The sequence below is a fragment of the Girardinichthys multiradiatus genome, chromosome 4 (assembly GCF_021462225.1).
Source record: "Girardinichthys multiradiatus isolate DD_20200921_A chromosome 4, DD_fGirMul_XY1, whole genome shotgun sequence".
Lineage (NCBI taxonomy): Eukaryota > Metazoa > Chordata > Actinopteri > Cyprinodontiformes > Goodeidae > Girardinichthys > Girardinichthys multiradiatus.
The window spans coordinates 44,683,458-44,827,636 of NC_061797.1; the positions used below are offsets into that span (position 1 = coordinate 44,683,458).

The following is a 144,179-nucleotide window of genomic DNA, read 5'->3' on the forward strand; positions in this document are numbered from 1 at the left end:
TTATTATGAAACCCCTGAAAGGACAGTACCACTATTTTATTGATATTTTTCAGGTTAATTCATTCATACAGAGATTTAATTTATTTTGGGGATGAAGAGGAGAGGGTACTGTTTTAAAGTTAAACGACATGAGACTGATGAATTAAGACATCTACAGTCACACACAAAAAAGGCTAAACCTGACTCCCCCTTACTCCATCCAACAGGGAGGGAGGAAGGTAGAGGTAAAAATAATTGGCAAGTGTTGTTTCCTGTTGCATTGTGTGGGTAACTATAAAATGGGCTAGGTCAATTGAATCAAATTATACAGATTGGATAAAAAGCTTTTCTACCTAAGGAAACCCAGCAGATTGCATCCAGTCAGTGACTTGTAGCAGTCACTCCTTCTGGATGAGCATGTAGAGACAGTGGGCAGTCACTGGCGTTGACTTTGCAGCAATCCCTCATAGTGAGCATGCATGTAGAGACAGTGGAGAGGAAAAACTCCCTTTTAACAGGAAGAAACCTCCAGCAGAACCAGGCTCAGTGTGAGCAGCCATCTGCCAGGACCGACTGGGGGTTTGAGAGAACAGAGCAGAGACAGAAAAAGAACACAGAAGCACTGATCCAGGAGTCCTTTCTATGGGAAGGAAAAGTAAATGTTAATGGATGTAGCTCTTTTAGTGGTTTCATCGAGGAAGAAAAAACAGACATTTTGAGCCAGTTTTCAAGTTTAGAGTATGAGAGAGAGCACATACAGTTAGTCACAGTAAATGCTCACTCAGTAGCCATGTCTAGGAGAAAAATAGGGTTAAACACTGAAAGACAGGGCCAAGTGTATCATCGTAGAAGGTGAGAATTACGTTGTTGGCAGCAGAAACTTGGACAATACCCCCCTCCAGGAAGGTGTCACAGGTAGATACAGAGTCAGGCTAGGTGTAGCTTCTAGGAAGAGAAAAGAGAGAGAACATAAAAGCTGAAATAACACTAAATTGTGCAAAATTGGAGAGTAGATGAGAATGTAGCAGAGAGAGTGAAAGTGGTCATCATGTCCTCCAGCACCCTAAGCCTATAGCAGCATAACTACAGAGATACAGGGGTTGGACAATGAAACTGAAACACCTGGTTTTAGACCACAATAATTTATTAGTATGGTGTAGGGCCTCCTTTTGCGGCCAATACAGCGTCAATTCGTCTTGGGAATGACATATACAAGTCCTGCACAGTGGTCAGAGGGATTTTAAGCCATTCTTCTTGCAGGATAGTGGCCAGGTCACTACGTGATACTGGTGGAGGAAAACGTTTCCTGACTCACTCCTCCAAAACACCCCAAAGTGGCTCAATAATATTTAGATCTGGTGACTGTGCAGGCCATGGGAGATGTTCAACTTCACTTTCATGTTCATCAAACCAATCTTTCACCAGTCTTGCTGTGTGTATTGGTGCATTGTCATCCTGATACATGGCACCGCCTTCAGGATACAATGTTTGAACCATTGGATGCACATGGTCCTCAAGAATGGTCCGGTAGTCCTTGGCAGTGACGCGCCCATCTAGCACAAGTATTGGGCCAAGGGAATGCCATGATATGGCAGCCCAAACCATCACTGATCCACCCCCATGCTTCACTCTGGGCATGCAACAGTCTGGGTGGTGCGCTTCTTTGGGGCTTCTCCACGCCGTAACTCTCCCAGATGTGGGAAAAACAGTAAAGGTGGACTCATCAGAGAACAATACATGTTTCACATTGTCCACAGCCCAAGATTTGCGCTCCTTGCACCATTGAAACCGACATTTGGCATTGGCATGAGTGACCAAAGGTTTGGCTATAGCAGCCCGGCCGTGTATATTGACCCTGTGGAGTTCCCGACGGACAGTTCTGGTGGAAACAGGAGAGTTGAGGTGCACATTTAATTCTGCCGTGATTTGGGCAGCCGTGGTTTTATGTTTTTTGGATACAATCCGGGTTGCACCCGGACATCCCTTTCAGACAGCTTCCTCTTGCGTCCACAGTTAATTCTGTTGGATGTGGTTCGACCTTCTTGGTGGTTTGCTGACATTACCCTGGATACCGTGGATCTTGCTGTCTTGGTCACAGATGCGCCAGCAAGACGTGCACCAACAATTTGTCCTCTTTTGAACTCTGGTATGTCACCCATAATTCTGTGTGCATTTCAATATTTTGAGCAAAACTGTGCTCTTACCCTGTTAATTGAACCTTCACACTCTGCTCTTACTGTTGCAATGAGCAATCTGGTTCCACAGGAGAGGAGCCTGATAACTAAAAGATCTGCCTCCCATTCTACTTCTAGAGACTCTAGGAACCACCAGTAAACCTGCAGTCTGAGAACAAAGTGCCCTGTTAGGAACGTATGGAACCATCAGATCTCTGATGTATGATGGAGCTAGATCATTAAGGGCTTTAAATGTGAGGAGGAGAAATTTTAATTCTATTCTGAATTTAACAGGGAGCCAATGAAGGGAAGCTAAAATATGAGAAATATGATCTCTCTTTTTAATTTTCATCAGAACTCTTGCTGCAGCATTTTGAATCAGCTGAAGGCTTTTAACTGCATTTTGTGGACATCCTGATAGTAAAAATTACAATAGTCCAGCCTTGAAGTAACAAATGCGTGGACTAGTTTTTCGGCGTCTCTCCTGGATAGGATATTTCTAATTTTGGCAATGTTCCGGAGATGAAAGAAGGAAATCCTAGAAACCTGTTTAATATGGGATTTAAATGACATGTCCTGGTCAAAAATAACACCAAGGTTTTTTACTTTATTACCGGAGGTCAATTTATGAGTGGTGTTGGTAATAAATACTTATTGATTAGGACTGATTAGGTAATTGTTAGTTTTTCATAGCTTTGTTATGTTTTTGCTCAAAAGTCATTATTTAAAGGCCAGAGTGAAAAATGAAAAATTTAAATTGAATTTTCTCTGTAAATATTTAAAAACCATCAGGAACCCTGACAACAATGAGCAAATAAATACATCCCCCCCAAGATTTGCTCGCCTGACTGCTATATTTTTGAGTTACATCTAAAAATAACCTGTGATTTGGTCAGTAATTGCAAATTAACAGCTCCAACTATTTATGATTGACAGCTTTGATTACCTCTTAAGCTCAAAGGGGTTTTGTGAATTTTAAGCTCAAAATAACATTCGCAAATCTGACTGAATTTTTCTGAGAATTGAGATACTCTGTCAAAACAATGTTTATGTTAATCATTTTCTTTTTCAAATGGGAGTGATAATTCTGGCTTTCCTTTGCTGCTGGTTGAGTAAAACCTGGATGGATTGCAACAAAATATATTTTTTGGAATCCATGACCTCTCTGCTTACAGCAGACATGCTGGTTGTGTGTGTAGAAGCTATGTAGTCAACAGCTGAGACCGAGTTTTTCGGTTACGTCATTTTGTAGAGTGTGCTTATTTTCTGATTCAACTGCCCTTAGTTTCAACTGGTTTTGGTGTTTGTAGAAACGGTTTATATCAGCTTTTAGCTAAGATGCCAATATTTCTGTGGATACCACATATGTTAATGTTTACCTAATGGAACTTACAGTAAAGAAAGTAGAAGAAAACATAAGTCAAATACTGCCCCCATTACTGGGAGTTGAGCTTAAATGGAGAATTCTGATATTTGTGTTCAATGGAAAATATCAGCAAGACACCAAATCCGGTACTCCAGGGACACAAAAAGCACAAGAAAATCGGGATATATCAACCCAACAACACCTGTGTAGGTCATGCTAATTTTTCTCTTTCCATGTCTTGAATACATAAGAAAACAAAGAGTCAGCGTAAACAATATGGAAGTGCAGCAAGTACAAGCTCCAGACAGCTATTGTAGTGATTTATTGGATCTTGGATTTTTTTTAATCATTTATTACTGCATGTAGGTGCATTTAGAGGATTCTGAAGTATATTGCAAAATAAAATAAAGAAATCCTTCTTCACCTATATTCGCTTTCATCAGATATCTTAACCCTAAAAATAGGGAGGAAAGATTTAATTATTGAGACTGTTTTACTCATACAGTTTCTGCCCTAAACTGATTCCAAACGGCAAATCTGGTTATTACAAAATACTAGAGAATTTAAGCCAAGGACTTTCATCTTTGTTTGGAGCATATATTATCAACAACATAACCTGCGAATAATTTACCTGCACTAAACCAATGACAAACGATCCTTCTGATAACTTCCATGTGCTAAAGAAAAACACTATTTGGTTATAGCTGTAACGTAGGGCCTATGTTCTATATTAGAAACAATCAAAATAAAAGAAATAAATATTATTTAGCATAATATTTTAGCATACCAAAACATTTAAACAACACCATGTTTAAGCAGCATATCTAACCTAACTAGAGTGACAAGATGTCCTGATTTGTGTGGGACTGTGCCGCATTTTTCACTCCTGTCCCGATGTCCCTCAAACAGAAACAATGTCCCACATTGGACTGGGTGAAATTCTGATAAGTCAAAAAACTATTCGACTAGGGCTTTTCTGAAATGTAAAGAAAGCAAAGCTGCAGTCACCATCAGAGAGCTGCCAGTCAAAATACGCAGTAGCATCCCACGTCATGATCAAGCTTGCGCCAAGATGCTGGTAAAATGAAACAGAACAACAAAATAATTTTCTTGAATAGCTGACATCAGTAGACTATACAGAATATAACAGAAAGTATGTCACGGAAAAGAAAATGCAGCTAAAACAAAGACTGGGAAACAGTTTATAACTGGGTGAGGCCAGTGAAAGGTGATCTCCGTGGGATTTTTGTGAAGTCTCCAAAGATATTTTTCCAATTTCAAACAAAGGGAAGCACAATGTGAAGCAACAGCGTAGAAGTGGGTTGCACAAGAAATGCACAGCTGACAAAGCCACCTGCTGATCTATGGACTCATTTTTACTCAAACCCGTAGATGACTGCCAGACAGACAATGTAACAGCAGCTGAGATTACCAGTGTTAAACTTTAAAAGCTTGTAAAGGTTTTTATAAACTTGTGCTAATTCATTGTTGTGCACTAACAGGCAAAGCAGAGATTGATGAATGTAATGTGAAATCTTTGTTAAATTAAAATTTATGAGATCATCCCACAATGTCCCTCATAAGCTTCCTTGTTGTCCCGCATTAATTTTTTTAAATATATAAACCCAACATATTCATATGTAATAACCAGGTGCTTGCCGCTGGTCGGGGACCTCCTGCCGGGTGAGTTTGTCCCGTTTGGAGCAGGGCTGTGTGTGGAGCTTGCGCTGTGTGGGTGTTGCTTCGTCGGCTTTTCGGGGATGATTTTCTGTGGGAGTGTGCCCATGTGCTGTGGGGGGGGGGGGGGGGCATTGGTGTTCGATATCTGTGTCCTGGTTTGGGGTGGCCCAGTGGGGATATCCATGTCGGGGTTCATTGGGGGTGGGGGGCTCATGGGGTTGGGATTGGATTTCATTGGGGGTCGGGATTAATTCTGTGGAGGCTCTGGTTGGCGGACTTGTTTGGACCACGTAGACTCCTCTTTTGTACATGGCGCTCTCTCTGGATGAAGATGGGGGTTATTGGGGATTGGGGTCAGGGTCTGGGCCGGGGTCGACCGGAATACGCCCTATCAAATATGGGGCCTATTCCTTCCCCACCACACTACCTGCCGGTGGTTGGTGTCTCTGCCCGTCGGTGTACTTGTGGTTCTCGGTATCCGGGGCTGGTTGCTTTTGTGTGTGCTGGCTCACTCACGGTGTCTGCTTGCCGGGGCCTGGGCCCCTGGGCTCTGTCGGGCCTCTGCTTGGGGAGTGATAAGTCCCGGGGTCTCAGGTCTCTTGGTCCATGGCTGGATCTGCTTGGCTGCCGGTGGGGCCTGTGGGCTCGTCGCTGCAGCTCCCTGGGGCTTCTGCACTGTGGCTGCTGGGTGGTTCCCCTGAGACTCTCCCCTGCTCTTCTCTGGGGGGGTGGGGTTGCGGTAGTCCTGGTGGTGGTTCTCCTGGGGTTCCTGTGCTCTGGGGGGGGGGCCTTTGGATGTCTTGGCTCAAGTCTCCTCCGTATCTGTCCCAGGTCCAGGGTGGCGGGTCTGTGGGTCCTCACACTCACTATTGCATATTTTTTATGGAGAAACCTTGTATGCACAAGCACGCTCACACTCAGACCCACAAGTGTTTAGATTCAGGTGTTAACAGATACACAAATCTATATACATTTACCACTAAATACATCTTGCAATGATAAGTACCGTGTACTTTTCAGTAAAAAAGCTGGTAATATGAACGTTTCTACTGGTGTAGAAGCAAGCAGAGTGTTATCTTGTATTCTCTTCATCCTTCTTTCTTTCCTCCATTCTATTCTCCATCTCTCCCCTTTTCCTTTTTTCCCCCTTTCTCTCTTTCATGCTTCTATTTTTTCCTTTTCCCATCTGTCTCTGTGTCCGTAACAACTAAAATAGTCCCATAGCAGTTTCTAATAAATGATTATCAAGCAGAGCTTTAAAGCATTAGCTGTAATGCTCCACTTGTGAAAGTAAAACTGTTGGGCTTTTTCTTGGCACAAGAATTCTGAGTGCTACTCTGTCGGACAGGACACAGTTAAAAAAAGTAAAAAGAAAGTTTCAGATTACAGTCTACACCATACGTCCATTTCTTACCAACACATTCCAGAAGTCCCGAAGAATTTGGTTGATTATTTTTAACCTTAACAATTACTGTAATGCAAATCCTGAATTTCTCCAGTGCATTCAACACAATTCAACCTGGTTTGCTTTGTCAGAATCTCAAGAAAACTCAGGTGGAGGTCTCAACAATCACCTGGATCAAAGACTTCCTGACAAACATACCATAGTTTGTGAGATTGAAGAGTTCTGCGTCTTACCAAGTGGTCAGCAGCAAAGGAGCACCACAAGGGACTGTATTTTCAAAATTGTTCTTAACTCTTTACACCTCAAACTTCCAGTACAAGACATATTCTTGCAATCTACAGACATTCTCAGTTGACTCTGCAGGGTGTTTTAAAGATGGACAAGAAGCTGAGTACAGGGAGCTGGTGGACCACTTTGTGGCATGTAGTAGAAACAATCATCTAATCTTGAATGTGAATACAGCAAAGGAGATTAATGTAAATTTTAAGAAAAACAAGAATAGGTCAGACACAATTTCCATCATTGGAGAAGAAATGGAGGTGTTGGAGGAATATAAATACCTTGGTGTTCTCCCGCATAGCAGACTGGACTGGAGATGCAACTGTGAAGCCGTCTACAAGAAGGGCCAGAGCAGACTGTACTTATTAAAGAAGCTTAGGTCCTTTGGTGTTTACAGCTAGATGATGCATATCTTCTATAAGACTATTGTGGAGATTGTGATCTCTTGTGCCCTCAGAGCCAAATAGGTAGCTGAAGAGTAAGATTCACAATGCGCTGCTGTCTCTGCCTCAAACATAGTAGTGAACAATTAAAAATCCAATGTTGTAGCCAACTGAAAAAGAGGGTGCCATTGTTGGCATTAATTAGGAATACCAATCTGACACTAAAAATGTTAAACTAAAAATAAGTGAAGACCTCTATAAAATTTCATTATTGATGACAGAAAAGAAGGAACTGTCACGGTTGTGGGTTTGGTGGCAGGATCAAAATGCAGATCATGGCATGGAGGCCACCTGGTGATTAGAAAACGTTTTAATTTTTAAAGCAACGACTTACAGGCAAGTAGTCCAGGCGTAGAGTCAGGAGACAAACAAACCATAAGGAGGAACTCGGGAATACAGCAAGGGTTGATAACGTAAGGAACCAGCGGGGAACAATGAAAACTAGAGAGCTTATAAACTGAGGGAAGTGGAGTATGGACCAATGAGACAGGGAGGCAGGTAATCAGAGGAAACATGAAACAGGTGTGGACCAGGCTGCAGGGAGCTGTGGGAATATGTTACTACGGAAACGGGAGCTAGAGAACGCAGAGACCGGAGGGGAAACTAACACTAAACTAAACTGGGAGGAACACGAAAAGAAACCTAAACATAAGCTGATGTAAAAAGTAACTCTAGGAAGAGCTGAATCTAATGATGTGGAACGGACTACATAAATAAACAGAATTACTGAATAACAGAATATAACTGACTGACAAGAACTAAAATATGAGGGATAAACAAAGAGAACCATTACTATAAAAACTAACCGTGAGGGTACTATACAGTAAAGCAAGGCTGGGGAAAGAACAAATAATATTAAGGGGAACAAGCAACTGGGTAAATAATAACACAAAAGACTCTAAGCCCAGGAGGAAGAACTAACAAAACTAAGCAAAACGCAGGAGTAAATAAACCTAAATAGACTGCTAAGTCAAAACAAACACAAAACCAAAACAAAGTTCAAAATGGCAGATCCTGACAGGAACTATGTTTTTTTTTGTACATGTGAACTTTTTAAAGCTATTGAGATAGTTTGCCAACCATAATTTCACAGTGTTTTTTTGAGTCTTTTATCACTCTAAATGCATTTACACTACACTATAATTAGGTTAATTTTGAGTGAGAAAACTGTAATCAACACTTCTATTGTACTGTGTCATTGCATATTTTTCAGTTTAGCTATGATGGAGGGAGACATGTTCAGTACTGTTCAACGTTTTAACAGCTTGGGGAGAAAAATCTATGTTTTAATACTCCTAAATTCATGAACTATTTGTTGACTGTTTGTTGACATAACAATGTTCAACAATTTAATAAGGAAAATGCCTATACTATCTCATAATATTTTATACAAACATTCTTACTAGTGACATGTTAAATAAAATCAGTAAACCGAAGACACATTATTCTACAAATCATGTAAACATTAAACAGATTAGATTTAGTTAGATGTTATGCCATATTTGGAAAACAGTAGACTGATGTCCGTGTTTTATTTTACGAAATAAATTGGATGTATTTTTACTGCTGTTGTACAATGTGATGGCCAAAGCAGAATTCATTATGAATTTCTTGGAATGCACTACTTATCTTCCTCTGTCCTAGAGTAAATCATTTTATGTACATGACCATAATTAGGTTCAATAATCAAGCACTAAAAAGCAGAACATGATTACAGCTCCTATTCACGTATTCACGCCCTCCCACACATCCATATTCATTTTGCCTCCCTCCCTTTTTTCCAATTTAATTTTTTATCTCTGTTTCTAATCTGCTACCCAGTCATGTCTCTTTGCTTGCACTCTCCTTCCCTACTGTCAGTGTGCGACAGATCGATGCTGTATCCTTTCATTCTTCCCCTTGCAACTGTATTCTCCTGGTAATTGAGCTCAGCTGGTCTCCCAGGGGGCTTCTGATTTTTCAGTCTGGGAGCTCCCTCCTCCTCTGTCATCTACATCATCACTTGCTCTCTCCATCCAGCGTCTTTACTTTTTTTTTGTTTTGCAGTCTTTTTCGCACTTGCTGCTGCCACCTGTAAAAGCCATAAAACCAATACTCCAAAGCTGTAATTGGTTTAGATTTTCACCTGCAATGTCATCTCTGTTACCTTGTGTCTGTATGGCCATGCCTCACCTGTAAAGCACATTGAGCTTTAGAAATCCAAACTTTAGGATGTCAAAAAATTAACATAGTTGTAAAACTGTCAGCATATGATTGCCAATGTTTGGTTGTAGCTCTAATGGGCACACCATCTGTGAAAGTCTTTTGCTGATGTGCTTTACAAAGAACCTAAAAACAATTTAAAAGAAACCAATTTCAAACAAACATAAAAATGAGCTGCATTAGAGTGTCTCCAACCTTACACGACTGTTAAAAGAATTAATACAAAGTCTCTATGGTTGATCGAAGATGTGATAAATAATCAGAATGATAAAGCATTGAAAGTGAATTAATAGTTTGTTAAAGGCATGGGACAGCGGTACCATGGTATACCTACGTTTTTAAAACTTACGACTTTAGAACTGCAAACGTTTTCCACCATATCACTCCCACAGATTAAACTTCTTTCAATGAGATGTTGGAGATAGTGTTAGCTTGCCTGGAGTTTTTTTTGGCTCTATATTGCCTAGATTAATATGATGTGCCCCTTCCCCTGCTGCTGCAAATCCCTGGTCAACTGGCTTGATGAAGACTACTACACTTTTCCCTCTGTTACAAGACAGAGACAATCAGTTGTTTGAAAATATGGTGGTCATGTAAAACATGGACAGTAAAATGTGGAAGCTACAGAAGCACCACCCGAACAGATAGCCTGACTAATTTCAGCTTCTTATTTGTGTGATTATATAAAGAGCAAAGTGGCAAAAATGTATAATATTCTGTGAAACAAGCCCTACAAATCTCTACTCAGTGTAGTACTTGTTTTATCTATTCATCAAAAATTAAAATAACAAGAAATGAATGTTATAAATATTACTGGAATAATGAATATGTTATAATATGTAAGCAGCATAGGTTCTATTATTCAAGCAGCATAATTGCTTGTTTTTCTATTAAAACCTAAGATCAGGTATATTTTTGTTTTGTTTTGTTGTGTAAAAACCATGAATCGTATTTTATTAAAGGTTATCAGACCATGAGAATCTCATACTGACCAAGCTTACAAACTCACAAAAATTGCAGCATTTAACTCAATTTCATAAATAACTCCAATGATACTTTTTAAAACTTGATATAAGTTTTTTCCCGGTAGGTCAGAACAGGGCTTTGTTTAATGATTGATACAAAAATGTAATTGTTTGAAATGTGGCTTCAGAAATTTAACAAATATTTGAGAACACATTTTAGCAAAAATGGGAAATTCTGAACAGCTGTGCTCAATATTGGGATTTTATTTGCCTATCCACTAGTCTCAGCTGACAAAAAACTTTTGAACTGGTTTGAGGCTAGAGTCCACAATTTTTAATAACAGACACATTTTAAAACAGGATGTGTGCTAATACTGATGCATGCTAGCAGCAAATACAGCCAACTGATCACAGTGAAATACTTCTGTGCATCCAGTGTCAGAAGCAATGTATCTACCATGTTTATTATACTTCATTTAGCACATATATATATATAATAGCAAAATTAATAATAACAATTAATACTAAGAACATAGGGCTGCACAGTGGTGCAGTTGTTAAGACTTTTGCTTTGCAATAAAAAGTTACTTGGTTAGATTAGAGTCTTTCTGCATAGAGTTTGCCAACAGATGAATGTATGGATTATGTCACAAAAACAAACTGTCAACAATGATATAAGATATTCAGAAGAAAAGATCCAACTTAATACGAGAAAGACATTATGTTGCATCCCTTAAAGGTATCTAATTAAAAGCATATAGGATGTGAGCAAAGGCTGAACTTCAAGCTGACATTTATGAAAGCACAGTAAAAGCTTCTCTGAAAGGATTGTTAATGTGCTTCAGTTATTTTTCTCTGAGGTCCTATTGATTTGGTGAGCCAATTTAACATGGCTCTTTGTGTCTATGTTTATTTTATTTAGCAGATGACATAGTCTAATAAAAGCAAAATAGTATTATTATTTTTATATAGGTAGTTGATTGGTTGGGCCAACACTGTAACACTATTTTTTGATTTTTCTGAAAAACTCAGACAAGCATGCAAATAGCATCTATGGTAGAAACAAATTTTCCAACCTTTCGATACAGTTAATTAAACAGCTGTCTGAACATGCATCATGAATTTATGTGATGATGCAAAAGATTTGGTGAACATTTGCAGATGTAGTGGTTGCAGTTGTTTGAGCAGTGGAGTTTACTTTTGCAAGAAAGTGCAGGTCAGTTTTTCTAAGAACAATGAGAAAATGTGTTGCTCAGAGCTGGCAGTAAAAATTACACTTGCTGAGGTTCACACAAAACAAAAACATACATAAACATGTTATCCAGATAGGTTTTATTTGGGTCTGGTGAAGCTTAATACTGGACAAACATAAGCACCCTTCCACACATTTTTTAGCTTTCTTTGTTTTTGCTCCTGTGACTCCAAAAATGAAAAACATTAGAAAGAGCATGTCCTGCTGCACTGTACTCGTAATCCCTGTCAGATGTGCTCAGCTTTTCATTTCAGGCTGCACAACTTGTTCTCTTGACCAGGCCAAATCAACCAATCAGCAGGCAGGTGAAGTGACCTCCTTTGCCCCAGTTGAGGCACCTTCATGATGGCAGGCACTAAAAGAGTAATTGAATGTCACAACAGCTGACAGCCTCGTGTGACGAGTTGGAAAAGCACCTGCTGGTGAGACATTTCTTCAAATGAAGACAGAAAGAAGCACAGAGAGTGTTCAAAAAGAATCACACAATCCTTGTTAGATGGCATTGTAATGTGATAGGTCCATACCCAATTTCATGGTTTTGTGACAATCTTCATTTTGGACTGATGGAAAACCAAACTCACCAATTCATAATAAATCAAAAATGCTGTTTGAATTATATCAGCATTAGTTAAGAAAGGCTGTACGTTTCATCATGAATGCAAAAAAGGTAATCTTTAAACCATCAAAAAGTCAAACTAATCAACATAAGTGGATTACCTTATTTAAAGGGGGATAAAGAATTAATGAGAAAAGGACTGATGCAAATGGGGGCAGATAAAGATCTTCATGCAAAATTACTTATTTTCTTCAATGAGATTTGATGAAGTGTGTTAAAAAAAGACGTCTTACTCAAATTTTAATATAATCAGCAAAGCAAGCACTACATAATTAATTCAAACTCCTTCAGTCTAGCTTCAGCTATTTAAATTGTAATCTTTTTTTATCTTTGGGCTTTGTAGTTATTATTGATATTATCCTTCTTAACCCCTACAAACAATCAATAGCGGACAACATAGGATATTGCAGAATAACCATAGGCTCCCTCTACCTGGTTTGACATGTTTTCACTTTCTCTATGGTGTGTTGCAGCCTTTCTCTGTCAACACTCCAGTGGACCTAAATAAACAAGCATGGGAAGGTTCTGGAAAGCAGGAATTGCAGCCAATAAAAAAAAGTTGTGTGCTGCTGGTTCGGTGCTGTCTTTCAGTCAAAGGCCATTCCAGTACAATCAATGGCTGTTAGCCTGCACAGGACATGAACACCAGTGTTAACGGAGAGCCTGGAAAGATATTACAACATTCTTTCATCTTCACCCAGGGATGTGCAATAAATGGCTTGCCAATCCAAAGGACCAAACATTCAATAGGACACATAAAAATCCTCATTGATGAATAATGAAACAGTACCGCAATAACATGCACACAAACTAGTTAATAGTCAAAGTATGCGCAGCAATTAGGTAGTTTAAAGTAGAGAACTCAAGGCGATGTAATGGGAGAACCACATAAGCCAGTAGTGTCTTTTAGCATTTTAAAGTTATATATGATGATTTCTGCTACCTGTATGACCCCCTTCTCTTTTCCAATGGTTATAATCAGTCTGACAGAGAGAGGTATCCCAATCCTTGTGGTTTTTAGTATAACAATGACCATCAGTGGGACCCTTTGTGGGGTGCCTTGTGACGAAGTTGTAAATAAGCGCCGTTTAACTAAACATCTGAACTGAAACTATCTGTGTAGTTATGCTGCTATAGGCTTAGGCTGCTGGAGGACATAATGACCACTTTCACCCTCTTCGCTACATTCTCACACTACTCTCTAATGTTGCATTATTTGCTGTTATTTCAGCTTTTAACTTTGTTTTCTCTTTTCTCTTCCTAGAAGCTACACCTGGCCTGGCTCTGTGTCTACCTGTGACACCTTTCTGGAGAGGGGCATCTTCCGAGCTTCTGCTGGCAACAACTTAATGCTCACCCTCTACCGATGATCCACTTGGCCCTGTCTTTTAGTGTTTATCCCTCTCTCTCTCCTAGACATGGCGATTGACTGAGCTTTACTGTAACTAATTATATGTGCTCTTTTTCAGACTCTAACCTTGAAAACTGGCTCAGAGTTTATCTGTTCTTTCTTTCTAGGTGAAACGACTAAAGGAGCTACATCCATTAACATTTACTTTTCCTTCCCATAGAAAGGACTCCTGGATCAGTGCTTCTTTGTTCTCTTTGTGTCTCTGCTCTGTTCTCTCTAACCCCCAGTCGGTCTTGGCAGATGGCCACTCACACTGAGCCTGGTTCTGCTGGAGGTTTCTTCCTGTTAAAAGGGAGTTTTTCCTGTCCGCTGTCGCTACATGCATGCTCAGTATGAGGGATTGCTGCAAAGTCAACGCCAGTGACTGTCCACACATAATACTGCATTCTTGATACTCTGGCGGGATCCTTTGAAGGGCTTGGGGTTTATTCAACTTGTTTCCCAACGATCTCACATTGCCTGTCTCTACATGCTCATCCAGGAGGAGTGAATGCTGCAAGTCACTGACTGGATGCAATCTGCTAGGTTTCCTTAGTCAGAAAAACTTTTTATCCAATCTGAATAAATAACTAACTCTGACTGCAGTGTTCAATGGTTAGGACTAATTGGAATGTATGTACCTGACTGTTGTGAAGTGCCTTGAGACAACATGTGTTGTTAATTGGCGCTATATAAATAAAACGGAATTGAATTGAAGTTTTTCCTGTTCCAAAAATGAGAAACGGCAGATTGTCTTGAAGATGCTGACATATGGAGCAGCATGGTTTAGAAAAACATGAAGGAATTCATCTGATGAAACATACAGGAAATAGCAAAGGGCAATAACTTAACCTTTTTAAATTTTTTAGATGATCAAACACCTTTATTGCTAAATAATACAAAAAGGCCAAGCTACTTCTTGCAAATTAGTCGTTCAAAAATGCCCTTTCACTAATAGTGATGAATATTGTCCAAGGCATTCTTGGCCTCTTGATTTTTGATGCAGTGTTGACTTACAAACAACTTCCTTTCTGTAAATTAGTTTGTGTTGAACCATTTTCTTCCTTTCAATTTGGGCCTTCATTTACATTTAATTGCATGCAGCAAGCCATTTGCTATATGACTTTAAATCTGAGGGGGTGGATTCAGACCCTTCATTCTGCCTTGTCAAGCTGCGTGGGCAGCAAATGGTCTCAATTATGGACACATTCACATACCGATGGCATTCAGAGTCAACAAAGTCAAGATATGTTTGGAAGAGGTGTTCCTTCAAATCACTGTACATACATAAGAGTACTGTGTGGTATAAAGAAGCCTGTTGAGTATGAGTACGAGGCCAACAGGTCATTTATAACACTTAAACTAAGTTAGCTAAACAGTTTTAAGGCCAAATACACATTTAGATTAGCAAAACACTGCACACAGATGGAATAAATTCACACAATTTATTAAAATAATTTATTAACAAACATAATTTACCTCAAAGTTAAACATATTTTCATTAGCAAACTCTTTACTATCCTAAAACAATTCAACCAAAACTACCAAGCAAAATGAAGGAATAAAAAAATGAATGAACTATATACAAATTACAAGGGAATCCATAAAAATGGTTAAGAATCATGACCAATAAAATGATGCAAAATTACCAATAAATATCATCTGTGTTTGCCAACCAAGGATTATCTTGAGGAACCTGTAAATGAGGTTAGATTAGTCTTAGAACTAACTAAGAACAATAATTGGTATACCTTCAAACAACCGATCACAATGCAAGATCAGAAGAGCAGAGAAAACAATATTTAAAAACAATTATATTTTAAAGAATGATTTGCTAAATAAAAACAACCTTCTGGGTAATTCATTTTCAATGTTGTTAAACTAGCTGTCCTTATTTAATAAAATAATCTTTAGGAAAGTATTGTCTTGAATGGCAATCAACAACATTTCTGGATAAATTATTCTTAATGGTGTTAACTAGCTATCACCTAGAGTAACGGACTACTAAAATGGGGACGAGTCATATGTAAACATTTGTCCTGCCTTTGTTAGCCATTAGCAGTTTAAGCTAACAAAGGGACGCCTATAGCCATTTCAGCACTTCTTTAAAGTCAAACATGTATCTTTAACCACCATTAATATACACCTTAATGTGCGCATGAATGCTGGTGGCATGTTACAGCTGATCTGAGTTTAAAACCACCCTTTAAATAAAGTTTGTCTTTAAAGTCAACACAAATAACTGGCCTCCAGCTGAGGTCTGCTCATATTAGCTTGACAGACAGCCTGCAAGCACTCCGATAGCTTACTTTCTCGTTATAAAACGTTATGAAATAAAAAGTATTTAGAATATTTCATCCTAAAATTTTTTTTTTCTGCCCAAACACCACCTCTTACATTAACAGTTCTGAAGCAAAGGGTCCAGGGCCGCTTCTCATGCTTAACTTTGTGCACTCGATTTGCCAGTATTCCACTGTCAGTTCGTAATCCCTATGGATCTATGTTTGAAGAGTTCTGCCCTCTCGCCTGCAAGGAGACATTCACGCGTGGTGCCTCTTCTCTCCAACCTTGGTTGAGAGTCGCATCTTTTGAGCTAAAATCAAGAATCTTTACTGTCCTTATGGACCCATAATTAATTTTTCTGTTGAGACGCTTGGTTCAGAATACACATATGAGATAAGAGATAAAAAACAAACAAATATAAATTGTAAGACATGTCAGGAGAAAAATTTAGGTGGGTTAGTGTTTCTTTAAAGGTGCAGAGAGGTTTGTACCGTGTTCCATCCATGTTGTTATACATGGCTGGGGTCCCAGTCATATAATCATCAGCAAAAAAATAAAACAAACTGAAATTCATAGAAGTTGCTACATTGTGAGTACATTCTTTTAATTATAGTTCTGTGATTTTCATATGTCTTTTTAATAAAAAAAATAATTTAAAAGGTTAAATCAATCAGTCCAAAAATGTTAATATGGACATTGAAAGAGCAGCTGTTTAGGTTTACTTTTTCCCCATTAATCAAATGGAACTGTCACATATGGAAAATATGCACTGCCTGGGCTGTCAACATGATTATCCAAAGGTCAGTCCTTCACAGTCAGTAGTAGAGAGAGTCTAATGACAGGCGATTTGACCATTTTACCAAAAACCATGGAAACTGGCAGATTACTATACTATAAATGGAAATATAAAAATGTGTGGGCTCTATTGTACAAATACATTGGAAATCCTTTGAGTTGAAAAAAAGAGGGTGCTATGTATGTGTGTGTGGGTGTGTTTGTGTTTTATTTGATGGTGGAGAAAGGTGTGTTAAAGATATATATACGGCCTGATCTTCAAAGATTCCAAATAGTGGGTGCTAATTTGCAGACTGCCCTATTTAAATGAGGAAATGTGCCACTGGCTGGAACAAGAGGAAAAGCAAACAGATCCTCTGCATCATTATAGTTGATCCAGATGCTGATTTATTTCCAGTTACAGTTAACCTGTTGTGCTACTCACAGCAGGTTTGTCATCTGCCCTGACGAGATTATTTCTCTTATCTTGCTTGATGTAACCCGCAATAAATTGGCCAATCAATATTGACAATATAACAAATATGTCTGTTAATAAATTTATCTCCCTTGATCTTTTAATTCTTTTCGGAGACTCACCGGATTCTGTTGTTTTTTAAGAGTATATGTTTGAAGAGTTCGGAGTTTTTCATAAACAGAATATATAAGCCTGAATGTAATTTTAGCAACATAAAAATTGATTGTTGTAGGAGTTGGCAATCTGTATGTCACAGCTTTGCTAATTTTAAAACATAGTGTTACCGGCACCAGATCTAGGGGAACCTGGGCCAGCAGCAAGCGCCACACAAGCTGAAGAGCACTGTTTTTTGTTAAAATAACAAAATTGACAAAAGCATTGCATCTAATCACAATTTGTGATTATGAATATTATGGCAGTTATGAACGTTATGGAGCTTGCCACACACACAAAAAACATACACTTATGAGAAATCCTCACACAAAAAATTACTGACAGATTAAAATTTTAACAATGTTTAAATCCAGACACAACAGCAGTGACTGATTATGTCAATTAGATACATCCAAAAATCAGTTTGGGCTCTAACAGAAAACATGCCATCTTCCGAACACTGGCTAAAGCTAACTATAAAACTGTTGAAATTACATGTATCATCAGTCACTTAAAATACTGCAGTAATAATCTCAACATATTTTTGTTACATTGAAATAAATTTTTGGGCCCATCAAAGTTGCCTTTTATCGTACCTGTGAATCAGAGAGGAGACAGTGATTAGCGTGTTGTCCAGACCAGAGCTCTTTTATTCTGAGCTGCGCATGCCCAGAACTGGAAACTTTATCCTCCCTGGCAGATCGACAGTGGCACGAGAGTGCCCTCTACTGGACACAAATTTGCATGTACACAATATAACCATTGGTTATATTCCCCGTGCATGCGTGGGTTCTCACCGGGTACTCCGGCTTCCTCCCACAGTCCAAAGACATGCCTGTTAGGTTAATTGGTCACTCTAAAATGCCCTTAGGTGGATGAATGAGTGTGTGCATGGTTGTTTGTGTGTTGCCCTGCGATGGACTGGCGACCTATCCAGGGTGTACCCTGCCTCTCGCCCATAGACTGCGGGAGATAGGCACCAGCTCCCCGCTACCCACTATGGAATAAGCGGTAGAAAATGACTGACTGACTGACTGACAATATAACCAAAAATAGGGGGCTATTATTTCAATAAAGTTTTTTTTTTTTTTTCATTTAGCCATTTTTTTTTCAACTCTCTACACTCCCCCGTTCTAAGAGATGTCTCCAGACATCTGGAACTGAAGGAACAAATGTAACCATGAAAAGTCAGGTTTGTCACCTCGTGTCCCAAAATGTACATTATTTGTCCAGTGTCACTGTACTAACATGTCCATATTGGCATAGGATAACAGCAGTCTAATGTAGCTGGGTAAGAGAACATGGGAAAAGGAAGACATGCAATTATCAGATTTACTCCAGGTTGGTATGGGTGATAGGATGGTTGACCCAAGCGGTCATATTCACATATGACCGCGAGGTTTTACCTCTCTGGCTGACCTCCTTACTGGTGCCACTTCTCCTGGTGTGTGCATGTCAGGTTCGGTGTTATCCCCTAGCTCCTCCAATCCTCCTTTTTTCCACGTCATTTTCCACTGATGGGTCTCCATACAGTTATTCAATTAGGAGCGCCACTGGAGTTACAAGTTCTGGGACAACCACTGTCTGATTTGAACTTTGCTGTTCCATTTCAACATTCTGTGTTAAATGTCTCGCAGGCTGAAACTCTGAAGCTGTCACTCTGAGGTCACTGTGGACATTTGGCTGAGGGACATGGTGTCTTACTTTCCTCCTTTCATAAACAGGGATAGTTCTGAGGACATAGCAGTACTCATCTTCCTCATCCGAGTTGTCAGAGTTCCATTCAACGGAGTTCCATTCAACGGAGTGTCATGATCCTGACATTCGCTTTGTTTTTTAGTTTGTTTTGATGGTTTAATCTGTTCATCTTGTTCCAAGGGCAAACAGTAAATTCCGATGTAAAACATGAATGACTTTGTTTCCTTTTTTTTTTTTTTTACAGTGTACTGTCCGGCAGAGTAGCGCTCAGAATTGTTGTCTGAGTGCCAACAAATTGCTCAACAGATTTGCTTGTGAAAGTAAATCTGAATACAAGATTACATCCTGCTTGCTTATACACCTGCAGCTGTTTTTTTTTTTTATAAAATAGTACACAGTAATTATGAATGTAAAATGTACTTAGTGAGAGGTGTAGCCCAATATAGAACATCTGTGTATCTCAACACCTGAAGCTTCACACCTGTGAGTATGAGAGTGGATCCGCTTTTGTATACAAGGTTTCTCCACAAAAATATGCAATAGCAAGTGTGAGGACCCACAGACCTGCCCCATGGTCCCTGGACAGATACTGAGGAGATCCGAGCCATAGACATCCAAAGGCCCCCCAAAGCACAGGAACCCCAGCAGAACCACCGCCGGGACTACTGCAACCCCCCCAGAGAAGAGCAGTGGAGAGTCCCAGGGGAACCACCCAGCGGTGACAGTGCAGAAGCCCCAGGGAGCCGCAGCGACGAGCCCACAGGCCCCGCCGGCAGCCGTCCACGCCCAAGCAGATCCAGCCATGGACCCAGAGGCCCAAGACCCCGGGACACACCACCCCCCAGGCAGAGGCCCGAGAGAGCCCATGGGGCCAGGCCCCGGCAGGCAGCCACCAGGAGTGAGCCAGCACACACCAAAGCACCTGGCCCCGGACACCAAGAACCACAAGTACACAAGCGGGCAGAAACTCCAACCACCGGCAGGTAGTGTGGCGGGGAGGAAGTAGGCCCCCCATAATACGAGGGGGTTAAAGTGATTGAGGAGGGGGAGCAGTCCAAGACCCAAAATGTCACAAAAAAAACAAAAAAACAGGCACACATAGTCACAATCACCCACTCCCACCCTCATGCATACACATAAAATCACTCGCCCCCAACGTAAAGACAAACAACAATGGACGTCATACACTCACTCACACTCCCCATGCATACTCTATACTCCCAGGTCCAGGCACCGGTACCCCCTAGGGGCAACTAGCCCCTGGACCCAGGAGGTGGTCCCCTTCCCTCCTGGGGCAGAGACAGGCAGACAGCACCGGCACCGCCCAAACCCCGGCCCGGCTCCCGCCCCGAACCCAGTCCCCAACAACCCCCGTCCACCTCCGGAGAGGGGGCTATGTACAAAAGAGAGGTCCACATGGCTCAAACCAGCCCGCCAACCGGAGCCGCCCCATGACGGAGCAGTCCTGACCACCCAATGAGCTCCGATCCCAACCCCATGAGTGTCCCACCCCCAGTGAACCCCAACAAGAACCTCCCCACAGGGCCACCCCCAACCAGAATGAGTTTGCTTCCAGTTTCTGGTTGCATACGGTAGATAGGCCCATCACCAATCCTCTCAACAACTCAATGAATCTGTTTCTCCCAATAAGCATGGAGATTGCCTGGACCACCTCTCTCTGACAAATTTCTTACAAGAACCCGATCTCCTGGTTGTAGTGCAAGGACTTTAATATGTCGATCATAATATTGTTTCCCATTTGCAGAAGATTTTGCATTATTCTCTGAGGCGATTTTATATGCTTCCTGCATCTGCGAAGCCCATTTTTGTGCATACTCAGATCTGGAGTGTTGCTTCTCTTCAGATTTTAAATCAAGCAACGGGGATCTCGGCCATACAGAAGAAAGAAAGGGGAGTAACCTGTAGCCTCATATTTGGTACAATTGTATGCATGAACTATGTGTGGTAGATAGTCTTTCCACTCAGATTTATTTTTCTCATGCAGGGTGCAGAGCATCTGAAGAAGAGTTCGGTTTAGGCGCTCAACTGGGTTCCCCTGAGGATGATACGGGGTAGTTCGAGAATGGGCTATTCCAGCCAGCTGCTGCAGTCTTTGAAAGAGATGGTTCTCAAACTCTTTTCCCTGGTCATGATGTAATTTTTCAGGGTAGCCAAAGCGTGGAATAAAATCATAGAAAATCTTCTCAGCTGCAGTTTTACCTGATTTGTTCTTAGTTGCGTAGGCTTGTGCAAAGCAAATAAAATGATCGACCAGGACCAGAATGTACTCATAACCACCTTTGTTTGGTTCAAGGTGCAGATAATCCAAAGAAAGGAGTTCAAAAGGGGCACTAGTTATTATTGATCCCATTGGTGCTTTCTGATGTTTGTTTGGTTGTTTCTGCTTGACACAAGTGCACTGGCGAATAACATAATTTTCAATGTCATCTTGCATAAAGGGCCAATAAAACCTCTCTCTGGCAAGGTGGATGACTTTGTCAGGTCCAACATGCCCCATATCATCGTGCAGCGTTTTTAATGCAGTTTGCTTCAGTTTACTGGGTAAAACTAGCTGCTTTCTGTGTCCTGTCTGTCTGTACAATACTCCACTGTCCAATGTCAGTCTTTTCCATTCATTTATGAGCCTGCGTGTCTCTCGATCCATCTGACTCTTATCTTTACTGTTAGGCTTCCATCCCTTCATTTTGAGATGTATTCAAATTCAAAGATACTTTATTGATACCCAAGGGGAAATTATCATGACACAGATGACAGCATCATCCCTCTGCGCCGCACTCATGTTTTCTGGGGTAATAACTGGGGTGCCTTTAATGTTACTGTCGTCATCGCTCTGGTGTAAATTTAATGCAGCCACCCATGGTACATCGCCATCTCTCATAGCTTTGTCTCCCTGCCAGATTGCAGAGACCACCTCTGGGGGCATGACTTCCGTCTATTCGCTCAAATGATCTTTGAGAGGAACTGGGTAATGTGAGAGGGTGTCAGCATCAGCATTAGTTTTTCCAGGTCTATACTTTATGGTGAAATGAAAGTCAACTAACTCCCCCACCCAGCGATGTCCGGTGGCATTTAACTTTGCCGTGCTCAGAATATAGGTTTGGGGGGTTATTATCAGTGTACACAGTAAAGGTGGTTGCATAGTAGAGATAATCCCTAAATTTATCACAGATAGCCCACTTCAAAGCAAGAAATTCCAGCTTGCCAGAATGAAGATGATAATTCTTCTCAGCACGGGTGAGTGTCCTGGAGCCATATGCAATAACACAGAGTTTGTTTTCCTGTTGTTGATACAGTACTGCTCCCAGACCTTCATTTGATGCATCAGTGTGGAGAACAAAGGGCAGATTAAAATCTGGGTAGGCCAATATGGGTGGACTTGTTAGCACATCAACAAGATGGGACACTACATTGCTGTGTGTTGCTGTCCACTTGACTAGGGGTTTGGATGGTAACTGGCCACTGTTGTTTGTACTTAGTTTTGGATTTAGCTGAGTCAGGTTTCTGATTACACTCTCTGGAACTTTCTATGAGTTTGAACAATGGTCTAGCAATCCTGGAAAAGTCCTGAATTAATAGCAGTAATAGCCTAGGAATCCTAGCAGGGCCCTGACTTCTCCCACATTTTTTGGTTCTCTGTCTTTAAGCTGCTTCACTGCTTCAAGATCTTGAGGGTCGATCTGAACACCTTCACCCATCACTAAACAGCCAACATATCTGACCTGACCTTTAAAAAACTCACATTTATTTGGCCGCAGCTTGACACCATGCTCTCGCAGGCGGCAAAGCACAAACCTCAAGTCATCAACGTAATCCTGGAAAGTTCTGGAAAAACAAAGAATGTCATCCAAGTATGGAGAGCAGCACTCATCCCTCAGACCATCAAGGACCCCTTCCATGCACCTTTGAAATGCAGCTGGAACTTTAGTAAGGCCAAATGGAAGGCGGACCCACTCATACAAGCCCAAGGGTGTACTGAATGCAGTCATGTGTGTTGAACTCTCCTCAACAAAACCTTGATGGTATGCACTGCCTTGGTCAAGTAGTGAAAACCTGAGTAGCCCCCCAGGTTATCCAACAAATCTTGGAGATGTGGAAGAGGGTGGTGGTCAGCAATAGTTTAGCGCTTCAGTCCTCACAGTCATAAATTCTGATCTTTCTTTCTGACACAGATGACAGGGGATAAATATGGTGAAGTGGATTTCCTAATCCAATCATGGTCAAGGAGATTTTGTACATATTGTTTCACCTCCTTATACAGGAGCTTTGGAATTGCATTGTAGAACATCTGGACAGGTGTCTCATCTTTAAGATTAATTTTCAATTGCAAATTTTGGATGCAGCCAATGTCAGGGTCATGCTTAGCATAGACTTCAGACTCTTCATACAACATATCCCTGACTAATTTTGGTTCAATCTCCTCCAAATGAGACAAATCAACAGGAGGATGCCATCTGAGACATGTATCATCTTGCGTCTTACTGCTGTCTGATATTAACTGTACTGTGCATGAGGTTACAGGAGAACGAGGGGTTGGCTGTGAATTATTCTGGTCATACTGAATTGGAGTCACCTCTGTGACCTTCTCCAAAGTTCCTAGAACAGTTCTTCTGCCAAGGTAAATGGCGTGTTTAGTGGGGTTCTGAATTGGGATTTTAATGGCAGCTATTAACCCACTGGGGACCTCAACTAAAGCTGGGAAAAACTCTAGACCTTCAGGGAAATTATTATCAACGCTGGGCTGGAATAACACTGAACCACCTCTCGGCCATTCCCTAACTCTGCACTCTACTTCACAAATCTGTCCTGCTGAGATGATCACACCTTTGTTGCCAGTCATCATACTGTAATGGGCAGCCGAAAGGTTGAAATCTGGTGGGCAGAAACCAAAGCCTCTACTGCACTGCTTCTAACACTTAAAGTCTCTTTAAGTAATGCAGTGATATCAGCTCCATTTCTTTCTTCTGTGTTGGTTTTAATAATCTCTGCGATTACATTACAGCCTAAAAGAGGACTATTAAGGCAGTTCTGGCTAATTAATACTGGTACCTGTATGGTAACATGGCTATGGTTCACACTACGGATCAGTAGTAGAACATTGGTGCTATTTGCTGCTGCAATTTCTAAGTGCTGGTTAGAAATGAGGGACTCGAGAGGTTGAATTTGAACACCAGGCAGGGCCCTCTCTATCCATTCCTTCCCTATCATAGTCACTTGGGCCCCTGAGTCGAGCAGCATTTCAACGGGAACCCCATTGATGGCACACGACACCATAGATCTTTTACCAATGAGCTGTACAAGATGCTTTCTTTGTTGGGGCTGACTGGTTTCATGAGATAGCGTCACATAACTGTCGTGCAAAGAAGTTAAATCGAACATTTATGTACGTAAAAATTAACTATTTTCCAATGATTTTACTACATTTTTTTGTCTGTTTTGCCAATATTTTAACAATATAGGTGTTTGATTGTTTAAATTGTTTTTGGTGACACAAAATCATTTTTTACTGCATAAACAAAACCCTCCCCTGCCATATGTTCACATTTAAACACTTAGTCATTTTCTATACCGCTGCTTCCATAGTGGATCACAGGGAAGCTGGTGCCTATCTCCAGCAGTCTATGGGCGGGAGGCAATTTACACCCAGGACACATCGCCAATCCATCGCAAGGCAACGCACAAACAACCAAGTACACACTCATTCACACGCCTAAGGGCAATTTAGAAAGACCAATTAACACAACAGGCAGTAAAATCAGCATCAGTTTGGCCTCAGTGCATTTAAGACTAGCAGATCTACAATTCACAAAGGAGATAAAAAAATTACTGGAATAAATAGTCTTAATTTGTTACAATATCTGCTTGTACTTCTTATAAAGGCAGAATCAGTACAACAAAGAACAGAGCAGATCTTTTTGTTATGTAGCTCTGAGAAACAGCCAAGCACTCCCCTCCCTCCTCCCTCTCTCTTCATGGCCCTGTTATTTTTGCAGGTGCATCTGCAGTGATGTATTTTCTCTTCATATCTTTTAATGATTCATGCTTTGGGGTTTCTTGCCCCCTTATGCTAAAAGCACAACACACAGAGCAGGAGCAAATGAGAGAAAGTGAGAGACATAGACAACGTGGGGAAGACTGATCAGAGGAATAAGTGAGTGATGAAATTAGCAAAGGGTAGGATTAGAAACAATTGATAAAAGGAAAAAAATATTGCTTAAAATAAGAAATAAAGGTTTTTGCAATGTAATGATATCAGAATCAGAAAAGCTTTATTGCCAAGTATGTTATTGGACATACAAGGAATTTGTTTTGGCGTAGTCGGTGCAATACAATACAAATTAGACAGTATAAACATATCTACAATATAATATAAATATATGTGCACAGTTTTAAGTGAGTGAGAGTAAATATAGCGCAGTATAATGATGTTTTTGACATTAAGGTATTTGCTAGAGATGGATTTTCGGCATTGAGCTGGTTGATGTTAGATATTGTCTAAGGCTGACAGTTAGACAATAATTTTTTCGTGTCTGCATTTTGGCAAGTCAGTAACTGAAACAAATTGACTTTTTGAATCTCTTCATGCTTTTAGACTTTAAAGCTTGCAAATTTGCATAAAATATAAAAAAAACTCCCATACTATTTCAGTTACATGTGCACTATTAACTCATTTTATTCAAATATAATTTTGACTGATTGCTAAGGCTTTCCAAAATGGCAGTCTGTCCCAGAACACACTGAAGGACCACCCAATGACAAGACAGACTCCGCACAGTAGTGTTACCTGTACATGTAGGCAGTAGTGTTAAAATCATCACTGCTGTCAGGTAATCTAAAACAACCCAATTTTTTCTGTTATCTAGTTTATCCTTATTGTTTCTGGAGTTGATTGAACCCGTTGTGGTCACTGACTGATAAAACAACTCATGAAAAGTCCACAAATCCATATTTTTAGAATGTCCAGTCACTTTCACACAACCAAACGTTCATACACTAAGAAAGGTATGTATTATGCAGTTGTTGGGTGTTTTAATGCTGTGCTGTTTATGGGTTGAAATCGTCTGAGCTTTGCAAAATTTCATGATATTTATTCTCTGTTTTCTCTCTAATATAACTTCTATTCAGCTACATGATAAACTGAAGCAGTTTGTTGCAGAAATATCTGAGAACAAATGACTCTGTGGCATCTGTGGCTCAGAGCGGCAACTGGGTAAGTGTGAAGAGCAGTTGCTGCAAAATCACAAAGTTGATTTCCCTCTTCTCTCCTGTTACCTACCAATCTGTAAATTGATGTATGATTTTCTGATTGAGGCTTTGTGTATGAGGCTCTAGTGTGTAAAAGCACTTTGAGTGGTCAATATTCAATTCAATTCAATTCAAAAATACTTTATTAATCCCAAAGGGAAATTAAATATTGTTGTAGCTCATTATGAAGGTTTCTTCAAAGAGCCGTTGTTGATGCTGATGGCTGTGGGCAGGAATGATCTCCTGTAGCGCTCTGTCTTACAGAAGGTCTGAAGAAGCCTCTGACTGAAGAGTTGTTGTAGGACAGTCTCATGAAGAGGATGCTCAGGGTTCTCCATAATGTTCTTCATTTTTATGAAGAATCCGTCTTTCCACAATGATCTCCAGAGGTTCCAGAGGAGTCCCTAGAACAGAGCCAGCCTTTTTTATCAGCTTGCTGAGCTTTTTTAAGTCCCTGGCTCTGATGCTGCTTCCCCAGCAGATGATGGCAGAAGAGATCAAACTCTCCACAACAGACTTATAGAAGATAGGCAGCATCTTGCTGCAAACACCAAAGGACCTAAGCTTCCTCAAGAAGTACAGTCTGCTCTGTCCCTTCTTGTAGATGGCTTCACAGTTGCATCTCCACTCTAGTCTGTTGTCCAGGTGAACAACGAGGTATTTATACTCCTCCACCACCTCCACCTCTTCTCCAAAGATGGAATAGTTTTTGACTTATTCCTGTTTCTCTTAAAATCTACAATCATCTCCTTTGTTTTAGTCACGTTCAAGATGAGATGATTGTTTCCATACCATACCACAAAGCGGTCCACCACCTTCCTGTACTCATCTTCTTGTCCATCTGACATTTCTGACAAAGCAAATCAGGTTGGATTGTGTTAAATGCACTGGAGAAATCAAAGAACATTATCCTCACAGTGCTGGTGGCTTTGTCCAGATGACAGTGGGTTTGTTGAAGCAGGTATATGATGGCATCTTCAACTCCAACTCCACAGCGATAAGCAAACTGAAGGGGGTCCTGATAGTTTATTATTTGCTTACTCGGGTAGGCCAACAAGAGTCTCTCTAGGACCTTCATGATGTGGGATGTCAGGGCAACAGGTCTATAGTCATCGAGGACTGATAGGTGAGTTTTCTTTGGTACCAGAACAAGACAGGAGGTCTTCCACAACACTGGAACCTTCTTCTAGGCCAGGCTAAGATTGAAGATGTGCTGCAGAATCCCACAGACTTGCTCTGCACAGCCCTTCAGGACTCTAAAGCTGACACCATCTGGACCTGCAGTGTTATTACAATTCAGTCTCTCCAGTTGCCTCTTCACCTGACTTCTTGAGACACACAGGTGGAAGGGGGAGGCAAAGGGAGCATCAGCATCTTCTGATATGGTTGAAGGTAAACATGTAGAAGCAGAAGGGTCTATGGCTGAGGTAGAAGATAAAACATTTGAGGTGTTACTGGACGGCTGTGGGTCCTGTGGGTCAAAGGAGGGTGGAATGTCTGTTTGGCTGTGAGCTGGAGAGGAGGATGCTGAGCTCGTTTCTGAATTGAACCTATTGATGAATGTGTTCAGTTCATTGGCTCTATCCAGACCTCCATCGGTCTGATCATCCTTCTGCTTGAAACCTGTGATCTTCTTCATCCCTGTCCACACATCTCTGATATTGTTTTGCTGGAGCTTGCTCTCCAACTTCTTCTTGTACACCTCCTTGCTGTCTCTTATCTTGACTTTAAGTTGCTTCTGTATACTCACTAATTCTCTGTCTCCCTCTCTGAAGGCTCTTTTTTTCTTGTTAATCAGGTCCTTCAGGTCACCGGTGATCCAGGGTTTGTTATTGGAGAAGCATCTCATGGTTCTGGTGGAGATTATGTTATCCACACATAAGTTTATAAAGTCGGTTACACACTCAGTCATGGCACTGATGTCCACTCCTAGTGGCCGGGAAAGTGCGTCCCAGTCTGTAGCCTCAAAGCAACCTCGCAGGGCTTCTTCAGCTTCCTGTGGCTATTTTCTCACAGTCCTCTTTATTACAGGTTGTCTCTGAACAAGGGGCTTATATTTTGAGGAGAGAAAAACCATATTGTGATCTGATTTGCCTAGAGGAGGTCTTGATGTAGAGATGTATGAGTCCTTGACATTTGCATAAAACAAATCCAACGTTTTGTTTTCTCTGGTAGAGCAGATGACAAACTGTTGAAACGTTGGAAGTGTAGCAGAGTGTGAAGCATGGTTAAAATCACCAGAAATTGCCACAAACGCATTGGGGTTTTGTGTCTGTAGCTTAGCAACACCTGAGCTGATGGGATCACATGCAGTGTCAGCAACAGCGGAAGGTGGAACGTAAACTGTTGCCAAAATAACACTGGTGAACTCTCTCGGTAAATAATATGGACGAAAACTTACTGCCAACAGTTCAATATCTGGACTACAGAGACGACACTTCACAGTAACATGTCCTGGAAAACAACATCTGTTGTTCAAAAGTACTGCCAGTCCACTTCCTTTACATTTGCAGCTCCTCTTTAAATCCCTGTCTGCTCGTATGGTTAAAAAGCCCAGCAGAGAGACACTGGAGTCGGGTTTATGATCCTGCAGCCATGTCTCAATAAGACACATAATACTGCATTCCCGGTACTCTGGCTGGGTCCTTTGTAGGGCTTGGAGTTCATCCAACTTGTTTCCCAAAGATCTCACATTGCCCATCATAATTGACGGAAGAGATGATTTTAACTTCCTCCTTCTCTCTCTTCTCTTAGCTCCTGCTCTGCATCCACGGCATCTCCTTTTCAACTTATTAGGGATTTGGGGTTGTAGTTTAAGTATTATTTGAGTTTTTGAGATATTAATCAGCTGCTCCCGGTTGAATGAAACAACCCAGTTACCATGGCAATGCATCATAACAAATGTCGAAAAGTAGAAAAGTATTAGGAAAAATCCTCCAAGCTGCACAGCATCTGACACCGGAGAAGACAGTCGTCCAAAAAAAAATCAACTGTGTCCACAACAAGATGAAGAGTCCCCAAAAAATAATCAATCAGAATCAAAAGTAACAGAGCTACTCCAACCTGCTGCCACCTTGAGCAGTGCAATTCTAGAATTTGATTGGTTGGAGATACAACGACTCGCTTTACTGCGTTCTGTTTGTGCTACAACTCAAGAAACCCAAACTAGGCTTGGGTTCTGGTTTTGGAGAGCTGCTATCTATTTTTTATTTGCTTTCTGTCTTGACTGGGATACTAGAGTCCTTGTGATCAGAGTTATTGCAGACTGGACCACCATGTGGAGGTTTATTGTATTCCTTCTGATGAACTTTAGAGGAACCTGATTATAGTTGCAATATATATCAACTATATATTGATCCTCTTCTTATATTCTTTTATACGCTCTAAAGCCACAGTTGGCAAACAGACAGCCAAGTTAGATGTTGGTGTGGAGGCTACACGTGTCATGGAGTGACATTTTGGATTTTGTGGGTTCTTGTGAAGGTTTATTTTGTAATTTAGATTCTCCTTATGGCTCTTTGTTTATTTCTTAGGTTATTGTTTCTATGTTCCCCTCTAGTTTCTCTGTTTACTTTAGTTCATAGTTATTCTAGTTCTTTATTTCCTCCTCTGATTTATTATCTTGCTTAGTTTGTGTTTTCTGTCCTTTCACTCTTCCTCAGCCTTTGTATTTGTTTCACCTGTTCCTGCTCCTTCCCTGCCCCCTTGTCGCACCTGTTTCCTGTTCCGTTGATTATCTGCTTTTGTTATTTCCCCAGTATATTAGTTGGTTTGGTGTCTCTGTTCTGGGCTGGTTCCTTCTGTTACTACCCCTTTCCCTACCACGTCTATGCTTTGTTTATGCTTCGTTTTGATCATATGCTACGTTTTGTCTATGCTATGCCTTGCCATGAGTACCTGCAGGTTTGCGCAAGTTTTTGATCTTGTCTTTGTTTCATCCCTGCAGTGTTTTTGTTACGTTTTTGGACTTAGTGAATAAACAAGGAAGTAAACTATGATGCGGCTACCGAGCTCTTGTCTGCACTTTGGTCCTACTCAAAATCCTCCCCCGACAACACGTGGAGACTGGATGACAGGACAAGATACAGGAGCAACTGTTGGAGCTGAGGACATGATTATATATATATATATATACATATATAATTTTTTTCTTAATTTAATTGACTTAGCGTTGCTCTTTAAATGAAAACTGATGTTTGACCAAGTTACCCAAAATCAGCCTATGATTTGACTTTACGGAATAGAGTAGACCATATTTTCAAAAAAACCACAACAAAAAACTTAGACTGTTGTCTGATAATGCAGATCCAGAACATTTGAAATCTTCAGACTAATCTGTATAAATTTTTTGCATGGATACACACAATAATGGACCAACTCTAAATAGCTAATGAACTACATTTATGCAGTGCTTTTCTTGTCCCACTGACCGCTGGATGCCCTTTTGTCACATTCACACCCCAATTGTTTAGATCAGTGTTAGTAAGCCTTTTTATTGTTAAATATTTTTTTTATGTATGTATTTGTTTGTTTTTACAAAATAATGCCTTAACTTCAGTATGTGAGGAGAATAAAAAATTGCTTATAATATGTAGACAGTCTTAAAATTCCTTGATTATGAGATTATGACAGCTGTTGCAGTCACATGTCAATACAAAACTAATTTGTTATTTTTAATTCCACAGCAGTAATACTGATCTGTTGATGATGGGGTGATAGCTATTGTTTTTTCTTATCAAATTGGATTGAGTATATAATCTGGTGTTTTGAATTTAAAAGCCTCTGAGTGCAACAGGAAGATGGCTAAATTGGACAGCTGGATTTATTTATAAAGTGCTCATTCTAACAATTCATTTTATTTTGCCTTGGGCTTGTTGATTATACTTGCTAAGTAAAGTCTAAAAATTCCAAATAATTGATACTGTTCCCTACTAAAAACATGCCCACGAGATATTTGTTCATGAAAAAACATAATCCTCTTCCGTTGTAGTAATTTTGACTTCTTGGACTTACTGCAAATGCAAGAATGAGTCATAAAAATGGCATCCATTAATTTAGCAATGGCATCACATTCTAGACAAATAAGTTCCTAGCCTCTTGTCAATTTGGAGGCGACCAAAATGTTTTTGGTCTTGATAATATTTAATAGAGGGAACAAAATTGTGCTCTGTGATAGTGATATTTTATTTATAGAAATAAAGGCATCACAAGAGTTTGATTTATTTATGTTTTAATTAGAATGCAGCTGAGACACTGTAGACATGTGTGCAGACTAGAGCTTTACTCGAAATGTCTTTTTGGCATTACAAATACAGGTTCAAGAACCATAAGCATGATTGCTCAATTAATGAGCATGCATGTTCCTCTCTCATCTTGTTGGCTGTCACAGTTCCCCACTACATTTGTCCTTCAACATTGTTCTGTCTATCACAACACACATTAATGTAACAACTGCATTCTTTTTTGTAGATGCTTGCTTATATTAAGAAAGAAAGGAAAACCAAAGGGCAAATCATTCACAATGTTCTAAATATGGTATTTATGAAAAAGTTGACAGTCTTAATTTTCTTTTGCAATTCTAGTTGTGAACAAAACCATCATTTTTATGCCAGGAGTCAGTTGGGTTCTTATGAAATGAATTAGATCGAGAATTTCCAAACAAATGATTTTAGAAAAATTTTATAACTGAGAGAAAAAGAAGAGAAAGAGAAAGAAGCTTCCCATTGCCAACAATGTGTTGATATTTTCCCAATTGGCTTCAACATTACTTTACAGCTGCCAGTCACTGATTAGACTGATTCACAATTCCCCAAAATAAACACCAATTGTCATGTTGATAAACCTGAAGTTTTTCTTCAAAAGCAGTCTGTAAAATAAATTGAAACTCGCATAAGCAATATGCTATGCAGAATAATTCTCATGTTATTGAGCTTAATTTTCTATGTACTTGTCATAATCCGCCTATGTCAGGTTTTTAGTTTGAGTTCTGTTTACCTTCTTTGCCCGTCCACGTTCTTTAGTTTTTGTTACTTCCCTGGTTAGATGTGTAAGTTTATATTTCCCTTCTGTATCTGGCTCCCCCTTGTCAATGTTTTTTAGTTAATGTAATTGTTTACTTGTTTCAGTTCATTTAGATGTTTTTCTGTTGCCTCCCTTGACTCCCTGCTCATTTGTGTTAATTAGTCACTCTCCCTCAGTATTATTTAGGCTCCCTTTCACCAGTTGGTCCTGATCGTTTCCCTAATTAGCCTCCTCAGGTCATTGGTCCATTCTCCACTTCCCTCTGTATTTATCCTATCTGGTTTTCATTGTTTACCACTGGTTCCTCCCGTATACTACCTTGTTTTCTATGTGGCTCCATGTCAGTTTCCCCATCTGGCTTATCCATGTAAGTTGTTCCTGTCTCTTATTATTATTATTAAAAGAAACCATCTTCAACTCATCATGCTGCTCCCGAGCGTTTATCTGCACGTTGGTCCAACAAATATTCAGCATAATATGACGGTACTAACTTCCAGGCTACAACATGCAATAATATTTTAAAAGCTGAAAAAAGAATGAGCTTCATTAAAGGGTCTGGTTTGGGCTGAGCCTATTATCGTCCAATTAGGTCACATTAAAATCAAGTCAAACATACAACATAAAATGTAAGATATATTTCTAATTTTACAGAAATTGCCAAAACAGGCAAAAAGCTGAGGATATGAGCTTCCAGCCATTACTTCTTTCTCTTTCTTTTATTTACATCATATTAGTAAACTAATAAATTGCAATAGATTGACAGTGTGCCAACAGTGGCAGTTTTGGATTTGGGCTAACTTCATCGAGGGTGTCCTGTCAGAGGTTGGAAGGAAAAAAAACTGTGAAAATTTGATTGTATGTTTGAATGATTAGTCAATGGGGAGTGAGCACTCCTTGGATGTAAACATTGCTATTGGCCATTGCAGTGCCCCATGACTGGAAGAATTCATCTGATTCACATGTTCTACGCAGCCCTAAAGTTTTACTGTTTTAAAGGAATCTATACTGGTCTATTTTAAAATGCAGGCATGCCATTCAATGATCTCTACTCCCAAATTGAGCAGGTAGTCTCTGATAAAACCTTCTGTATGAGCAAAGCATTGACATCTTGGAAGACAGAGTTTGATCCAAAAGAGTGGATATATGGGATTGTCACTGGTTGCAGAATTCCATCTTGATATCTTTCCATATCACTTGAGATGTCCTCAAGTGATAACAGCCTTGTTTTCCTAATCAGGGAAATGCTTCCCTTCATCATTATACTGCCTCCCCTGAAAGCTGTTTGGCAATGGCAGAGAGAATTTGACAAGTTTTTTAATGGCCGCTATGGCAATATTTAATACATTTAGCCAGACATTAACTCACTCAGATATTCACAGGTTTGGAGCGAGATGGGGTTTAAATTTTTGCCCAAAGGCACTTTGAAATTGGTTGGGGTAACTGGACATAAACTAACACCTTCCAAAATGACAGGTTAAAACTCTTCCTCCCTGGACCACAGCCGCCACCAAACTCTGTGTGTAAAACCGAGGGAAAATCTTTCTGTATCAAGTGTAATCTTTGTCAGGCTTGGACATTCCCATGTCTGAGCTGTCAAATCCTTCAACCTGTCAAGTCATTCAACCATTGTGACCTGGACAAATAGAAGCTGCCAGTGCTGCTGTCAACAGACTCACCTGTTGTTGCCAGTTGCTGCAGGCAAGCTTTGGGCATTAAGGGGCACATCAAAATGTTTTGACAACACTGACAATTTTGTAGCCTCAACATAAATGTCATCTTTTAGGGGGAGAGAAACAAGCAACTGAAATCTGAGAATGTGCTAGTTGTACCCCTTTCATTTTTTCCAAAAGTGTACACTAATGTACCGCTCATATAGGTTATGTAAAAGAACTATTTAAACACATATTGCAATTTTAAATTTATTATAGAAACCATTGAGAGCTGTAAAGGGGATGGGATTTCTTGAATTCCAGAGAAGCGGTTGCAAAATATAAAGGACTTGCTAGTTTAACCTTGCCCAAACTGCAATATATTTTTTTTGCATTTTGTTTACCTCCTAAATGCTTTCATGTTAACTAGCTTTGCACTTCACTCATCTGCCTTCCTTGCTTTTGGAAACTGAGAACATACTACTTGTTGCATTTTTTAGGTAAAACATTGATTACTGATAGATAATGCACAAAACCGTATTTCCAGTATGCACTTTCATAGCACAATGGGAATGAGTGCATGGACTTATTTCTTAAATACCAGAAGTGGGACTAAGGGCTTATGTATTTTGTTCAATAAAGATTTGCAGGACACATTGAAGCCATAACATTTTTAAACATATGTGAGCATTGCCAACAAAGGCAGTGAATTGCAATGGACTAGGAGGATACAATTTTGGGAAAAAGAAAGCAGGAATAATTAGCTTTTCCTGTTGCCCCTTTTGAAGATGGCTATTTTGACACTTTTGAGATGAAATAAAAGTTGCCAGTGACTTATAGCAAACCAAAGAAGGTAATAGAACCCAGTTCATAAATGTCAGTCAGTCAATTTCTACCGCTTTTTCCATAGTGGGTTGCAGGGGAGCTGGTGCCTATCTTCAGAAGTATATGGGTGGGAGGCGGGGTACACCCAGTCCATCGCAGGACAACACACAAACAACCATGCACATACTCATTCACACACTTAAGGGCAATTTAGAGAGACCAATTAACCTAACAGGCATGTCCTTGGACTGTGGAAGGAAGCCGGAGTACCCGGGGAGAACCCACGCATGCACGGGGAGAACATGCAAATTCCATGCAGAAAGACACCCAGCTGGGAGTTGAACACAGGACCTTCTTGTTGCAAGGCAAAAGCGCTACCAACTGTGCCACCGTGCAGCCCAGCTCATAAATGTCTGATATAAAACAAATTCGTGTTGACATTTACTATAAAAACTAAATTTTGTTCCTTGTTTTTCATATAAATAATTGAAATGTGTCTAGTTTTGAGACGTCACCTCTCTGGTGGGGAAGGAGCCTGAGTTGGGGTGTGAGGTAGAGAGGTTCCAGCTAGATATAGTCGGTCTCACCTCGACACATAGCTCTGGCTCTGGTACCAGTCTCCTTGAGAGGGGTTGGACACTCTTCCACTCTGGAGTTGCCCCTGGTGAGATGCGTCAAGCTGGGGTGGGCATACTTGTTGCCCCCCATCTCTGCGCCTCTATGTTGGGGTTCACCCTGGTGAACGGGAGGATAGCCTCCCTCCGCCTATGGGTAGGGGGATGGGTTTTGACTGTTACTTGTGCTTATGCACCAAATGTCAGATCAGACTACGCACCCTTTTTGGAGTCCTTGGAGGAGGTGTTGTACAGTTCCCCTTCAGGGGACTCCCTTGTCCTGCTGGGAGACTTCAACGCTCACGTTGCGATGACAGTGAGACATAGAGGGGTGTGGTTGGGAGGAATGGCCCTCCTGTTCCGAACTCGAATGTTGTTTTGTTATTAGACTACTGTGCTCATCATGGATTGTCCATAACTAACACCATGTTCAAGCTCTTGGCACCAGGACAACCTAGGCCGCAGTTCGATGATCGACTTTGTTGTCATTAAATCTGATCTGCGGCTGCAGCTGCATTGGCCCACAGTTCTTTAAGGCTCTGGATGTTGTAGAGTTGTGTTGGTTAACGTGACTCTGCAGCAGACATCTGGGGCAGTTCCACTGGGTTGGGAGACTGGATTGGTGGTCCCCCTATTTAAAAAAGGAGTAGAGAGTGTCCCAACTATAGGGGAGTCACACTCTTAAGCCTCCCTGGTAAGGTCTGTTCGGGGGTTCAGGAGGGTCTGTCAGATAGTTGAACCTCTGATTCAGGAAGAGTAGTGAGGTTTTCGTCCTGGCCGTGGAACACTTGGCCAGCTCTATACCTTCAGCAGGTTCCTGGAGGGTGCATGGGAGTCTGCCTAACCAGTCTACGTGTGCTTTGTGGACTTGGAGAAGGCGTTCGACCGTGTTCCTTGGGGATCCTGTGGGGGTTACTCCAGGAGTATGGGGTACCAGGCCCTTTGATACATGCTGTTAGGTCCCTGTATGACCGGTGTCAGAGCTTGCTCTTCAAACTATAAAATAAATGTGATTAATTTGTAAGTGCAACAATGCTTCAATCTTTCTGACTGCTCTGCTTATTTATAGATAAAACTAGTTTAACCTCTACATAATGAACCTTGAAATAAATTGATCTTCCAAGTGTAATCAATGCACTCGACTTCCTGAATGGAAATAACTGTCCTGGAAATGTACTGCTTCTGGGGTAGTTTTTTCAGCTATGCAGATGAACAACTATGCTTTGACCTGTTAAGCCCGAGCATTCTGGGGCTGGTAAACTAAAGCCCTGCCCACTTTTCTCCGACCGTAAAAGTGGTTAAAACTCGGTTAAGTTTTTATTTTTCTAAATATCTCGGAAGAAAAGGCTTTAATGTTGATACAAGTCGTCAAATTTGTTTTTCACAAATTCTTTTGGTTTTTACAGCACTTCAAAAACACAGGAAGTTGCTTTAAGATCCTACCGGAAGTGGTGTTTCTTTCGGGAAAATGCTTCCGTACACATATATAATATTGTCCGCCCCGGAAACTAGAGACCCTCACCTTTCGAACGAGGTATGTTATGTGTTTGCCCAAGGATTTCCTGTTGTGTAATTTCTGTGCGCAACGGAGGTTATAAAATTGGCAGTCTCAGCTGCTTTGCGCACAGGCGTCATTACGCACAGCTGTAGACAAAGTCAGTTTGTTGTTTTGCTTTGGCAATGTTTTTTGTGTTGGATTTGTTTTACAATAATGGCGCAGATGACTGCTCTGGAAGCGTTGGAGGAAATTACCAGGTTGAGTAATATTGACATAGAGGATTCTTCAGACACAACCGTGGATTTTGATGAGGAAGAAGATGAGCAACTTCCTCTCATTGACCCGATTCATGAGTAAGTAATACCGTTAGTTTTTATTTCAAGCGTCTTTATATTAAATGGCTGTTATTTCAAAAAGTGATGATATGGCATATTTATTTTAGTTTTGTAACCAGAAAACTTAGCGATGACCCTGCCTTCCTTCCCCCACTCCAGCACAACAAAGAAATACATACCTGTCCTGTAAGGCTGGTTGAAAGCTTGTTATGAATCTGTTTTATTATTTACACTTTACCAATTACACTACTGTTTTATAACATTGCTGTTTTGTGTTATTTGGCTATTTTTGGAGTACAGTAGCAAATAATTTATCATCTTGTAAACAGAAAACTTAGCTATGAACTAATCAATTTCTATATTTAGAAAAACGACAAAGACTCCAGTCTACTGCTGCAAGTGTATTGTTGCCATTTGTTTCACTAGAACCAGAAATTGCTTCAGGGACTACCACTTCAGGTAGTGGGATGTGTTTTTTTTTTTTGACTGCTTGTACAGAATTTTCTTTTGTATTTTCTGACTTGCGCATTTGTGTACAAAGTTATTTTTTGATAACTTTTTTCAACATTTCTTTGCACTGTTTTTTATAGATAATTCTTTTTTGTTTACATTTGTTTAGGTTGTTTTCTATTGAAAATTATTGTTTTCAATAAAACCTCTCTGTTTGGAGATAATTCAATATAATTCAGCTTGTATTCTATTCATTATGTTGATATTATGGTCTGCACAATGGTACATTTTGATGATACACAGGGTAAATGTCATGACCAAAGGTTATGTCACATACAGAAAGAGTCCTACAATGGAAATCAGCACTTTTATTTGACCAGATTCCCTTTTATGAAGTGAAAAAAACATTTGGCACAGTTTTTCCACATTTGGCTAAATTGTGTCGAAATCCCATGTCCATCTGGCACATTTCCCAATAAAACCTTTATAGAAAATAAATGCTTCAACTGATTCAGTCCAAATTTGCTGCAGTTATAGCCAGGACGTTAATGAAAATAACCTGTGGGTTCTCCTAGAATTTCCAAAGGATTTTCATTGTGTTTTACAATATTTATTTAGAAGAAAATGTAGGCGAGGGCCAAAGAATAGAACATTTTCTGTGTTTAATCATGAATAAATCAGACATAGTACCAGTTGCAACAGTGGTTCCACTGGAAATATATTAATTGATGTCTTACCTTTACATAGGTACCAAAACTTTGCATGTAGACCTTGTAGTTGTGGAGCTATACTTGATTTATTTAAGGTATGTAATTTCAGGCGGAAATTGGTCTAAAACCCCTTAGGGCTTAACAGGTTAAAACAAGAGCTTTATAGGGCAATATATTTCTGAAACTATTGTACATGGAGGATACAAGCTTGATCAAGCTAATATCCTCCATTGCTATACACTGCCCTGGCGATATATATTTAGCAACATTACAGCTTTATTGTGGCCTGCGAATCTTAATAGTCTTTATCAACAAAGCACATAAGCCCCTAATGATCATAAATACATAATTTATATTAGCGCCATATACTCAACAGCCAGAATATAACCTATTTTTAGTAAAATATAATACATTGGAAGCCATAAGATTTAGTGGTGTTTTTTTTTAAAGTTTAAAAAAAAAATAAGAGTCGAGTCTGATATTGTTTATATCATTAGTATAAGGCAATGATTTCCTTTTTACCTCTTAAATAAAAACAAGCCATTTCTATAAATGTAGAATGGTTACATATCTTTGAATTGATTTCATTGATATTTTTGAACAAAAGGCCAATGTAAGAATTGCTTTTGTATAGTAGGGGACCCATCTCAGGGCCCTTGTAATTCAAACGTTACTACACAATATCAGTTGACTGCATTTGTGTATCTGAAGAACCAGTTTATAACTTCAAAACAGTTGCATCAACATTACGAATTTCCACATTTCCTTACCTTTTAAAGTTAAAAGGGTTGTAGTCTACACAAAAAGTAATAATATTAGAGGACTTACTGTGACAGACCAAATGCACAACAAGACAGATTTATGGCACATTTGCCGTGAATCCGTGAAGTGAAGTGGAAGTTAGTAAAAATGAGACGAAAGGCGAGTGTGGACTCTCAGAGGTTTATTCTCTCTAACTTCCAAACAAGGAACTGGACTCGTAGCCCAAAACATATATACAGAAAACTTTCTCGCTACGTAACCATGCGATAAAAAACCTCATAACCGCTTAGGAGGTCTGATCACCTGGCCACAGCGACTCTGTTTTAACAGCAGTGGGCAAAGGTAGAGAGCGGTTGAAGAGCGGCCACGTCGACTAACCTGCTGGAAGGGTATTGGGGGCACCACAGAGGAATAAATTTGGCCTTAAACTGGGTCTGCCACTGTGGAAGATATGTTGATCACATTGGGATCACCAATGTGGAAGTTAGTAAAAATGAGACAAAAGTCGAGAGTGGAGTCTCAGAGCTTTAATCTCTTGAACTTTCAAACAAGGAACCGGACTTGTAACCGAAAACACATACACGGAAACCTTCTTGCTATGTAACTCCTTACACTTAACCAGCCTATTCTAGTGAGAGATACTCTTTTGTGGTGCCATCGCATGCACATGTATATATCCAACTTCTGTGTGGATAACACTGTGTGGATAACACCATCCCCAACAGAACAGTGATATGCTTCCCCAATAACAAACCCTGGATCACCAGTGACCTGAAGGACCTGCTTAACAAGAAAAAAGAGCCTTCAGAGAGGGAGACAGGGAGTTATAGATGAGTATACAGAAGCAACTTAAAGTCAAGATAAGAGACAGCAAGGAGGTGTACAAAAAGAAGCTGGAGAGCAAGCTCCAGCAAAACAATATCAGAGATGTGTGGTCAGGGATGAAGAAGATCACAGCCTTCAAGCAGAAGAACGATTGAACTGATGAATGTATGGACACAGCCAATGAACTAAACACATTCTTCAACATGATCAGTTCAGAAAGCGTTTCTGCCTCACATGTTTTATCTTCCACCTCAGCCATGGACCTTTCTGTTCCTACATGTTTGCCTTAACCAAATCAGAAGATGCAGATGCTCCCTTTGCCATCCCCCCTTCCACCTGCGTGTCTCAAGAAGGTGAAGAGACAACTGAATCGTAATAACACTGCAATCGTAATAACACTGCAGGTCCAGATGGTGTCAGCCCTAGAGTCCTGAAGGGCTGTGCAGAGCAGGTCTGTGGGATTCTGCAGCACATCTTCAATCTTAGCCTGGCCCAGAAGAAGGTTTGAGTGTTGTGGAAGACCTCCTGTCTTGTTGCAGTACCAAAGAAAACTCACCCATTAGTCCTCGATGACTATAGACCTGTTGCCCTGACATCCCACATCATGAAGGACCTAGAGAGACTCCTGTTGGCCCACCTGAGTAAACAAACAATAAACTATCAGGACACCCTTCAGTTTGCTTATCGCTGTGGAGTTGCAGTTGAAGATGCCATCATACACCTGCTTTAACAAACCCACTGTCATCTGGACAAAGCCAGTAGCACTGCGAGGATCATGTTCTTTGATTTCTCCAGTGCATTTAACACAATTAAACCTAATGTGCTTTGTTAGAAACTCCAGAAGACTCAGGTGGAGGTCTCAACAGTCTCATGGATCAAAGACTACCTGACAATCAGAGCACAATTTGTGAGACTAATGGGCTGTGCGTTTAACCAGGTAGTTAGCAGTACAGGAGCACCACAGGGGACTGTACTGTCACCATTCATTTTCACTCTGTACACCTCAGACTTTCAGCACAAGACAGGCTCTTTGAAGAAACCTGCATAACGTGAGCTACAACAATGTTTAACTTCCCTTTGGGATTATTAAAGGATTTTTGAATTGAAATAATCCTCTTTGAAAATTGAAATTGGAAACAATGATTTCTATGTTTTTAACCTAAACAATGTTTTTTCCTCAGTGTAAACTGTGTCCAAAGCAAAATGACCCTTTTATAAGCAAACACTTGTTAGGATATTCTGGCATAGAATTTGTTGGTTAAAAGTAGGTAGTGAATTAATGGACACCAGGGTCCTCTAAAAGGATAATGCAAATTAAATTGCCTTATACCAGCTTACCTTGGTCTACAATTCAGCTATTTCAAATCCATTTTACAGTATTAAATGCAAGGGATAATATAAAACAAATATAATCTGTTGTTCTAGAAAAGAAAATCCCTGCTGAGGAATGCTTTTAAGAATATGCCTTTTTTCTGATACAAACAAACAAATAGACTGGAACACACAATACTATAAAGCAATTTATAGTCATCAAGTACATCACCACCTGGCCAAAAGACAGCTGTAAATTACAGGCATTGAAATTATGTAGTCGATTATTCTCATAATGTTTCTCTTTTCTGCCCAAAGTTGCTGCTTTGCATCGTTTTGTTTACATTCTGTCACCTGCCAGTCACAGCAAGCATGTGAAGAGAGGAATGATTGCCTTTTAAAATTCTGACCTTTTAAAATCAGAATAGCTTGTATGAGAACACACACACACAAATACACAAATAGTAAAAGGAAAGGACAACCCTCAAAGGCCAGTTAGTAAAATTCTGTGTAAATGTCACACACCATCTTGCATTATTGTGTATGTGAGGTAGTGATAGGGACTGTTAATATATACAAAATTTATAGGATTTAAAGCTCCATGTGTTTCTTCCAGTAAGAAAGATGCATATTGTCATATTTGATATTAAAGTTCAATATTACAAAAAAGAAAAACCAAAGAAAAAATGCCTCACATGACAGAGTGTTGGTTTATTTGTTTATTTATTGATTTATTTATTCATATTTAAATTTTGTCAAACATTATGGAGAATTTAGCTTTTGGCGGGATCCTATGCAGAAATATGTCAAATATGAAAATATGTATGATGAGGTAGCCTGTTTGTTATAAGCTCATTTTGCAACATCTCAAAGAAATATCATAAAACAGACTGCAGCTAAAACAGGGAGAAATTAGCACTTAAGCTCACCAAAAATAGATAAAAGTTGGTCAAAGAGTAATTAAACAAATTGTTAAGCATTTATGTAGGAGACACTCTCCGTTAAACTAAAAGGACAGATTAATTTAGTTTTTTTCTTAAAAATTCTTTAGTTCCGTTTTTAAAAATTAAAAAACTATAAACATTTTTAAAGTTTTTGTCGTGTCTTTTCTCCAACGCACTTGATTCAAATGATTAAATTAATCTTGAAAGATTAAGGTGTCTAAAATGCTTGTTAAGGACCAATCTTTTTTAATCAGCTGTATTGATGCAAGAGATATCTAAAACATGAAGGGAAGTGATTAAGGATACCAGAAGTGGAAAGCACTGATTTTGATAATGAAGTACTTACAGAGGTTTGTATGTAGAGCCTTTCAAAAATGACTCTCTAAAATCTAACCTTGTGTCTGGTTTTCTCTTTCCTTCAGCCTCTCACTGGTAATTTATTCCCTGTTTCAAAACAGTGAAAAAAGTTGTTGGCTCCATTTCTTTTCCCTTTTGCTGACTTTACCCACCCAAGTCTTTCTTCTTCTGTTCTTCCCTTCATTTGGAGGTTGTTTAGCACTTGCCCTGCTTTGTGTTTTTGGACTGAGGCAATCAGGCAATAGGGTGGCACCACTGGTGAATCCCTTAATGCTTCATCCACGAGGGCAAACCAAGACCAAGCTGTAAGCTTCCCACCCTCTGTGGCCTACCCTGGGGCTTGAGACTTGCATAAAATAAAGATAAAACCGGAGTTATTTTGCTGGCACAATACAGCAGTTTTATTCCTTTTTAATACACTCCCTATAATTCCAAACACAGTTGTAGCTACATTAATTATAAGAATACATTTTACATGTAAACACGGCATGTTTGATCCAGAAGGGAGATATGCAATTATTAACATAAACAACAAACAACTGGTGTATTGCTAATGTATATGGTACAAATGCTGATGACTCCAACTTTTCTTACAGTCTCTTTTCTGCCATTTCAACACAGCCACATAGCACTTGTGGTGGGAGATTTCAACCCCACTCTGAGCACAAAGTTAGACAAGCTCAGCAGATCATCTCCACTTTGTAACTTGCAGTTACTTAATACACTAAAGCAGCATATGAATGATTTTAGTTTGTGTGATGCTTGATGTTCATGTCACCCATCAGATAAGCAGTTTACCTTTTTCACCAGTCCATCACCTTTATTTCTATATAGACTTCTTTATAATCAGGAACTCTGCTATGAAGAAGGTATGTGAGGCACGAATTCATCCTATTTCCTTTGTTAAATGAAATAACAAAAGTCATTTTAAAACATAAAAGCATGCTAGAGACAAAAAAAAACAATTCCAAATACAACGATTGCAGTTGGAAGAACTCTGATCATAGTAATAAATCTAGCAAACTTCTTGCAAATCAATTGAAATAGAATAAAGGAAAGGTAGCAATTTCAACAATAAATGTCAGTAATGGTATAGAAACTAATTACCCTAAATATATTCATGCAATTTTTAGAAATGTTTACAAAAATCTATACTCAGATAATATTGTTTGGGATAATATTGATCCTCGCAATTTTGACATAGATGAATTTATAAATTAACTGTGGGCTGCACAGTGGCGCAGTTGGTAGCACTCGAACTAGGCAAGAGTTCGAATCCTGGCCGAGGGTCTTTCTGCATAGAGTTTACATGTTCTCGCCGTGCATCCGTAGGTTTTCTCCGGGTACCCCGGCTTCCTCCCACAGTCCAAAAACATGACTGTTAGTTTAATTGGTCTTGCTAAATTGCCCTTAGGTGTAAATCAGTGTGTTCATGGTTGTTTGTCCTGTGTGTGTCTGTGTTGCCCTGTGATGGACTGGTGATCTTTTCAGGGTGTACCCCACCTGCCACACATAGACTGCTGGAGGTAGGCACCAGCTTTCCCACGACCCACTATGGAAGAAGTGGTAAAAAATGACTGACTGAATTTATAAATTAAATTTGTCTTCCTAAATTAAATGAGCTACAGAAAAAGGTTCTGGAGTTACATTTAGCAGCAAGTGAACTCCATGAGGGAGTTAAAAGTTGCCTAATGGCAACGCTCAAGGGCCAGATTGTTTCCCTGCAGAATTTTACAAAGAGTTCTGGCCAATGCCAACTGGGAAAGTAAGAAACCCAATGCAAATGGGTTTCTTACTTCTAAACTGATGACTATCTACATGCTCTCCTGTACTGTCTGCTTATCTATGGCTTTTTGCTAAAAGTATGTGAAGACCTTTCAACATGCTTAGAGTACACAGTCCCAGTCTGCCCCTCACTTTGTCTTTTTAGTGACATCACAAAAGGGGATTTGGAAACGAATAGAGGCCACACTCTTCTTGCTGTTCTAAGAATTGTAAAAAAATTATACTTCAGAACTAAAAGAATAAACTCTACGATTTATTTAATATGTGATGGCACCTGGGTAGTGCTGTCCCTTGGCAGACTGGGCATTTGGATTCTGCACTAGGTTGGAGATCGGTCTTGCATGGAGGTGTTTATGGTATGGGGTGGGGTGCTGTGGCCGCCCTGCTCAGGTGGGGTTCAGACGTGGATCGCAGCGCCCTCTTGTCAGGCCATATGCTGCTCCTGGCTGCTGTGGGCGAGTTTGCTGCTGGGTTCCCGATGGCTTGGGGACGGCAATGGCTACCTGTGGGGTTGACCCCACCGCATCCCTGGCCTGGTGGATGGGCCAGAGGCCATGGTGGCTGGGGGTGTGGGGGCATGAGTGAGGCAGAAAGGAGTGCGGTTGGAAGGGTATTAAAGGGATTTGGGTTTTGCCTGGGTGGATAGTTGGGCTTTGGAGGCTGGGTGCACCTGTCTGGGCCTGCATGGTGCCTGCTGTCATGGCTGCCAGTGGTGGGCTTGCTTTGCATGGTTGGCCTGGGTTCTCCCAGACTGCTCTCACCTGAGGGGAATGCTGCTCTGTGGGGCCTCCCTTCTGGTGTCTTTGGGGATCTCTGGGGGTTCCTTGGCTCAGTTGGTGCTATATTGGTGTGAGACAAAAGGGGGCTATTTGAGAAACTCACTCCCAGGGGGATTGTGCTGGCTTCATTGGTTTCATCCTCTCTTTCCTAACCTATGCAGCACCACACATCAGTAGGGTCTTGGTGTGTGGGACAATGGACCTTGCATTCTCTCCCACCCCACCCACAAAACACTTTAGACATACACATCTGCATTCACTGAAACATTTCACATTACCACGGACAAATATGCAAACAACATAGGGGAAGGCTGGGCTCACCTCACGGGGGACGGCTACACCCCTTGGTATGGTGTTGTTTGTGTGGGTGCTCCCACAATACCATATGAATCCCAAAGTGCTGGTTTGGTGGCCGGGATCTTTTCTGATTTGTCCTAGTATCATTTCTCAGATAGAAAAACTTATGATATACACAGAAAGGCCCATTTGTATGTAGAGATTGGTTGGTTGCTAAATGTTGCTGTTGTTATTGTACTTTTATCACTGAACCTGTAGAAAGCTTGTTGTGAGCTGTCTAGCCAGTACTCATAAGTGGGAGCATTTTTGAATAAGATGTCTTCATCCCAGCCCCCTGGCAAGGAACAAAGACCTTGTTGGATTTACTCAGTAAGTATGTTACACGTTCCAGACTATAATAGTAATAATAAAAAAAAGATTTTACTCTTGCAACTTGACATGCAATTAACATGAATCTGATTGGAGGGTGAAAATGATCTACTGTGTAATTTCACTGGTTACACATATAAAAATGAAATTCCAAAGAATATTAAATTGTGAAATTACTTTAAGCTGTAACAGCTTACAGCTTCCATATTATGGCTACCTAATAGCCATTAAAAAGCCATTTATGTTGATACTTAATCATTTTAATTTGATATCTTTTTACCAACCAAATGATAATGCAAACAATAGTGAAAACTTTGATTTCTAAGGGGCTAATGAAAGCTACACTTAACCTTATTGTAATCAAAATATCTGGAATATGTTTTCTAAAGCTATCATGTATAAGCTTAACAATTACTGCTACAATAAGAGTACTGAGAACACATAGAATTATACTTGAAAATATACAGAGTAAAGTATGTCAAAGAATCATTGACACTGGAACAATCCTTTGGTAAAACTTGATTTTATAGCATTCAAGAAAGGTAACTGCTAAGGATCCTATTTTGGATTTTGTGTCTTATCTGTTATGGGAAGAAACTAAACAATCAGTGATGTTTTTACTTATAAAAAAACACATTAGAAACAGAAACACGTTAACAGTTTTGTACCCTAATTAAATATATTTTGAAATAAAATAAAGTTTCCATCTAACTACCTTTCCATTATTGGGTTTTTTGGTATCTGTGTAAAATGTGTTCAAAGAAGGATGTTGGAACATTCTCAGGCTTTTAATGCAGGACATCAAAATAAATGTCAGATTTTAGATGTGAATTCCTTGGACCATGCACTGTTGGGCAGAAAACCCCATTTTGCTCCCACACTGAACAATCATAAAGGAAAAGAGCATCCACTTTAAAGATGCAGAGAGACCAATTTCTCCACTGAAAGTAGCTTCAATAAACTAGACTGCATTGCGGCTTCTGCAAGGCACCTTTTACTACAGGTGTACCTGAATTCACTCTGACAGATTTTTATGTCTATCTATCTCCTATAGCACATTTAACCACACAGTGATAAAACATGGATAGTTCTCTGGTAAAGCTGAGTTGGCACATTCCAAACACTGTGTTTTAGAATGATATACTTACCAACCTTTGTCTGCTGGGATAACAAAAAAAGCTCTAACCCTGTAAATTATCTAATGTAAGGGAACAATCTATTTTCACACACATGAGGGCATAAACAACAAGGGGTGATTGTTTAGAAAAGCTTACTTTCCTGTGCTTCACTTAGCAAGAGGTCTTTACATGAGCCTGAGTTCTCCTGTTCCACTGATAACACCTTGTGTTGCACCTCTGGACACTAAGTGGGCTACTTCAAACCAACTAATCTCTGTGCCATAACAAGAGTCCCTGCTACTCCAGGCATTAATAACAGCGATAGGAGCAGAGAGCAACGGATGTATCCAAAATTTAAACAGAAGTAGTGAGGGCAGTAAGCCAGAGAACTACTGGTGGCTTGGTGCCATTTGTCCTAACAAGAAAAAGGCTCATATCCAACAACAGCATGTGTTCATACTTACGTAGGTGTGGCAGGTAAAGATTTAACCAGATTATGAGATCAGGTGAATTACAAGTTAGAAGTAATGGTTCAGAAACAGATGATTTATAGTTGTTTGATGCTGTAAAGCAAACGATCTGTCTGTGTCTTTGTTAGCACTACAGGGTCCTTATTCAATTCAACCTCACCTCCTGATCAGCTGGGACAAGCTCTAGCATGTTGGTTTACCGTGCTGTGAAAAAGTATTTCCTCCCTTTCAAATTTCATTTTTTGCTATTTTTTGTTTCACTTAAATGTCACAGATCATATTAAAACTGTTTTCAATGGTGGTCCCTTTATTAAAAAGAAAGAAAATATATCCAAAGCAATCTGATCCTATGTGAAAAAGTATTCACCTAAAAACCAGTTGTGCCATTAAGCATTATCTATGATTTACAATGATTTTTTTAGAGCTCTGTGGAAGACTTTGGGCCCATTCTTCCCTGCACAGGTTTATGGTAGAGATCAGCATCCGTGACTTCATCTCCTATGCCAAGTTGCCCATGAAGATATTTTTTGGTAAATGTGAGACAACTTCTGTGTTTTTTGGTCAGCAGTGGTTCTAGGCTTGGAACTCTCCTGTTGATGCCGTCTTTGCCAACCCTCTTTCTTATTGTTCAATCATGAACTCTGACCTTAACCAAAGAGGTAAAGCTTGCAGTACGGATGTTGGTTCAGGATATTTTGTAAACTCCTGGATAAGTAGTCAATGCACTCTTGGAGTAATTCTGGAATGCTCATATAAAAGTTCATCACTTTTCGTTGTTTTCTTCTGTTGTGCATATGACATTCATTTTCACTAACTGGAGTCAATTCATTTATTCTCATCAGTTTGAATTTCTTTAGATCATTGTATGATATGTTGCTTTTTGAGCTGTTTTAGTCCACTTCATGTGGTCAGACAGGTTGTATTTAAGCAATTTCATGAGTCTGTAAATGTGACTGGATATGGCTAGTGAAACTAAACTCACATTTCCAAAGAAAGCTGCTGTTAATCACACCTAATTCATGATTTTACGAAAGGGACGATTAATCCTTCAAATATGACTTGACTGGTTTGGATAGCTTTTTTCTGCTTCATAAGTAAATCCATCCATCCATCCATCCATCCATCCATCCATCCATCCATCGTCTTCCGCTTATCTGGGATCGGGTCACGAGGGAGGGCAGCAGCCTAAGCAGAGAGACCCAGAGTTACCTCTCCCCAGCCACTTGGGCCAGCTGGTATGGGGTAATCACAAGGCCTTCCCAGGCCAGCTGAGAAACATAGTCATTCCATCATGTCCTGGGTCTTCCTCTGGGCCTCCTCCCAGTGGGACGTGCCCGGAACACCTCACCAGGGAGACGTCCAGGAGGAATCCTAACCAGATGCCTGAGCCACCTTAACTGGCTCCTCTCGACGTGGAGAAGCAGTGGCTCTACTCTGAGTCCCTCCTGGATGACCGAGCTTCTCACCCCATCTCTAAGGGAGAGCCCGGACACCCTGGAGAGGAAACTCATTTCTGCCACTTGTATCTGTGATCTCGGTCTTTCGGTCATGACCCAAAGCTCATGACCACAGATGAGGGTAGGAACATAAATCGACCAGTAAATCAAGAGCTTCGCTTTTTGACACAGCTCTCTCTTCACCACGACAGACCGGTACAGCGCCCGGATCACTCCTGACGAAGAATCAATCCGTCTATTGATCTCCCGCTCCATTTTTCCCTCGTGAACAACACCCCAAGATACTTTAACTCCTCCACTTGAGGCAGGACCTCCCCCCCGACCTGGAGAAGGCACTCTACCCTTTTCCAGCTCAAGACCATGGCCTTGGACTTGGAGGCACTGATTTTCATCCCGGCCGCTTCATTTTCGGCTGCAAACTGCTCCAGTGAGAGCTGTAGATCACGAGCTGATGGAGCCAATAGGACCCCATCATCCGCAAAAAGCAGAGACGCAATAATACGCCACCAAAATGGATCCCCTCAACACCTTGGCTGTGCCTAGAAATTCTGTCCACAAAAGCTATGAACAGAATCTTTGACAAAGGGCAACCGTGGCGGAGTCCATCAATCACAGGAAACAAGTCCGACTTACTGCCGGCAATGCAGACCTAGGTCTGATACCAGTCATACAGGGACCTAACAACCCATATCAAAGGCCCTGGTACTCCATACTCCTGGAGTACCCCCCACAGGATTCCGAGAGGGACACGATGGAACGCCTTCTCCAAGTCCTCAAAGCACATGTAGACTGGTTGGGTGAACTCCCATGCACTCTCCCGGACCCTGCCAAGGTTGTAGAGCAGTAACAGTGTTCCACGGCCAGGATGAAACCCCCCCCCCCGAGACGCCGGATAGTGGACCAGAAGCTCTCCAAGAGGTGGGAGTTCAGGCACTCCCAGCAGACCTTCAAGATTTGTTTGGGTCTGCCAGGTCTGACCAGCATCCTCCCACACCATCAGAGCCAGCTCACCACCAGGTAGTGGTCAGTAGTGAAAAGCTCCGCTCCCCTCGTCACCCGAGTGTCCAAGATATGCGGCCGCAGATAAAATGACATGACAACAAAGTCGATCATCGAACTGTGGCCTAGGGTGTCCGGGTGCCAAGATCACATATCGACAACCTTATGCTTGAACATGGTGTTAGTTATGGACAATCCATGACGAGCACAGAAGTCCAATAACAAAACACCATTTGGGTTCAGAACAGGAGTGCCATTCCTCCCAACCACACCCCTCCAGGTCTCACTGTCATTGCCAACATGAGTGTTAAAGTCCCCCAGCAGAACAAGGGAGAACAAGGGAGAGAGAGGGGCACTCTCCAACACCCCCTCCAATGACTCCAAAAAGGCTGAGTAGTCTGAACTGCTGCTTTGTGCATGAGCACAAAATAACAGCCAGAACCCGTCCCCCCACCCATAGGTGGAGGGAGGCTACCCTCTTGTTCACCCCAGTAGCCCAAGATGGGGAGCAACAAGTATTCCCACCCCAGCTCGGTGCCTCTCACCAGGAGCAACTCCAGAGTGGAAGTGTGTCCAACGCCTCTCAAGGAGACTGGTTCCAGACCCAAAGCCGTGCGCCGAGGGAAGCCCAATCATTTGTAGCTGGAACCTCTCTAACTCACACACCAACTCAGGCTCCTTCCCCACCACAGAGGTGGCATTCCACATCCCTAGAGCCAGCTTCTGCAGCCAAGGATCAGACCGCCAAGGTTGGCTGCCACTCATAGCACATTGCACTCGACCCCTTTGGCCCCTTCCACGGGTGGTGAGCCCATCGGAAGGGGGACTCACGTTTCCTCTTTGGGCTGTGCCCGGCCAGGCTCCATGGGTAAAAGCCCGGCCACCAGGCGCTCGCCAGCATGCCCCACCTCCAGGCCTGGCTCCAGAGTGGGGCCCCGGTGACCCACATCCAGGCGAGGCAACACTGTGTCCATTTTTGGCAATCATCATAAGGGGTCTGTGGGCTGCGCTTTGTCTGATCCCTCACCTAGAACCTGTTTGCCTTGGGCGACCCTACCAGGGGCATAAAGCCCCTAACAACATAGCTCCTAGGATCACTGGAACACTGAAACCCCTCCACCACGTTAAGGTGGCAGCCCAGGGTAAGTAAAATCAGAATTTCAAAACTGCCTTTTGTATTAACTTGGGTTATCACTGTATGATGTCTAAATCAGTTTTCAAGTGTGACACAAAAGCAAAAACCGATAAAACATGTAAGGGGGCAAATACTTTATCACAACAATGTTGGCCTGAAGTGTGAATGTTAATCTTTCTCTCAATGTTGCCAATTGGACAGCTTGTTGAATTTTTCACAGTGGATCCTATTTCTCAGCCTACACCACCTCTTACTAATCTCCTTGACCTATAAGAGAATAAGGCTGGATAACTCTGACGTATGTAACTTAAATAGATTTTCTTCAGAAGTAGTAGATACTAGGGTCAAGTACAACCAGTGATGCTATTAGTTAAATATCAAGTGTTTCTTCACATCTCTTTTTTGGTGTGATGGAGCTTTGATGGTGATCTCATCAAACATTTCTAATGACCTTGAAATTGTTCTTATCTTAACAAGATCTCTCAATCATCAAAGTCAGAATTAACTTTATTTGCAAAGCTTGTACACACAAAAAATAAATTTGACTTCGGTTCCACTTGCGCTCAATGAGGACATTTTCTTTTAGAAATATAAAAGGGGAATAAAAATATTTTTGTATAGATTGTTTTTACATAAAAGAAAGACATAGCTGATTTTTTCAAATATGCATGGTTTTGATCTGGGCGCTCTGACTGTTAAGTGTTAATCAGAAAGACAGCCTGGGGAAAAACACAGTCTCTGTGACAGCTGATTTTGCAAATAGAGCTCTGTAGCCTCAACCAGGTAAAATGAGAAATGTTAGCTGCCCTTTCCTGCCCTTAGACCCCTCAAGTCCTGGATGGAGGGAAGGTCAGCCCCGATGATCCTCTCTCTAGAGCTAATTGTTCATTGTTTGGACCTGTCCTGTTTTGTGGATGAACCAAACCACACAGTGATGGACGATGACAGGACAGATCATGAAAATAAGATCATCCTCTTCTAGATCTATGATGCAGATCATTTTTACCGTTCACACACAAAAACATGAAATGTGGCTGTAAGAAATATGACTGATATGTGACTGCTGCTAATTAAGTGAAGACTCAACAATGTGCACCCTGCTACAGCCCAGGGATATTTAAACAATGAGTAACTCAGCCATCTGGTTTCTTGCTAAATCTTTCTTTCTTGCCTTTTCTCAAACAGACACACACACACAGACACACAACCTTTTTTTCAAGACCACTGCTCCTTGGGGAGCATGTGCAATGCAGTGATCCAACACTAATTCAACTGCCTCTACTCAGTATAATCCAATCTGCTCTACAGGGGAAACGGAAGATGGGGCAAACAGCAAATAAGTCCCAATAACAAATAAACAGCTTCACTGCTTGTTTGGTTGTGGTATCTTATACCAAGAAGAGGATATTTCATTGACCAGACGGATCTGTGCAGTCTTATATCTTCACACAAATAATTCAACCAGTCAGTGTCAAATTATTATCACATCTACTTATATAAAACTAAAACAAAATAAATTATTAGAATAGCTCCTCCAGGGTGCACCCCTCCAGAGATATTAGAGCATAATCATTTTAAAATTCAGGCTGTTCAACTTCCACCAGAGGAGCATGAATATTTCACCCTCTGCAAATGGGGGCTCAGCACTATATTCCATGATGGCAGTGATCATGACATGGTAATTAGTGAGATGTTATGTGATGATGATGGTTATCATTTTGCCCTCATCAAACGCTGTCAATCACAACTCATGTGGAGTTAATAAAAATGATAAAGAAAAAAAAAAAACATAGGGGGTGCTTTTAATAACAAGTCTTAATTACTTTTAAAAAATATGCAACATCTAGTGGTTTTGAAAAGAACTGCATGTGGAATGGCATTCATTGAAATTATAGTCTCCTACCTTCCTAAACTTATCCTGGTTAGTTGCAAAAGCAATTCAGGTCTGTTTCCACTATATATAAAGTATGTGTGGAGCTTGTGCATTGCTGGAGTTGTCCACTGTTTCTGACCTTTCAATTTTGTAAGAACCCAGGACACAGTGGTGGCAAGCTATGGTGGTGGCCATTACACCTGCTTTAACAGAATGTCTGCTTTTGTTTGACAAAGTCATCGGTGTGAAGAATTTTATCCAGGTCAGGCCATCCTGGTTTCAGATTGTCCTGCAGACTGGGCAAGGTTGTCCTGAGTTTCTGGCACATTAACAGTTCCGCTGGACTGGCTCCCGTAGAAGAGTTGGGTGTGGCTCTGTGAGTCCTTATAGCGAGAAGGGGGTCGTCCTGGCGTAGGATGCTCTTTGCAACCTGGACGGCTCTTTCCGCATGACCATTGCTTTGGGGAAAATGGGGACTTGAAATAACATAAAAGTCATGGTGCTTACTAAATTCCCACCTTTCCGCAGAGGCCAATTCAATTCAGTTTTATTTATATAGTGCCAATTCACAACACATGTTGTCTCAAGGCACTTCACAAAAAGTCAGGTACATACATTCCAATTAATCCTAATCATTGAACAGTGCAGTCAGAGTTAGTTATTTATTCAAATTGGATAAAAAGTTTTTCTGTCTAAGGAAACCCAGCAGATTGCATCCAGTCAGTGACTTGCAGTATTCCCTCCTCCTGGATGAGCATGTAGAGAGAGTGGACAGTCACTGGTGTTGACTTTGCAGCAATCCCTCATACTGAGCATGCATGTAGCGACAGTGGAGAGGAAAAACTCCCTTTTAACAGGAAGAAACCTTCAGTAGAATCAGGCTCAGTGTGAGCGGCCATCTGCAATAACCGGCTGGGGGTTTGAGAGAAAGAACAGAGCAGAGACACAAAGAGAACAAAGAAGCACTGATCCAGGAGTCCTTTCTATGGGAAGGAAAAGTAAATGTTAATGGATGTAGCTCCTTTAGTGGTTTCACCTAGAAAGAAAGAACAGATAAACTCTGAGCCAGTTTTCAAGGTTAGAGTCTGAGAAAGAGTACATATAATTAGTTACAGTAAAGCTCAGTCAATCGCCATGTCTAGGACAGAGAAAGGGTTAAACACTAAAAGACAGGGCCATGTGGATCATCGGTAGAGGGTGAGCATTAAGTTGTTGCCAACAGAAGCTCGGACGATGCCCCTCTCCAGAAAGGTGCCACAGGTAGACACAGAGCCGGGCCAGGTGTAGCTTCTGGAAGAGAATAGAAAGAACAAGGTTAAAAGCGAAATAACAGCAAATAATGCAAAATTGGAGAGTAGTGTGAGAATGTAGCGAAGAGGGTGAAAGTGGTCATTATGTCCTCCAGCAGCCTAAGTCTATAGCAGCATAACTACACAGATAGTTTCAGTTCAGATGTTTAGTTAAACAGCGCTTATTTACAACAATGTCGTCACAAGGAACCCCACAAAGGGTCTCACTGATGGTCATTGTTATACTAAAAACCACAACGATTGGGATACCTCTCTCTGTCAGACTGATTATAACCATTGGAAAAGAGAGGGGGTCATACAGGTAGCAGAAATGGAGGATGTGTTTGCACCTCAACCATAACTGAGCCGGTTTAGGCTAAACCTGACTCCTCTTTACTCCATCCAACAGTGAGGGAGGAAGGGTCCCTCTCTGATAAACTAAGCCACTCTAACTATAAGCTTTATCAAAAAGGAAAGTTTTAAGCCTAGCCTTAAAAGTAGACAGTTTGTCTGCCTCACGGACTAAAACTGGGAGCTGGTTCCACAGGAGAGGAGCCTGATAACTAAAAGATCTGCCTCCCATTCTACTTCTAGAGATTCTAGGAACCACCAGTAAACCTGCATTCTGAGAACAAAGTGCCCTGTTAGGAACATATGGAACAATCAGATCTCTGATGTATGATGGAGCTAGATCATTAAGGGCTTTATATTTGAGGAGGAGAATTTCAAATTCTATTCTGGATTTAACAGTGAGCCGATGAAGGGAAGCTAACATTGGAGAAATATGATCTCTCTTTTTAATTTTCATCAGAACTCTTGCTGCAGCATTTTGAATCAGCTGAAAGCTTTTAACTGATAGTAAATAATTACAATAGTCCAGCGTTGAAGTGACAAATGCATGGACTAGTTTTTCAGTGTCACTCCTGGATAAGATATTTCTAATTTTGGCAATGTGATGAAAGAAGGAAATCCTAGAAACCTGTTTAATATGGGATTTAAATGACATGTCCTGGTCAAAAGTAACACCAAGGTTTTTTTACTTTATTATCGGAGGTCAATTTAATGCCATCCAGGTTAAGTGATTGACAAAGCAGTTTCTTTTTTAAAGATTCCGGTCCAATGACGACAATTTCTGTCTTGTCTGAAATTAGAAGCAAACCATTTAAAGTCATCCAAGTTTTTATATCTTCAAGACATGCTTGTAGTCTATATAACTGGTTGGGTTCATCAGGATTTATGGATAAGTAAAGCTGAGTATCATCAGTGAAAATGTATCCTATGCTGCCTGATAATTTGACCTATTGGAAGCATATATATAGTAAAGAGAATTGCCCCAAGTACCGAACCCTGTGGTACTCCACAATTAACCCTGGAGTTTAAAGATGATTTATCATTTACATGAACAAACTGGAATCTGTCAGACAGACAAGATTTAAACCAGCCTAGCGCTGTTCCCCTGATCCCTACAGAATATTCCAGCCTTTTTAAGAGAATATTATGGTTGTCTGTATCAAATGCAGCACTAAGATCTAAGAGGACAAGTACAGACACAAGTCCATTATCTGAGGCCATAAGAATATAATTAGTGACTTTCAGCAAAGCTGTTTCAGTGCTATGATGAGCTCTGAAGTCTGACTGAAACTCTTCAAACAGGTCATTGCTGTGTAAATGCTCACACATTTGATTAGCAACTATTTTCTCAAGAATTTTAGATACCAATACAAGATTGGATATAGGTCTGTAATTTATTAAGTCATCTCAATCAAGCGGAGGTTTCTTAAGTAAAGGTTTAATCACAGCTACCTTAAAAGCTTGTGGTACATATTGTTGAAGCCGTCTCTGCTTCCCCGGGTCCGTTGATTTGGGTACAGGTTTCAAAAGAGTGAAATAAACACAAGTACAATCAGCTTATGTTCGCCTCTGCAGAGTAAGAAAAAGGTGCTCCAGTCAAAACCTGCGAGAGACTAAATGTACATCCTTCAATCAAACGAGGTGTGGACATTTTGACAGGTGGGCGAGACTTCCGGTGGCTGGGACATCCTAGGGCGGGACTTCCGGTGGTGGGCCTTCCTGTGACGTAACCGGATATCATCATTAATCGGATGTTGTCATTAGCCGGATGTTGTCATTAACCGGATGCTGTCATTAGCCGGATGTTGTCATTACAAGGAAGTGAATCTGCTTCATTGATAACTGCATATCAACAACATGCCCAACTCACAGTGCATTACAAAACATTCCATAAGTGTAGTTATTTTGAAAACATTTCTGTCAAACCAAACGTTCATGTGATTTGGAAAGAAGACAGCTACAGTACAGTACTACAGTAATTGGCAATACTTTAAAACATTGTTTGGTCCAAATACACAGACTCACCACTGATTTAAGACTGACATTTGATGGTTTCTGAGGTCATAGTTCACTGCAATGTACTAGCTATCATTGAAATTCATATAGGAGTATGGTGTATAATCAATAAGTTTGTTGGCATCCATGAAAATATTGGCTTGAGCGAGGTAGGGAATTTCTACCTCATGAGCTAAATAATTATTATTCCAACCAACTATAGAGAGAGGTTGGCATTCAAAGCAATACTCTGATGCATTTGCAATATATCTGTTTTTTATAAGAGCAAATTCTGGAGTACCACTGATGACATTAGAAATAACCAAAGATTGTCCACATGTATGTCTATTTCCACACTGCATAATCCACCGTACTGCATCTATACGATTTATTTGCTTAATTCATAATAACTCTTCAATCCTTCCTTCCACTTATTGAACATGTTTCACCTCAGAAACTGATCCCACATCAACTTCACTGGAAAAAATTGGATATCTACCCTAACACCCTCAGTGTTTCCAAGCATTGATTTCTTCTATGCATTTACACAGCGCTTGAAGGGGTTCATAGTCACTTGGTGACATCGTAACGTATAGTTGTGTGTCGTCTGCATAGTTATGATAACTTACGTTGTTGTTTATTAAAATCTGTTGAGTTGGGGGGGGGGGACATGTAGATATTGAATAGGAGGGGCCCTAAGATGGACCCTTGGGGAACACCACATGTGATTTTTGTGCTCTCTGATGTAAAGTTACCTACAGACACGAAAAAGTCCCTGTCCTTCAAGTAGAATTTAAACCAATTGAGTGCTGTTCCAGAAAGGCTGACCTAGTTTTCCAGGAGCTCTAATAAAATGGAGTGATCAACAGTGTTGAATGCTGCACTAAGGTCCTATAATACCAGCACTGTTGTTCTTCCACAAGCTGCATTTATACGGATGTCATTGAACACCTTGACAAGGGCAGTCTCCGTACTGTGGTGAGCAAGGAAGCCTGACTGGAAGACATCAAAGAGGCTGGTCATTATTAGGAAGTTGTTTAGCTGCTGAAACACAGCTTTTCAATAATCTGCAAAATATATCTATTGAGGAGCAGCATAAAAAAAAAAAACACAATGTAATTCTAATACTTTTCTATATGTGTTAAAATGTGGTGCATTGACAAAGTTACATTCCACATCTACAGCTATAAAGATTCTCAAAGCATTTGTTATGGCTTTGGTATGGTTTGGTTTGATATGGTATGGTCTGAATTGTTAGCAAAGGACTACTTGAATGCCACAAGCAGCTGGATTTGTACTTAAGTTTGTTTTTTTCTTTATACCAGTTACATTTAGTCGAGTTATACCAGTTCAAGGGGGAAATTAAGTTCAACATAGAGCCAGCTACTCACCTTATCTTTGTTCAACAATGCTGGTCTCAACTTTAATTAAACCACCTTTCTTTCTACAATATTGTGTAAGGCTGAAAAACAATCAATCAACAAACAGCAGACTAATGATTGTGGGAGGTCCTCGAGTTCTGGTTTGTATGTATTATTCATGCTCTTTGGTTTTGCTTTTAGGTTTTAAAGTTGTATAAGAGAGTTCCACACTCTTCTTTTGCTTATTACATCTAATGACGAAAAACGGAAGGCAAAAGAAGAAAAAAACAAAACAAACAAAAAGTACACAGCTTTACAACTGTTACAACTCCAGGTACAATTATATTTGACTATTTAGGTTCTAATACTTTGTAACACTTGGCATTTACATGCCTATTCCTCTCATTTTCACAACGGTACTGTTATCTGTTTACAAAGATTTAAACATGCTTGATTCGCTGTCAGAGTTCATACTTGAAATTAGAAAAAAAAAGGAACTTATATTAAACTAATCTATTAAACTTATAGAGCTGACAGGAAAGTCGCAAATATTACCGAACTTCAGGAGAGTTGAATGTAGCGGTGTCTACACGCAGTATGCTGCTTGTAAAACGTGTTTAGTTGTAATCATGTACACCAGTGATTAAGGCACACTTGTTAGGCAGATTCTGGATTGAATCAGCCCTGAAACTCTTCATTCGTCAAACGAAAGTACCATCACATGTCAAGTCTCATCTGACCAACAACATTGCTCACATGCGCACTAAAGATTTAAGAGCCTTTGCCACAGTAGAGGGGAAAGGCTTTATAAAGGGAAGATATTAAATAAATACGTTGTGAAATAGAAAAAATGTAATGTACCATTAAATGTGCCACTGAATAATTAAGTATAATTTTAAAGATGACATGACGTAATTAGTGGTACACTTAATATTTAATGATAATTTTATTGTTTTAATTTTGTCCAGTTTGACCCTCCATTCTTGATGCCTGTATAGGAGGTCATGTCAGAATTTGAATCAGGTGTGCTGGAGCAGACGCACATCTAAAATTTGCAGGGAAGGGGTCCCTGAGGACCAGGGCTGTGAACCATTGAGGTACAGTTTCTAAATTGTGAAGGTAATGCCTTTTTGCACTTTTGTTCACCAAGTACAGTTCTCTTGTTTGGTGCATTTGTCTTTCATTTCAGCAACTTGAAACATAAAAGTAATGTCATTGTTCAAAGGAAACAATCACTTAATAAATGAGTAAAATACAACTATGTACATTTTGTTTATTCAACTAAGATAGGCATGGTCTGTTTCCTTGTTTGATATTTTATTTCTTGATTATTATTCTTTTTACTTTAACTGGCCTTTATTACAACTAAAAACAGGGACCTAACTGGTCTTTCAAAGAAATTGCCAAAAGACTAAATGAAGAAAACAAAAATGGGAGTGGCACAGGAGTGGGAGTCGTTCTAAATGGGAGCGGGATGGGAGTGGGAGTATATTTACCAGGAGGGGGAAGGGACAGGATTTTTATTTATTTATGCTGGTCTGGATTGGGATGGTACAAGGCATTTTTCTGTGGGAGCGGGATGGGACAGGAGAGAAAATCCACTCCCGTGTCACCCTCTAGTCCTCACTAAAAGTTAGAAAGTGAAGCACATCACCCCAGTTCTAAAGTCATTACATTGGCTCCCCATATCTCAAAGAATAGACTTTAAAATTCTTCTGTTATTCAGTAAATCAATAAATAAATTTCAGTCCATTTATTTTTTTATCAATCATATTATCATTAATTTTTAATTTTTTATGTTTTTTATCATCTTATTGTTTTAATTATTTTTATTCTCTTTAATTATTTGAATCAGTTGTATCTCAATAGATTGAATCAGTAGATGGTGTCTTTTCTCCTGGAGGAAAAATGCAAAATTAGTCTGTAGAGATTGAATAACAGAAAAAGCAAGAGATGCCAAATGAAATAATTATTAAATGAAATATCAAATCTTGAATAATTTAATATGAGGCTGATGATAAAGAGTAAAGTTTATAATAGTAGTGGAAGTTTTGTGAAGAAGTAAAAAGAGAACCAGGTGTTTTATTACCCCATCATGCATTCACTAGTCATGTCATATTGACTGTGCTAAACTGTGGCTTAATCCTGTGTTTACTTAAAATTTAATTGGATTGAAAGGAATTTCGCAGGTGTCTCTAAAGTGATCAGTGAGGAACCAAACCCATCCCCAATTCATGGCAAAGATATTTAAAAGTTATGTTAATGAAACCCCGGCTCACTATTACAACAAGAACAAAAGACTTGCTCAGGTGCCTTGAGGAAAGGAAATGACAGCAATTTTTAAATTTCCTTTTTTTTTTCCTGGGAGGTTTAGAGAGAAGCGCTTATCTGTAAGCAAGACATATTTTAGATAGTCTGCCAGCATTACAGAGAATGACGACTGTTAGCACTAATGGGCAAAAAATATGAAATGAAATCAACGGAGAATGACTGACGGAAAGATGCTCAGACAAAGGCAGGAAAAAATGCATTTATTTCAAATATTTGTTATTTGACAGTTAAGCTGACAAATCCTCTCTCCCATTCCCTTAATCAGAATCAGCTTTATTGCCAAGTTCGTATGTACAAACAAGGAATTTGACTCCGGTACACTTTGCTCTCTGGTTTTTGTTTTTTTTCCGCATTAAAGAATATACACACAGCTCCCGAGACACCTCCGCAAAACCGCAGACGCCTTAATTCAATAAACAGTGACGTGTCTGAGGTCTGATCACCTGTTCAATAAACAGTGGATGTGGATTGTCTGAGACAATGGTCGACACTTTGGGCAGGGAAGGAGCACTGTCGCTTTAATTACTTTGACTACAGTTGGTGTGAAGACTGTCTGAGACAATACGCAAGAAACAGCTGTGGATGCCTTAATTCAACAAACAGTGACATGTCTGAGGATTTTATAACCTTTATTTTTATTTTTTTCAGTTTCTTGTGACGTTTAACATAGACATACTGGCTACAACCTCTGGCTCCCACGTGGAATGAGGAGAAAACTGTTTTCTCTAAATCATCAATAACTATTGCTCTAAGATGAAAAAAAAAGAAAAGCTTAAGGTAACTAAAATTATCATCCACTTTACCAAGTGGAGTCTCTCATGATTCCAAACAAAGTCTTTTAGCTGTAGAATACATTTCTAATTTGGAAACATCCTACAGAGCACTCATAAATAAATAATTCCATATTTGGCTTACTTTTTAACAATTTTCTCAGTTCATTGGTTTCTCTGTTTTTAGATCATCTCTACAAGTTGCTGGTGCAGATCAGATTGCTCAAACATTTGAGCAGAGGAAGAAAGGCTCATTAAACAGTGGATGTGTATTGTCTGAGACAATGGTCGAGACTTATGGACAGGAAAAGAGCACCGTCGCTTTAATTACTTTTACTACAGTTGGTGTGAAGACTGTCTGAGACAATACGCAAGAAACAGCTGTGGATGTCTGGCTTAATTCAACAAACAGTGACATGTCTGAGGATTTTATAACCTTTATTTTTTTTTTTTTTCAGTTTCTTGTGGCGTTTTACATAGACATACAGGATACAACCTCCGCCTCCTATGTGGTACGGGAAGAAGACTTTGAATCAGAAGGACGAGGCAGCAGTTACAGGATGACTGTTTTCTCTAAATATTCAATAACTATTGCTCTAAGATGAAAAAAGAAAAGCTTAAGGTAACTAAAATTATCATCCATTTTACCAAATGGAGTCTCTCATGATTCCAAACAAGGTCTTCTAGCTGTAGAATACATTTCTAATTTGGAAACATCATACTGAGCACTCATAAATAGATAATTCCATGTTTGGCTTACTTTTTAACAATTTTTTTTTTTTCAGTTCATTTATTTCTCTGTTTTTAGATCATCTCTACAAGTTACTGGTGCAGATTAGATTACTCAAACATTTGAGCAGAAGAAGAAAGGTTCTGTATCTACTTTTTGTCTCCTTGTTTTTTAGATGTAAAAACATCCATCTAAATAACCCCTGTGTTAAAACAAAATAAATTTACAATTCTGTCAGGTTCTCTTTTTATCAGAATTTCCTGTGACGTGCCTGCATTAACCTGAGTGTACCTTTAAAGTGGATAAACTACATGTTTTGTTTTTAGATGTAAAAAACATCTAAAAACATACAATTAGAAAGATTCACTACCTTGTAATGACAACATCCAGTTAATGACAACATCCGGCTAATGACAACATCCGATTAATGATGATATCCGGTTACGTCACAGGAAGGCCCACCATCGGAAGTCCCGCCCTATGATGTCCCAGTCACCCGAAGTCCCGCCCACCTGTCAAAATTTTCACACCTCGTTTGATTCAAGGATGTACATTTAGTCTCTCTCCTGCGAGCCCAACTCTGCTATCCTCTGTTTCCAGCTCGTTTTATTCAGTCTTAGGGGTGTGTTCAACATATACATATATCATGTCACTCATGTATATAGCATAACATTTCCTTAGGCCCAAATAAGGAGTGCTTCTGGTTATTCTCTTCTGGCAAACTCATCCTCCCCTGTCTCGTTCACCCCCATCCTCCATCCATTTACGACCTTGCCCTCTCTCTACCCCTTCCTCCCTTGTCATTCACCAATTTATGACTTTGCACTTTCTATGCTTCTCACTCCCTATGTTTTCACTCCCCTCTCCTCTATCTGCACACAGGTTACACACATAGATAGTTTATATTCTACATTACACACATAGATAGTTTATATTCTACAATATCCATTTACTAAGGATAGATTAATCATACCTAAAATGGGGCTGGTAATCAGAGGGAACACTTCCTTAAATAATATGGTTGGGATTGGGTCTAACATACAAGTTGAAGGTTTAGATGAAGCTAATATTTCTGATAACTCAGGAAGCTTCACAGGATCAAAACAGTCCAAACACAAATCAGGTTCTGCAGTTATTTCCAATGTTGTCTCACTTGCTGAGGATTAAGTAATTATCTTCGGGAGTATGTCAAAGATTTTCTTTTTAATAGAATCAATTTTATTTAAGAAGAATCCCATAAAATCATGAGTGCTAAGAGCTAAGGGAATGGATGGCTCAACAGAGCTATGACTGTAAGTTTAGCAACTGTACTAAAGAGAAACCTAGGATATTCTTGTTCTCTTCTATTAATGATGAGAAATAAGTTGTTCTGGCTTGGCGAAGTATCTTTTTATACAACAGTAGGCTATTTTTCCAGATTAAGTAGGAATCCTCTAGGTGTGTAGAGCACCATTTTCTCTCCAATTTTCTAACATTGTGCTTTAAAGTACGCAGATCTAAATTAAACCGAGGAGCCTGCCTCCTATGAATGATTACCTTCTTTTCAATGGGGCTGCATTGTCTAATGCATCACGCAATGATGAAGAAACACTATGAACAAAATAATCAATTTGTGAAGGGGCAGAAACAGAATTATTGCCCTCCACTGTGCTTTTCAGTGATAATGAGGAAATTAAAAGTGGAACAGATTCTTTAAAGGTTGCTACAGCATCGTCTGATAATGATCTACTATAATTACATTTTCTTTCAGGTGTGGAGTACTCGGTTAAATTAAACTCAAAGGATATTAAGAAATGGTCAGACAGGACAGGGATAAGAGAAAATATTGTTATGTCTTTACACTCAATTCCATATGTCAGCACAAGGTCCAGAGAATGAAGACAAAGGTGGGTAGGTTTGTTAATGTTTTGGACAAAGTCAGTGGAGTCTAAGATAGCATTAAACACTACATTTAGGCTATCACTTTAAGTGTCAACATGAATGTTAAAATCCCCCACTATAATAACTTTATCTGTATTTAACACTAAATCAGATAAAAGGTCTGAAAACTGATCTACAAATTGAGAGTAGGGGCCTGGTGGACGGTAAAAAACAACAAACAGAAGTGGTTTTAGTGCTTTGCAATTTGGATGAGGAAAACTAAGGATTAAATATTCAAAAGAGTTGTAGCTATTGATTGGTCTGGGACTAGTCAATAAATCAGACTGAAAGATGGTTGCTACTCCCAATTGTGGGCAACTATCGCTCATTAATACCTCTAGGATTTCATAACATGCAAATGTAGCCTAAAGTCAGGAAACAACCTGACTGCTCGTAATGGTAGGTGAATGTAAAACCCCCAGAAATCTTGAAATGTAATTGGATACTACCAGATAGTTCTGCTTCTTAACCTCACATAAGTCTACTCCTACTCTCTGCCAGCTCTTGGATGGCAGCTCAGTTGGAAATCCTGTGTGTGTTCCTATTTTCTATACAAAATTAACACTGTTGCACTTTAGTAATGATGTCGTGTCTCATTTTGGACTACCAAGCTGGCTGAAGTGCTCTCTCTACACTTGTTTAGTCCTTGGTGCCCATCGTAAAGACTCTCTAGAAACGCGTCTCTCATATCAGCAGGGATAACTACACCGCTCCCTCTTACAACTAGGCCATCTAGCTCAGATGGCTCTCTGATCTGAAAAAACAAAAACTCGGGCCACCCTGTTCTAATAAAGCTGAGCACAGTCTGGAGCTCCGGGTCGTCAGCTGTGCTGTGCTTTATCTCACTGATCCTTGTCTGTGTGGCTGACACTTGACTTATGACAGTGTCTATGTGTGCACCCATATCGTCCTGAAGGGCTCTGTCACCATAACGTTGATCTGGGCCCATCGACAAAGCACATGCTACAGCTAAGATTTTGCCTGGTGCATACTCAGCTATACCACCAGATCGCATAAGCCTTCTCATCAGCCTCTAACACCTGCTAGGAACATTGTCGAAGTCCTTACTATTATTAAGGGGCACTAATCAGCCTGAAGTTGTGAAGTTCAAATAGAAATCTGTCAAATCTTTCACATGCCCAGACACTGGCTAGGCACTCTTTTTCAGTTTTAGTGTACCTGGTCTCTGTGTTGCTCAGCTGTCTGGATGCATAAGCCACAGGTTTTCACTGGTCGCTGTGCTGCTGGAGAAGGACAGCACCTACCCGTAGCTGCTAGCATCAGCTGACATGACAATTGGCTAAAAAGTTCTCAGCCCCTTCTACTTTCCCTGGGTCGAGTTGGACGCCTGCCTTGTCGATAACATGACCCAGAAATCTAACTGCTCCTGCCGAAACTTGCCTTTGCGTTCATTCAATGCGAGACCTGCTACGTAAAACTTGCAGGGCCTTTGCTAAACACTGGTCATGGACCTCCTCATTTTCCCCATGAATGAGAATATGGCCCATGTACACCTCAGTCCCTTCCAGCCCTGCTACAGTCTCAGGCATTTTTCTTTGTACAATATCCAGTGCGCTCATGCTCCCGAATGGGAGGCATTGGAAGGCATACCTCCCAAACGGTGTGATGAAGGTGGTGAGCCTTTTGCAGTCCTCATGCAAAGGAATCTGGTAAAAGCCACTAGCTGTGTCCTGTGAAGTAAATACCTTAGATCCTAACAGTCTAGGTAATATTTCCTCAAGAGTAGACAGCACTTACTTTTCCCGTTTCACTGCCTGATTAAGTCTCCGAAGATCTGTACAGCAGCAAACCTCCTGCTTGTTGAGTTGGAGAATTGACACCATGGCTGTGCACCATTCAGTCACCTATAGAGCTGGTCCAGTGTCCCACGGCCAGGACGAAAACCACACTGCTCCTCCTGAAGCCGGGGTTCGACTTTCGGCCGAACTCTCCTCTCCAATACCCTGGCGTAGGCCTTACCAGGGAGGCTGAGGAGTGTGATCCCCCTGTAGTTGGAACACACCCTCCGGTCACCCTTCTTATGAAGGGGGACCACCACCCCAGTCTGCCAATCCAAAGGCACTGTCCCCGTCCGCTACGCAATGTTGAAGAGGCGTGTCAAACATGACAGCCCCACAACATCCAAAGACTTGAGGTACTCAGGGCGGATCTCATCCAACCCCTTGCCACCGCCGATCTGTTTAACCACCTCGGTGGCTTCAGCCTGGGTGATGAAAGAGTCCAACCCTGAGTCCCCAGCCTCTGTTTCCACCAGGGAATGCATGATGGCAGGATTGAGGAGATCCTCGAAGTACTCCTTCAACCGGCCGATAATGTCCCCAGTCGAGGACAGCAGCTCCCCACCCCCACTGTAAACAGTGTTGGCGAAGCACTGCTTCCCCCTCCTGAGGCGCCGAACGGTTTGCCAGAATCGCTTCGGGGCCGACTGTTAGTCCTTCTCCATGGCCTCACCGAACTCCTCCCAGGTCCGGGTTTTTGCCTCTGCCACCGCCCGGGCCGCGGCACGCTTGGTCCCACGGTACCCGTCAGCCGCCTCAGGAGTCCCACAAGCCAACTACAGCCGATAGGACTCCTTCAGCTTGACAGCGTCCCTTACTGCCGGTGTCCACCACCGGGTTCGGGGCGACAGGCACCGCAGACCTTACGGCTGCAGCTGCGGGCAGCAGCATCGACAATAGATGTGGAGAACATGGTCCATTCGGACTCTATGTCTCCAACATCCCTCGAAATCTGGTCAAAGCTCTCCCGGAGGTGAGAGTTGAATACATCCCTGGCCGAGGGCTCTGCCAGACGTTCCCAGCAGACCCTCACTATGCGCTTGGGCCTGCCAAGTCTGTCCGGCTTCCTCCTCCTCCAGCGGATCCAACTCACCACCAGGTGGTGATCAGTGGACAGCTCAGCCCCTCTCTTCACCCGAGTGTCCAAAACATGCGGCCGAAGGTCTGATGATACGACAACAAAGTAGATCATTGACCTCCTGCCTAGGGTATCCTGGTGCCAAGTGCACTGATGGACACCGTTACGTTTGAACATGGTGTTCATTATGGACAATCCGTGACTAGCACAGAAGTCCAATAACAAAACACTGCTTGGACTCAGATCGGGGAGGCCATTCCTCCCAATCACGCCTCTTCAGGTGTCACTGTCGTTTCCCACGTGGGCGTTGAAGTCCCCCAGCAGAATAATGGAGTCCCCAGGAGGGGCACTATCCAGCACCCCCGATAGGGACGCCAAGAAGGCCGGGTACTCCGCACTACCACTCGGCCCGTAGGCCGAAATGATAGTCAGAGACCTCTCCCCAACCCAAAGGCGCAGGGATGCGACCCTCTCATCCACTGGGGTAAACCCCAACACGAGACGGCTGAGCTGGGGGCAACAAGCAATCCCACACCAGCCCACCGCCTCTCCCCGCGAGCCACTCCAGAGTAGTCTTGGGCATGGATGGTGCTATAGAAACAAACTAGGCTTGCTATTACATTGGATATAATTGGATTTGTAATGGAGTTTAGACAAAAATTCAGAATTAAAGACTCACCTTCACCGTCTACACCTTCCAATGACTCTTCTGTGTGTCTCCTGGCCTTCCAATCAGCATCCTGTCCGTCTGATTCATCATCCAATCACCTTCTGATGCCTTGCTTTTAAAGGACCTTCAGCTGTGTTCATCCTCGCTTGTCAGCTGAACTCATCCGTCCTCCACCCCACCTCCACCATCTTCCTTCACATCTACACCTGGCTTCCTCACTCCCTGGCCGCCAATCCACCACCAGTGTCAGATCAAGGGGAAGACATCTCTAAATCTAAGCATTACAAATGATCATCTTAGCTCATGTCATTCTCAGCATTCATGTCTTCCTCCCAGGTCTGAGTGCCAAAGAAATAACCATATAATTTCACATCATTAAAACTTTTCTAATTGCCATCCATTTTCTTTGTGAGCCTTTTCAGATTGAAATGTATGTCATCTGCAAGACTGCTGGGCTGGCATGTCACTTTACTGGTGAAGGGATGCTAACAGAATATGGCATTTATTAGTAGTAAACATAGGTGGAAATAAATTGAATTAAACTCTTCAGTTAGAAAAATTAATAGACTTGAATAAGTTTTTAAGATCTGAAGATGATCATCATGTCACCTTGTTTGCTTCAACCCTGGCATCCATGCCATTCATAATGACTTGCGGAACGCTCCATCTTTCTGATATTCATCATATTTTTCTATGCCTGAGTGCTAGCCCTTATTTTCCTCTCTGACATCAGTGATCAGTTTATCATATTAACATAACTGTTTTCTAGCACACAATTTGAAATTTTGTATTTTTGTCAAATCGTGCATTGAAAATTCTTTCTTTCCAGTTGTTTTTTGCAGTATAATTGCTCACAAAATTGTTAAGAAAAAGAAAATGTACCTCTGATTGAGCTTTTCTTGCTGGTTGAAATTACCTATTAAGCTACAAAGATGTTCATATGGACTGGACGATATGCAGAAAATTGAAGATTAAATGATTGTGGCTCTTTGTATAATCAAAACATAAGCTCTGAGGTATTTACTTTTTAGGGGTAATTTTAATTTACTCTGCACATGTACACAAAGGAGATGAAGCACTAACTTCAACTGAGTTAGTTACAGTAGTTAGTTACTCAATAACCAAGCTGTTGCTAGGATATTTATTTAGTTGATTTCAAACTAATGACTCCTAAATGAAAGAAAATCCTGACTGAAATGAAATGCCTGCTTGAAAAATCAGCATGGAAACATTCATGAGAAGCCTTTACACTACGTAGATTTTCTACCTTTAAGATACTTTTATTAAGTGGCTTGACTCTTTTCCTTTGTAGACTCCCACATGTTTCTGTTTCACTCCCTTCCCTTGAAAGTTAAGTCATGTCGCAAGCAGATTCCTGAAAAGCAGAGACAAAAGAAATACCTTCAAGGATTAGTAAGTAATCCAGGCTTTGGTGTGGGAGGCTCTGGACTCTGCCTCCTGTCCTTCAGAACACAGACAGCTCTGTAGGCAGGGTCACCACTAATGGATCAGGGTTTCAGAGGTTTACAAGGGAAGAGTGATAGGGATGCTTGTTAGTAGGCTAAGGGAGTATCAGCTGCCAGTGTTAGTTAGTAAAGACTGGGTGGGGTTGGACTGCAAAAAAGAGTAGCTGGCTAATTCTGGGGGTTCAGGTTAACAAATGGGTTGATAAATTATAAAGACTATTCTCAGTTTATCTTTAAAAAATGGAAAACGCCGCTGTTATGTCTGTTTTCAAGGCGTCCTGTGGATGTTGCTAGAAACATGAAAACATTGTGCCATTGTTTCTAAAGGAAACAAAAATGAATCAATAGACACCAAGAACCCTGCTGCTCAGGGACTGTACAACTAACATGAACCAACATTTGTGGAGGAAACATCCAGTAAGTTATTTGGGCATTAACTTTTACTACCTTAGGAAAAATAGGCACGGATATAATTTATCCATTTTTTTATTTATGTCAAAACTGTTTCGAGGCAATAGGAGCTACACTGTCAAACAGCTTCTCATGCCTTTAGCCACCCCATGGAAATGCAGCAGAGCCTTTGTTTATGTTTACACCAAAATGGTACTATTTTTTCTTTGGTCAGTAACTTTCATTAACAGGAACTGCAAAAGTTAAGCTAAAGAAAAAGAGTGCTATTAATAAGTCACACTGCAAAAATATGTAAACAGGCTGCCCTATTATTATGATGTAAGCATTATTCTAATAATTTGTACTTGATATTTTACTTTGGAGCTCAGAAAAAGATAAAAGGCATAGTATGAAATTGAAACCTTTACATCATAGCTGATGTGTTCATGTGAAAATAAACAAATAAATAGAGTTTCCGTGTCTTACTTTTGTTTAATTGGGCTTTTGGGACTGATCACCACAGAGTTCTTTGAATATGTTCTCTGGAGTGATCCTGACATTTGGGAACCTTATTGTTCCAGGTCTTTGAACCTCAGAAATGTCAGCTTCCATCCTCTTCAATCAGTTCTGCCTGAGTTATTCAGTCCAGTATACATATTGTCTACCCATTACCATTAAGCCATTTTCAGACCATTTCTGGTCTCATCACTATCTTAAAACAACAGAATTCATCTGTACAAGTTTAGGTCATTTTTACATCAGTATTTCTCACAGTTTAAGAAAAGTATATCACTGTTTGGGAAATACATTGGAGTTTTAGTATTAGAAGAATCCACCTCATAATACCCTGTGTTATACAGGCAGGGGAAAACATATTTTAATGATGTGGTAGAAATGGACTAATAGAGACTTGTTTGCTACAAAGGTTTAACAGACTGCCAGCTACAATCAGTGTGTTCACATTTGAAAAAAAATGATTCTATTTGGCAACACGTTCCATTAAAATTTTCTTTTTATATTTTTATGAAAATAAATGGCTTATAGGTATTATTATTTTCATCCATTAGCCTTGCTAAAAACAACACTTTTAAATTCAGACAAAACTGGAATGTTTAAAGTGACCACAAAAGTGACTGACATCAATGCCCTATCTGAAAATGCCTATTATGAATCCAGAACCAAAACAATGTTAATAATATTAGTCTTAACTTCTACCACATTTGGTATCCTGGGTCCCAGAGTTGTGATTTGGTACATAAAAGCCAATTCCTCATGTCTTGCTACCGTGTTGTTCCCATTCACATGCCAGTCACTTTCTTGAATCATTTCAAGTCATGTCATCTCTTTAAATGAGTCACCAATCATCAGCCGCTCTGTCTCTGCAAATAATTATGTGATTGATGTGTCAAGACAAGGAGAGGATGATGTGAAAAATAATTTTGTGCCAATTACTCCAAAGTTAGCTAAACAAGAAATGTGTGGGCCAAGTCTTTGTGTTCTGTCTGTCTTGCTTTTATACTTATAAATGCTTTATTTCCATTTAACGGACATAAAAAAAATATATATATCGCTCTTGTTTTTACTGAACAATCAAAACTGGAATGCACTTACGTGTGAATACAATACCAGAGCCTTTAGATTTCTTGACTTTTATTGATACGTTTCCTTCGCAATTTTTGCGAACCTAAAGTTTTTGCTTTTAAGTTTGGAAATGTCATATTATTAATTTTCTGTGTCCGTCTGTTGTTTTGTTAAAGTCTCAAGACTTTTATATAAAATAATATTAAACTCACTCTAGCTAAAGTTTGTTAGCAACAGTATTGTGAAAATCTATTTTCCCCCTATTTGATGATCTGAATCATTTAAGCAAACAGATCTGTAAGGGGCAAATATGTTTTCATAGCAGTCAGTCAGTCATTTTCTATACCGTTTCTTCCATAGTGGGTCATGGGGAAGCTGGTGCCTATCTCCAGCAGTCTATGGGCAGGAGGTGAGGTTCACCCTGGACAGGTCGCCAGTCCATCGCAGGGCAACACACAAACAACCATTCACACACCTAAGGGCAATTTAGAGAGGCAAAAACAGACATGTTTTTGGACTGTGGGCGTACCCGGTGAGAAAATGGAAAATCCATGCTAGGAGTTGAACCCAGGACCTTCTTGCTGGAAGGCAACAGTGCTACCAACTGCACCACCATGCAGCCCTGTTTTCACAATACGTCAGATTTTCTTTTTATGATGAAATATGCATGTTGTCATTTATAGTTTAATTGTTCACTATTTTTTCATCTATTTTACCCCTTAGCAGGTTTAAATTTTGCATGATAAAATCCCTGTGTTACAGGGAGTGTTACACAAAAACATTGAATAGAAATCTAGATAATCTGGCCATGACAACACATGAAAGGGAATTGTGAGAAAAGCAAAGACAGACTATAATGACCAGAATTTACCACCAAAGATATGCAGCGCTCATCAAAGGTAGAGTTGATATAAGAAGCACATGGCCTGGTCAATGTATTACATTAAGAAGTTTAAACTAAAAGAAACTCAAAAATCAAAAAGAAATCCTGGTAGGATCTACAAAACTGCTACATCATATGCTGTCAATTTCCCTCACCGTTACACCTACCGCACCTGCAAGTGCAGTACAGCCCATTCCATTGGTATATTACAGTGAACACTTAAGAGAGGACTAAATCGTTGAATTTTCTGCAGTCAGATGGAGAGCAAATGTTTGGATATAGCTTTGGAGCATGAGTTCAGATTTGACCAAAACACAAAAGGGGCACAGTTCACAAAGATCCTGTCTGTGTTGCATAATACACTTAATCTGTATATATTCCAAAACTGCATGCACCAGCCATAGTCCTGGAATATCACATAACCAGCAAAGGCAAGCAATAAAAAATAAAAATACGAAACAAATACAAGCAAGATGTCATAATTATAAGTCAACATCAATGAAAACTAATCAAGTGAAAGAAAAAAGAAAACGCTTACTAGAATAAAATAAATGTGCACAACTGGTTCTGATCTAACAAACAAATAATTACCAAGAACACAGGATACAAATGGCATCATGGAAGAATTTATCTTAAGAACTTTCAATACGGTATCAAACTGACACAGATGAAGTGTTGATGTCACTGTATGCACTACAAAGACGTTATTTTATACATTCCCATGCTTTTTGAGATTCATCAGATTACATTATACTGCTTTAGAATCTATATTTGAATTGATCTAGCTTGTCTATATTTACTAATGCCAGCACCTCAATCTCAGCTGCCTTGTGCTAATTAAATATGTATTTATTTTATTTATTTGAGGGGTAGAAAACTTTGCATTTTTGATTAATCCATTTACCGAACTGTGTGTTTTAAGGACAATCAACTAAGTCAAAACTGGTCCCAAAAACGTGTAGTATCTGACAGCGCAGAAGAACAAACCGCTATTTCTGCAAACTCCAAAATATTTTTTTCCAGTACAGTTCTGGTAATATCCATGAAATTTTCAAATGATGTAAGAAGAAATTAAATTTGTTTTCTGATTTTGTGGACTAGGTTTAAGATCAGGAAAGCCCTAGCACACAAACCCACTCTAGTTAACAATTTTTCCCAATAATTACTCTGTTCATCATCTTTAACTCACTGCAAAGTTATTTTGCAATGCCAGCAAAGCTTTCATGAGGACAGATTGCCAGGCCTCCAGGATGTGGATGGTTCTCACTGGAGGCCACCATTAGCAGCTTCTGAGATAGTATTTTGTTTCCCTCAGCTTTCTTAAATCCACATCCGTTTCTGCTTACATTTTCCTGCCATATCCTTAAGGATTATTTTACCTCTCAGGGTTTGGACTTCCTCTGCTTGACTAAAACATGGATCTCTCTGGGTGAGTTGTGTTTTTTCATAATTATTACCACACTGCTATGGTGCGGTTTCTGCGGCAAAATTAAGACTATAGGGCTTGTGAATTAACGTCATGATTGTCTTTATTTTCATGACTATGAATATTGTAGCTTCACACTGAAGGCATCAAAACTATGAATTAACACATGTGGAATTATATACTGAACAAAAAAGTCTGAAACAACTGAAAATATGTCTTATATTCTAGGTTCTTCAAAGTAGCCACCTTTTGCTTTGATTACTTCTCCGCACACTCTTGGCATTCTGTTGATGAGCTTCAAGAGGTATATATAAAGCAGAAATGTAAATATAAATTACACATTAGTGTTACTGTGATATCTTCACTCTGAAGAAATAGATTCACTCTCAACAGTTGCTCTCAGCTGTGTTATGTGGGGGAGCTGCACTATCTACTGTTGAAAAAGAAAAGAAAAAAGGCATGCTAGTCACTAGCCTCTCCAATGCTATTGCTCCGCCTCTCCAATGCTCTTTGAAAAACATTTGCCTTAGGCCCTTGTAATATTAATAAATAAATGTATAGTTTTCTACATCTATGTTTTATAAATGATTAATTAATGGTTATACATAATATAAACCAAACAAATGGATTTCATTCTGAAATCTATTGAATCAAAGCAGTTTTAACCGTTTTACCACTGTCTTCCACTGAATGAATTTTTTTGGTCTCACTTCTGCATTTATCACTGGCTTTTATCGCATGATCTCTCATTTCCCATTCATGTTTTTCGGAGTATATTCTAGCTTCACAGCGGAGCAGAATGAAATAAAGAGCTTCCAATGCTTATCAGGAATGGAGCGAATGGCGGCAAAGTGGATGGCGCAAGCAGTGTAAATCCAGGTTAACCCTGCATCACTTAAGGTTAGGAATCTAAACCCGTGCTGCTTGTTCTTAAGCCTAAATAATCACATGCACATACATGCACACACACACATATATATATATATATATATATATATAAATATATATATATATATATATATATATATATATATATATATATATATATATATATATATATATATATATATATATATATATATACTTATTTTTCAGTGTTTTAATATTTATGAACAGTTATATTTTAATCGTTTAGTATTTCAGTTACCATCTGAAAGTCAGCTGGAGGCTGATTTATTTTTTAAATTGACCAAATGTAATATTTACCCTATGAGAAAAATTATTAGGCATTTATACTCGTACTTACTTGTCTTCCACGTCATCCGGGACCGGGTCGCGGGGGCAGCAGACTCAGTAGAGACACCCAGACTTCCCTCTCCCCAGACACCTACTCCAGGGGGAGCCCAAGGTGTTCCCAGGCTAGCCAAGAGACATAGTCTCTCCAGCGTGTCCTGGGCGGTGTCCTGGGCCTCCTCCCAGTGGGACATGCCTGGAACACCTCCCGAGGGAGGCGACTTGGAGGAGCTGATCTTCATCCCAGCCGCTTCACTACTGCTGCAGGTCTTGGCTAGCGGGGGCCAGCAGGACCACGTCATCTGCAAAAAGAAGAGATGGAATTCACTGGTCCCCAAACCAGACCCCCTCCGGCCCTTGGCTACACCTAGACATCCAGTCCATAAAAGTTATGAACAGAACCGGAGTTCAACATGCACCAAGAACAGGTCAGACTTAGTGTTGGTAATGCGGACCAAACTCCTGCTCCGCTTGTACAGAGACCGGAGGGCCCCTAATAAAAGGCCCCCGACTCTGTACTCCTGGAGCACCCCCACAGGGCACCATGGGGAACACAGATGCAAACACAGGAAAACAAATCAAATGATACTACAATCCTTCTAAGAAATCTAAAAATCTATGAATCCTTCTGAGAAATCTAAAAATCTCTGGCCAACATTACAATGATCCAGATAAAAGTCCTTTGGGTTTTACCCTTTGGGTTTTACCAGTAAAACCCAAGATTGGTTCTAAACCAATCTTTCTAAATTGGTAAATATATCATTAAGTCCTCTATGTAGGGGAAAGCATCTTGTGCTAAGAGAGAATGATCCTTGGGTTCGCTGGTATAAATGCAGTTGTAGTCCAATAATACAGTCATTTGCATCCATTGAAATTCAACTAAGCAATCACTGAGTTCCAACTAAGGAAGTCACTGGTGTAACAACAGCTTCTGTTCAAATTTTTAAGAAACTAGTATTATTTTCCTTTCACTGGTAAGTCTAAAAATCTATGAAAAGGAGAAGAAATGAAGAAATGAAATCCACATTTAGGTAAAAAATAAGGAGCATGGGAAAGCAACACACTTAAGCAAAGATTTTGCAGGGGCATGGTGGACTCGTGAGGGTGCCAATATTCAAGTATGGTCATGTGTTCAAAGAGTTAGACTGTCAACAATGACGAAGGTGCCATTGTCCTTGAAAAAAAGATGGAAGTTTTATCAAATGGCCATAAAGTTCTGTTCACAGATGAGTGGGGGTTGCTGGGGCAGAGCGTCGTATTCACAGAACATCCAGGAGAAATGTTTTGATAAGAAGCCTGTGAAGGCCATATTGGGGTGCCTGAATTAGACAAACAATAAATGTTTTGGTTCAGGCTGGCTGTGATTTTCCGCCTGCCTTCAAAGTCTTACTGGCATTCTCAATTTAAAATCCAAATAGCCAAATTTCTGGTACTTTCAGTAGATCCTGAGCAAACAACTTTCTCCAAGATTAAGTCATATCACCTTTGAGTCCGGGAAACACAGCCAACCTGCAATCCTGGATCGCGTCCAGCTTGCGATTCTGCTCTTAACATATCAGTCTGAGTGCTGAGAGCTCTAAAGATCCCTTCAAACAGCCCAGGCAGCTTTGGAGTGCTTTGAACAGCTGCCAATGTTTTGCAAATCTTTCGATAAGCCAGGTAACTGCCAACTCCAAAGAGCAGAAATCCTGTTATCAGAAATCCAATTATGTACAAATCTTCCACGTCCTCAACTGACATTGTTGTCAGGCACACAATCTTCCACTGCCAGGAATCCATTGCGTATCTGGAGAAGAATGTCCTGTCTAGACAAGAGGATTCCCCTTTACCCTGTCTTCCCGTCGAGAAAATTTGATCGATTGCTTTGGGAGACCAGCTGACCAAATCAATAACGAACAAATTAGGAAGATATGCGAACAGAGGCTCTAAGAAAAACATAGACTAAAAGCTGAAGCAGGGCAAAAAATGGGGGAGGATCAAGGAGAGAGTGGAAAAGCGTCTGATCCCACCGAGAGCAAAAGAAGAAAAGTAAACAGGGCGGATCTTATTCACCCCCGAAGCCCTTCCACCATGGAGTTTTATAACCACCATGGTGACTTCAGCCTGGGTGATGAAAGATTCCAACCCCGAGTCCCCAGCCTCTGCTTTTTACCAGGGAATACATGACAGCAGGAGTGAGGAGATCCTCAAAGTACTCCTTCCACTACCCAATAATGTCCCCAGTCGAGGTTAGCAGCTCCCACCCCCCACTATAAACAGTGTTGGTGAAGCACTGCTTCTCCCTCCTGAGGCGCCGGACGGTTTGCCAGAATCGCTTCAAGGCCAACCGGTAGTCCTTCTCCATTGGCTCACCAAACTCCTCCCAGGCCAAATTTTTGCCTCTGCCCAGCCCAAGGCGTGGCATGTTTTGCCTCACAGGAGTCCCACAAGCCAACCACAGGTGATAGGACTCCTTGACAGCATCTCTTACTGCCGGTGTCCACCACTGGGTTTAGGAATTCCTGCCGCAACAGGCACCGCAGACCTTATGGCCACAGCTACGGGCGGCAGCATTGACAAAAGACGCGGAGAACATTGTCCACTCGAACTCTATGTCTCCAACCTCCCCCAGAATCTAGTCAAAGCTCTCCTGCAGGTGGGAGTTGAATACATCCCTGGCCGAGGGCTCCACCAGACGTTCCCAGCAGACCATCACCATATGCTTGCACTGGCCAAGTCTGTCGCTTTCTCCTCTTCCAGCAGATCCAACTCACCACCAGGTGGTGATCAGTGGACAGCTCAGCCCCTCTCTTCACCCAAGTGTCCAAAACATGCGGCCGAAGGTCTAAAGACACGACAACAAAGTCAATCATCGACCTCCTGCCTAGGGTGTCTTAGTGCCTAGTACACTGATGAGCACCTTTATACTTGAACATGGTGTTCACTATGGACAATCCGTGACTAGCACAGAAGTCCAATAATGAAACACCACTCGGATTCAGATCGAGGGGGGGCATTCCTCCCTATCATGCGTCTTCAGGTGTCATTGTCGTATCCCATGTGGACATAACGGAGTCCCCGGGAAGGGCACTATGCACCCCCGACAGGGATGCCAAGAAGGCCGGGTACTCCACACTACCGCTCGGCCCATAGGCCGAAATGACAGACATGTCACCGGGATGCACAGGGATGCATCCCTCTCATACACTGTGGTAAACCCCAACATAAGACCGAGTTGGGCGGCGACAAGTAAACCCACCCCAGCTCACTGCCTCTCCCCGTGGGCCACTCCAGAGTAGAAGAGAGTCTCTACTCTTGAGGAGATGGGTTTCAGAGCCCACGCTCTGTGTGGAGGAGAGCCTGACTATTTCTAGTTGATATCTCTTGACCTCGTGCACAAGCTCAGGCTCCTTCCCACCAGCGAGGTGACATTCCATGTGCTGAGCCATCCTAAGCATCCGGAGAACGGGCCCTCAAAGTCTCCACCTTTATCCGCTGCCTGATCTTCTTTGCACCGGTCCCTCATTGTTCTCCCTGCAGGTGGTGGGCCCTCTGGGGGATTGCCTCGCATCTCTCGGTCGGGCTTGGCCCGGCTGCATCCCGCGAGGAGCAACCCGGGCATCAGGTGCTCTCAGACGAGTCCCGACCCCATCCCTGGCTCCAGGGGCATACCCCGGCTCTGCCATTGTGGGCGAAGTCACGTGACCCAATTTTTTGGTTCTCATGAAAGCGCTCATTGTCTGATCCGTCACCCAGAGCCTGTTTGCCTTGGGAGACCCTACCAAAGGCATTTAAGCCCTAGACAACATAGCCTCTAGGATCGGTCAAGCACTCAAACCCCTCCACCACGGTACCGTGGTGGTTCAAGGTGCTTCAAAATGCTCTATTTTGTTACAGCATTTATGCTATGAGTCAGAAAAAGGCGGACCCAAGATTCAGCCAGACACAGTACTGAAAGTTTAAAATGTTTATTCAGCCACAGGAAAACGTCACACAGGTAACACTCCTCACAGCTTCCAGGAATCACTGAGGCAGAAAGAGGGATTAGTGACTTGTAGTCTCTCCAGATTTTGCAGGGATCAGAAAAGCCGGGGCTCCACGAAGGGCTTGACCTGAGAAACGTGGAACGTGGGGTGAATCCTCATGGAGTTGGGTAATCTCAGTCGTACAGCGACAGGGTTGATGATCTTGGAGATTGGGAAAGGTCCAACAAATCGGGGTTCCAATTTCCGGGATTCTACCCTTAATGGGAGGTCCTTGGCAGAGAGCCAAACTTTCTGCCCCACCTGGTACTTAGGGGCAGGGATCTGTCTCCGGTTGGCTGTTCTTGACTGAACCAGTGACATTCTGATCATCGATCTCCTGGCCTTTCTCCATATTCTTTGGCAATTTAGGGAAGCCGCTTGGGCGGACGGAACATTAGCTTCTCTCTCCTGAACTGAAAACATGGGTGGCTAGAAACCAAACACAACATGAAAAGGGGACAAACCAGTGGCACTTGATTGCACAGAGTTCATGGCGTATTCAACCTAGGGCAAATTTTGTGACCACTTGGTTGGGTCAGACTCACATAAAATACGAAGTTTGGTTACAGCTTCGTGGTTGTCTCTCTCGGTTTGGCCATCAGACTGAGGATGAAACCCTGAGGAAAGACTAACAGAAATTCCCAACAAAGAACAAAACTCCTTCAAGAAACGTGACACAAATTGGGGTCCTCTATCGGAAACAATGTCATTTGGGATTCCATGGAGCCTGAAAACGTCTCGGGTCAATATCTCACCCATCTCCTTAGCAGATGGAAGCTTCTCTAAGGGCACCAGATGAACCATTTTTGAAAATCTGTCAATTATGGTTAGTAGTACAGAGTGACCATTAGAAACCGGTAGACCTGTCACAAAATCCATTGCAATATGTGATCATGGCCGAGGGGGAATTGGCAAAGGGTGTAACAACCCCGCAGGGGGGCGACGAGAAGGCTTGGCTTGACAACATTGAGTGCATTCAGCAACAAAGTCTTTAACATCCTTCACCAGCGATGGCCACCAAAACTGAGTTCGAACTGTCTGAATGGTTCTGCTGATTCCTGGATGACAAGCGAAACGAGAGCAATGACAAGACTCCAGTGCCTTAGGTGGCTTCCCGGACCTCCCTTTCCACCTCCACTCGGGACACAGACAACCTGACGGTTTCAGGAAGGATAAACTCCTCTTCACCCGCAGACTGAGATTCGTCAGGCTCTTGAATCTGGGATAGGGCGTCAGGTTTGCCATTTTTACTCCCTGGCCTGTAAGATAGGGAGAAATTAAAACGACCAAAAAACAAAGCCCACCTAGCCTGTCTGGGGTTTAGCTGTTTTGCTGATTTCAGGTACTCCAAGTTCTTATGGTCAGTCCACACCATAAACGGCTCCTTAGTCCCCTCCAGCCAATGTCTCCACTCTGTCAACGCCAACTTGACAGCCAAGGGACCCTAAGGCAGACCCAAGATTCAGCCAGACACAGTACTAAAAGTTTAAAAGGTTTATTCAGCCACAGGAAAACGTCACACAGGTAACACTCCTCACAGCTTCCAGGAATCACTGAGGCAGAAAGAGGGATTAGTGACTTGTAGTTTCTCCAGATTTTGCAGGGATCAGAAAAGCCACTAACCTGCTTTTGTGTTGAGTGGAACTTGAAACCCAGAGGGGAAACCTCAGTGGGCGGCAGGCGGTGATCTCCACAGCACAGGTAAAAAGTGACTCCAGGCTGAATAATCCGAGGGCTAGGCTGGCTCAATAATCCAAGGGCAGAAAAAGGGTCAACGATCGGAACAAGAGGCATCAGGCAAGGGGCAGGCAGAGGCATAAACCAGATGCAGGAAACAAGGTTGACAACCAAAATTCAAATAGTCCGACAGGGAGCAGGCAGAGGCATAAATCCAAAAAGGCAAGGCAAGGTCAAGAACAATCAGACAGGAAGGAACGCTGGATATCTACTCACACAATGGCTTTCAAAAATCTGGCACCGTCTGCTTGTCAAATTCAGTATATATCAAGGAAGATACAGGTGTATGGCATGCCACAGATTGCACTGCATAGCAGCAGCCACCAGGTGCATCTAATCTGCTGATTGCAGCCAGGGAGACAGGGTAGAGCAGACGTGCCAGAATCATAACAATTTATGCTCTGATAAAATAACATAAAGCAATGAAAATCTGTTAATGAATTCCTGTTAGGAAATCTGTTAGTGAATTCCTGAATGAATCAAAGTACTGTTTTGTTTTTGTAATAACTAAGTTAACACCTGGTAATCCCCGTCTTCATATTTTCCACTCCTTTATTATATATTTCACCAAATAGGGTTTGGATTGTTTTCTTTTCCTCTCTCTGAGATGGAAAATCTTTAATAATATTGGGAAGCCATTTCTAAATCCACAATTCAAAACTTTGTTCTCATTTCTGAATAGTAAAGATGTTCAAAATGAAGGTCTAAATTACAATTTAATGAATGAGATAAAGCGTAGTAAGTAAATAAATGAGTGTTAAACATCTGAATAAAAGGAACAGAAAGAGCTTTTATTTTCATATTTCCAACTGGAAACGTCCTTGTGACATTGCAGCTAGCTTAACAGCAAGAGAATTTTGGAGGAAAGTTAAATTTATTTAGTTTCCTAAATGATCCAATGTCATTTAATACACCATTCATTTGACATTCAAGTGGTCATTATTATGAAGGTACAGCTAACATGAACAGATTGTTATGTGCCATTAACATCACATAATCCACGAACGTCATGGTCTAAAAATCAAGCACATCCTTTCACAGTAAAATGTGCAGCAGCTGCAATCTGTTGTTCATATACAGGTCCTTCTCAAAATATTAGCATATTGTGATAAAGTTCATTATTTTCCATAATGTCACGATGAAAATTTAACATTCATATATTTTAGATTCATTGCACACTAACTGAAATATTTCAGGTCTTTTATTGTCTTAATACGGATGATTTTGGCATACAGCTCATGAAAACCCAAAATTCCTATCTCACAAAATTAGCATATTTCATCCGACCAATAAAAGAAGAGTGTTTTTAATACAAAAAACGTCAACCTTCAAATAATAATGTACAGTTATGCACTCAATACTTGGTCGGGAATCCTTTTGCAGAAATGACTGCTTCAATGCGGCGTGGCATGGAGGCAATCAGCCTGTGGCACTGCTGAGGTCTTATGGAGGCCCAGGATGCTTCGATAGCGGCCTTTAGCTCATCCAGAGTGTTGGGTCTTGAGTCTCTCAACCTTCTCTTCACAATATCCCACAGATTCTCTATGGGGTTCAGGTCAGGAAAGTTGGCAGGCCAATTGAGCACAGTGATACTATGGTCAGTAAACCATTTACCAGTGGTTTTGGCACTGTGAGCAGGTGCCAGGTCGTGCTGAAAAATGAAATCTTCATCTCCATAAAGCTTTTCAGCAGATGGAAGCATGAAGTGCTCCAAAATCTCCTGATAGCTAGCTGCATTGACCCCGCCCTTGATAAAACACAGTGGACCAACACCAGCAGCTGACACGGCACCCCAGACCATCACTGACTGTGGGTACTTGACACTGGACTTCTGGCATTTTGGCATTTCCTTCTCCCCAGTCTTCCTCCAGACTCTGGCACCTTGATTTCCGAATGACATGCAGAATTTGCTTTCATCCGAAAAAAGTACTTTGGACCACTGAGCAACAGTCCAGTGCTGCTTCTCTGTAGCCCAGGTCAGGCGCTTCTGCCGCTGTTTCTGGTTCAAAAGTGGCTTGACCTGGGGAATGCGGCACCTGTAGCCCATTTCCTGCACACGCCTGTGCACGGTGGCTCTGGATGTTTCTACTCCAGACTCAGTCCACTGCTTCCACAGGTCCCCCAAGGTCTGGAATTGGCCCTTCTCCACAATCTTCCTCAGGGTCCGGTCATCTCATCTCGTTGTGCAGTGTTTTCTGCCACACTTTTTCCTTCCCACAGACTTCCCACTGAGGTGCCTTGATACAGCACTCTGGGAACAGCCTATTCGTTCAGAAATTTCTTTCTGTGTCTTACCCTCTTGCTTGAGGGTGTCAATAGTGGCCTTCTGGACAGCAGTCAGGTCGGCAGTCTTATCCATGATTGGGGTTTTGAGTGATGAACCAGGCTGGGAGTTTTAAAGGCCTCAGGAATCTTTTGCAGGTGTTTAGAGTTAACTCGTTGATTCAGATGATTAGGTTCATAGCTCGTTTAGAGACCCTTTTAATGATATGCTAATTTTGTGAGATAGGAATTTTGGGTTTTCATGAGCTGTATGCCAAAATCATCCGTATTAAGACAATAAAAGACCTGAAATATTTCAGTTAGTGTGCAATGAATCTAAAATATATGAATGTTAAATTTTCATCATTACATTATGGAAAATAATGAACTTTATCACAATATGCTAATATTTTGAGAAGGACCTGTACTGACTTACTCTTTATGACATGGGATAAAAACTGTTAATAAGACTTGAGTCTCAGACCAGGAGTCCAAGTCAAGTCTTTAGGGCACAAGTCTCAGTCGAGTCTCAAGGGTTTTATTTTTGCGACTTAACTGTGCCATATCTGCTGATAGGGATCACTAGATTTCTATTTAAAATATCCTTGCCTGTCAAAGTATTTATGATGCCATGCACTCTGATAACAATATCATCATGAACTTTGGGGGAGAAACAGCATCATAGATCATTCAGCATACATAACAGTGGACGTTAGTTCATTCACACCAGCTTTTATTTTAGAAAAGCGCAATCTTACTCTTATTCGACCAAAACCATACAGGTCCAGTTAAAGCCAGAGTAGAGTTGAGCAGAGAACACATTTTTCCTGCTGCTAGTAAAACATTAAAAAGTTTATTCCTAGCATGGTATGGCCTATGGCCTATAGATGGCCTATAGATACCATCTAATGGTTGTTATGGAGATTTGGTGGGCACAGGATGCCACTCTTTGCTGCAATTTTAAGCTTTGGAATTTTTTTTTTACCTCCCTTACCATAATTATAGGTTCTCATTCTGCCTTGTGGCCATTGACTAAAATAAATTGACTCCTGCGTCAGATATGCATACTACAGGGAAACAAAAAGTCATAACCAACTAAATAGAGGTTCCAATAAAGCTGTGATAAACTTAAATAAATCTAGTATAAATTGTAAAAATGCTCTGCTTATATACATTTAAAAGAAATTGTCAGGGGATCTAATAATTTTGCAACTGGTGATAAAAAACAAAACAAAAACACTGTTTTTTAAAATGGGATTTTCCTAATGGAATAAATAAACTCAGCTCAAAGGTTGGATGTTTCTAAATTGTTTGGTTTCAGATAAAGTAAAGGGGGAATTAATTTTATTAACAAATTTTTAGCAGAGATGCTAATATGTGGTCAGCGGGGTATTTTTAAAGGAAAATGCACATTAAGTTGTTTTGAGAAGGTAGAAACACTGATTTAATGAAACAGCCAATTTAAGATGGGCTCATAGCTGCACTACATGTGACTCTAGTTGTCAGTCTAAAACAGCTGGTCTATTGTATAAGGGTATAAGGGTATTGTATTGTGGGTAGGACTTAATATGAGTTCTCAGAGGAAAAAGAGGCCATCATAACCCCCTTCTGACATGCCAAGCTATTTTTATTTCTATCGCCAATTGCACTGCTGTTCTTCACAGCAGGAACTTAACAATACAGCATCGAAAAATGAAATATTTCAGCACTAAAGGAGAGGCTTAGATGAGAGGAATTTTACATGAAAATGGGTAATATGTGTGACACAATTTACAGAGGCCAAAATAATTATTAAAGCAAAACATAATCGAGTGAAGGGACTGAAACTACATAATCATTCAAACTTGATGAACAAAGAGAGAACAAGAACTAGAACATTAGTAATTTGTTCCTTCTTTTTACAGTACAAAAAAGATTTGTGTAACACTGAACCAGAGACTGTTACAAATACTGTCATTTCAACTCAACAGGGTGAGTTGCCCCCAAGATAGACCTTCACTTTCAAGTCTCCGCCAGACCCTGTGGAGAGAAGAGAAGAGGTTGGCGGGAAGAGGGAGGCCTCGTCTAAAGAGTGATGGGTGATGTCAGAAAGGTGCAGCCAAGCACATGGGGCTTCAGGCTCTGCTGGAAGATCCAATTCCCTGGGTGTCAGTGGCCAGCTGTGCTTTGCCTGTGATGACATCAGCTCCAATGCTTTATTTTCTATCAGATAATCTCTGCTGTAAAAGAAATTTGCTGTACTTTAAGAAGTGGTGAGAACACCCTACAAATTGTTTTAAATCATATTTGATGGCTGGAAAGCCTCTCATCCATTCATGTTACATTTAATCCAGCTGGGGCTGCAGGGGACAAGAGCCAGTCTACTTTAGGGCCATCATAGATTGAAAAGAGACAAATGAGTAAAATCACCATTCATATGCACACACAAACGAGGATGATTTAGAGATGGAAAAGAACCATGCATGTTTTTGCCGCATTGTTGGAAAGCTTCAAAAAACCCATGGATGGATGGGGAAACATGAAAACCTCATGTAGAAAGGAGGAGTCTAAACTGGAGACCTTTACGCTGTGAAGCAACAGAACAGCTCCAAGCATTCATTCTGAAAAACAGATTTTTGTTTAGATTTTAATATTGCTTAAATGACTTCAAAACAATTTTTTATTGAACTTATTTTTATTTTTAGATAACTTTAAATATGAATAAAGTTTTTTGGAATTAATGTCTTTAGGTTGTAGGGTTTGTTCACGGCAAATAGTTTTTTTTATAAATATAATCTGATTTTGACTAATAACTGAGAAAAAAGACACAGAAGAATTTGTGTGTATGTGCATGATTTTCCCACCAGTCTTCTTAAAAAATAATCCAAAAACACAATGGCAATAGCAAAAAAAAATAAAAAAAATATTTCTGACATTGCACACCTCTCAATGTAATTATGTGTAATGCCATCTTGTGTATAAATCCATTTGGTGGAAATGAGATGCTGTGCTGGATTACATAAGAATTGCAATGTTGATTGCTGCACCCAGGCCATTTAATGTACCTTTATGCATACACTTTTGGTTTGTGCAAAGAGGTGTCATTTTTAGTTTTGTTATGTGTTCCTTTTTTGTAGACCTGTGATACTTTAATATGTTTACCGTTTTCCCAGCTACTTTTTAAACTACGCTAAAAAAAATGAAGCTCAGACCCTCTGGGCTAAAAAGGCCAATCATGGACCAAAATGTCAAGTTTTTTGTTTTTCCTGGTAATGTCTAATATGCCCTGCGATCCATGTGATGGATTGGCGACATGTCTAGGGTGTACCAGCTTCCCCGTGACCCACTATGGATTAAGCAATATAGAAGATGAATTAATGAATGTCTAATATTTAATTTTTCTTTTACTTAGTCTTTCTAACCTAACTTAAATCTGATTTTTTTTTTTTATACAGTAAACATAATTTATTGTGAGAAAAAGAGCAAGATTAAGTTAATTTATGAGTGTTTAGGTTAACCCAGTGGTTCCAAAACCTTTTCTCCCGGGCCACCTTTTGATTCATAGGGAAATTTTGCTGCTCTCCTGCTTATCGACACTCCAACCAGACACACACGTATTACGAAACAACAAACCACTGTTACAGTGTAAATATTTCGAATGTAACATTTTGTACAGTATAACAATATTCAACATTGCTACAATATTCAAAACATTAACAACTCCCTGAGAGGAAAAAAAAAGTTGCTTGTGAAAAAAATATCTTTCATCTTCATATCTCATGTTGGATAGTCGAACCTCGGATTCAGGAAGAGCATTATGGTTTTTGTCCTGGCCGTACGACACTGGACCAGCTCTACACCCTCAGCAGGGTCCTGGAGGGTGCATGGGAGTTCGCCCAACCCATTTACATGTGCTTTGTGGCCTTGGAGAAGGCGTTCGACTGTGTTCCTCAGGGATCCCGTGGGGGGTTCTCCAGGAGTATGGGGTACCAGGCCCTTTGATACATGCTGTTAGGTCCCTGTATGACCGGTGTCAGAGCTTGGTCTTCATTGCCGGCAGTAAGTCAGACTTGTTTCCAGTGAGGGTTGGACTCCACCAAGGTTGCCCTTTGTCACCAATTCTGTTCATAATTTTTATGGACAAAATTTCTAGGTGCATTTCTGTGTCCACTGCACATTGGGGAAGATGCCCTTGATGTGCGCTTGCAGCCCTCTTCGTTTCCCAGCCATAGCCTGTACCTGTTCTGTGCAGATTCCCACACAGTCCTCCCATTTCAGACTTGTATACAGGTACAACTGGGTTCATTGAATATATTTCATTCTAAACATATCACCAAGAGCACCAAAGTAATTCAGTAGTTTCTTACTAATCTTATATATTATATTATATTATATTATATTATATTATATACTTGTTTTTATACTCACAAAGGATATATAGGATAGATCAACTAATTTGGGTCAAATGCAAAAACAAACATGTTTTCAAACACATTCCAATTAAGAGTTGTGTATAGTCTAGTTCACTCTCTCTCAGCCACCCTTTCATTATTTAGGAATAATTTATATTTAAGATTTCTTGCTTGCTTTCTTTCTTGCTTGCGGTCATATACAAACAGATTTTGGCATAGATGGCCTAGAATTTTAAAGCTGAAGTGATGCCCATCTGGTGCACGTGTGAGGTGCAGATTGATTCATTAAGTCATTGTGGCAGGTTGTGCCTGGGGAGATCAGCAGAGAAGACACACACACACACACACACACACACAGAAAGCCATAAATCCAAATGCAAACACTGTACACAAAGAGTCAGGTGCATCAGATAGTGTTCACATTTCAATTGAGATGTGGAGTATATTAGCACAATTTGAAAGAAATTTCTCAAGCTAATCCTTTTCAGAACACACTTGCTGTCAGTTTGTAAACATGCTGCAGTTGGACAGCAGAAAGTTGCTTGAGGGAGAAAGGTTTGCATGCAGAGCACTGGCAATACCACACACATTTCGGGACATTCAAACAATCTGTTTCTTCATGCTCTCTACATGCAGAAAAACCCAGATGTGTATTCTGCCCTCATTGTTTTCTTCAAGCTGTGAAACAAATGTCACTTGGGTGACTGAGCTTTGAAGGTCATGTGATGCATCATTCAAGTTCTGTCACAATGAAAGTCACTTCTGATGACCAAGTGTCTGAATAACTACAGCAGGGAAGAAGTGAGAAGTAGACTTCTGGCAGAGAAACCAAACTGTCACTTTTAATCATATCAAAATTACCCTCACAGTAGCAGACTACAAATGAACCCTAAATGACATAAATAAAATGAAGAAAGTGATTCCACCACAGGATAACAATGGAATGTTCTTTTCTTTTTACCTTTTCTATTATTTGCATAAAATTTGCCAAATGAAAAGGGCAGGTCTCTCTTGACAAAAATATATTTTGTTCTCAACAAGACTTACAATGGATAAGTAGAAGACAGATTTCTAAAACAAACATTACGATGTATTACTGTATTACTTAAATAATTATTGTCCATTAGAAATAAGAACATTAGGTTAGAAAGAATAAAACTACAACTGACCATTTTTTATATAAAATAATGATATATACATATGGCGGAATCAATATTCTGTAGGGAGCAGTTATTGATTATAGATGTGCATCCAGTTCTAAAAGCTGAGCACTGACTATACTGTGTCCACAATGATTGCAGCTCTTACTGTTCCCCCTTAATTAAACAATATTACAAAATCCCTGTTGGTTGAGCAATGGAAAAAAAAATTGGGAATTTCGTTTTTTTAAAGACTTTTTTCAGCACTAGAAGCCTTTATTTTTGATAGTAGGCAGAAAGGAAGGAGGGGCAAAGAGAGGGGGAGACATTTGGCAAAGGTCAACAGGTCCAGGACTCGAACCCGGGACGGCCGTGTCGAGGACTATAGCCTCTATATGTGGTCGTGCACTAACCCCTACACCACCAGCGCTGTGCCCAAATATTGGGAATTTTTTAACATAATTTGGGATACTTCTTTGTTAGATAGTTAAACAGCGCATAAAAGCTAGAACGTTGACCTTGTACTACATCTAGTCAGGCATCAGCCCCCAATGTCCCTGCAAGAAAAACAGCTGAGAGCGATGGATGGATGGATGGATGAATGGATGGATGGATGGATGGATGATGCCGACTAATTTGAGGTAAAGATAAAATACACCAGTTGTGTAAGAAAAACACAATTGTGCTTTTGTTATTAACTGCCTGACCAGGAGCCTCAGATATAAAAAAACAACTGGTTGCCCAATACTTGAATAGACCGATTTGATGTTGTTGTGTTAGTTCTGACTGTGCACTGGTGGACAATAAACTAGCATAACAGTCTGTAATATAATAGAATAAAGGTAAAACAAATATCACATTTAGACAGCATTGTTTTTCCAATGTATTATGATACAAGATGATTTGTTGCAAGACCCATATTCAATCCTGAGTACGTACTCAGAAGGTGTAGTAAACAACTGGATAAAGGTTTTGTTACCATAAACCTACAAAAATCTATCTAGGCTTTTATGCACATCAGACTTTAAAGTATACAAGGTTTTGGACGTTTTGATCCTTCTTACTCTAAGTATGTACAGGAGGTGCTATATTTTAAAGCATCAGAGGAGCTCGTTTGTGAAAACAATGGTGACCCTATCTGAGAAGCTTTCTGACAAGCCTCTTGAACTCTGGGAGGGCCAAGGCAAGATAAATTGATTCGTCATCATTGGCCACTACACCTGCACAGATGGGTAAGTTAGACTGTAGTTATTTATAGATCATGTTTTTTAAACAGTTAAGTATTGTTGAGAAACACAAATACTATATAGCTTTAACGTAGCTTAATATAAGCTATGTTTAAGCTATTTATGATCAAAATGTATAGGGGTAACTTACTGAGTTAACAATAAAAGTAAACAAGCTTATTTAAACAAAAGAAAACATGTCCAAACTAAAAATTAAAACAAAAGCAGAATTGTTATTTAATGATGTCCCATAGATTAGCTAGTCATTGATGTCTGTGCTGATTAGTTCGGTCAGCATAGGTTTACCTTTTTTCTAGAAATACCTACAAATGAATGCCTGACGTCTAAAGAAACTTTAAAGTGTACCCATGCATTAAAAAACTTCTTGACATTTTGACTGCTTTCACTGACTTCTCAGATTTTCCATAATTTTCACCCTCCAGGATAAACCAATCTTTAAATATTGACCTTTAATCTCCACTTTGTTTCCTTTCCCACCCACTGCTAACTAGCTGAATGTTATAATTTAGACAAAATTAACTCTATTCAGTCAAAATAAAGTATCTCAATCAAAATAATAAGCTTTTATTACCTTGAAAATGCAATACTACCATTTTTTTACATCTCAGTCAACTGCAGTGGCACTGAACTCTATATGACATTAAAAACAGATCATAAACATTCATCATACAATATCTTTTGAAACACTTATCCATATTTAATAAGAAGTTAAAAACTGAATGTTCATTATGTTGAATTGTGAATTTAAAACTAATTTATTCAGTATAATGATTACATGTGTTACATGTGTTAAAGAACCTTGAATGTCCCAGAGAGGGTATTTACAATTACATGACTCTCACAATACCCTATCCTTCCAGACAATAGAGTGACTGAAGAAGCATGACTGAAAGTCATTCCTAACTAAACAGCCTCATATGATCCACCGTAAGCATGATCTTTTAGCATTCTATACCAATTCAGTGGAATATTCTGGATGATTTGCAAAACATTAGGTTCCTTTTTTTCCCCTTTATCAAATTATTACTCTTAAAATTACTGTAAGGCATATGGAAAATCCAAATTAGGCGTTCAAAATACCTTTCCAACTTTTGGGATAGAAAATGAGCTCCTGTTCCATTCTAACTCTCAGCTAAGAATTATTGTGTAGTTAACAATTAGCTGTTTGTCTTTTTTAGTGTTTGCTTTGTTTCTCCAGCAAACAGATTTTCAAAATATATATTACTCCAGACACTATTCATAAATATAGTAATAAATCTGCTGTAAATCTTTATCAGTGCAGTTGTTAAGATCTCAATCATAATTCAGATGGAGTTAGTTTTATTAGTTAGTTATTGGATTGAGCTGATTTTTAATAAACAGTGAACCTGGTTGGGTTAAGCACATTGAAGTAACTACAGTACTCACGTTCAATACAACTATGGAGGTCTTGACATCAGGCTGTAATGGGTCCGTTTAACTTACTTATTGACAAAGGTAATAAAACAGTGACACCTTTAAAATAAAAGTTTTGCAACAACATGTGATTCCTCTCTAAGACTTTAAAATAATGTTTTATTGTCTAAAAGGCTGTTGTAACTGACCAGTAAGAAGTAGTGACATTTTAGGCTATGGCATTAATTTAATTACTTGAGAGTTGCTAAAGTCACATGGTAAACGTGTCATCAACCCAACTCTCATCCTTTTTTACCACCTGTTAAGGTCATATGATAGTTTAGATGAATTTCCCTAATTGTGTGAAATCACAAATGCCTCATTTATTTTTATTGCTAATATTTGTTAACAACTCCAGCTTTAAAATAGTAAAACATTCATTTATTGAACACAAAATGTGGCATGTACTAAATGTAGCAGAAATAATAGCTGAGTACAAGGTCATTAATTAAAGTTGCAGTTACACAACCACATTCAAGTTATTCAATACAATTCAATTCAGTTTATTTATATAGCGCCAATTCACAACACATGTCGTCTCAAGGCACTTCACAAAAGTCAGGTACATACATTCCAATTAATCCTAACCATTGAACAGTGCAATCAGATTCAGTTATTTATTCAAATTGGATAAAAAGTTTTTCTGTCTAAGGAAACCCAGCAGATTGCATCGAGTCAGTGACTTGCAGCATTCCCTCCTCCCGGATGAGCATGTAGAGACAGTGGACAGTCACTGGTGTTGACTTTGCAGCAATCCCTCATACTGAGCATGCATGTAGCGACAGTGGAGAGGAAAAACTCCCTTTTAACAGGAAGAAACCTCCAGCAGAACCAAGCTCAGTGTGAGCGGCCATCTGCCACAACCGACTGGGGGTTTGAGAGAACAGAGCAGAGACACAAAGAGAACAAAGAAGCACTGATCCAGGAGTCCTTTCTATGGGAAGGAAAAGTAAATGTTAATGGATGTAGCTCCTTTAGTCGTTTCACCAAGAAAGAAAGAACATATAAACTCTGAACCAGTTTTCAAGATTAGAGTCTGAAAGAGAGCACATAGAGTTAGTCACAGTGAAAACTCAGTCAATCGTCATGTCTAGGAGAGAGAATTGGTTAAACACTGAAAGACAGGGACATGTGGATCATCGGTAGAGGGTGAGAATTAAGCTGTTTCCAGCAGAAGCATGGACGATGCCCCTCTCCAGAAAGGAGTCACAGGTAGACACAGAGTCAGGCCACGTGTAGCTTCCAGGAAGATAAAAAAGAGAGAACATAAAGTTAAAAACTGAAAATTGGAGAGTAGTGTGAGAATGTAGGGAAGAGGGTGAAAGGGGTCATTATGTCCTCCAGCAGCCTAAGCCTATAGCAGCATAACTACAGAGATAGCTCAGGATAACCTAAGCCACTCTAACTATAAGCTTTATCCAAAAGGAACGTTTTAAGCCTAGCCTTAAATGTAGACAGTTTGTCCATCTAGAGCTCACTCATGGCCATTGTTATACTAAAAACAACAACAATTGGGATACCTCTCTCTGCCAGATGGACCATAACCATTGGAAAAGAGAGGGGGTCATACAGGTTAGCAGAAATGGAGGGTGTGTTAATGAATGTCAAGCTCCACAGCTGCTTGAATAAATACCAAATGTAAATTTGAGGGGTTCTGAGTCTGGTTAGAATAAGTCACAAATCTGAGCTCTACAGATAAGGTTATTACTTAGCAATTAACTGTACATGTAGTGATGTCAAAAGCCCGACAGAGTTTAACCCCAAAGCTAATCCTATGTTTCCTATATCAACATCTGACAAGTAGGAATGCTTGTTTTCTCCCATTTTTGTTCTTTAATATTCAGCTACTGCTTTCAGTATCTTCATATTCCTTTGTCTCGAGTTTCTAAATATATCACATTCTACAGCTGTTGCTGTCAGGAATGACCTGAAAACAGACATAATGGGAGGTTTGACACGTGGTTTATACATAACAGGCTTTCCCTGCCAAATATGTCTCTGCATTTGCCAACAGAGCAACCACGACAAATTGATCTGAGAATGAGAAACTCAGGAGTACGGCATCTGTGACTGGAGTATTAAAGAAGAATACCTCAGAAATTCAGCCTTAATTTACCCGCTGCCCTGTGAAATTTGAGTATGTGAGCAGTATTTGAGGTATAGATTTATTCTTGTTTTTTTATTGAGGAAAGAAAGGTTTGCTTGATTTGCTGAGTGGACCCCTCACAAGATCTGGGGTCTGACTGAGCAGCCAGTCCAATAATTCAGAGGGTAATTGACTTTAAAGAAAAAACGCCACTGCTGATTTGTGAAAAACTCTATTTTTGCCATTGTATTTAATCAGAAATGTTATTATGCAATTGTTTTTGCCATTAAGAGATGGTCACCTGCAATGGGCACAATTAAAATAAACTGATGACGAACAAAAGGTGCCACATCTGTGGGTTACATATTTCATAGGAAACCACATATTAGTGCTAAATGTCGTACTCGTACTCATACTCGTCGTCTTCCGCTTATCCGGGACCGGGTCGCGGGGGCAGCAGACTCAGCAGAGACGCCCTGACGTCCCTCTCTCCAGACACCTCCTCCAGGGAGAGCCCAAGGCGTTCCCAGACCAGCCGAGAGACATAGTCCCTCCAGCGTGTCCTGGGCCGTCCCCTGGGCCTCCTCCCGGTGGGACGTGCCTGGAACACCTCCCGAGGAAGGCGTCCAGGAGGCATCCGGTATAGATGCCCGAGCCACCTCAACTGGCTCCTCTCGATGTGGAGGAGCAGCGGCTCTACTCCGAGCCCCTCCCGGATGGCCGAGCTCCTCACGCTATCTCTAAGGGAGTGCCCGGCCACCCTACGGAGATGTATCCGGGATCTCGTTCTTTCGGTCATGACCCAAAGTTCATGGCCATAGGTGAGGGTAGGAACATAGACCGACCGGTATATTGAGAGCTTTGCTTTTCAGCTCAGCTCTCTCTTCACCACAACGGACCGGCACAATGCCCCCATCACTGTGGCAGCCGCACCGATCTGTCTGTCGATCTCCCGCTCCATTCTTCCCTCACTCGTGAACAAGACCCCGAGATACTTAAACTCCTCCACTTGAGGCAGGAACTCCCCTCCAACCTGAAGAGTACAAGACACCCTTTTCCGGTCGAGTACCATGGCCTCGGACTTGGAGGAGCCAATCCTCAACCGAGCCGCTTCACACTCGGCTGCGAACCGCCACAGCGCATGCTGTAGGTCTTGGCTAGAGGGGGCCAGCAGGACCACGTCATCCACAAAAAGAAGAGACGAAATCCAGTGGTCCCCAAACCAGACCCCCTCCAGCCCTTGGATGCGTCTAGAAATCCATAAAAGTTATGAACAGGACCGGTGACAAAGGGCAGCCCTGCCGGAGTCAAACATGCACCAGGAACAGGTCCGACTTAGTGCCAGCAATGCGGACCAAACTCCTGCTCGTACAGGGACCGGATGGCCCCTAATAAAGGGCCCCTGATTCCATACTCCTGGAGCACCCCCCACAGGGCATCACAAGGGACACAGTCGAATGCCTTCTCCAGGTCCACAAAACACATGTGAACCGGTTGGGCAAACTCCCATGAACCCTCGAGCACCCTGTAGAGGGTATAGAGCTGGTCCAGTGTTCCACGGCTGGGACGAAAACCACACTGCTCCTCCTGAAGCCGAGGTTCGACTATCGGTCGGACTCTCCTCTACAATACCCTGGCGTAGGCCTTACCAGGGAGGCTGAGGAGTGTGATCCCCCTGTAGTTGGAACACACCATCCGGTCCCCTTCTTATGAAGGGGGACCACCACCCCAGTCTGCCAGTCTAGAGGCATTGTCCCCGACCGCCACGCAATGTTGAAGAGGCGTGTCAACCATGACAGCCCTAAAACATCCAGAGACTTGAGGTACTCAGGGCGGATTTCATCCACCGCCGAAGCCTTGCCACCACGGAGCTTTTTAACTACCTCGGTGACTTCAGCCTGGGCGATGAAAGAGTCCAAGCCCGAGTCCCCAGCCTCTGTTTCCACCACGGAATGCGTGATGGCAGGATTGAGGAGATCCTCGAAGTACCCCTTCCACCGCCCGATAATGTCCTCAGTCGAGTTCAGCAGTCGCCCACCCCCACTATAAACAGTGTTGGCGAAGCACTGCTTCCCCCTCCTGAGGCGCCAGACGGTTTGCCAGAATCGCTTCGAGGCCAACCAGTAGTCCTTCTCCATGGCCTCACCGAACTCCTCCCAGGCCTGAGTTTTTGCCTCTGCCACAGCCCGGGCCACAGCACGCTTGGCCTCACGGTACCCGTCAGCCGCCTCAATAGTCCCACAAGCCAACCACAGCCGATAGGACTCCTTCTTCAGCTTGACAGCATCCCTTATTGCCGGTGTCCACCACCGGGTTCTTGGATTGCCGCCGCGACAGGCACCGCAGACCTTACGGCCGCAGCTACGGGCAGCAGCATCGACAATAGATGCGGAGAACATGGTCCACTCGGACTCTATGTCTCCAACATCCCCCGGGATCTGGTCGAAGATCTCCCGGAGGTGGGAGTTGAATACATCCCTGGCCGAGGGCTCCGCCAGGCGTTCCCAGCAGACCCTCACTATGCGCTTGGGCCTGCCAAGTCTGTCCGGCTTTCTACTCCTCCAGCAGATCCAACTCACCACCAGGTGGTGATCAGTGGACAGTTCAGCCCCTCTCTTCACCCGAGTGTCCAAAACATGCGGCCGAAGGTCTGATGATACGACAACAAAGTCGATTATCGACCTCCTGCCTAGGGTGTCCTGGTGCCAAGTGCACTGATGGACACCCTTATGTTTGAACATGGTGTTCGTTATGGACAACCCGTGACTAGCACAGAAGTCCAATAACAAAACACCACTCTGATTCAGATCGGGGAGGCCATTCCTCCCGATCACGCCCCTCCAGGTGTCACTGTCTTTCCCCACGTGGGCGTTGAAGTCCCCCAGCAGAATAATGGAGTCCCCGGGAGGGGCTCTATCCAGCACCCCCAACAGGGACACCAAGAAGGCCGGGTACTCCACACTACCACTCGGCCCGTAGGCGGAAATGATTGTCAGAGACCTCTCCCCAACCCGAAGGCGCAGGGATACGACCCTCTCATCCACTGGGGTAAACCCCAACACGAGATGGCTGAGCTGGGGGGCAACAAGCAAACCCACACCAGCCTGCTGCCTCTCCCCGTGGGCCACTCCAGAGTAGAAGAGAGTCCAACCCCTCTCAAGGAGATGGGTTCCAGAGCCCACGCTGTGTGTTGATATCTCTCGACCTCCCGCACAAGCTCAAGCTCCTTCCCCCCCAGCGAGGTGACATTCCACGTCCCTAGAGCCAGCCTAAGCATCTGGGGATCGGGCCGCTGAGGTCTCCACTTTCGTCCGCCACCCAATCCTCTTTGCACCGGTCTGCAAACACTGCTAGCAGGCACAGTTCACCATTTCTTGTCAAAGACTCGAGGCCTCTGTTTTGCCACCCATTAACCCTTTATGACCTACCATAGAACAAGTTAGCCAGAGCATATTTTTACAATTGTACATGCTGTAGTGCCATTTCTTTTGGAGCATTTCAATTTGCTTTACATCAATACAACCCTTACATCATAAATTTTAATATTTTGTATATAATAACTCCATATCAACTAAGGTAAAGTAAATTGCTGAAAAGTGCAATTAACCACCAGAAAAATGTAATCATTTTTTTTTTGCACATATTTTCCTAAATATAGAAATATCATAGCTGTATCCCTCAAATATTTTGTTGGATCATTCGTTTGCTGAATGTTGGACTATTTGTGCGCTACTATGCCTTCCAGCATCAGCTGCCATTATGTACCCCAGGATAGTCTGCTACTGCAACTCCCAGCAGACATTGGAGCTGATAGAAAGGGAGGCGTCGCAGCTCTGACGTCACTGTGGACTAAATAATAATATGAGGTCTCTCCCATCTTTGCTTTTCCGGGACCGGTGAGCCACGCAACTGGAGCATCATTCTGGAGAAAAAACTCACACGTGGGCTTTCATTCATTCTCCCATTGGCCAGAAAACTGAATGAATTAAGCTTACAAGAATAGAAAGGCTTGTAAGTTTTACTTTACCGATCGAAGACGTGGATTTAACACGTGACCAAAAAAACCCACAGAGGTTTTCAAGGAGACGAAATGTATTTCCTTGTTTGTTCCAGTCGACTGATGATGGTCCCATATTTTTCCCTTTCGCTAAAGGAAGCCAAAGGACGAAGGCTGACCACTCTCCTGAGTTATTAACAGACGCGTGAATACTCTTTCCCTTCTCTCTCCGCTGCTCCAAGAAGGCGACACTGACACCAAGTAACCCCGTTTTGTTTTATTTCTATTAGAAATAGCTTGGGCAGGATAGAGTAGGATATTAGGGCGATTAAGAATCGCCACTTATAGTCCAATGTGTTCTAAGTTGTATGTGCATGCCATGTTTTATTGAAACTTTGATTGCTGTTGGACTTTAAAAGCCGCTGTGCTTGGAAGCTGTGTGTTTTAAAGTTGGACTGCGAGAATCTCATGGTGGAAACTCACCATTTATTTGTATTCACCCTTTTTCACTGGTTTTTCACTGGTTGCTGCCGAAAAGTTTATGACTCTTTTGTGTGCGCTGAGCTTACAACTTTGGGGCAGTTTTATGACCCTTTTGTGTGTTCCACTGAGCTACACTTTGGGGGGGTCACTCCCAAAGCTCCGTTCAGCACCATAGTTCCTCTTGTTTTGCCATAACTGCTGGTTTGATTTCATATACACTCAATGTTGTTTTATCTTGTTTTGTTAGATATTTTACCCCTTTTGTGTAGAACTTTACATGCTTGATTAGGTGAAGATTATTGAATCGGAATAGCGAGCTGTATCAGAAAAAGAGACAGCGTTTGTGTTTATTTTGAGCAAGAGTGATATGTCTGTCAAAATAAGGTCAAAGTTCCCCACGTTTCGGTGAAACGGTTGATTAAACAGTGACAGTAATAGTTATCAATTATTACTGATAATTTAATAATTGTAATTATCAAGGGCTTTGAGCCACCATTAGAACACCAGAGGACATCTCTAATTTTGATTCGTAAGCAAATATTTTTTGGTTTAGAAATTAATTTTTCTCAAATTATATTCTTGATAAATATTAATTAATCAATCATCATAATTCCTACAATTGCAATGTAAAAAAGTTGCACAAAACCCTTTCAAACCACAGACATTTATCTAGAGTGTGTCCATGTTTGAAATACACTAATATTTATGAACAGAGACAAAAACAGTTTGAAAAAAAGATAATATGTACATCAAAATAAACTATTTACAGAAGTGTAATTAAATCTCTAAGTGTACCAGAGCACACTTATGAGCACACATATGTGTTCATAAGAGCATCTTCAAACAATAAAAAGTGCAAAAAAATATGAAAATGGAAGCGAAAGTGCGAGTGCAAGTTTACTGCAGAAAAATTACAACTTCTGGGAAAAAAAACCCGGGAAATCACATCACTTTCGGTTGTTGCGGGCATTGGTGTGAAAGAAAACCATGTGATAGTTCATCCACCAATGTCATCACACATATTCCGATGTCGGAAGTACACTTCAGTCTGGATTTTAATGATTGTTTTTTGCGATTTTTTACTGGATTTCTGCAACACTTTCTGGAAAATAAAAGCCCTGCTCTGGGACACGTGGTGAGTAGAATATTTAAGTTGAACTCTCCGGTTTCAATAAAAAAAAAAAAAAAAGTATTGTTCTAGCTTATTTGGTCGCAATTCTACAAGTGTTTATAAATACATACGCAAATGGGAGCGCCGGCGATCCCGCCAGTCATAAAGAGTTAACAGATCTCTACTTCATCAAAATATTCAGCACAGAAGAGCAATGAGAAAACACTTGCTTTGGGTGGAAAATAATAGAAATTCAGGAGTAACAACAGTTGTTTCCACTGTGATGTGATGGAAAGAAGGGGTTCTAGAGATGATACGGGCAGCTGAGTTTTGAACTAGTTGAAGCTTATGAAGAGATTTGTGTGGAAGACCGAACAGGAAGGAAGTGCAGTAATCAAGACGGGAATTGACAAGGCTATGAACGAGGATGGCAGTAGTATGTGAAGTGAGGGAGGGGCGAAGACGACTGATATTTCGCAGATGAAAATAGGCAGACCGGGTCATGTTATTGATGTGAGATTGGAAAGAGAGAGTACTGTTGAGGATGACACCCAAACTCTTTACCTGAGGCGAAGGGGAAACAGAGCAGTTGTCAATATCAATGGAAAAACAGTATGTTTTGGATAATGTGTTTTTTGAGCCAATTAGGAGAACCTCAGTTTTTTCATTGTTTAATTTGAGGAGATTTTTGGAAAACCATGATTTTATTTCAGCCATCCAGTCAGTAAGGGAGGTAGACGGAATGTTGGGAATGGATTTGCAGGAAAAATAGAGCTGGGTATCATCCGCGTAACAGTGGAAACTAATATAGTGTTTCCGAAAGATATGTGTTAAGGTTTGCAAGATATTGGACCCCAAGATGCAGACGAACAGGCATCGTGATGGTAAGTGCAAAAAGGTTTAATTAGAAAACTCACACTCAGCAGGAACAAAACAAACGGGCAGGCAAGACAGGCAGGTCATGATAAAAAAAAAAAAAACAAGACTTGATTAGCGAACAAGACATGAGCATGAGAACAAGACATGGGCATGAAAAATGAGAAATGTATCCGCGCCGACTAACTGAACAGGTGTGTATAAATGGAACATGGTACAGGTGGAAAACAAAGCTGATTAACATGGAGCAGGTGAACCGAATAAACTTAATTTACAGACAGAACAAAATGTTGCTGTGGCAAAAACAGAGACTCTTGAACACAAACAAAACATGAACAATACAACAAAGCTAAAGCATGACCAGGAAAACACAGAAGCATGATTCAAAATCTAAACAGTGAAAAACATAAGGAAAAAACCCAGAAACCAAACAACCAAACTACCCCAAATCATAACAATATGGCCAAGGGGGAGGAGGTAGATTATGAAAAGAAAGGGACCCAGGACAGAGCCTTGGGGCACACCGGAAATGACAGAAGAAGGCTGAGAAGAAAATGCTTTTAGCTGAAGAAATTGAGAGCGATGGGAGAGATATGATTTAAACCAATTTAGAGGGGTCTGAGTAATACCAATGGAGGAAAGTCTATTGAGGAAGGTGGCGTGACAAATGGTGTCAAATGCTGCACTTAGGTCAAGGAGGATAAGGATAGAAAGTAAGCCAGCTGCCATGAGGGGGTCATTGGTGACTTTTATGAGAGCAGTTTCTGTACTATGGAGAGGGCAGAAACCAGATTGGAACAGTTCATACAGGTAGTTATGAGATAAGTATGTGTGAAGTTGAGTAGCTACTAATTTTCCTAGAATTTTGGAGATGAAGGGTAGATAAGAAATTGGTCGAAGGTTAATGAAACAGAGCATTTAAAATAAATGTCGTGCGGTTTTACTTTATTTATAATGAAATATCAGAGCTTGCAGTGTTGGTTAGGAACAACTAATTCAAACTTTTTATATTTTAAATGAGACTAAGGCTTGAGGTCGTACACCAGGCCAATCTGTATAACGCTGTATCTTGCGGCCAAAGCATTTCTTGCTTTGTCTGATATTTTATCCAGTACCAGACAACGTGCTAAGCAGATGTGTTATTTCCTCTCAAGCAGTAAAATATTCTCCTCTCTTCAGTTTATTGAAGGTGGCATACATTTGCTTTTGGCGAAGTCACCTACTGCACGAGGACATAATTTCCCTTCTGGGTGATGCTTTAATAGTAGATTTGATCTGGAAATGTTATATAACATCTTAAAATCATTCAAAGACCAATCTCACAATGCACACAGTTTTTTCAAGGTAAATGAGGGCAGCATTAAATCTGCACATAAGATGAATCCTCAAAGCAGTTGAAAGCATCCCCAACATCATAGCTAACACTGCAACATACCAAATATTAGATGAGGCAGTTTAGAAAGTAAAACTTTTAACAGCTTTTAGATATAAATATTTTTGAAAACATAGTATTGCAAAATTATACCAGACAAACCATCAAACTCATAACATCTGCACAGAGCCCCAGGGTGGACTAATGTCCCATGCTACAATGAAGCTGAACTCCAGATGGCTTGGTGTTCCTTTCCTATGATGTACTCAGAGTTTTCCAGTTGCATCATTTAATGCCCAATTCAGATGTTGACCTGCATACCCTTGTTAGCAGTTTTTAAAAGGAAATTACGCTTTTTTTGGTCAGAATAATTATTTCATTAATCCACACATTTTCTGCATTATTTATAGTTTGGTCCTTGTGTCTCCAAAAACCGGTTTATATATGTCCACTACTGGAGTCCATTGAAAAATTCAATGAGAATTTGAAAAGGCTGTTCTGGTTCTCTTCTGCAGTTACAGGAAAAGAAAGAACTAAGCACCTCAGTAATGGCCATGATAAAAACAAAGTAAACCACCTTCAAATTTCTGAGCATCTGGAATTTTAGAGTGTACTCAATTTTTTTAAAAACTTGTCAGTTTTGGTTTTTATTTTTTGTTTCTTGTGTATTCACATAGTGCAGTGAATTTTGTTTTTAGAGACTAGGTTAGAATTACATAGTTTTCGAACCAGGTAAAGCCCAATTTATCTATATGTAAAAAGGATTTTTTTGTGACATCTTTGCTTTTAACTATAAATAAGTTGCTTACTTTTGTAAGCATAGGATACTGATTATAAAAAATAAATAAATAAATAAATAAATAAAACCAGCCGCCACAGAGACAGTTTCTTCCCCCAGGCTGTTTCTCTGTTGAACATTTAATAGAGTACCAAACAACAGCATACAGATGTTGCAAATGCATCTTTATGTGAATATTGTACATTGTAAATATGTATATTCTGTAATACAAAAACAAAACCAAAGAGCAAAGTGTACCGGAGTCAAATTCCTTGTTTGTATGTACGAACTTGGCAATAAAGCTGATTCTGATACGGATGTTGCACTTGTGTTTTGTTATATCAGTAGCAATTATCCCATATCCGACTTTTTCATGGCAGTCAGAAGGGCCCGATTCCGATTGTTTCACCTTCAAAAAAATCTGAATTGTTCAACTTCCATATGTGGTACTAAAACGAATATGAATCCGATAGTTTTCAAAATATCCACACTCTGAACGGTCATGTCACATTTTATCTGACTTTCATGTTGTCCTAGTTCTGACTACGCATCCACACATACTCTACAGAAGTAGCAGGCACTGCTCCATAACAGGCCATTGTTATTGGTTGTTCTCTCTTTTTTCTTACATTTATTTGTCTTGTTATGATCTGATCATAATGTTGTCAGATCCGATTGCTCAACAACTTATTTATAGCATAGAAACGCTGACATCAATAATTACTTCCGTAAACAGTCTGCTGTTGTGTGGCATCTATATTCTTTTTCTGTGCAAGCGGGTTGCTTTGGACTCATGAACTATTCACTGACATCTGATGGCTGTCGCATATAATTATTAGTTTGAATGACCACTCAAAAAAAATCTGATTTCAGCAAAAAATTGGAATTGAGCATTAAAGCCTTCAGTGTGAAAATAGCCTTACATCCATGTTTGCATCAGCTACACAAATATCAATAAAATACACTGCTGTTTGGAAGTTCCAACCAAGACTTTTCTTTGTTGTGGGCAAGGTCAGTCATGTGTGGCTGAGTGAGGACCATTTTTTGTATTTCACCAGCAAAGTGAGGACATTTTCATGGTCCTCAAATTGCTTTTGCTAGGGGTTAGGTTTATGACTAAGGTGTGAATTGAGTTTAGGGTTAGAGTTAGGTTGTGTGTAGTTTACCTGGCCCTACCCCAGCCATAGATCTGCAAGTACAGCCACAATGAGCAGTGTTTTATTTACTTGACTGCTTTTTAAACCTTAAATGCAACAGTTGACGGAAAATGTATTACATTACTCAATAGTGTCAGTGAATATAAAAAAGAGGAAGCATATAAAAACTCAAAAGATGAGATGTGACATGACATTGCTCTTATATTACTAATGATCATCTATCACTACATATCACAAAGCTTCTCATTATGATTTCAGTCACGTATTGAACACTCCTGAATGCCTGATTCAGTTTTCAAGCCTGTCTTTAAAATCACCAATGCTCCATTTATCAAATGTTTAAATTATCTGTTCTTATTTGCAGGGCTGTTGAAATGTCCAAATAAATGTTAAAAGAGTGTCAAGGTTTCACTGAAGTCTATTGAAAAAAAAAAGTAACTAACTTGAATAAAAATAAAAAGCAATCTCTCTATAATCTAAGGCATGAAATGACAATTTGAGATTTTCTGTAGTAACTTAAAAATGCACTATTCACAATTCTCTGTTTTAGGAACAGGCTGACAAATGGAGATTTTAATAGGGCTGGAGAGGTTCTTGAGAGAAATAAAACACTTAAACAAATCCACTGACAAAGAGCTAATAACATCTTTGAATGGCTGGTAGGTGGAATAGTTAATCAGGAAGGAGACTGTTTAAGATGTTGCCTCACTTCTTCCAAAATGTTGCCAATAAATGCAACGAGACACAGGAGCCATTCTCATTGCAAATGGTGATGGGATCATGATGTCAGTAAAGGGTTGAGTAGGTCTAATTGAGAGCCTGGCATTTTCAACTCATTTCACTGTCAAACTGGCAGAATCATGGAGTGAATGCAGAATAGCATTTGTGAGGCTCTAAACAAACGTTTGACTGTTTTTTTTGATACTATTAGAAAGGTGAGAATTCCTAACTATGTATAACAAACAGTTATATAACACTCTAATTAATATTTGTTTTGGTCAGTCGGAGGTTTTTTCTCTAACTCAATTTGGCCTTCCTTCTTAATGCAGTTGTTTCATGATGTTGCGATACAGCACATGTAAATGCTACAGCGCACTTTAGCATTTACATGAAGCTACTAATTTCAGAATTGTATTCCTAGACTAATTACGCTGCCACAGCTCAAAAGTCTTAAATAAGACGTAAGCCTTTTTTATAAGTGTTGCTCTACATTTAATTTCTAAAAACATTAAAGCTTCCTTATAAAAACAGAAGAATTCAGCACTGCAGCCTGAATGGACAACATTTCACAAATCTCATCAATACAGTCATCAAAATGTTAAGCTTCCACACTGGTGTAGGGATATTCAAAAAAGTCAATTTCTTCCAAACAAGAAACATTTTCTTAAGAAGGTAGTTACATTTTAACTACTCTTCAAGAGATAAAAATCCTGCTGACATGAGGTGAATAATAACAAGGAAATAATAACAATAAAAGAAGAACAAAGTCATTGACTAATTTAAAGCATATCTAAATTATATATTTAGTGTCATACTAATATTTTAAATATTAGCATGCAAAACCTATTCTTGCGTGCTGCAGTTTGTTGGTAATACTGTTTAATATCACTTAGAGTGCGAAATGAGTCTTCTGCTGTTTTGGAAGACACTGAGTGATCATGCCAATGGATACTGTTTAGCCTTTTATTAATTTGACCCAATTTCCAAATGAAGCTTTCACTATGTCGTGGTGATGGGAAGCATTGTACTCATCCATTCATCCTGGGTTGGTTGGGATGCCTTCTCCAGTTTTTATCAGGTGAGAGGCACTGTACACCATGGAGAGTGCAACACAGAGTTGTATAGGCCAGACAACCATGCACACAGAAATTCATTCCATTAGCCAATTATTAAAATACCAGTTACCCTAACATGTTTTGAATGGTGAGAGAAATCTGGATTACTCGAAGAGGACCCACAAATGTACAGGGACAACATCCAAAGACCCCAGACTGATTCAAACCTAAGGCCTACTTGCTGAAAGAAAACTGTGCTAACAACCTGGCCAACATGTGGCAAAGCTGTGGTCTCATTACGTGTGGATACCATATGCTGGATATGAAGATGGATTGAATTTTGTATTTTTATTTTCTTCATTAGATATCTGAAGTTTCAAAAGCAATCTAATTTGTCAAACTTCACGGGAATGATGAAGGACGCTGATAAAACAGATGTATTCAGACTGAGGAGTCGACATGGTAAAGCTTAATATCTGTACAGAAGGCTTGAAGACAGCTTGAGATGGATTTGTACTGTTGCTCACTGTGGCTAAGTTTCTCCAGTAGCAGAAATTTGTCTTTTTTTCTGATCTCAACTCTGTGTTTCATTTACACACCAAAATATCAAATGTCAAAACGATTATCAACACAGAACTGTACAGAGGCCTGAATATGGATGTTGATTATCTCTTACATTGCAAAAAGAAAGAGCATAACTTCAGTAAATTATTCATTTCAAAAAAAGCTATCCGAAGCAACCTGGCCCCATGTGAAAACATGATTGCATCATCTGGTGAAACCATTAAATAACTGTGATGAGCCACATTTCTATGTTTAATTTCACTATAGGCATGCCCTGTTCTGATGACTGCCAGATCTGTAGGATCAAGAAATCACTTAAACAAAACCTGTCTCACAACATGAAGTTGGCTTAAAGATCTCAAAAAGCTGCATAGTCTTCCTAGATCTAAAGAGATTCGGAAGAGATGACAAACAATATTGCCAGATCTTGCAAGAAAATTAAGCATCCAGCTGTATAAAAACAAGCCCAAAAAAGCCCAACAGGCACCCCACCACTGTGTAAGGCAGAGGCATTATACAAAAACAACAGCAAAATTATGCTAAACAGTTTTACGATAAGAAAATTTTAATAACTCTTTGAATAACTTATTCTTTTAAACAGAGTTTAAAAGTAAAGGCATGTGAGCTTGTATTTCACACTTGCTGAATAGGAAGGGAGACATCGGCCATCTGAGGTCGGATCTAGTCTTTTAGTGTGCTCTCTTTCTACCACTCTTTATTGTATTTTTTCCCAAAGTTTCTCCACTTACTGCAACTCATTCTCACGCTGTCTCGTCACTAGTTTTCCTGTCACTCTGAGTGTGTTTGGGGTGTGCAGAGTCAACTTGGGCGGGTGCAATAACCAGGAAACGGGGCCGTGGACAAACTACCTACCACTCATGTTTTGCTTTATTGTGGAAAGCTGGGAGATAATCAACGGGTTAAACTCGGAAAGAAAGCCAAGTCCCAATAAGCAACTTCATATTCAAAAACAGGCTTAAAGAACTGCAACCCCGACTCATGAAATTTGCAAGCGACTGTAGAGAAAAACAAGCCCAAGCCGCGGACTTGGCAACACTGATGACAAAGTTGAAAATTTTGATATCTGTCTTGAAAGGGTTGCAAAGTTGTTTCTACCAATATGAGACTCCAGCGTACTGAATTGAGAGCCATCAGGGGCAGCGAGTGGTGTAGAGGTAGAACATGCGTACCATATGCAGAGACTATTGTCCTCTATGCAGCATGTCTTCCCCCCCATCTGCCCTTTTCCTGTCTAAATACTACAAAGGAAGACCACTAGTAACACACAAACCTTAAAAATATGAGACCCAGCATCAACAAATGGAGAATACATGGATTAGTGGGAATTTTTTCAAGACAACATGGCGCACCAAAATCCCTCCAAGAGCGCCTTGATCAAGGAACCCTGAACAACATCTAAGGCATTCATTGTGTCACCCACCTCATCTAAAATAAGTATTCAAGATTTAACAAAAAGAAAGAGAATGGGCAAAAATGCCATCAATGAGAAACTTTCAAGGCCAAAACCACCAAAAAGAAGGCCTCGCATTTGCCGAAACACGTCTTGATGGTGTGTATTTTATTACATCTAATGTAAAACTAACAAAGCGCCAGAAAAACAAATAACACACCTACTGTAAAATATGGTGGTGGTTGTGTAAAGGTTTGGGTCTGACTTGCAGCGTCATGACCTTAACTGCTTGCTGGAGTTGAGCCATGCATTCTTCTTTTAATCAGAATATACTGAATGAGAATGTCTGGTTCTTAGGCCTAGTGTGTGACATTAAGCTCATGTGCAAAACAATGATCAAAAGAACATGAGCAAATCCACCTCTGAATTTCTCAAGAAAACATATTGAAGGTTTTGTAGTTGCCTGATCAAACTCCAGACTTAAATGCAATTTAGATGCGGTTGGATGACCTTAAACAGACCATTAATGCTCAAATGCCAATGTGGCTAAATAAAACTACTGAAATATTTTTATTTAACAATGTTTTATTTTAATTATTTTACAAAAAGATTGGCCAAAATTCCTTCACAGTGATGGAAAAGGCTCATTGCCGTTCATCTCAAAAAACTTAATGGCGGTCATTGCTGCCAATGGTGGCACTACTTGTTACTAGGTTTAGGCGGCAACAACTTTTTCACATAGGGTCAGGTTGGTTTGGATATCTTTTTGCCCATGATAAATGAAACCCTAATGTGAAAACAGTTTTTTTTTATTTATTCAGATTTTCTGTGTCTGATACCTAAATTTAGTTTGATGATCTGAAACATTTAAGTGGAACAAAAAGTAAAAATAAAATCTATAAGGTGGCAAATACTTTTTCCCAGGACTATAAATTAAAACTTCAGTAGTTTTAATGTCGTCAAACAAATCATTAAAGACAACTTTAGAAGAGTTATGAAAAATATTAGAGACTTCATTAATACCAACAATGACCTAAGGATGACGTAAGTGTATGGTATACTATCTAACTGAATAATTATTGAATTAAAAGAAAATGCTTAACACACAATTTTAAGTATTTTATAAATAGTAAAAAAGTAAATAGTCAAAATAAAGTCAACCCTCTGAAGCCTTGGAGCTGCCTATCATTTATCAGTACTGACAGGACTGTTTTATTTATTAGTTTTTTACTGGTCAAAATATTTTGTTAATATGTAATTATTTTGCAAGGCAGTAATGGTGACCAGAGGCATAATATGGACTGAAAAATGTACTGTTAAACATGCAACAGTAATATATTAAGCATTTTCAGGCTTCTCCTGAAAAATGCAACTAAGTCCTGCAACTAATGACACACATATACATATTTGCATGCTTGGTGCTCTGTCTTAAGACCCTGTCTCTATTGTAACATTTTATCAAAAGGAACAGCTTTTCCTAATGTTTGAAATTATAAAAACCCTATAGAACTCACATAGAAGAAGTTAAAAAATCCACCTTTAAAAAAAAAAAAAAGACAAATAGTGAATTAAATAGATTTGCATAATTGCTTTTCAGGTTCATGGGAGCTCACAACAGACCAATCTCTGATGCTGCAATTAGCGTTTCATATCAAGTGCTGTCATTTGGAACAGCCTCAAAGCCTCTGAGGTTGTTGTTGAATAAAATATCAGTCTAAATAATACAAAGCCTTATTCAGAGTGGATACTGAATGCAAAGAAAGCACACAGAGCCGAACCTTACATGTGCTAGTGTTTTCTGGAGAGCTGACAGAGTAGAGAAGATATGTCGCAAGTCAGAGCTACAGACTTGTAAGAGGGAGAGTTCTCTTTTTAAATGACCTTGACAAACATGTTTGGCAAAAGCTGTGATGCAAATCTACAAGCAAGGCTGCACAGTTATGCAGAAAATGCATCAAAAAATATAGTTTTTCTCAGCATGAAGGTGAAAATGTTTTCCATATAGGCAAATTAGGAAAAAGTGACAGGATGTTTTAACACCAGATAATGAGAAGGGCTTTCATAGCACAAATAGAAAGCATTTGTCATTTCTACATTGCTGTCATAATACAAAACAACACTGTACTCTTAGAGCCTTGATTTACAACCTCTGTGTGTGAGAAAACAAATGCTTGTCTGGTAGTCAAGAGTTTGATCAGGATTTATACTGAAAACCAGACACACACCACTCTGTTCAGCTTTAGTCTCTGCATCTTGTGTGGCTAACAGTGCACATGGTTTCTACAGCCCAGCTTTGCAAGTCTAATATCTAAATCTAAATATCCTATTGTAAAAAGTGAGATCCTTCCATATTTGCCCTGTTCCCAGATCTCTGAGAGCTTCATTTTTAGCTCATGACTACTTCTGCTTGTTTGCCTTTGTGTGTGCACGCTAATCTCATTTCAGTTTCTCAGGCTAGTGAAAGGGAGAATTTGAGCGACAAGAGCAATGCATGACAGCCACAGCTGACCACAGTGACGTAAGCTGGGTTGGAACTGTATCCACACTTTCTCACTCACCTATAACCACTTTTCCACAGGGGGATTAACCATCAATGGCTCCTCAGTGTGAATATATGTATGAGAGCAGGAGAAGGAGACTAACCTCTTCTTGCCAGCTGCATCCCCTTACATTTAAGTGACAGACTATCATTTCTAGACCCCTCAGCTCCCCCTTACTCATTCCTTAAAATAAATTCAGGCAAAACACAAGACTCACTGCTTTCATTTATTAAACCTTTAGTATGAAAAAATAGGTTAGCACAAAAAGTATTTATTCAATGAATATATTACAAGAAACGATACTTTATAGCATCTTCAGGCTTTGAAATACTTCCAAGAGCATGCTTCGTGCAACATTAAATGTGTCCAGAAACAACACACTGACAAAATCCAAATAATCTTTGAGTTAAAGTTAGCTCATTTTAAAAGGGCTATTTTATGATAGCATTTTAGATAAATTTAAATATTTTTTTTTTATCAACAGGACTAGTGGTTCCAGTTTGATTACTACAGGAAGTATTTTTTCTTCCTCTTTTGTTTTATTCAAAAGTAGTGCAGCCCATTATACCCAAAATGGTGTTCTGGATCTCTTACTACATAATGACCTGGTTGCTATGCCTCTATTGCGCTGACCTGCTGACAGGTTTAATTAAACTGCTTGTATCATTTTTAGCAAAGCCCTGCTTGCCAACCCCCCACTGTCATTTCACCAGCAATCAAACCAGAGCTTGGTTGACAGCCTGTGCAGAAAAGCTGAATAAAAAGTTCCTATGATTTTTTAAATGAATACTTTCCATGGCTCTGCTTAAGTCAGTCCTAACGTTAAAAATGAAAAATTGAGCAGTCACATTTGCAAACTGCATCTAGGGCTGTTCATGAGCAGAGTTGAAAACCATCAACAATAATTTACAGAAAGGTGATCTGTTGATATTCCAGGGTTGATGTGTACTTGTCCTAGCACAAAAATGTACATCTGCCTCAGCAACAGTGACATGTGTAGGCAGCCCCATTTGGCTGATTTGTGCAGTCCAGTGATCTTTTTACTTTGCACCAAGACTGTTTCCTGCTAAGTGACCCCACAAAACAAGTCACACAGACACACTCACAGACATACACAGACAAAAGAAAAAAATGCGTAGGCAGCAGAATTTCATTGGAAAACACCAAAGGTTAACATCATCACTAACAGCAACTTCTGCGCACTTAATATTATCTTGCTTCACTTGTATGTAATAACCAGACAAGGATGTTTTCTGAAAGCAGTTTAGAAAACACTGGGTGCAGAGAAGCAGATATGTCTCTGCTCTGCTGTGCAGTCACGGGGTCAAATTATTGTAGTCACATTAAGGGGGGAGAAGAATAAAACATTGAGGGAGAAAAAGGGATTTTCTGTCATTTTTCCCAGTAGCATGTGAACCATATGTTCAGCCCTGGGATACAAAAAACAACGTGAGGGTTCAGTAAAAGCTCTGAGACGCAAAAACACACCAGCACATTGGAAGCGTGCTGCAGACCGTGTGTGTGTGGAGGTCAGCCATGTGCAGGAAAGCAGCTCTGCGATTTAACTGTTAACATCTAACTTTTACCTGTTCATCTTTATATTGCTTCTCCAATGATGTCAGTTTACTTTAATCTATATTAAGCACAGGTAATCGTGCAAATGAATGCATAAAAAGAGCTTCCAAAAATTAAATTTTGCCTATGCATTTTTAAATCAGTTTAAACACTCAGTAGTTGACACTACAAATTGTTTAAAACTGTGCAAATGTTTTTATTTATTTATTTTTGTAATTTAGGAGCTATTGTAAATGTGTTTTTTTCTGTTTATTGTTGTCAATAAGTAGGTGGATAATCCAATTTATGTCAAACCAAATACAAAATTAGAACTTGTTTTGAGTGAAAATTAATGCTAAAATCCTTGATAGGTTAGAAAACGGTGAAACATTAATGAGTGCATGAAAGCAAACTAGAGCTAAATGTTTGTAGAAAATTAGCACTTTTATTAGTCCACTTATCTTACTCCCTGATGAAAAGATTGTTTCCATCATTGTCAGTACATTCCCCTACTGCTTAAAAGAAAAGTACACAATTTTTCATCTCTGCATCCTCTTTTTAAGTATGAAATTAAAACTATTACAAACAAATTCTGAAACTTCCAAGGTAAAGTTTAAAACAACACAGAGAGAGCACTGAAGCACAGGAACAATCCCCTAAGATGTCTGTAAAAAAAGCCGGAAAGAAAGAAATAGATGGCAGAGAATCCGCAGGAAGAGAGAAAGAGGGAGAGTTTGCCTCCAGTCTCAGAACAGAGGAGGATCAAAGGTTTGTGCTCTGCATCTCAATGGACATCCGGTCACCAATACTGATGAGCTTGGGCGTGTGATGCTCCATTTACAGAGTTTATATCTTCTGGGTAAACAAGTGTCATTGTGTGCAAATAAATAGACATCTGGACTGGAACGTTGCACAATGCATGACTCTAAACATAAGCTTTTAAAAGCAAAAAAAGGTTAAAATGTCTTTTTTGGTGTTGAATTGAATGTTAGTTTTCTACAAAGGTATTTTTTAAACGTCTAATTAATGCTAAAATAGCTTTTCTACCTTTCAGAAACATGCAAGTATCACTGGCATTCTGAAAAAATGCCAAAAAAACCTGACAATCAATTAATTCTGCTCCTGCCCTAAAATAACCTGCTTTCTTTTTCTGCGTAGCATATACACATCAAAGTTTCTAATTATGCAATCCTTCACCAATATCACACTAAAATGTCTTTATTTTACATTTTACAGGTGTAGCTTCATACATTGTGCTCGTATTCTTGCCAGCTTCTGTGCAATGCAGTGTGAACCACCATAGATTTTAAGCCTCTACAGTAGATTATGAAGTACAATGTGCAGCATGAAATGACCGCTAACTGGTAAAGCAATTTCCCAAACAAGCCACTGCTAAAATAACATGACTTAAAATGCAAATTTACTGTGCAACCAAGCACAGAGACTTTTGCCAGTTGGAGAAACGAACTGTATATTTTGCAGCAATAACGACAGCAGACTCCATCAACACCCAGCAGCTTACACTATATTTTAATTTAAATGAAACCCCTGAGCCAACTATTTTATCCATTTTTGTTCTTGAGTTTAGGAATGCAGTTAAAGCTGGAATTTGGTGTTTGTTTTTCTTCAGAAACATTTAGAATTTACCTTAAATTTTCCAAATGCTTAGGCTACTGTCGCGAATGTTTAGTATTATCTCAACAAGCTGGAGGAAAGACTGACACATTCATTTATATAACTGACGTGTCCTGTATTTCAGCCTTGAAATTCATCCATTAACACGGCTTGGTTAAAACAGCATACCAGCTGCACTAATGATCAAAGGATTTGTCCCAGATTATGGACAGCCATCAGAGTAATACTCTTTGTGCATGATCTAATGTAGATGTATCTTTGGAAAGGTGGCTGTGTTATACAGTGTTAGTTAAGCACACATCCTAGAAATACTTGAATGTGCTGTGCAACCTGCTCTACAAAGACCTGTCTCTCAGAGGTTTGAATCTTTTATCTGTGAGATAAACACAAAAGCAACATAGTGTCAAAATAGCTGTGCTTTTTGGTTGAAAAATAATGCATATGGTCTATTTGCTCTGCTGTATCAGTTGTTATGTAACCCCTGCTAATAATGTGACATAAAAAAAGGAAATTAAATAGTTTTCCACTGAGTAGCTAAACCCACAAACAGATATTAGACTTACAAATACTGTAATCACTGGCAGAAAAAAGATGTTAATTAGATTTAACAAAATTATAAATACAATAAAACTAATCAATGGCTCTTTATTATATTCTTAAAATTCTACTTGTATTAGAAGATTTATTGTCTACATTCATCTTTAATGTTATAATCGTGTTAAAAGCATGCATTCTATCATTTTAGAATTACCTCCCATTTGTGTTTGTCTATCACAGATGGATGTAAAATCCATCTGATGAGATGTTAGTGACCTCCAATGGGATTCGGTCCCTTTCACTTGAGAGCCTATTAATTGTCTACAATTATCCTTTGCAAGCATGGCATCTGTCAGAGGTATCACTCCTGCTCCGACATGGATAAAAATGCCACAGTGATAAAGGTTGACTGCGACACTATTCACTATTTATTGCACAGTAGAGCTTGTACAGGTAAAGTTTGCCATAACAGGTCTTAAAAGAAACTTGTATGCCTTACGGAGTCCTTCCTGATTCCCATGTGTTCAACGTACAAATGTTACACTTTTGCTCAAATTGAATTTTTTTCATATAGGAAAGTAATGGAGGCAGTGCCTGAAATTATTCCAGTGGTGAAAAAAGTATTTAGAATTTTGCAAAGTAGCTTGTTCGATGAGTTTAAAATGTGTGGTTGTGTATCACTGGGGACTTAACAATACTACCTTGGTGCATTCAAACATCTTTAAGATTTAGTGCAAATTTCATGGAACAAAATCACATCAGAAATGAAACAAACTGAGGAACTTATAAGGCAACAATATAAATATATCAAAAATAGTTATTAGAGAATTATCTTTGTTACAAAAAAGGTACAAAGGTTTTGTCCTGTACTAGAGAGAAGGACAAATTTTTGAGTTCCTCTACTGATTTAACAGCCTTGTATCCCAGCTGCTTCAGTACTTTTTGACACATGGTTTGTGTGAATTCTACAATGTCGTAAGACAGTTTCAAACGCCAACTCTCTGCGTTGGCTGCCGAGTCCCTCACGGTTCCAAACTTGTGTTTTGCCGAAGGTTCATTGCTTCCTCGAGTATTTGCACGTATCCAGTGTTTCACATTTTTATCCATATGCAGCCCAAGAAAGTAATAGATCTCCTGAGTCTTTAGAAGTGGATTTCGAGCCAAATCCTCATATCGAACCAACATGTATTTCCCTTTCAGCCAGTGGGGATGACTAAGACCAGTTGAAACTGAACCAAAGAAGTCCTCACAGATAACTGTGAGCTGATTCAAATCTAGATTATAGGGCCTCCTCCCTGTGGCCCTCCAAATCCGCCACAAACGGTATGGGTCCCTGAATGTCTCGATCCGCGATGACAGGATACCACGCGGGTCTCTCACAAGCTGAATGACTTTGATATTCAGACGGGGGTCTTCAACCAGAGCCCGCAGATCTCCAATTTCGGGCACCCGCACAACTTTGATCGCTACATGCTTCTTTTCATGACATGCCTCTGTTGCTAAAGTCATGTTTAACGTTGAGCATTTCTTCACACAGTCTCCTTCTTCCACATTAACATCCCCTGGACCAAAGGCATCACAGGCAGGTTGCTGGCACAACGCCCGGCTGGCACCACGACGGAACAGTTTGTCCGTAGTGTGGTTTGTGGGCGTCGGTTTTATATAATTCTCTAGGAAATACAGATCACAACCATACAGGCTGCGCAAGAGATCTCGACTGGCACCTAACGTCACACGGCGGTCTGTAGGGTTACGGGTGTGTGACTGACGTGGGACCAACGTGGCATAAACATGATACAGAGGTTCAAACAGGTAAAATATCTCCTGGTGCTGGTTCAGCAGCTGGCCAACAAAGGAGGAGCCACTGCGTGTGGTGGCTAAGACCAGTATGTGAAGTTTACGAGTGGTATTGATAGAAAAGTAAGGGTAGTCATCACAGCCTGCCCCACCTGCTGTTCCCCGCTCAAAGGAAGGATCTGTCTCCTGAGCCCCGAGACCACAGTTCTGAGGGTTGGGCAACGGGCACAGCTGGAAAGGCTTGGAGGTGAGTGTCCGTATGGCTGTGTACTGGATGGCTATAGAGGCCAAGGCCAGCAGAATCACTGACTTCCAGGAACATTGCATGGCTGAACCACTTCATCTAGCCAGAGATGCCTATGCCAGGTCCTCCCTGTAAGCAAAGAAGATTTTATTTTTATTACAAAAAGCTGGTTTTTCATTTATTAAAAATGGTTGTAGTTATTTTACTAAAATCTGCAGATAAATCACATACTTTGGCGATCACATGTCAGATTATATTTATTTACATTTTGTCAGAGTACTGAGCGATAGAGAAAGAGAGCACATTACCACTATTTCATTAGAATTTCTAGAGATTAGTAATGACATAACCTGTATTGTGACTGTTTTTAAAACTGACTGTGAGTCATCTGTGGTTCAGTGCTGCTTGTATTATATTTATTTATGACTCTAACACAGACCTTCCTGTTTATTTTAGTACTTTAGGGAAATGATGAAAGATTAATTATATACTGAACAAGCAAAGAACAAAAGCAAATCTGAATTAAAAAATGCTGCAGCCACGAGACAGAATGACTTGTCTTAATCATTCAATTTAATTCCCATTTCTCCTGCCAGCTCTGCGGTCTAATTTCTGGAAATTAAAATAGATAAAGAAGTTCTAATACCCTGCTTTTGGTTACTTTCCAGTCAGCTGACACTGCCTGCCAAAACATGTGCAGCAGCAACAGAGCCAAGATTACAGTGTAGTACATACAGTATTAAAATAAAGTATGACAAATTTAGATTAAAAATAGCTTAATAAATATACATTTATATATATATATATATATATATATATATATATATATATATATATATATATATATATATATATATATATATATATACAGTTTTCTTTCCTTTGAGGATTGTTACAACACCATACAGTAATTATTAGGCACTGTATACTAGGATAATTCTGCAGCACACCTCTTACTATGCATCTAGGCTTGTGCTTTGTCTGTTTAATCATGTCCGCATCTAATTTGGCTTGACAGGAGAGACAAATCATTGAGCTGTAAGCCACTTCACATTAGGGGTAAAAGTGCCCAGAAAGGTAAACAATGTAGTTTAAAGCTTCGCTGCCAATGTCATGTCAAGGGGAAGTGGTGCTGCAAGTGCAAAATTAGATAAAAGGTAATGTGTCCTATTAGGATATTTGAATAATGCCCAGAATCACATAATAAGGCCTGCAATAGTTAACTTTAACTGAGTAAATAAAATCACCACTTCAGAAGCCATATGAAATAGAAAAACGTCTGCATTATGTAGGGACAAGCCGTTTTAAACATGCCAGCCTAAAAATAAAATGTCATGTTTGTTACATAATAACTAATATAGCTGCTTTTACTCCCTCTGGATTGAGAGATTTAGGATGCGTTTTAAAGCGGGGACGATTATGTTTTGCCTTATACTCTCTCAATCCCAACACTATAAATCAATCACAAACAGCGAACATGTGTGATTTCCCCTCAATGACATTTTGAATAAAAAAAGGCCCACTTCGCTGCAGCGGGGACAGGTTAGACACTGTCAAAGATTTTTTCCGTGATGCAGGCGCCCTAACCAATGCAGCGATAAGACAACACACGAGCACATCCCAATATGATGCTAATGCTATTTTCTCCTTTTTTTTTTTTACAAAGCCAGCGCAAGTCCGACTATTTAAAAATATAAAATAAATACCTTGTTGTCGGTGGCTGTAGCCTCATGATGCACGGTGCGGTGCGCCCGAGAATCACGGCTGGCTGTGTTTTAGTCCTCCAACGTTTCCCCTCTCTGTGCGTTGTTTCCCAATTATGAGAAGATAAACGCGCCTGGTAACCACCTGCGTTTCATCTAACGCGGGGTGGTGGGGGCGAGGCGTTCGTCTTCAACGACTGGTGTCGGACACACACGCTAAAACAAGAGATGGAGTAACCCAGGTGCGGAAGTGTTGTTATTAACCAGCCAGGCGGTGAGACTGACCGAGGAAAGCAGCGGCCAAACTCCCCTTCAATGATGCGCAGAGCAGAGTGAGGTAGGCTACACAAGGACCGACTGTCTGGACCACCCCCGACCCCTCCCCCTATCCACCTGCCTCTCGCTCTCTCTCTCACACACACACACAGTTGCACGCAGACACGATCATCACCCGTATCCACGCACGCAAATCAGATCCTGTCAGTCAGCCAATGATGTTCACAGCGATTCCATTTAATTTGATTGTACAAATGTTTGATTTGCATGAGGCAATTTTGAACAGTGTGGATGCAGCAACTTATGTGAATTAATTTAGTTCACTTTTCGTTTGGGAGTGCACTTGTTTATTTAGATCAGAGTCACCTGCCTCAACTGGGAAAATCTTAAGTCAGTGAGCAATGAAAATAGACATGAACATGTCACATCAGCATTAGCACTTTGGGCTTATGAGATTGTGCAAAGCCATGTCTCTTGGGTAATGTGCAATTTATGCTGAAAGAGTGGGTGGGCAGATAATGAATGATATTGGAATTTACTGAGGACTGTCTGAGAGAAGCAGCAAAGAGAAGCAAAGAAGAAGGTTGAGATAATAAGTAAGACAAGGGATGCTGTCCGACTCGTTTTGGGGTTAAAAAACCCTCCAAGATAGAAGAGAACTAGTTCAACACTAGGTTTCAAAAGATTACCATTAAACCATTCCAGGAATCCCCAAAGACGGTGCCTCAAGTTCACAAAACCACAAACTTTAGACTTGACTTAGACCTGTGGTCTAACATCCGAATCCTCCCACTGAGAAACTGACCCGAATTCAATGTTGTAGCTAGACCTCATTTAGACATGAGTTAGTGTTAATTCTATATCTAGCCCTGATTTACACCAATTTTTCTCTAGGTTCTTATGTAGTAAAACTGCCAGGTCTAAAAGTGTTAACATAAAATTTGACATAAAATTTGTAAGGTCTATAAAAAAATAATTAAATTATTTAAAAATGTCAGAAAGCATGACAAATTTTAAAACATGGCTCATTTGATTTGATATGAATTAATTTTATTTGTTATTGCAGTAATAATATCAACATGTGAAACAACAGTCCGTATCATTGGTTTTTTGAGAGCTACAAATTGAGAGAATAGTGGTAAATATAATTACATGTTTACATATTTTTAGCGTTCTTGCAGATGGAAAGCACAGGACAGCCTGTGCACTAACAAGACATCTTCTCGATTTCACGGTAAAGGAATTTTAGTTTGCTTTCATTAGAGTAAAACATCAGTCAAACAGCAACAGCCAAAACCTTTAACCAGATTTACTATACTCTCATTCAGCACTGCCTTGACCAAATTGCTTATAAGAGGTAATGACCCAGAGCTGACAGAGTGTCTTCGAAACAGATTTGGAACAATGATTAATCTGTACCTGGAAAGAAAAATTAAAAAGAAATTTAAAGCCATGACAGGTCCTGGACTTCCTATTATTTGCACATAGTATGTAGTACAGTAGTGATTGAATAAATTATGTAGTAATGCTGCTGTGTTGCAAATGGCAGGGTCCCAACTTTTCTGCTCTTTTTCTAATGCTCGTCAATGTTGGGGTCATTCATTTTGGGGGGATAGGCCGGTTGGGTAGCGCAGTTTGACATGCACAGACGTCGCAGCTCTGACGTCACCCGGGATTAAATCCGCCGAAAATGAACTTTTGTTACCATTCCAGCGTGTCTCATAGGACAATGCAACGGAGGTGCATATCTGGAGAGACAAAAGGCGAACTTTTCTTCCACACGGCCATTCCCAGAAGAGCTTGAAAGCTGGAAATCTGTCTGATAAAAGAAGGTCAGAAGATTCATATACCAATCGAAGACCCTGCCGACGCTCCAGTGCAGGTGGAAACCCACAGAAATTTTATTTCCAAGGAGACCCCTTGTTGATTCAGTCGACTGTGACGGTTCATCATATTTTTCCCGTTTTGGACGGATAAGAAGTTTGCCGTTTTTCTTTTTCTTTTGAGTTGATCACACAAGCTTGATTCCCCCTCCCCTGTTCTTCTTCAGACCTATCCATTCTCAACCGGAGAACAGAAGAAATCAATGTCAAAGTCATTTCATTCTTTTTATTAAATTGGATAGGTGTATTTAGAGGTTTGGGCAGGGTAAGGCATAGTTTCAGGTGATTTAGAATCACCTGTAGTTATTACAAGGTATTCATGTGTTGCCTGCAATACTGATTGAAGTGGTTTATGCTGTGCTGTGTTTGATTTGCTGTGTAAGTGTTGCTGAATCACGCAGCGCGGGTGCGATCAGCAAGGTGCGTGTTCATGTTTTTGTTCGGCTGATCCCAAATCAGCCAGGAGTTAGGAGTTGGACTACAGTTTTTCCACTGAGTTCCCGCCTCGGAGTTCCTGACACTTTGTTTGAGATTTGGGGCAATCAGCTGTGAGTGTCTAAGGGTGCAGCCCACTGTCTTCCAACTGATCACCAAAAATCGAGACATCAGCACACCAGGAGGGCTTCTCTTTCCAAGTTAACCTAAATTGCCCATTTTGTCCAAAAACTGCTGGTGTGATCTTCATAGACACTCAATGCACACATATATTCTTTAATTATTATTGTTAGGTAGTCATTTTTTTCCCCTTTGCGTAGAGTAGTGCTTGTTAGGTAGGTGAAGGTCTTTGGACCAGAGTAGTAATTACAAGGGCTGGACAATGAAACTGAAACAACTGTCATTTTAGTGTGGGAGATTTCATGGCTAAATTGGACCAGACTGGTAGCCAGTCGTCATTGATTGCACATTGCACCAGTAAGAGCAGAGTGTGAAGGTTCAATTAGCACGGTAAGAGCACAGTTTTGCTCAAAATGTTGAAATGCACACAACATTATGGGTGACATACCAGAGTTCAAAAGAGGACAAATTGTTGGTGCACGTCTTGCTGGCGCATCTCTGACCAAGGCAGCAAGTCTATGTGACGTATCAAGAGCCACGGTATCCAGGGTAATGTCAGCATACCACCAAGAAGGACGAACCACATCCAACAGGATTAACTGTGGATGCAAGAGGAAGCTGTCTGAAAGGGATGTTCGGGTGCTAATCTTGCGCTGTGGACAATGTGAAACATGTATTCTTCTCTGATGAGTCCACCTTTACTGTTTTCCCCACATCCGAGAGGGTTACGGTGTGGAGAAGCCCCAAAGAAGCGTACCACCCAGACTGTTGCATGCCCAGAGTGAAGCATGGAGGTGGATCAGTGATGGTTTGGGCTGCCATATCATGGCATTCCCTTGGCCCAATACTTGTGCTAGATGGGCGCGTCACTGCCAAGGACTACCGAACCATTCTTGAGGACCATGTGCATCCAATGGTTCAAACATTGTATCCTGAAGGCGTTGCTGTGTATCAGGATGACAATGCACCAATACACACAGCAAGACTGGTGAAAGATTGGTTTGATAAATAAGAAAGTGAAGTTGAACATCTCCCATGGCCTGCACAGTCACCAGATCTAAATATTATTGAGCCATTTTGGGGTGTTTTGGAGGAGCGAGTCAGGAAATGTTTTCCTCCACCAGTATCATGTAGTGACCTGGCCACTATCCTGCAAGAAGAATGGCTTAAAATCCCTCTGACCACTGTGCAGGACTTGTATATGTCATTCCCAAGACGAATTGATGCTGTATTGGCGGCAAAAGGAGGCCCTACACCATACTAATAAATTATTGTGGTCTAAAACCAGGTGTTTCAGTTTCATCGTCTAACCCCTGTATATCAGAGCTATGTGTTTTCAATAAATTTTCACATATAAGAGAAGCGTTTGTGTTTTTTTTGTGCAAGAGTGATTTATCTGTCAAAATAAGGTCAAAGTTCCCTTACCTTCAGTGAAGCGGTTGATTAAACAGTGACATTTAGCGTTGTTTTTGATTAATAATTATCAATTATTAATAATAATTTACTCATTGTAATTATTAAGAGTTTTGAACCCATAATCACAACACTAGAGTACATCTCTTATTTCTATTCGTGAGTAACAATTTTTTGGTTAAAAAATATTTTTTTTGAATTATGATTTTGAATTATAATTTTTGATAAATATCAATGAATCAGTGATCATAATCCTTACATCAATCTCATACAACTAGACTATATTCACTTCTAATAATGGTATAAAAACACAGCATTTTTATTTTTAAAGCAAATGCATACCATTTTTAGTTCAGATTTCTATGGACGTTTAAAAATGTTTTTAATGAAAAATAGTCACTACAATCTTTGGCTCATGGAATTAAGGGGTTAATTAAACCTGTACATAAGCTACAGAGTGCAAATCTGAGGAAAAGAAAACCCCTCTAAACCCAATATACTGCTTTATAGAGAGAACACATTATAGATTTATAAATGTACAAAGACATAATAGAAAATATATTTTTTTATTCACTAGGAAATTTGGATTTCTAGGCACAGCCAAGGGCCGGAGGGGTCTGGTTTGGGGACCAGTGGATTTTGTCTCTTCTTTTTGCAGATGACGTGGTCCTGCTGGAGCCGTTAGACAAGACCTACAGCATGCACTGGGGCAGTTCGCAGCGGAGTGTAAAGCGGCTGGGATGAAGATCAGCTCCGAGGCCGTGGTTCTTGACCGGAAAAGGGTGGCTTGTCCTCTTCAGGTTGGAGGGGAGTTCCTACCTCAAGTGGAGGAGTTCAAGTATCTTGGGATTTTGTTCACGAGTGAGGGGAGAATGAAACGGTAGATCGACAGACGGATCGGTGCGGCTGCTGCAGTAATGGGGACGCTGTGCCGGTCCGTTGTGGTGAAAAGAGAGCTAAGCCTATGTTCAGTCTACGTTCCTACCCTTACCAGTTGAGGTGGCTCGGGCATCTATAACGGATGCCTCCTGGACGCCTCCCTGTGTTGGATGGCCCAGGACACACTGGAGGGACTATGTATCTCGGCTGGCCTTGAACGCCTTGGGCTCCCCCCGGAGGAGCTGGAGGTGTCTGGGGTGAGGGACGTCTGGGTGTCACTACTACATCTGCTGCCACCGCAACCCAGTCCCAGATGAAGCGGAAGACAACGAGTATGAGTACGAAGAAATTTGGCATTTATGTTGATTGATTACACTGATTACATTGATCTCTTTCTGTTACACTGTATTGCAATAAGCACAAGAATATATTTGTTTTTCTAAATAGTAAATTACATGTTTTGTTTTTTCTATTGGATGCTGAATTTAATTAAAATGTGAAAATATGCCAGTCCATCGTTGCAATGAACTGGGATATTTTGACATGTCCAGGGTGTACCCTGCCTCTCGCCCATAGACTGCTGGAAATAGACTCCCTAGTGACCCACTATGTAATAAGAAGATGAATGAATGAATGTCAAAATATGATTTCTGACAATGTTAAAAGAATAAAACTAATGAAAATCCAAAATTAATTTTCACAGAAAAGGAAATTACTTTGGATAAATAAAAATAGATATTTTAAAAGACTTCAGATTTCCCAGTTGCCGAGCAGGTAGAGATTGACAAGCTTCACCTAAAGGTAAGCCACAAAAGGTGATTGCTAAAGAAGCTGGCTTGTCAGAGTGACTAATTATAGTAATGGGAATGTTAATAAAAAGCAAAATTGAAGGTAGAAAAAGGTCCTAAAGCAACTGGGATAACTGTTGCCTTAAGATAATTGTGGATAAAAGCCAATGCAAGAGTTTGGCATGGACCTTAGCTTGAGTGAGTGCTTTAAAAACCACTATACACAGACATTTCCAGGACCACTGTTTAAACGGTCACATCCCCTGTGTTAAGCCACTCCTGAATCGGAGACAACTTCAGGACCATCTTATCTGGGCTAAGGAGTAAAAAGGACTGGCCAGTGGTCCAAATCTCTCTTTTCAAATGAAAGTACATTTTACGTTTAATTTAGAAATCAAAGTGGCAGAATCCATAGAAAGAGTGGAGAGGCAAAGAATCCAAGTTGCTTGAGGTTCAGTGTGAAGTTTCCACAATCCACAAACATTTGGGGAACCATGTCATCTACCGATCTGGATCTACTGTGTTTTATCCAGTCTAAAATCAGTGCAGCTGTCAGGAAGTTGTATGCTACTCTCTGCTGATAAGCTTTATTAAAATTCTAGTTTGGTTTTATTATTAGGACTTGGCTCCTTACCTTCAGAAGTACCAATACTTTATTGACAATCGTACCACTTGAGCTGGCTTGACCCAAACCCCACAGAAATACTTTGGGCTATTGTCAAGAAGAAGATTAGAGACTGCAGGGTCTTCATGCCACACGGCATTCAGGCATTCATGCAACAGGAACTGTCACAATCTCTTTGTATTACTCTATGTGATTTACCTGTCGTCCCGGAGAGACTTTACTGATGGGCACACCTGTATCCAATCTCTGGCTGGAGCGTTTTTAAGGAGCTGCAGGACAAGTATTCTTCTGTTGGAATAATTGTATATAGATTTATCTTACATTTGCTCTACTATTTGACCTTTATAAACTTTCATGTTGTATGTGTAAGCAAACGTGTGATGAGTTGTTTGCAGGCAAGGAGGAAAGGTGGAATCAAGATGATGCAGTCACAGTTGAGGACATCACAAAGACAATGGCTGATTGTGCTGAACAAAGAATGCACATACCTTAAGATTATGGAGACTATGCAAGCTTTGTTTTGTACAAGATAATGGTGTTCATGATCTATGTCACGTTGCTGCTGTTTGTTCCCCCATCCTTCAGAGCAGCAACGTTCATTGTAACTATGGACCAACCTAAATAAAAAGACGATTCGGAGAGATGGTTTTCAGAGCGGTAGGAGATTTGTAACTGAAAGCACATCTCTGTCTGTACTCCTCGCAGCGAGTAAGAAATTAATTATCTTGTCTTTCTCTTCTTTTTGTGATGTTATAGGTATTTTAGGTTGATTAAACCTGACACTTCGCCTGATGCTCCACGTTGAGTGGTAATTCAAGCCTCCGAGATACCAAGCTCCCTATTTTTTGGCTGAATCTTTGTAATTCCTGTGCTAACACTGAATTAACCAAGCTCGTGTTTTTGCTGCACTCAGGTCGTATGGATCACAACTCTGGATACACAACCTTCACAGAAACTCAGGACCTCATCTACCGGCTGCCTCTGCAGGCTCCTACCGAATCCTCCAGCCTGCCCGCTCTCCAACAATAACTGGGATTAATTTTTTCTGACTCTCTGGACTTCTGGCCCACAGATAGTGCCCAAGACCCCCCCGAGATCTTTGCTACCAGGAGACCACAAGCCTGAGAACCAAGACTCAACGACCAGAGACAGTTATTCTTTGAGATAATTAACCTTTTGAACTTACTGGTGTCCTTAAGTGATTCTGCATGTGGGTCAGGAAACTCTGCTAATATGACAGGAATATTGACCATGGGTGTATTCATTGTACTTTACATAGACATGCATTTCAGTAGGCTGTCATTTCTGTATTAATTGGTCTGAAATTTTAAACAATTCTGAGAAACTAAATTTTGGGTTTTTGGTATCTAAAAATCAATTCAATCCCATTCAATTCAATTCAGTTTTATTTATATAGTGCCAATTCACAACACATGCTGTCTCAAGGTACTTCACAAAGGGTTTGGAATGGTGCGGGTTTGTTGGGGAGGTTAGATTAAACTACTGAGTGTTGGCCATTTTAGAATGGGCCATGTGTAGGGGTACTAAGTAAAGTAATAAACTGATAGAGCCCACTGGTGGCCATTGTTATACTTAAAACCAGACAGAATGGGGGTACCTCTCTCTGTCAGAATGATTATAACCATTGGAAAAGAGAAGGGGTCACACAGGTAGCAGAAATGGAGGGTGTATTTGCACCTCAACCATAACTGAGCCAGTTTAGGCTGAACCTGACTCCACCTTACTCCATCCAACAGGGAGGGAGAAAGGCAGAGTTATAAACAGGGGTGAAAGCAGTTTTAAATTCTTTAATTCTGCTTGGTGGTTTAGGGAAGAGTTTGTTGATTGAAAAATGTTTGACTTTGAGTTGACTTATTTTTGTTAATACATTTTTGTATTTTAAGAAATTGTGTGAATTCATTCCATGTGTGTGTAGAGTTTTTGCTGTTCAATAATGTCAGAGCTTGTCTCACACCTTTCTATTTTGTCCTAATACCATCGTCTTACTGGGCTGGTATTCACAGGACAACCCTTAACAGACCGAAATATTATTTGTTAAAATATTAAATAATATTTTCAGATTCATAGTCACAACATATATATATATATCTATATATCTATATAGATATATATATATATATATATATATATATATATATATATATATATTTCAATTGCTAAAGAACTGCATGTATGAAACAATGATAAACCATTTCTGATGCATAACTTTTCATCTTCAGTCTCTGTCTTTTCTTTTGAACAAATAAGTTATTGTTCTCTGCATTGTGGTCAAATTTTGATTTCATATAAATAAAAAATTTGACCGTTTGGTTGTTTCACGGTTTTTATTTAAAAGTCTGTTGATTGTAAGTGATTTATTGTTCGTCCGGTCCTAATGCAAGCGACGTTTTTTTATGTCTGTGCACCACCTGTGTAAAATCTCCTAGTCCATTAAATCGAACGCACCGATTTCCTTGGCAACCGCTCTGTTTTGGAGGTAAGCGCGCATGCGCTCTCGTGTAGTGAATGTGAAATCTCTGGTCATAAGCGAAGTTTTTGGGCTGAACTGTGTTGTAATTCAGCGAAATAACATGAAACCTCAAAGCGATTCTGGCAAACCGTCCGGCGCCTCAGGAGGGGGAAGCAGGGCTTCGCCAACACTGTTTATAGTGGGGGGTGGGAGGCTGCTGACCTCGACTGAGGACATTACCGGGCGGTTGAAGAAGTACTTCGAGGATCTCCTCAATCCTCATCATGCATTCCCTGGTGGAAACAGAGGCTGGGGACTCGGGGTTGGACTCTTTCATCACCTAAGCTGAAGTCACCGAGGTGGTTAAAAAGCTCTGCAGTGGCAAGGTTTCGGGGGTGGATGGGATCTGCCCTGAGTACCTCAAATCTCTGGATGTTGTGGGGCTGTCATGGTTGACACGCCTCTTCAACATTGCGTGGCGGTCGGGGACAGTGCCTCTGGACTGGCAGACTGGGATGGTATTCCCCCTTCATAAGAAGGGGGACCGGAGGGTGTGTTCCAATTACAGGGGGATCACACTCCTCAGCCTCCCTGGTAAGGCCTACGCCAGGGTATTGGAGAGGAGAGTCCGGCCAATAGTCGAACCTCGGCTTCAGGAGGAGCAGTGTGGTTTTCGTCCTGGCCGTGAAACACTGGAACAGCTCTATACCCTCTACAGGGTACTCGAGGGTTCATGGGAGTTTGCCCAACCGGTTCACATGTGTTTTGTGGACCTGGAGAAAGCATTCGACTGTGTCCCGCATGATGCCCTGTGGGGGGTGCTCCAGGAGTATGGAATCAGGGGCCCTTTATTAGGGGCCATTTGGTCCCTGTATGAGCGGAGCAGGAGTTTGGTCCGCATTGCCGACACTAAGTCGGACATGTTCCCGGTGCATGTTGGACTCCGGCAGGGCTGCCCTTTGTCACCGGTCCTGTTCGTAACTTTTATGGACAGGATTTCTAGACGCAGTCAAGTGCCGGAGGGGTCTGGTTTGGGGACCAGTGGATTTCATCTCTTCTTTTTGCAGATGAAGTGCTGGCCCCATCTAGCCAAGACCTACAGCATGCGCTGTGGCGGTTCACAGCCGAGTGTGAAGTGGCTGGGATGTAGATCAGCTCCTCCAACTCAGAGGCCATGGTATTTGACCAGAAAAAGGTGGCTTGTCCTCTTCAGGTTGGAGGGGAGTTCCTGCCTCAAGTGGAGGAGTTTAAGTATCTCGTTTTAAAGGCTGGCCGTTCACAAAATCCTCAAGCTCCGAAGGGAGAGAAGCAAAGCAAGAGTATTGAGGCTCCAGCATAGCAGAACAGTTCAGAATCTGTTTGGAATGAGGGGAAAATAGCTATATTTATGAACAGATTAAGTCGTGTTTTGGACTGCCTATTGGTAGCGGATCTGATGTTCTTTGTGTGCCCGTGAAATTTTGCGCTGGTTCTGGATGACGGCTTCATAGCAGACAGCCGTTCTTCCCTCTTCCCGGTACTGCGTACTGGCGCAGAATCTTTTAGTGGTACGCAGTACCGGACCGTACCGGTACCCCTGGTTATAAATAATTGGAGAGTGTTGTTTCCTGTTGCATTGTGTGAAAAGTTTCAAATGGGCTAAGTCAATTCAATCGAATCATACATATTTCAAGTCAGGTAAATACATTCCAATTAATCCCAACCATTGAACAGTGCAGTCAGATTCAGTTATTTGTTCAAATTGGATAAAAAGTCTTTCTATCTAAGGAAACCAAGCTGATTGCATCCAGTCAATGACCTGCAGCATTCACTCTTCCTGGATGAGCATGTAGCGACAGTGGACGGTCACTTGCGTTGTTGCAGCAATCCCTTATCATAATCATAAAATCATAATCATCAGAATCGTTTCAAATTAATCTACATAATATCCGAGTTTCAGTTTTCAAGTTGAGTTACTAAATAAAATGAACTTTTTTTAAATCTCAGACAATGAGAAAAAACAGGCAAATTGTATTTCAATACAGTGTATGTAAATATCTTGTTTAAATATCTACCCACACTCCCTCATGTTGCAGATGTTTAAAATTGTTTACATGGCATGTAAAGTTGACTTGGTTATTTTTCAAGTTTTTGTTTTACAAATATCTTAAAGAACATCTTAAAATATTAATAATGCACTTCAAAATTTAGTCTGAAATTTTGCAATGTTGATATTTGCTCCCTTTATGATGGCAGTTGTCTCTTGATAACGCATATGCATACTGCTCCCTTGTAGAGATCAAGGTAATCATCTGCTTCAGCAGGTCTTTGATTGTATCTCTCTGTGCACATGTTTATGGTCACATTTATTTGCCCTTTCCTGGATGCTCTGTGAAGCTTCTTAGCCATTGTCTCAACTTTACAGATGAAAGAGCTCTGGATGTGCATATAGCTGTGCCACAGGGAGGCCATCAAAGCAGCAACTACAGCCTTGATTCCATGGCTGTCTCCAGAGTGTTCATGTCAATACACCCCAGCTTGTGAAAGCCTTGTCCAGGGACGCTCTCCCACATTGAAACTAGGCATCTGCTGCAGTGTGATAGCCTTTCAGCACATTATCACATAAGGCTATTCTTCCTGAGCATGCTGTAAAAGGATTTGTAGTAGATTCATAACGTGCCAGGCTAAATAATGTGTGTTGGGGGTTGAGGGGGAATACCGGCTTTGTTCTCCTCTCCATGGTCTTTATTCTAGAATTCACAAGATGACAGAACCTTGGTTTTATATCTGGCATTTCCATTCACTACTCTGAACTCTGTGTGAACAACAATTCCAAGGATTGTCCTGTTCTTATTAACAAAATGAGAGAGACAGATCAAAGAGCATCTATAAGCATTGGTGCAAGATATGACAATTTGTATTCAGCTTTACACATCATTCTATAAAGTGTAACTCTTCAACTGAATTAACATTTTCTGCCACCTCTGACCTTTAAATTAAATTTTAACTCCATACTAAGCAAGATTATATTTTCAGAGTGTCAGATTTGGGCTTAATGGTTAATTCAAATACATTTGTATGAGGGAAAGCAATTGCCAATGGAAATTGTAGAAAAATATAGATGCTCATATTGGAGCACCTTGAGAAAAACCATTTACATTATAATAAGGATTTTTAGATATTGTTTGTATTATATCACAGTCACAGGGAAAAATGACATTTGTAAAACCCATAATTCCATGTCTTCTAGAACCACCTTTAGCAATAATTTGAACAAGTTTCTGTATGATTTTATTAGCCTCACACACTGTCCTGGGGGACTTTTGCACGGCTGTTCTTTACAACACTGTTTCAGTTCATTAAAGTTTAAAGGCATTTGTTTATGTCCAAGTCACTTTCAAGATCACGCCACTGTATTGCACTCAGGCTGTGGTCTGCAGCAACTTGATTCGTTTGGCCATTCTGCTGTAGATTTACTGCTGTATTTTGACCATTTTGATCACAATTTACTTATCAGACAGTCTCATATTTGTTTCCATAATACTGTGTTTATAGATGACTTTATGGTTGACTCAGAGTCCCGATCCTGCTAGACATTTGTGTTGATATATTGTGTTTTCACCAAAACATGGTGCTCTTCATTTTGGTCACATATCCATTTTGGTATATGAAGGATGTTGTTTTAGTAGTTCTGTGGTTCATGTAGATGCAACTTTGCAACCTTTTCTCAGTGTCCCCAATTCCTTTAAGAGAATAGAGATTTTCTCCTCACAACCTTGTTAAGCAAGTCATATTTGTCCAAACTTTTGGATTTAGCTCATGAACTTCTACATTAGGCATGTAAACAGAGGCCTGAAATAAGTGAGATTCACTTTTTGAGATTTCAGTTGCTCTAAGCATTGGTAAATTGATCTTGGTGTTTATTTTCATGTTTTAAAGGTTTCCCACTGTGAATAATACCTCTGTCTGTAGAATGATGGACTTAAAAGTATGTGGGAATTGCCTTATAGAACTTTTTAGTCTGCTAGGCACAACTTGCTTCGCTAAGATCTTGGCTAATGTTTTCACTCTGGAAATTATGTTAACTTATACTTGCTTCAAACAGCAAACTGATATATATATATATAACTGATTATATATATATATATATATATATATATAACTGATGTACAATATGCAATATACAATGTACAATGTACAATGCAATATTCTGCATTACAGAATATACAAATTTACAATTTACAATGTACAATATACACATATCTAATAGAAAAGATGCATTTACAACATCTGTATGCTGTTGTTCTGTACTCTATTGAATGTTCATCAGAGAAACAGCCTGGGGGAAGAAACTGTCTCTGTGGCGGCTGGTTTTAGTAAACAGTGCTCTGTAGCGGCGGCCTGAAGGTAAAACTCTAAACAGTTTATGTGCAGGGTGTGTGGGGTCTGCAGAGATTTTTGCACCTCTTTTTCTGACCCTAGACCTGTATAAGTCCTGGATGGAGGGAAGGTCAGCTCTGATTATTCTCTCTGCAGTCCTGATTATTAAGAGAGGAGAATGGACCAATGAACCAAGGAAGGTAATCAGGGGGAATCAGGGACAGCTGGTGGAAGAGGGACTGAAGAGAACTGAGACAGAGAGACTAATTAACACAGATAACCATGGAGTGCAGGGAGGTAACAGAAAATATCTGAATTAACAGAAATAAGTAAACAATGAGAATACCCAAAGAACATAAACAGTGAGAAAACAGATCTACATTAAAATACAAACTAAAACATCTAACCTAGGGATCCAGGAAAGTAACAAACACCTAAACAACAGAATCTAATAATTATAAATGAATTGAAATAAAGCAAGTAAGGAACATGGCAGTGCAGAGAAAGTAAACAAAACTCAAACTCAAAACCCCAAACACAAGCAGATTGTGACAAAAATAGTATGCAAGGTTTAGTTATAAACACCTTCTGATAAAATATCTGACACAAAAAGGTGGAATAATAAGCTTCATTAAAAGTGGCCTGGATAAGAAGTGATAAATTGTATGTCTAGTTTGACTTAAACTTTTATAAAGATAAAATGGATTAATTACATGCTAATAACATAAAAAAAGTAATAAAATAATGCAATTGTTGACATCACTCCAGAACTTACACATGCAAGAAATACATCTAGGAAATAGCCGGCTGAAAGCAGATGAACCTAATGAAAGATCACAGATCAATACTAGGCTAGAACAGTAGTTAGAACGGCTAGACAAAATCCTGCAGAATTATATTCTAGCAGAGCTACAACTTGAAAATAGAATGTTTAGGTCAATACATCATGGCAATATGCATATGCCCTGTATGCTGAAGATAGATCATCGTTTCAACTGCAGAATTTCACCTTTGAGTTCTACAGCCTGACCCAGAATGGTCTTAAAAAGCCAAGTATTCAAAAGAAAAAAAAAAAAAAAAGGAAAATCCACCTAAAATAAAAGCAAAAAAAAAAAAAAAAGTGGTAATTTTTATGGTAATTTGTGCCCATTCTCTCTTACAGAATTAAAATATGTTTTATTTTGTTGAATTTTTATACTTATATGCTGGAAACTGTTTATAGGTATTTTGCAAAGACAAAATCTAAAACATGAACCCTGACTTATTTTTTTAGGGGATTAAATTGTACACACTGGTTTACTTTGTTTGGGTCAAGTCTTTGCATATTTATCACAATTATAAGTAAGGATAACGAAAGGTACTGAAGTCAAAATAACATTAGTATTAAATGTGTGTAAATCAGTCACTGGTAATAGAACAGAACGTCCTTGGCATTCTGAATCCAGAAACCACAGTGGATAAATATGTGATTGTACTTGTACATGAAAAGAAAAAAATCCAAAACAGTGGCTTTTTCAGCATACCCAAAACATTTAGCTTGCAGGTTGACCAGCATTCAACTGTGCAAATGGGATGCTCAAATATTGATTTGATCACATTTAGCTCTAAAATCTAATATGTCTTTTACCACTAGTCTGCCAGCTCTCATTTAGACCATGAGAATCACAGAGTTGAACATGCTCAGATAGTGTCACGCCACAAATCAGTTTTCTGAAACTCTCAAAAATAAATTCAAGTCTGCTTCATCAAAGCTTTTTCTGTGTTTTATGACCTTGTCTCCACATGAAAAACAAACTGTTTTCAGTCATGGCAGAAAAAAACATTGTAAAGAGATCATTAGCCAGGGCACTATTTAACAGGTTAAAGAAAATTGAGACTGTTTTTGAGTTGTTGTGGTAAGTGATTTGGAAAATAATAATAGGGTTAGTTTTTAACACTTGGACCTTCTGTATATTTATGTACCGGTCACCATGGATCTTAGCTGCTCTGGTTTGGTGCTGTGCATTCAGATGAAAACAAGTTTACTTCTTTTTTTTTTTTTTTTTTAAAAGCTATATGGATGATTTTCTAGAACAGGACAGGAAGATTTTGTTGGCATTAACACTTGTTTTTTAAATAAGGTGTAAAATTTTGGTTTGCAAGATCTTAGTTTTTAATCCTTTTGGCATTAAAATAATTTTTGATTTAACAGTGTATAATAATTATAATCACCAGGTTAAGTTTGCCTATCATTATATTGAAAATAAATTTAAAGTCAGGGTTTCATTTTTCGTGCAGTTAGGGTAAAGTGATTTTTAACCCTGCAACCAATCTTAATTTTGTTGTAATTGTTTTGTAGAAGACATTGTTAGATAAAAAAAAACAGTCTTGAAAAGGTTTTTACTAAGACTGAACTTTACAAATCATATCAAGATATGTAAGATAAATTCTATTAATATGCATTTGGCTGCTCCAGCTTGAACTGAATAATGGCTAATAGTTTAAAATCTAAAATTGTTTAGTTTACTTTTAAAGATCCATTTAATTGTAACGCTTTCGGCTGTCATCTGTACCCATACATCCATCCCCTCTAAAAAGCTCAATCTTACTGATCTCCATGTGGAGTTGGGGTGTGGTTCTGGCTCAGATTCAGTGGAAGAGGTGGAGCTGAGCAGCCTGTGGAGCTGGAGGTGAGACTGATTAGCCCAGCTGTGGGATATTTGTAATCGGTCTCCTTCTTTCTTTATATGCAGTAGCCTGCTGCAGCCTTGAACAGCCACATGCCACTAACATTGCCTGCCCGGAGAGCATGTCATCCATAACCTGCCACCTGGCACCTGATCGTGTTGAGTTTAAATGGGTTGCACTTCTTTAGTGCCGTTTAACCCAGTTCAGATTCTGAGGGGCACTTTCGATTTTACCCATTTAGATGTACAATTTTTTGCATCCACTACACATTTTCCTTTGCCAGTATGGCTTTTGGAATAAATAAAAAAACGCTTCATTGCCCAATAAGATGTGGCACTCGAAGAGGGAATGGCCTGCTAACGTTCAGTTCAGAGGATGCCCAATCTTCCTATATGGCTATACAGTTCCTTCTCAAAATATTAGCATATTGTGATATAGTTCATTATTTTCCATAATGTCATGATGAAAATTTAACATTCATATATTTTAGATTCATTGCACACTAACTGAAATATTTCAGGTCTTTTATTGTCTTAATATGGATGATTTTGGTATACAGCTCATGAAAACCCAAAATTCCTATCTCACAAAATTAGCATATCATTAAAAGGGTCTCTAAACGAGCTATGAACCTAATCATCTGAATCAACGAGTTAACTCTAAACACCTGCAAAAGATTCCTGAGGCCTTTAAAACTCCCAGCCTGGTTCATCACTCAAAACCCCAATCATGGGTAAGACTGCCGATCTGACTGCTGTCCAGAAGGCCACTATTGACACCCTAAAGCAAGAGGGTAAGACACAGAAAGAAATTTCTGAACGAATAGGCTGTTCCCAGAGTGCTGTATCAAGGCACCTCAGTGGGAAGTCTGTGGGAAGGAAAAAGTGTTGCAGAAAACGCTGCACAACGAGAAGAGGTGACCGGACCCTGAGGAAGATTGTGGAGAAGGGCCGATTCCAGACCTTGGGGGACCTGCGGAAGCAGTGGACTGAGTCTGGAGTAGAAACATCCAGAGCCACCGTGCACAGGCGTGTGCAGGAAATGGGCTACATGTGCCGCATTCCCCAGGTCAAGCCACTTTTGAACCAGAAACAGCGGCAGAAGCGCCTGACCTGGGCTACAGAGAAGCAGCACTGGACTGTTGCTCAGTGGTCCAAAGTACTTTTTTCGCATGAAAGCAAATTCTGCATGTCATTTGGAAATCAAGGTGCCAGAGTCTGGAGGAAGACTGGGGAGAAGGAAATGCCAAAATGCCAGAAGTCCAGTGTCAAGTACCCACAGTCAGTGATGGTCTGGGGTGCCGTGTCAGCTGCTGGTGTTGGTCCACTGTGTTTTATCAAGGGCAGGGTCAATGCAGCTAGCTATCAGGAGATTTTGGAGCACTTCATGCTTCCATCTGCTGAAAAGCTTTATGGAGATGAAGATTTCATTTTTCAGCACGACCTGGCACCTGCTCACAGTGCCAAAACCACTGGTAAATGGTTTACTGACCATGGTATCACTGTGCTCAATTGGCCTGCCAACTCTCCTGACCTGAACCCCATAGAGAATCTGTGGGATATTGTGAAGAGAACGTTGAGAGACTCAAGACCCAACACTCTGGATGAGCTAAAGGCCGCTATCGAAGCATCCTGGGCCTCCATAAGACCTCAGCAGTGCCACAGTCTGATTGCCTCCATGCCACGCCGCATTGAAGCAGTCATTTCTGCAAAAGGATTCCCGACCAAGTATTGAGTGCATAACTGTACATGATTATTTGAAGGTTGACGTTTTTTGTATTAAAAACACTTTTCTTTTATTGGTCGGATGAAATATGCTAATTTTGTGAGATAGGAATTTTGGGTTTTCATGAGCTGTATGCCAAAATCATCCGTATTAAAACAATAAAAGACCTGAAATATTTCAGTTAGTGTGCAATGAATCTAAAATATATGAATGTTAAATTTTCATCATGACATTATGGAAAATAATGAACTTTATCACAATATGCTAATATTTTGAGAAGGACCTGTACATCACCAGTTAAGCGACTCTGGTGTGCAGTTGAATAAGCAATAGTCTAAATAAAATGGTGCATAAACTACACCAGAGGCTGTATGATTTTTGGCATCAGAAAGGAATTTGGTCCTTTATACATAATAATAGAGCTGGTCAGGGATGTCCAACACTTTAAACAGCATGTATATTTTATACATGGTCTTCAGCCTTTCATGTTGCTGTCCCGTTTCGAATCCTGGCCACGGCGACCTGTGCTGCATGTCTTCCCCACTCTTCACCCCCTTTCCTGTCTGCCTTCTTTGAAGGAAAAAGACAAAATAAAGGCCATTAGCGCTGCAAAACAAATAAGAAAACAAACAAAAATAATTTGCACATGAAAAAAGTAAAATGTTTCAGAATCATGGAATCTTTGCGCTGTTCCAAAACTAGTTCTGATTTTACCATCTACGTTACATGGCTATATATGTGAAGAATGAAGTGTATTTTGTGAAACATGAGGTCCTGCCATGTTTAAAGAACATGCGACAAATTTGAATTTCACCAATTTTTACAGTTGGTGTATTTTTTAATGAAGGCTGTAATCCTTCATTGTTGCATCAGGATGGGGTATGTTGATTTTCATCAGAGCAGACTAAGCATCTGCATAATATAGCATATAATTAAGTAATGTTATAATTGGGTTGCTGCTGTGATATTTAGGTAACACTTGCATCGGCTTTTTACAGTGGCACAAACATGGCGTCATCTCAGAGTCGTGATGCTAAAGCCACAGAATTTTTCAACATGTCCAAAAAGTCTCGTGTGTGACTTACAGAGTGCAATAATAATTTGTTTTTAAGCAATCCAAAAAGTTGCTTGAAATCAGTATGAGATTTCTGAAAGTTTAGTGATGACTGATTTAAAGGCCTGTTAGATTTGCTATGAAAAGATCACACTCAGTTTTTGGGAACAATTGCTTTTTTGTTGTCCACCTCATTTACATAATTGGATAAACACAAATAAATTACAATGAGAAGAAACCTTTCTTGGTAAACAGTTTGTGACATCAGCCTAATAAAACATGCTGGTAATTGCTTTTCTTTTCTTTTTTTTTTTTTTCAAACACCAACTATGATGGGACAAATGCTAATTGTGAGGGAGATGGTTATGCTTTCATTTAGTTTGAAAAACATGCAAATGTTATAAGCTTTATGTCCTTGTTCTAAATTAATGATTTAGTGATTCCTGGACATCAACCAAGATTAGAAACCCTGCAGATGGAAAGAAAATAAGTTTTGAGCTCTGATTCTTTACTTCTACTTATGAGATATAGCATATCACAACCCTAACTGCCTTTTGGATTTAGATCACAATTATCTGTTCATATCAGCTGAATTGCTTTGGAAGTACTTTATAAATCACATTACATAAAAGTGAATAACTTTTTATCTTTCTGGCCTTGCTAATTGATTATGTCAAATGCTGAGGGGGAAAGGTTTTTTTTCATTTTATAGCAAGACATATAGCTGCAATATGTGTACACTTCTGGATCCCACTCTATCACTGCTTGCATATAAAAACCAAATTGTACAGCAATCACCTCTTGTACAATCATATTTCATCAAATTATTTAGAAAGATGATTCCAAAAGCATGTTTGTATTTCATTTTGTGGTAATTGCCATTCGACTGTTTCCAAGCTGATAAAACATTAGGAGGATCTTTGTTTGATATTTACTGTCATATAGTAATTGTGAGAACACACAGACTCCTGCAGAAAGACCCTGGGCCATGATTTCAATAGTTAAAATACATTTGAACCACATTTCAAAGCAAGAACAAAAACTGAAAAACGATAAAATTTTACCCTGTCCACCTTAACCTTGATGTTCAAGTCATCTTCCTAGTCGAAACCTTATTCTTTTAATCTGATTTCTTTGGTGATGCTTGAATGACAATTTGGTTTTAAATTCCATTGTTAAGTGACTATTGAAAAAAGAGGTGAATTTTATTTGGTACAAAGTCTATAAGAATTGCAGTCTTTGTTGGCTGTGTCTATTTTGTTTCAGAAAGTAATTTGTTTTTGTTTCCTTCAGTATTTCTAATTGTGGAATCCAATTATATCAACAACTTGCAACATGTTTCTCTGGTCCAGATGATGCAATTAAAGTGTTAGAAATGACTGCAAGTGAAAATAGTTTTGTTAAGTTAAAAACTTCTGAATGACAAGATCTATCTAATAACAGTATTATCATTAAATTACACTTAGTTTATTGTGCATTTATCTTAGTCCGCACTGTTTCTTTAGCCATGTTAATTGAAAGGGAGAATGGGATGCTGCGTTATATTCAGCACAAAAAGAATCAACCCTGAATATGTAAGTGACCTGAAAAGTCTCCCATCTTGAGCAGCAGTGGTTACTGCTTTATGTGCATCAGCCTGCTTGAAATTCCAACAACACGCTTCTCCCTGAGGATGAGCTTAATGCAGTGCAAACCCACAGAGCAGCTGCTGTCATTCTGCTGTACTGGTTTTTTTTTGTTGTCATATTTCTGTTTAATCAAACAGACTCCATACATCTGACTTAAATTATCTATTTGCAGGCTCCATAAATCTTATAAAAACTTTCAAAAACTGAAAATAAATAAATAAATTTGTGAGATTCTTTATAACCCCCTTTAGGGTTATAAAGAATCTCACAAATTAGGGTTACAGAGCTGTTTCTAAGGTTTTTAGACTCCAGCAAGCCACAGCAAGATCACCAATTCACAAGTGGAGAAAAAACAAAACAATGGTGAACCTTCCAAGGAGTCTCTAAAAAAGGTCATTTAAAGTCTGTTTTCTTGATTCAACAATAAGACAGACTGGACAAAAATGGCTTCAATTAGAGAATTCCACGGTGATTGCTGACCAAAGAGAATATGAAGACTGACTTCACATTTGCACAACAAAAAAAAGAAATAAATTATTTGGTAGAGCCACCTAAACATATTGAAGAAAAATATTCTAATGACTGATGAGCCTAAACAAGAAAATTTTTGGAGGTGTCTGTCTCATTACATCTATTGTAAAAGTAAAAGCATTTAAAAAAATAAACATCTCACTCACTTTAAAACTGAATGGTAGCGGTGTTGTAATTATCTGTGGCTGTTTCAGAGCCTGGATAACTTAACCCAATTGATGAGGCAACTAGTTCTGCTCTTTATTAGAAAATCTTGAAGTTTGGCCATTGTTGTGTGACCCTAACCTTAAGACATTTGGATTATGCAGCATGACATTAATTCAAACAACACCAGCAACTCCACCTCGGTATAACACAAAAGAAGAATCCAAAGGTCCTGGTTGGGCATAGTCAAGTACAAACTTAAATCCTGTTTAGATGCTGTAGAACGGCCTTAAACAGTCAGTTCATAACTAAAAAAAATAACACAAAAGAATGGGCCAACATATCTCCGAAGCAATGTAAAAGACTCATTGCCAGTTATAGTATTTGTTTGGTGGTAGTTATTGCCAATAGCACAACCATTTATTAGCTTTAAGGCCAGGTTGGTTAGGATAGGTATATTTTTTCCTCATAGGGAAAATAATTATTCAGAAAGGTAATCCTAAATCTTTGCCTCATTTATAAGATAGTTTAATGATGTAAAAAAAAAAACATCAAATGCAACAAAGAAACAAAAACCAAAGAAATGTAATGGCAAATATGTATCTGAACCTGTATGACATTTCAATGTACTCAATCATCAATTTTACAGTTTTTCAAATCGCAACACATGCAAAATATTACTTTTAATAATTTAGTTCATGAATGCATTAATTATGCATCGGCAAAAATAATGAAACACCTGTTTATCAAGTTTTTACAGATAGCAATCTGGTTGAAATCTTAAATATCTGGCAGAACATCTGGTTGTCAAAGTCCTACTGTTTGACTGACAGGTCTGACAAGCCAGGCTGTATTTTTGACTGAAAGCAAAGAAATTGGCTCTATTTAGAGAGATCCAAACCACATAAAACATGAGAAACTGATGGTTCTCTAAGACACTGTACAAAGGTCCCTTAATGTCCTGTAGAAAATGTGACCATCTCATGTCTTTCACATTTAGAACATGTGCACATTAGGTTTTTAGAAAATGCTTGAATGGCAGTTTAATCATTCAAACAGGGGCCTTTTATGTAATGCAAAGATAATTTGGACCTAAATATTATGAAATAAAGTTGGACAATGTGGATAACATCACAATAAAGATGCTTATAGGATTGAGTGGTGCAATATTTTATAAAATATTAAAACAATGTAATACTTATTGCTGGTAGCAATAAGTATTACACCCTGTACTGTCCCTGTGTGTAATGTAAAGCTCCTGGAATCCACATATTGCCTTCTCAGAATTTACAGGTCACTGCTGGAATTAGCAGGTTATTTTTCTGGACATTTTTTCTGCATTTCTCTTGAACTTGCAGTGTCATTGTTCATTCGGGGACCAAGGTGTATTGTAAGGTGATTTATATTCTGTTAGTTTCTAAAACATACTGGTTACTTTCCCAAACTTACAGGGTATTTATAGAATTAATGGGGTATTTTCCAGTAACAAACAGGGTATATTTCTAGAATTTGTAGTACTTTTCTAAAGTTGTACTGATAGGGACAGACTGTTGTTATGACAGGGTACTGTCGAGTGTACTTTCAGGAGCCAAACAGAATTATGAGGTAACTTGTAACATAAAACGTTCCCAGTATTTACAGATTACATACAAGAACTTTCAGGTTCTTTTCCAAAACTCACATAATATTTTAGTCATATTTAGTGGATTAGTTTTTTTAACACGACTTGATTCTTCTTTACTGGTACCTTTAGGGCTTGGCAAGTTTGCACTCCTAAAATTGCTAGTGTTTATTTATGTACTTGGGTATTTGTTTTTTAGTTTGTAAATTTAGTTTATTTATATTGCGCCAATTCACAACACATGTTGTCTCAAGGCACTTCACAAACGTCAGGTACATACATTCCAATTAATCCTAACCATTGAACAGTGCAGTCAGATTCAGTTATTTATTTAAATTGGATAAAACGTTTTTCTGTCTAAGGAAACCCAGCAGATTGCATCGAGTCAGAGATTTGTAGCAGTCCCCCCTCCTGGATGAGCATGTAGAGACAGTGGATAGTGGCTGGCGTTGACTTAGCAGCAATCCCTCATACTGAGCATGCATGTAGCGACAGTGGAGAGGAAAAACTCCCTTTTAACAGGAAGAAACCTCCAGCAGAACCAGGCTCAGTGTGAGCGGCCATCTGCTACGACCGACTGGGGGTTTGGGAGAAGAGAGCAGAGACACACAAAGAATACAGAAGCACTGATCCAGGAGTACGTTCTATGGGAAGGAAAAGTAAATGTTAGTGGATGTAGCTCCTCATGCCTATTATTCAATAGAGTAATAGGCATGGTGGTTCTGTTGGGTTCTTGGTGCCATGATTTTCAGCATGTTGTCAGAAGCGGTGTGGCGGAGGACCCCAGAGTGCAGGCGGGCGACCAGGGTGTCGTCCGGTGCAGGCACAAAGTTTAGGGGCAATCCAGAACCCATAACTCAAAGACCTGGGTGGCCGGCGACGTCGGCAAAGATGAAGACGTGGAGGCCGATCACCCTTGATCCTCATAGAAATGGCACCTGGCAAACCTTTGGAGGCAGAGACAGCGCCTGGCGAACCCTCGGAGGTAGAGAGTGTTGGCAAGACCCCTAGCAGTGAGACCAGGAACAGGATCAGACAGCGGTTCATCATCGAACCCCTCGTCAGTGGATTAAGTGACCAGGATGAGGACCGGTCTTTCTTTGAACCCCTGGAAGGCCTTGGGAACAAGAGTTGGGGATTGGACGTCCTCGATCCTTCCAGTGGCGTTCGGCTGCCCTCAGAAGCTGGAGCAGGAGCAGAAACGTTGTAGAGACCCTCAGTGGCGTGAGCAGGAGGCAAGGCGTCACCAAGAATCTTGATGACTGGAGCCGAGGCGTCCCTCTTACAACGCCTTCTGTGGCGTGTGGAGGAGGTTGAGGCAGACTCCTTAACATTGCTCTGAAGACGTGGCGTGGGCTGAGCTGGAGCGGTCATGCATGACGCGGGCTGTGCAGCACTGCTCTGGAAGCTTGAGGCAGATGAAGGTGGCCGGTTGTAAAACTGCCTTACTGCTGTCCGAAACCCTTCCTCCATCTCCCTCAATTTCTCCTTCAGCTGAGGAGAAGGATGGAGAAGACTTATCCTACTGAAGCTCTTGATCTGATGAGCACAAAACCTAAAATGCTCCCCCAGCTCATCAGGCGTCGCCACAGAATCTTGGGCTGGAGAGAGCGAAGACAATGTGGGAAGAGCCGCAGCAAACATAGGCGACAGTGCTGTGGCAGACGAAGGCGTGGGAAACACTTTTGCAGCCGTCACAGCAGTGGGCATGTGAACCTCCTCCTGCACAGTTTGTTTGACAGCTAGAAACTGCTACGCGGCGGTGCTTTCTGCAGCAGGAGGAAAATGTGGGCTTTGTTGCCAGAAGTTGGGAAGGAGGGGAAGAGCGGCTTATGGTTAAGACAAACTTTATTTAAAGAGTGATTTTAAACACAGAATATTGACCATAACACGCCATCCACGCTTATGCATTTTAACCATTTTATTAACGGTATTTTAAAGGTATATGTTTGATTCTGATGATAAGCTATAAGCTTATTTTGTTAGCTCCAACCACTAACAGCTAAGAACACATGCTTTGGATCAATTATCCAAAGGGGTTGTTAGTTTTCAAGCTAGGAAATAATACTTCCCTACATATTATTTTACTAAACTTGATAACTAATTAAACACCTTTAAGCCCCATTGGTTCTTTTTAAAAATATTTCTTAAATATTTTACTATTTCCTTAATATTTCTTTAAATATTATTTTAATAAATAAATGCAGCTAATTAAACACCGTTGAGAATTGTTCATCCAGAAGGTTGGTTTTATTCAGCAAATCATTCTTTAAAATATTATTTTATTAAAATAATGTTTTATCTTATTTTGCATTTTGAATGGTTGTCTAAAGGTATAACAATTATTGCCTAAGTTAGTTCCAAGTCTAACTTAACTTCACTTCCAGATTCTTCAAGATAATCCTTGGTTCTCAAACATAAACATTGCCTAGTAATGTTGCATCACTACTTCGGTCATGACTTTCAGTCATCTTTAATCAACTTGTTCATATTGTACATAGCCCATTAGTCTTCCTTATTCTTTAATTCTGTTTGGTAGTTTAGTTGGGTTGTTTTAGCATAGTAAAGAGTTTGTTGATTGAAATATGTTTGACTTTGAGTAGACTTATTTTTGTTAATAAATTATTGTATTTTAAGAAATTGTGTGAATTCATTCCATATGTGTGCAGAGTTTTGCTGTTCAATAATGTCAGAGTTTGGCTCATCCCTTTCAAATTTGTTCTAATATCACTTTGCCTTATTGGGCTGATATTCACAGGACAACCCTTAACAAACCGAAATATTATTTAATCAAATATGAAAGTATTAATATTAAATAATATATTCATATTCATAATCACAACAGAAGAAAGCCAGAGTTAAGGTGTGGTTGTAGAAAACAGAAATATTTTCTTATTCTTATTTTTGGATTTGTCAGAAACTCTCTTAGACAAATGGCAATCCCATGAACCCAATGATTTCTGTAATTTTATCATAACAGTAAAGGTCAGCTATTTTAAGCATCTGTTTTTGTGCTTGCACAAAGCATCACTAGCAGCAAGGGCGTGTATATCAGTCTACCATGGAATGACTAAACCTCTGACTCATTCTGCTTCTCTGACTGACATATAATGTTTTGTGGAATGACTAATTTTGCATGATAGAAGTATTCATGCAAGATTAGAGAATTTTGAATTTCTAAATATCACTAAAACTGTATTATAAACTTGTAGTTAAATTGTTCTGCCTCTGCAAGATATCCATGTACCTTTGTTTTTTCACTTAATCTTATATATTGACAGACTTTTATATTTTGTCTACTTATGGGGATAAACAAAAACAAAGACTGTGTTCCTATTGACTCTTGAGGGTTTTGTTATTGCCTATTTTGTTATGCAGATTTGCACATCATACTGTAGAATAAGTCAGAAATGTGCAAATTAATAATTTACCTTTCAAAAAAATAAACAAGCAAATAATGTCTCTGCCATTACTGACACCTAAACGATTTCTGAAGCTTTCAATAAAACATTTCTGACACAAGAAATGAAAAAAGTGCTTGCCAAAAAGCTAATTCTTGCCAGGGGAGGTAAAAGCTGTTGTCAGGAGGATCATAATATTTCATTGTAAGAGTTGACCCATATTTGGTTGTTGCCATGGTAATCAACACAAAAATCTCTATCTGAATATTCTCACCAAGTACCTCTAAAGCAAGGGTAGCAACTGTTTTTTTTTTTAAATCAATTTCCTTTAAGAATGGCTACATTTAATGTGAAATACTATTATTTTTTTAAGTTTAGGGGAGATTCAAGCTTCTATCATTCATTATGGTTTAAAATCTAGAAAATGAATTAGCCTTTAAAATATTACAAACATTTTTCATCCATATTGATCCAAGAGTTGATATGAGCCCAAAATTAATTTCTCAGTGCAAAAAAGTACAAAAAAATAACAACCTGACTAGTCCTGCAGTTTAATATGTTATTTACTCTACATATAATTTATTGGTTTTGGGTGTGGAAGTAATGTGTATGACAGGGGCACCAAGGTCTCTTAATGTCCTGAGGGAGAAAAATAAAGTCAATCAATCAGTCAGTCCTTCAGTCAGTCAGTCAAGCAAGTTGCATAAAAAACTGCCATTTATATTTACAAATTAATGTTTCAGAAGTCAATATTGTAATGATGGTTATACGATTATTACATATGTTCTTGGTATAACTGAATAAATAGGTTGCCACGTCATTTGTAATTTAAAGTAGGTGTATGTTTTTGTTAGAATGATGACATCTGTGTCGTATCCAGAAACCTCTGTAGTAAATTAGTTTTCAGTCATAACCAAGTGCTTAATAACTCCCTGTTCAACTTAATAACAGTAATTGGCAGAGGTTCCTAATTAGAGAGTGGTTTTAACATTTCAAGTTTACCAGAACTCTGTCATCAAGTGTAATGACTCTCTGATCCCTGTTGGTTTTCCATTCTATTTGCCAGTAAAATATATAAAATAATACTTTTACAAAAAATTCGAAGTAGTTTCAGAGGATTTCCTGCTCTGCATTGCTTCTTTTTAATGTAATTCAAATCAAACTGTGTTTCTTCAATGACATTTTAAATACCATTACACATTCCTTCAGAAGTTCATGCATGGTGATAGTATGAGACAACAGGACCACATTGCATCTAAAGCATTTTAATTGTTGTATATTAATGACTTATATTGGGTTTTCAGAATGGCTGTCATTGTTTTTGGCATAGATCTGACCCACATACAGAAGTACACTCTGGAGAACGAAAATCAGTAAAATTATGTTTTATTGTGCAACAAATAATCAGGAACGTGAATGAGTGAATCCTCAACTGTATGGAAGGAAGGGGAAGACAACGGATGAGACAATTGTTAGTTTGTATCGTTAGTTCTGCCTATAATAGGCAGAACTAACGATAAATAATTAAGATCATCAGGTGAATGGTTTACTAAGTAGATACAGTCAGGTCGCAAGGGGTTGAGGGATTCGGGGTCTCGGTTTACGTAGCAGAGTTTGCTCAGATGTTTCCTCTGGTGCTGTTTGAGGGAGACTGGAAAAAACTATGAAGTTATCCAAGATGCAGATGCTTACGTTGGAGGGTGGACAGGGTACACTTATGTCTTGATCCAAGAAAGGGAACAAGCAGGAAAGCTGCCAGCTAGAGCGGAGTCCAGTTGAAGTCAGGAGTTTTGGAAACAATGTCCTCAAAAACGTAGGAAGTCTTGACCAACAGAATTTCTGAGACCAAAATCTGTGTTCAGTGAGGTAAATCCCAGAGTCAGGGGTCAGCCACTGAAGGCAAACACTCTGGCGTCGAAGTCCTGACAGCCTCCTGCTTAAGTACTCCATGCAATCAACAGAATAAGACGCACCTGTCCCTCAGCGCACCTGAGAACTCCAGCACCATCTGGGAACTGAACACAATGTTGCAAGCACAATATACACAAACACACAACCCAGACCCCGACAATG

The 144,179-nt window shown here is 40.1% G+C and overlaps 1 protein-coding gene and 2 long non-coding RNA genes across 3 annotated transcripts; 2 read left to right on the plus strand and 1 right to left on the minus strand.

Moving 5' to 3' along the window:
- Positions 1-36,983: 36,983 nt before the first annotated feature.
- Positions 36,984-85,168, plus strand: LOC124867159. The gene is made up of 3 exons (XR_007037988.1): positions 36,984-37,040; positions 37,227-37,357; positions 84,227-85,168. It is a non-coding gene; the product is annotated as an uncharacterized LOC124867159 (long non-coding RNA).
- A 23,662-nt stretch (positions 85,169-108,830) lies between these two features.
- chst1 (carbohydrate (keratan sulfate Gal-6) sulfotransferase 1) lies at positions 108,831-116,437 on the minus strand. The gene is made up of 2 exons (XM_047363442.1): positions 116,091-116,437; positions 108,831-114,513 (listed from the first exon to the last, which is right to left on the minus strand). Exon 2 carries the CDS (start codon positions 114,465-114,467, stop codon positions 113,181-113,183), a length of 1,287 nt encoding a protein of 428 aa, XP_047219398.1. The 5' UTR covers positions 114,468-114,513; positions 116,091-116,437; the 3' UTR covers positions 108,831-113,180.
- A 4,845-nt stretch (positions 116,438-121,282) lies between these two features.
- On the plus strand, positions 121,283-124,001 carry LOC124867483. The gene is made up of 3 exons (XR_007038074.1): positions 121,283-123,163; positions 123,263-123,314; positions 123,420-124,001. It is a non-coding gene; the product is annotated as an uncharacterized LOC124867483 (long non-coding RNA).
- Positions 124,002-144,179: the final 20,178 nt, after the last annotated feature.

Bases quoted from the DNA above. Each gene is read 5' to 3' on its own strand.
- chst1 (XM_047363442.1), bottom strand. From the start codon at position 114,467: ATGCAATGTTCCTGGAAGTCAGTGATTCTGCTGGCCTTGGCCTCTATA.